Source organism: Ambystoma mexicanum, chromosome 2p (genome assembly GCF_040938575.1).
Source record: "Ambystoma mexicanum isolate Mex_15411 chromosome 2p, UKY_AmexF1_1, whole genome shotgun sequence".
Lineage (NCBI taxonomy): Eukaryota > Metazoa > Chordata > Amphibia > Caudata > Ambystomatidae > Ambystoma > Ambystoma mexicanum.
The window spans coordinates 1,407,455,332-1,407,599,510 of record NC_090923.1 but is presented as its reverse complement, the minus strand read 5'-3'; the positions used below and the strand labels follow the sequence as shown (position 1 = coordinate 1,407,599,510).

Here is a 144,179-nt window from a genome sequence, read left to right as displayed (position 1 = left end):
CTTTGGACTAGCCAATGCCCCAGCAGTTTTCCAACGTTTTATGGATAGGGTGTTCTCTGATATGTTGTTTCTCTTCGTCATTGTCTATCTGAACGACATATTGATTTTTTCCAAGGACTCTCAGAAGCATGAAGGACATGTTAAGGCAGTTCTACAAAGACTCCGGGAACATCACCTTTTAGCCAAGCCTGAAAAATGTTTGTTTCACGTTACCTCTGTGCACTATCTGGGATTTATCCTTAGTCCAGAGGGGATTGGCATGGACCCTTCAAAGGTAAAGGCTATTCTCGCCTGGCCTACTCCCACGTCCGTGAAACAAATCCAATCCTTCCTAGGACTAGCCAATTTCTACCGGAAGTTCATAGCCACCTTCTGAGATTGTACAACCCATAGTGGCTCTGCTAAAGAAGGAGACCCCATTTTTCTGGTCAACCTTACAAGAAACTGCATTCCAGCGTTTAAAGACTGAGTTCACACAAGCTCCCATATTGGCTCAACCCGATACTAGTCGACCCTTTTTAGTGGAAACGGATGCCTCTAATTACGCCATAGGAGCAGTGTTGAAGCAGAAGATGGAGGACGATTTGGAACACCCCGTTGCTTATCTGTCAAGAACCTTAACTACTAGTGAAACGCACTACTCCGTCCTGGAAAAGGAACTCTTAGCCATTCGCCAAGCTTTCACTGAATGGCAACACCTACTTCTAGGAGCCAGACATCCTGTTCAAGTCCGTACTGATCATCGAAACCTTCAGATTCTACAGTCACTGGAGTGCAGGAACAGTCGTCAGGCACGTTGGGCCTACTTTTTTGCCCAGTATCAGTTCCACATTACCCATGTCCCTGGATCAGATCACAGAATCTGATCACTGACGCCTTGTCTCGCCGTCCTGACTACGTGACCCCTGAGATTAAGCATTTCCTAAAATGTTCTCTCCCACGATATTCGTAGCCCAAGCAGTTAGTCTCCTGGAAGAAGTCTGATCGCAAACTCAATCCTCAGAATTATGGAAGGACATTTCATCACGAAATCACTGGAAATTAAGAGCCAAGAAAGGCTACTTATTCAAGGACAACGCTCTATTAATTCCTACACGGAAGCTACAGCAAAAGATAATAATCCTTTGTCATGACACACTCCATTCCGGGCACCTAGGTATCAACAACACCCTCTGTCTTATACAGAGACAGTTCTGGTGGGCTAAAATGAAGTCTGACGTGCATCAATACATCCAGACTTGTATAACCTGTGCCCAAAATAAACATGATAACAAGAGACCGGCGGGTCTTCTTCTGCAGCCCACTCTACCCTCTAGACCATGGGAAATCATCGTTACAGACTTCATAGTGGAGTTACCACCTTCCCGAGGATATGCTACCATCATGGTCACCATAGATTGTTTACCCATATGGCCCATTTTACGCCACTGATGAAACTACCCTCCTCTTCAGAGCTAGCTGGAATATATCTGGAGCACATATTCCGACTACATGGGCTTCCTTCCAAGATCATATCTGACCGGGGTCCCCAATACATTTCACAATTCTGGAAACACCTCTGTCGGGTATTAGGAATCCAACGTGCCCTCTCTTCAGGATATCACCCCCAAACCAACGGAGCCACAGAACGTGCAAATCAGACCCTGGAACAATATCTCAGATGTTTCGCTACCAAGGTCCAGGATGACTGGTCTCTCCTGATACCCGTTGCGGAATTTGCTTACAACAACTTCGAACACTCAGCGCTACAGACCAGCCCCTTTTATTGTAGTCAGGGGTTCCATCCATCCGTCTTACCCTCGGTTCTTCTTGACCCTACATCAGTACTACTGTCGACTCCTGGATCAAAACTCTTATCAACATTCACCGGGAGGCTGAAGAACACTTAGAAAAAGCCAGATTACAGACCAAGAGGTATGCAGATTCCAAGAGAAGACCAGGTCCATCCTATACGGTCAGAGACCGAGTGTGGTTGTCATCAAAATGACTCCCCGACACTTACGACCAAACAAGCTAGCTCCCCGCTACTATGGTCCATTTCCCATCAAGGAGATTATCAATTCTGTCTCATATCGAATGAAGCTACCTGACTCCTGGAAAATAATTCATCCAGTTTTTCACACATCCCTATTGAAACCCTACATCCAATCCTCTCGAAATTCCAGTAGACCACCTCCTCTACTGGTTGACAACCAACTGGAATATGAGGTGTCCTGGATTTGTGACTCCAGGTATAAGCGGGGCCATCTTCAATACCTAGTGGAGTGGAAAGGATATCCTCCTAGCGAAAGGACCTGGGAACCTATTTCAAATATCAAGGCTCCTCGGTTGCTCAGAAGATTTCACCCAATACACCCGGGCACACCTGGAGGGAAAGGCCTTCGGAGGAGGCATGCTGTCATGAACTTCAGATCACGCCCCTTTCGGACCTCCTGGTCCTTGTCTCAACGGGGATTGCATTCCGTACTACTTCCAACATGGCCGTCCAGAGCTGAAGCCCTTGCTCGCTCCATGCGCTGAACGCGGCGTGGTCTATTTGTAGACCATGCCTTCTGCGGCTCCGTGCGTCTCAATGCTATTGCAGAGTAGCTCAGACGTGTGTTCGTAGCTCATAGTATTGTTTCCTTTTGTCCCAGTGCCATTTCCCACTCCTTTTCCTTTCCCCCTTCCTGGTTCCGAGCTTTTCTAGCCTTTCCAGTGTCCCTGATTCCTGGACTCCGTGATCCCGGAACTAAACGCAACCTGGAACCAGACGAATCTCGAGCAGCGCTGTTCAAGACCAGGAGCGTTCGCAAGAAGGCAGCGATCGAAGTCGCTGGCAAACATCGGACCCAGGTGAGAAGGGGGGGAACTCCTTGACAATAGGTTCATGATGATCCCTTCAGTAATTTTCACTGGCAAGAAGGGGCAACCAATAATCACGACTCTCTAAATGTGCACACACCTGATTCAGAGGGGTTTATCAAATAGTCTTCACAGGGTCAGCCTACGCGTGTGCCAAGTATAGCAGATCACTAAGGGATCACCTGCATGCTCGTCAACTTTGGAAGTCGATTTCTTGTAGGTAAATTGTAATCTCTGGGATGATATAGACGACTCCCCAAATCCTGTTTGTACGTCATCAGGTAAACAGAATTCTCAGTTTTGGGCACCTCAATGTTCTTTATCTTTTTTCTTAAATTTTCTTGAAGGATCTCTTCTGGATTATTGGTAGGATTCTCCTAGAGCTTCAAAAGAATTTCGAGCATGCAGAATGTTATTTTCATACAAATGGGTTAAACTTGAATATGGAAAAAACAAAAATGTTGGTCTTTGGGAAGGGGACATTTTTTTTTTTTTTTTTGGAACCTGATACAGGAGGCGAGTTTGTTCTCCTATTTGGGCCTCACTTTTCATAGGACGGGACTTGGGCAACCCATATTAAATCCACTGCCAAGAGAGCTACTGAAGTTTTATTATAATTTTGGTGCCCATATTTTAGAAAAATGTTTGGAAGCTTATAGATTTAAAGTGAAGTCAATGCTATTGTATGGGAGCAAGATCGGGGGATACGCCAATTGTCATCAATGGGCGCTGACCCAGAATAAAATGTTGGAAAAAATTAAAGGGGCTCCCATCGGGTGCTCTTAACAGTACTATTAGGTTGGAATTGGAGGTCCCCAACAGTCACCACGTTGAACTTAAGGATGGTTACGTTCTTTTTAAAGACACAGGTTTTAGGTTTAAAAAACCCTAGTATCCAAAATGCACTGGCCGAGATAGTAAACTCGGAAGTAAAAAGGAAATATACATGCAACAACGAGGGCAGCAATCTTTTATCTAGGTGGGGTTGCCATAAAGCAAAGGAATTACTTCTACCAGATTTCAGGAAGAGTAGAAAGGAGATAATCCAGAATTCCCTTTGCAAGGACATGGATATGGCTAGGGAAAAGGTGTGTACTTTATCCTCACTAAAGCTGTATAAAGTGACCAGGCTGACTTTAGACGTAGGGTGGGAAATATGGAAGACCAAATCACATGACTGCAGGAGAAACATGTTGATGGTTAAGCTCAACATGCTGCCACTAAATGCTTGAGTCAACTAGAAAGGGTGGGTCTTCGTCTCAGAAATGCAATTGTGGAATGGGAGTAGATGAGGATCTGAAGCATTTTTTTGTTAATATGTAAGAAATATTGTGTTCTACAGAAGTGGCTGAAACTCCATTTCTTGTTGTCTAAAATAAGAACCTATCAAGAAGCATTACACTTAATAAAAATTATAGCAATGAAAGCTTCATTTTTCATTTGAGTATATTATAGAAGCACTCCATCTAGAATTTCTAGCTAGAAGTCAGCCTCTGTAATTGCATCCACATGATATTATTTTATCAATTTTCTCCACCATTGGATCTTTCATAGAATTCACATGTTATGAATATTCCCAGTCGTCAGGCTGGGAATCTTCGGTAACACAGCGGTTTAAACCTACATTTTCAGTCACTTATGCTCTATTACAGTCATTTTTGGGTCATACTGTCCACAGCCAATTACGAACACCTCCCTTAGTTACTCCCCTGTTGGTCATCTTCAGATTTCTTACAGTACGTTAGTGTAGGGCGTCCTCAAAAATCATTTTTTCAACTTTTCTACGATAAGTATTAAAATGTAACTTTTTTCATGAAAAAATCTGATATTCTTTTACATCTACACGACGACCGGCTTTAGCAGCGACAGCACAGCTACCGTTGACTGTCCTGCCACCAGTATCTTTCGACGAAGCTTTGTCTGCGTAGTTGGGCCTACCTCATGGTGGAATCCATGAGGAAAAGCCTGTGCCCACTCTGGACTGAAGAATGTCTACATAGAGGATCACCACGATTAGTGCCTCTGCTGCCTTCATCCACACCATGTTATCCAGCACTGTGAAATTTGCCAGTCATTTTCGAACAAGACACTTGAGGGATCGTCACCGCTGTCTCATCACTTGGCTTGAGGATGCTGGCGGGGCCTCTGACTCTGCTTCAGTAAGGAGTCATGATTTGTTAGGCCAAGGCAGGTCGGTCCAGCGAGATCTAGGTCGCAGGAATTCCAGCCTTCCAAGAAGAGGCAGGATTCCTCAACCAACAAGCCCAAATCCTCGCACAAGGACCGGTCTTCAACGAAGGTCAGTGCCCAAGGGGTGTCAACAGGGTGTGAGAGCCGAGGCTCCTTCCATTGCCCCAAAGACGTAACGTCCCCTAAGTCCACGTCCAGATCTGCAGGCCACTCTTCATCTTCAGGGTCAAAAGCAAACTCTAATTTGTCTAAATCTGCGACAATGATTTCATTGTCGATGACAAAGTCTCACTCCAGGTCACCTACCCCTGAGGCCGTCAACACCGTCCACGACCGGCTTTCAGCAACCGTCAAAAAAATAATATATGGCAACAACCACGACTACCTCATCACAACCGCCAACGAAGCCGTCAACGACTACAACTACCTCATCAGAACAGTCAATGGCTACGACTACCTCTTCGTCAACTAAACTGTCAACAACTATTCAACGACCACCTCATGGATGACATCTGCATCCACGGCTGTTACACACTCGTCGACGAGACAGTCGACCAGTGATAATAGCCACACCATCGTAACCACAGCCATCGTCACTGGCACTTCAGACACTGGTACAGTGTCTGTATTGATGTCCTGTCCAAGAGCTTCCTTCCCTAACCTTGGGAAGGCCTTGCTGCCTGGTGGCATTGTGGTATCAGAGCCATCTCTCTCCCAGCCGGAGGCAGAAGAGGATGAAGCCATCATATCACTGCTGTGCTCTCCAGAGCAGAGGGCATTGCCTCCCAGAAGGCGAGGTGAGGCAAGCCGGATTAGGGTACCACCTTTGGCCCCTCTGCATTCAGATAAAGCCATCCATCCACCTACGCAGAGAGACATGTCTTTGGTCATTTTAGCTACTCTCACCACTCTGATTGCAACTCTGCAACGCTGTCTACCTACAACGGCCCCAGTTACAGCACCAGCCACACAACCTCACAGGGATAACCCTGGCCCTTCCAGAGAGAGGGATGACATTCCCCCCAGAAGGCAGTAAACACCACTCAGTGCCACAGAGACTGATGGAGACCTACCGCGACGAAAGAGGCCTACACACACGGACCAGACGGATGAATTTCAAGATTTCATCACAGCTGATGGGGAGCCAGATGAGGTTCCACTTAGGGACTCACCTCCTGATGAGGTAGGAGCCTTCCACGCTCTCATGTCCAAGGCTGCCACAATGTTTGGCCTTGCGCCGGAAGAACAGCAGAAAGAAAGTGTGCTGTTCCAGTGCAGGAAATCCATCAGGTCTATCCCGCTGCTGGAAGATGTCTGGGACAATGGCCTAATCCCTTAAATGCATCCTGCAATGGCCCTGGCAAAAAAGACCGGTTTGACAAAAACCACAGAGCCCCAGAAAGCGCTTCCTCCTGCCCCCGTACTTAACCAACACCAGACTCCATTGTTTCGGCCGCAGCCAGGAAAAGGTTGGCTAATCCATCCTCATCCTGCCATGTCCCCCCCGGACGAGGAAGGAAAATGCCTTGACACCTGTGGTTAGACAATTATGACTACTGCAGCCATGACTATTAGGGCAGCAAATAACATGACCATACTCGCACATTACGATCGCAAGCTGTGGTAGAAGTTGTGTCCTTTGCTGGAGTTCTTACCAGAGGACAAGAAACAAGAAGTCTTAGACATCTTTCGAGTTGGCTTACGACCACGCCACTACCGTCCCTCTAGACATTGTAGACACTGGTTTCCACCAATTGGGGAACGGAGTGGTCCTGCGACGTCCAGTCCAGGGTCCTAGAAATGCCCTTCGATGGATCTGCTCTCTTTGGGAAAAAGGTGGATGAGGCTGTGCAGTCCATAAAATCAGACACTAAAACCGCTCGCTCTCTTGCCACACTTCAGCAAAGGCACCATTCCTTTTGTTCAGAAAAAGTTGCTATGGCAGGAATTTGTGGGATACCAGCTCCACATACCAGTATTCCTCCTCTTACAAGATCCCGTATTCTTCAGGGGGATCAATACAGGAAGAGATCCCAGCCCTAAAGGGGCTCACAGCAATGCCGTGACTCAGCTCAATCTAGGGGTCAGTCCGGCAAATAGACATGACCAGCCCAGCATCAGGCCCTCCCACTTCAGCACCCCAAGTTCGACAAATGGAGACTAATCACAACCAACAAATGGGTGCTCTCCCTCCACCAGCAGGGCCACTCGCTGGAATTCAGACTCCACCGGACATTCCTTTCAAGCTCAAGCTGGGAAGGCTAGGACACCGGCTTGCTTCCAGAAGTGCAAGCTCTGCAGCGGAAGGGCGCAGTGGAGAAGGTCCTGAGAAACGAGCTGGGCACAGGTGTTTACTCCCGCTACTTCCTGGCAAAGAAAAAAGCACTGCACAAAAAGTCAAGGGGTTGGAGACTCAATTAGATTTAAGGGTGCTCAACAAGTTCCTAAAAGCGCAAACATTCCACATAGTCATGCTACGGCAGGTGTTGTTGCAGCTGCGACAAGGAGATTTTTTGCCTATGCTTCATGATGTCAGGAGTACATTATCAGTTCAAAGCCCTGCCATTCAATCTGCGGTCTGCTCCTTATGTGTTTATCAAGTGCCTAGCACCACTGATGGCTCACTTATGGCAGAGGGGTGTCCACGTCTACCCATACCTAAATGACTGATAGTGAGAGCCCCCTCTTTTCCGCTGGCAGAAATCAACACCGCCATCACCATCCGGTGTCTACAGCAGCTGGGGTTTTCCATCAACTTCCCAAAGTCTTGCCTGTTTCCATCACAGCAGGCACTCCATCTCTGAGCAAGACTAAAACTCAAACTTGCACCGTCAGACCCTCGGATGAAAGGGTGGCGGCTCTCTCACGCAAAGTGCACTGCCTCAAAAGCACCCGGGTGACACCAGTCCGCAATGACAATGCCCTGCTGGGGATGTTGTCATCATGCATCACTCTAGGTCCGGTTGCAGATGAGACTGGTTCAAGAATTTCTCCATGCCTGCTGGGTCCAGTCCACGGGATCCTGGGACGACCACATTACCCCAACGCCAGGTTCCAAACAAAGCCTTTGCTGCTGGTCAGTAAGGGAACACCTGGTAAAAGGCACCTCCTTCGGACTGCCGGACCAACAGGTGACCGTCACAACGGATGTGTCACTGGAGGGCTGGGGCACCCACTGTCAAGGCCAGCACACCAGAGGCCTTTGGTCGGAGCAGGAGGAAAAAAGCCAGCATATAATTCTGCGGGAGATACAAGTAATTTTTTGGGCCCTGAAGTCTTTTCTCCCCCGTTTAAGGGGCAGGTGGTGCGCATTTACACTGACAACATAACACAATGTTTTGTGTCCACAAGCAAGAAGGAACAAGGTCCCCACAGCTTACCAGGGAGGCCAAAACCCTGCGGCACTTGGCCCTACAACAAGGCATGTTTCTCATTCCCCTTCATCTGCCGGGGATTCAGAACACTCTAGCGGACTCCCTCTGTAGGGAGTTGTGCTCCTGCCACAAGTGGTAACTGCACAACAACCAGCTACGCTTGTTCCAGATGTGGGGCACTGGAGATTGACCTCTGTGCCGCCCACGCGAACAGACGCTGCAAATCTTCCGGAGAGATTGGGGGACGCCTTTGCAATTCTTTGGAAGGGGCGGTTTCTTTATGCATTGCCCCCATTCCTCTGGTGCCTAGAGTCCTACACACCTTCAGGCTGTATCAGTGAAAACTGATATTAGTGTCGCCTGCATGGCCGAGACAGTACTCGGACCTCCTTGCTCTCTCGTTGGCCTCACCGATCAAGCTGCTTCCTCATCAATCGCTTCTGTACAGGAATCAAGAAGCAATATTGCACCATGACTCGGCCTCTCTCAATCTGATGGCCTGTCTCCTGTGTTCTTAGAATTTGGGGCTCTGTCCCTTTCTCAAGGCTGCCAGGCTGCTCTGGCCAAAGCCCCGTCCACCTTGAAATGCTACAACAGCAAATGGAAAAATTTTCAGGTGTGGTGCAAGAGGCAGCGACTGCAACCTCCGACCATCCGACCGGAGGAGCTGTTGCCATATCTGCAGTCCCTGCCTCAATCTGGATTGCCACATTCCTCCATAAAGGTGCACCTAGCAGCAATTTCCAGGTACAACCGTGCGGCGGGTGTGCTTCCCCTATGGTATAACCAGCTGGTGAAAGAGTTTGTACAGGGGCTCTTCCGGTCTTTTCCACCGGTCCGCCGCTTGGCGCCAGCGTGGGAGCTCAATGTGCTACTAGCAAGACTCATGAAACCACCCTTTGAGCCCATGCACCAAGCATCTATTAAACACCTTTCCTGGAAAACTGCTTTCTTGGTGGCCATAACTTCAGCCAGTCGACTGAGTGAAATTCAGGCGTTTTCTGTGAAACCGCCTGATCTTATGTACCAACCCAACATTGGTGCCCAAGGTGCCATCTGCTTTTCACCTAAACCAGTAGGTGGTTTTGCTTGTATTCTTTGGTACCCCCATGTCTCCGTCAGAACGTACTCTGCACGCGCTAGATGTGGTGCTCACCCTCAATTACTATGTGGCACGTACTAAATCTTTCTGCACAACTGATCAGCTGTTTCATTTGGACCTTCTGCCCCAGGGAAGGCTCTTTTGAAGTCTTCCATCTTCTGTGCAGCCACCTGGAGACTGGTGCATACGTTCACCTGGCTCTATTGTGTCGACATTCTACAGAAGAATTTAAGGTCATGCCTGGAACTTTGTCTGTTGACCACGAGCTAGGTGACTCATGGACCCGGGTACCGTAGACCCGGGTACCTAGCAAAGTGGTAAAATGTGGCAACAAAAATTAAGTGAAAAGGGATTCGATGAAATCACATAGAACCAGAGGAAAAACACATTTGCCATAATGGCCCTCAGGACATAATTGGCCTCATTACAAGTCAGCCGGTCCGGAAACAACAGTGGCAGTAAATACGCCACCATCGTTGTTTCCAGAGCGGCTGATTCCGAGTCCTGCTGTCGGGAGGTGTCACTCCCGCCAGGTCTGACCTGGCAGAAGTAACACCACCCGCCTGCAGGCGGACATGGAAACACCGGCTCTCCCACAGACGGAACCAGTGTTTCCATGGTCCCCAACCCCATGGAGTCCTATGGGACTCCATTGGAATGGGGATTTGCTGAATTCCGCCTCCAGAATTGCCAGGTCACCGGGGTTGTAATGCAATCACGGAGGTGGATTTTATTACCGGTCTGGCGGCAGCCTGCCCGTTTTTCCGGCACGGCTACCGCCGGACTCGTAATGAGGCCCAATGTCTCTCAGGAATTTAAATAAAACCCATACTGGATCCAGGAAGCAGAATGATTGACCAGGGTGAGGGTAAACCTGGCAGGATACCCAACTAGGTCACTTAAGCCAGGGAAGACATTAGGAAACCTATCTCGAGGCCCAAACACAAGAATTGACAGACAAACCACTCAAAGGGACTGCATCTTCCACAATGCCCTAGTTTTCCAGATGGAAAACATGGAATAGAGCAGGGAAATGAAACTACCCCATCATGAACAGGGAGATCAAAGGAAACCCCTTCAAAGACAGTAAGACCCTGGCAAAACCTAAATACGACTGGAGACCCCTATCACACTTTCCTTGCTCGACCGCAGCGCAGCAGGATATCCTCCCCAAAAGCAGCTTGTTCATCCTCTGCATGTGCATAGTTTCAAAATGGCCACCGGGGCTCTTACAGTTCAACCCAGCTTTTTTAGCCTCATTCTGATTTATTAATTGAGAACCCAGGAAAACTTGCACACCCTTAAGGCTCACACCTGCAGACCATCAGTCCGTTCCAATCAGGGGGAGGTGCAAAAGCCAGGCAGCCCAGTTCAGTGTGGTGGTGGATGGAAGCAGGCAGCTCCTGTTTGGAGAAGGCTGGAGAGCTGCTGCAGAGACTCTGGAGACTGGAAAGTGCTGGGGTGGGTGCTAGGGAATTGGCAGCAGGAGAGAGAAGGTGATCTCTAAGGAAGATAAGAAATGGAAGAGAATGGAGTGAAAGAGAGAAGAAGTAAAATGTGGAATGGAAGGCGGCAGCAGGAACACAGGAAAGGGGGGGGCAGAAGTAAAACCTGGAGTGTAAAGGCGTAGTAGGGATAGAAGAGCGAAAGATGGCAGTAAAAGCAGGAGTGGAGTGGAAGGCGGTAGTAGGAACAGTGGAAAAGGAGGAAGTAAAACCAGGACAGGAAGAGAAAAAAAGCAGACAGAAAGAGGGCGGAAATAAAACCTGGAGTGGAGTTGAAGGAAGAAGTGACATTCGAAGGCTGGAAGGAGTAAGTAAGTCCAAAGTGGAGCAGAATGTGGAGAGAACAGGACAAGGTGGTGCTAAGGAGACATTATCGAATCAGGAGGGGGTAGGCAAGGTTAAGGAGACTGAGGACGAAATGTCTTCAGACAAAGAGAGTTCTATTATGGGATATTTGTATAGTGCTTTATATACCATTGGTATGATCCCAAAGCGCTGTGGGTTGCCCTTGGGGACCGTAGTCCAGGTCAGTGGATAGTAGGGTAGTAATAGTGCTTGGGTGAACTCAGTATGTGTGCAGTGTAAGGAAGGCATGTTATAAAACAGTAACACAGACACAAGTGACCACAGTTCATTTATTGAACTTCAACTGGGTTTGAAAAACACCTATGTAATCCTAAATATAAAGATGGGAGCAAGCTACAACCATCCAATAATAATGCAGTCCTAGTGGTGTCTTGTCAAAATAAAAGGGCCTATGCTAATAAACCTATTGCCAATCCTTACTTCCAATTACAAATGATGTGAGAAACAATGTTATTCAAAAGAAAAAAGTGTTCAAGAAATTATATGTCAGGATAGTTGAGCCGTTAGCTTCCCCTCCCTACGTTTTCAGCAAGGGACAAGCAGCCAGCACAATCTAGTTTAGCACATACTCTGGCTTTTCTAGCACAAGGAAGCAGTTCAAAATCTCAGAATCAGGACCTTCTGTGCCAAATTCTCTTTGCCATTCAAAGGCTCTTATTTCAGAGGGCCTGATGCGACAAACAAACATTCAAAGTTCCCTTCTCCTCAGGAGTCTCATATGCACAACTTCTCTGGTGATTCACTGTTCACCCGGTGTTAGGGAGAATTCTCTCTTTAGGCTGAATTTCCTAACCTAGTGAGTCCCCCAGCAGCTTTGCTGGATTTCTGGAGTTTGTTGTTTTCTCCTGCCAAGAGTGAGACTCTTTTTCTCCCACTATTGGACATGATTTATGGTGTTCCTTTGACTGTTTATGTGTTTTATGGGCTATGGAGTCCTTTACTCCATAGGGTCTCATGTGTTTTTACTATGTGTGTTACACAGCACCCTCCGTGCAGTGACACAGGGGTGTCATAGTGACACCCCACCATAGACTCCATACCCTGGGACTGACTACTGTCTCCCAGGGCATGTAAAGTCACCATTGGCTTTACTAGTCCCAAATTATTAACAGAAACCGGTACAAACCATCATATTGTGGACGTACTGGTCGGGGTAATTCGATTGCCCCGGGGTCTGTTAGTCGAAGGGGCATGTCTCCGTCCCCCCTGATCGAGTTTTGGCTGGTGGCAGTGGATACTACTTTTTATATTCGACCGCGAATATATCCCTATGGGATTTTCCCATTGTTCGAGGCTACCAACTTTAATTATTTAATTGTCATAGCCTCGAACATACCGCCGGTTTATTTATTTAATATTAATTCGCCGGTTGGTATTTTTTGCCAGGACTCGATTCTAAAATGGCGTTTGTGTTCTCTTCTGTGACTCCAACCCAAGTCGAGCCCTTTGTTCCACTTTTTGGCGGGCTTCTCCACAGAAGCCTCCAAAAGTGGTGCCACTCTGTCTGGGTACCACAGGGGGTGCTGGAGGGGGTTTAGGCACCCTGGACTGAGTTACCTTGGTAACTCAAGTCGCACTCTTGTGTGATTGGCCCAAGTGGTGAGCCGGCCGGCTCACCACTTAGCATGTTTGATTGACATCTAGGCTGAGTGAATGGGGGTGTGCTGCATAAAAGCAGGGCTTCGGGGGCTGGAACTTCAGAAGTCGCCACAGGACCTGAGAATCCGACGAGGGAGAAGCTGAGCCGACCTGCCACGACGACACCACCGGTGGAGCCCTGCGGAACCGACTCACCACTTCCCGACGACAGAGAAGATCTCCCGGCTGGAGAGGCTTCTTCCCCTGACTGGTGGGCACAACCAGTTGACCTTCTTTTCCTCGCATCCCAGGACGTCTTGTGGTCGAATTGCCCGTGCCAAGCGCCCCGGCAACCGGATAGCCACTTACCACTGGACCGCGAATAAAAGGACCGCTCCTTTTACCTGAGAACTCCGCGGCTGGTTTCTTCCCTGGCAGTGCAACGGACTCCTGTCTTCCTCCCCGACGAGATCCTCTCTTCCCCCGGAAGAAGCACCGGCTTACATCCGCTGCCAGGAACAACTGCCCCGCTGGAGTATTCTCACCACTTTAAGGTACCGTGTCCGCCAGGCCTCCCTCTCTAAAGATTGCTACAAGGTAATAATAACCCCTTAACCTTCTGGACTGGGTTGGCCGCCTTGACCCTCTAACTGGTCCCTTTCTTTTGGTCCAACTCTTTCTGAATCTTTGCAAGACTTTTTGTGGACTTCAACTGTGTGACCTTGGACACATTTCGTTCTGATCCCCTTAAAGTGGATCCGGCCTTCTGAACTCTAACTTCACGGTTTTACTTGCCTTCCTCTCTTGTTGTGTTCTTGTGAAAGTGTTGGGATCTGTTTCAAATTATACTCTGCTTTTCTCTCCCTTTTAAAACGAATTATTAGAGTGCCATCTGCTTTAAGCGCTCACCGCTATCTGAAAATAAGTGGGGCTTTACTTAAAGACTTGTCTAATATTCTTCTAAGGGAATGTATATCTTTTACTGACTGTGTTTTTAACTGCTTAACATTAGTGCCTGTGTGTTTTTCTAGATGTGGTTTTAAATAAATAATGATCTCTCTTTTACACCAAGCTCTGGTCAGTGTTTACTTGTTCTACTGTGTTCTTTTGACCTATTGTGAATACTCTGTATACTGCCTAACTCTTCTTGAGGGAAGTCTGACTGCTCAGCCATAGCTACCAAGTGAATCTGTGTGGTACAGATTGCTACCAAGTGGGTTTACTGCCAAACACCTGTAGTCTTAAATCTTTTGCAGTGGTCCCAGAGGGAACTGCACAGGTTTCTGCCTAACACCCGGGTCCCCCTCCGCCAGGCTCAGATCCACTTTAACACAAAACCTTCAATTGGTCTCCCTGTGCGGGGCTCGGACCAAATGTACCTAATTTTCCAGACTTTCTTTACTGTATCAAAATCGAAGACTTTCGACTGTGCGCAGGATTTTGCTCGACCTGTCGCAGGACCACTTTGATTCACAATTCTTTGTTCTCTTCTTAATACAACCCTTTAACTTTCACTTGTACCACTTCTTAGCTGGATACCTTACAGAGACCCTCGATTGAGTACCACCCACGCGGTGCCAGACCACTCGGTCAGAAGGTATCGTATTTTGCTTTTCAAAGTTAACACTCATCAGCAGTTCAACTTTACTTGCTTCTTTTAGCACATGCGGTTTAACAATGTTCATTCCAGCACTCGCCATACATAGTTGCTGGTTTCAGCTGTGGTTCCAACACAGACCGGTCTTGTATCAGTATCCCCAACTCACCAACTGTGTTGATTTCTCCGACGATGCTTTGTTCGTGGAGCCAAGGATGGTACCACGACGGCTGCTGCTTCTCCCCGCCTGGATTACTGACGCAGGAGGGCCCCGGGTCTCTCCGACACACAATACAGGATTCTTCAGCCTAGTTTCCTGGTCTTATGCTTTCTGATCTCAAGGGCTCTTGAAAGTAACCGTTCCTTGTCGGAAAGGTCAAGGGAACTTCCTTACTTGCGATCCATTTCTGTTTTGCAGTCTTTCTTCTCTCGTTCAGCTGCCGTCTCGAAACTGACGTTTCCTCGTGTGCTTTGCTTCGCTCAGAGTGTGCTTTCGTGTTCCGACCTTTCATCCGTGTGAGGAAGCTTTATGGAAGTCAGGTGTGAGTGATGGTCAACAATTGCCTGACCTTTGTATTGGGCCACGCCAGGTATACTGCTCGGGCGTTAGTCTGTTTTCTCCCAGAGCGGGCTGTCCGTGTGAAAGTGTTTGTGCAGGAAAAGTGGGGTGGGGGAGTTAGATTTCCTACGTATCCTATCTGATAGGATGTGGTAAAGGTGTTACAGGAAAGAGAGGGATACTGCGTCTCACCATCCGGTGTCCCACTCCTCGAGGACCACTCACCCAGGTGATCCTCCTGCACTGGTCCACCTCCAGGGTCTGGATCCAAAGGCGTTGGCGTGCCTTGGCCACCTGAGAGCGAGATCCGTGGGGATTAGTGGGTGAGACACCTTCTGGTTTCTCACAGCAGCCAGTGCGGTTTACATGGTGTGTAGCTGCATTCTAATGCTAGGCGTGGTGCGGTGGTTGTGTGAGAACAGTAAAATATGTGCAGCAAGGCAATTGACCTCAGTATCTGCATTCTGGCAGTGGTGGAGTTTGTGTATGAGATTGTGTGTGCAGGTTTTTTCATTTGTGGGTTGTTCATGGAGGTGTGTAGGTATGCGTGCAGCTAGGCCGAAATTGATCGAGTGGTATAGCTGCATTCTGTTGCTTGTTGGTGTAGAGGAGAAAGTGAGCATATCAGTATATGTGGGTGTCTGTGCGGGTTGGTGGGAGACCCCTATTCCAGATTACCTTCCAGTGACTGCTGAGCTGACTATATCCATTCCAGAGCATTTGTTCGCTGAGAGAAATTTGATGTCTAGTGTGGATTTAACTCTGATTACCAGGCTTGAGGTTGTCGTTCCCTGCTTGGCAGCGTCATCAGTGTTGAGATGCCCTATTCCGAATCTTTATTGGGTTAAGCAAATTGCAGGTCTATGGTCGTCCTTGTGTCTCATTGAGTCTGCCATTGTTTATTGGATACCTTCTTGTTATGTAGTTCCTTCCAGTTCTGTTCTATCGTATTTACGAGCGCTAACTAGATACAATGACTGGTGCTCAGTAGACCCAAAGGTCCAGCATCTGCGACTATGGTCACCCCTGTGTATTGTTGAGTCTGCAGTTTCTTATAAGAGGACAACTTCTCAGTGTGCATTTAATTCAGTTCTGTTCTATCGGACATACGAGTAAGTCCTAGGTATGAAGACTGGTACTCAGTGAACTCGAAGGTCCAGCAACAGATCAGGGCGTGCATGCAGCAGGGTTTGAGTGTTCCTGATCTGGTGTGCAGCAGCACCTCGATATCACTTGCAGGAGCTTGCCTTGCCAGATTCCTCACTAACCTGATTCAGAGCGTGTTCCCTTATACTGAAACAGAATCAGTCCTTTTCTGAAACAGAGTTATAAGTGCTAGTGGGCCCATTTTCCAGGTCCTGGGTAATTGTTTAAAGCGAGTCGATGGGTATTCCTGTCGTAGTTAATGGTTTAAATTGTGGAATTATATTGTATCATTGTCCCTTGCAAGAGCTAAGAGTGCTCATCTGATTGGAGAGTGTAGTGCATATATGCAAGACACTAAAGAGCAAGCCCAACCAAAGCATAGTTGGTACTGTGCCCAGGGTGAAGGAGTTCATGGCATCAATTCAGGGTAACATGACTTGCTCAGAGATCACTTTGTACACCCAGTGGATGACATGATCTGGCCCAGTCATATTGTTTGAAACCAGGGGAGTTGCTGGGGGGGAGGGGGCATAGGGCTCTATAGCCCCGGGTCTTTTGGTTGTAGCCCCAGATAGAATCTCAGGGGCTACAAACAGAAGGTTAGCTAGCCCCGAGTCCCGACAGTCCTGAAATTAGCATAGCCCCAAATCTTTTCCAGACCTAGCAACACCCCTGTTTGAAACACAAGTGCTATTAGGCTCTGATTGTAGTTCTGCGCATTAATTCCCAGATAAGTAAGATTGACACAGGTTAACAAGATCAGGCACAATTGTATTGTTATGTTACTTGGCATTTATATAGCGCTCTATATATCATTGGTATGATCTCTAAGCGCTGGTAGGTTGAACTCCCTTGTGAACCGCAGTTCTGGTCAGTAGAGAGAATAGTGTCATAGGGTGCTTGGGTGCACCTGATATGTGTGCAGCTGATGCAATTACCGGATGGTATCTGCATCCTATCGTTAGGTGTGGTGCTGAAGATATCAGTTGGATGTGTGCCGTCTGGTGGGTGGACGCCCAGGCTGGGTTCTGGCTGCGTAAGGCCCGAGGGACGCTTATGGGAGCAACTAGCCCAGAATGACATCGGTTAACTGCGTTTTATTAGGGTGATGAGGTGTTATGGGGTAGTATTCGTATGTGAACAGCTAGGCTGAATTTGGCAGGGGTATAGCTGTGTTCTAGTTGTGCGATGGTGTATAGAAGGGAGTAGCGTAGTGATGTGATATGATGTTATCTTTAAAGCGCCCAAGACCAGGCACGTGAACAGGATGGCAGGGAACACAGCGACACAGACACTAAGTGATAGGGGGCTGGGATTACAGCGACAGGAGGGCATACGGATATATAGCAACATCACGGGGAACAGGAAAGTGGGGTACACAGTGACACACGAATAGGGCATGCTAACATTTACATTTCGAAGGGATTGTGTCCTCCGACGTATTCCTTATCTTTGATAATACGTTTCCAGCTTGATGGCCTTGGAAATTTTTTGTGTTTTTCCGCGCTTCGTGGGGCCTCGGAACATCGTTGCTCAGTTCACTCAGGATAACTCTATATCTACTCGTATAATACCTACTCGTTCTCGATGGCATCTTCATCGGAACCGACAATGCCGCGATCCGGCTTCAAGAAATGTCGAGACTGCGGTAAAAAAATGTTGATAACGGATCCACACAGGATCTGCTTGTGGTGCTTGGGATCCGAGCACCATTGTTCGTAGTTTGTGGACTGCATGTCCATGACGGCGAATGCCTTGAAGGAGCGCAAGGGGAAGCTCGAGAGAGGTAAGTCAGTCAAAACCTCCTCGAAGGTTTCTTCGGCTGAGTCGAGGCATTTGTCTCCTCACCGTCGAAAACATTCCCATTCTAGATCTCGAAGTAGCTCCCACCATTCGTCGAGATCAAGAAACTCAAAAAAGAGACGTTGAAGATCCCCTTCCTCGTCGTCTTCTGTGTCCCCAGAAAGGGTCTCCTGTCCCACAAAACACAGCTCTCAAGCTGAGTGGGAGGAATTCAGAAAGAAAATGTTAAGCATCTTCGAGAACACGGCCTCGACCCCCTCGAAGACAGCTGGGGGTGATACCCCGGGTGAAAAACCCAAAAAATCAAAACACCGCGAGTCGCAGCACCCGGCGAAACATTCCACCCGAGAGCGCCACGAGCCATCGGGTAAGAAGGCACCATCTTCGCCTTCGACGCATGGATCGGCGCCATCGACGCCGTTGTCAAAGGGTTCCTCGAAGCATCGGTCGATCGACTCGACGCCATCGTTGACGCCGACATCGACGCTGATGAAAGAGAAGACCAAGGCTACTCCACAGCCAACGGTGATTCCAAGGGCCTCCGGCACAATGCCGAGACCGTCGTCGATGTCCTCGAGTAGGATCCCGATCCTCTCGAGTTCTTCGAGACCCCTTCCGGTTTTGTCAACGACATCGACGTTTTCTCGCCCAATAATGACGAGTTTGGCTCCTTCTGCCTTAGAGATGGGTTTTACACCATTTCAGAGGTCAGAGTACACTGGACTATCTTCAATTCATGAAGAGGGGTAAGATTCTGACCAGGAAACATTTGGGTTACAGAGGACCACACTGCCTATTTCAGAGGATTTCACCTCTGAGGAAAGAAGGCTGAAGGACCTACAAGAGTCACTAGATGACGCAAGTGGGCTGGACACTTCCCCAGAAGTGGAATTTGTTAAGCCAGACCCAGGGGAACATGCCGGAACACCCTATAGAACCCTTATGGCAAAAATTATTGAATTTATGGGTTGGTCTGCGCCTTCCCCTGTTTTTCAACAGGATAACCTAACAGACATATTAGACAAAGGTCCACAGGAGGACCCTGTGGTCCCCTTCCATGCAGCCTTACAAAGGAAAATTACATCTAATTGGGAAACTCCTGAAGTTATCCCTGCGGTCAATAAAAGATTGTCAGCCAAGTATAGGGTAGCGGCTGCTGACCCTGAATACTTATCAAAACACCCGACTCCAGAGAGCCTGGTGGTTCAAGCGGCAACTTCATCTAGCAGTAGGACCGCTTACCCTACTGTCCCACAGGATAGAGATGACAAGAGGTACGATTGTATGGCGAAGAAAGTCTTCTCTGCTTGTAGTATGGCGTTGAAGTCCATCAACGCCACCTGTACGCTCGCCAGGTTCAGTCACACACTATGGGAGTGTGCTTCATCAGCGGCTGACTGCATACCCGAAGGAGAGGAAAAGGAAGCCTTCCTTAACATTATTAAAGATGGCAAAGATGCCATGTGCGAATCACTTCAAACTGGCATTGATTCCGCTGACAGTATCAGCAGGGCCATGGCGGCAAGTACAACAATCCGCAGGCATGCGTGGTTGCGAAAGTCTGGCTTTGCTCCAGATGTACAGGCCAGACTTTTGAATATGCCCTTTGACGGCTCTTCACTATTCGGAAAAAAGGCTGATGACAGTCTGGAAAAGTTACAGACTTCTAAAGCAGCTGCAAAATCTTTAGGAGCTGCTATACGCCAAACTCCTTTTCGCCCCTCAGGAACCTCTGGGAGAGGAAAGTCCTTTTGCTATTATTCCGCATTCGGGAAAGGCAGAGGACAGCCGGCTCAAAGAGGCCAAAGGAGATCCACCCGAGGTGGACGGGTCAAAAGTACTAAGGCCGCAGCAGCAGGTGCCTCTTTACCCTCGGCATCTGCATCAGCCGCCCCCAAACCACTCTGAGGCCTTTCCACACAATACACCTGTAGGGGGCAGGTTAACTCACCATCTGACGGAATGGCAGGCTATAACGTCAGATGCTTGGGCATTGGAGACAGTTGCCCAGGGTTACTGCCTACCCTTTCTACACATTCCTCAGAGTCATCCACCGGGGAACAGCTCTCTAAAAGTTCCAGATTCGCTCCTCTTGCAGGAAATTATAGACCTGCTAGAGAAAGGTGCCATAGAACCGGTACCTGTAGCGGACAGAAACAAGGGCTGGTACTCCCCCCTACTTTCTCATACCAAAGAAGGACGGAGGACTGAGACCCATCCTGGACTTACGAGAATTGAACAAGTTCCTCAGGAAGGACAAGTTCAAGATGGTAACTCTCTCTCAGATCCTTCAGGCCCTCCAGCTCCAGGACTGGCTGGTATCTCTGGACCTTCAGGATGCTTATTTCCATGTGCCAATCCATCTAAAACACAGGTTATACCTGAGGTTCGCAATTGACGACTCTCATTATCAATTTCGAGTTCTGCCATTTGGGCTGACCTCCGCCCCGAGGGTCTTCACCAAGCTGATGTCGGTAGTGGCGGCGAGTCTAAGGAGGGAGGGGATCCACGTCTACCCCTACCTGGACGATTGGCTGATCAGGGCTGTATCTTCGGAACAGGCCCAGGGCCAACTAGATTATGTCTGCCACTTCCTTCACAAACTGGGCTTCTCCCTCAATTTAAAGAAGTCACAGATGATACCATCACAGAGACTCCAGTTCATTGGAGCGGTCCTGGACACTTCCCTGGGAAAAGCCTCGCCACCAGAGGTGAGGGCTCAAGATATTCTACAGATGATCACCAAGTTTCAAAATGCCCAACGTCTCCCAGCCTTCGACTTTTTGAGGTTGCTAGGCCTCATGGCATCCTGCATCTTCCTTGTGCCAGAGCCTCGGCTGAGAATGAGTTCTCTTTAGTGGGCACTGAGAAGTCAGTGGTCGCAATTCTCAGGGAGAATGACAGATCTCCTCCGGATTCCGGACAAGGTAGCCCGCGACCTTCAATGGTGGGCCTATCGAGAGAACATCTTGAAAGGAGAACTGTTTTGGCAACCATGGCCGGAGATAACAGTAGTCACAGACGCCTCACTCACGGGGTGGGAGCCCATGCCAACGACTTGACCATCAGCGGTCGTTGGTCTCCATCGGAGTCCAGACTACACATCAACCTATTGGAGCTGAGAGCGATCAGACTAGCGCTGAAAGCTTTCCTGCCATCGGTACAGGGGAGAAATGTCCTGATAATGACGGACAACACGGTGGCCATGCACTACCTCAACAAAAGAGGAGGCGTAGGATCACTGCCACTGTGCAGAGAGGCGATGCAGCTCTGGTTTTGGGCAATCCAAGAAGGAATCTCTTTATCGGCAGTCCACCTAGCCGGAGAGAAGAACTTGACAGCGGACGCTCTGAGCAGGCAGAGCACAGGCTCCCACGAGTGGGAGCTAGCTCAGGAAGTCCTTCAAGAGATCTTCGCCCTTTGGGGAACCCCTCAGGTGGATGTGTTCGCCACAAGCACCAACAGGAAGTGCAATCTATTCTGTTCAATGGAATTTCCCCCGAGAGGAGCTCTAGGAGACGGGTTCGTAGTGGAATGGGAGTTTCCACTCCTTGACGCGTTCTCACCAGTCCCTGTTATTCCTCAAATGATCAGGAGGTTGAGAAGATTCCGGAAAACCATGATCCTAATTGCCCCGGATTGGGCCAGGAGAACGTGGTACCCGGACCTTCTCGATATGTCCATCTGTCCTCCAATCCGTCTTCCACTCAAAGAGAATCTTCTCTCGCAGAAGGGAGGTCAGGTTCTCCATCCAGACACCAGAACCTTCAACCTTGGCTTCTGAAAGGGTGAGATAAAAGGATTGGGATCTCCCTGATGACGTCATGGAGGTGTTGCTTTCGGCCAGAAGGCCAGCAACAAAGTCTTTATACCGCTGCCGTTGGAACAAATTTTGCAGCTGGTGTAGGGAAGAGAATATCGACCCTTTTTCATGTGGTACACCAACGGTGTTATCGTTTCTACTCTACTTGGCAAACTCAGGCCTTCAAGTTGGCATTGTAAAAGGCTATCTCGCAGCGCTTTCTATCTTCAAGCGCACTGCGGAGGAACCATCGTATTTCAAACTTCCTCTAGTGGTACAATTTCTCAAGGGATTAACTAATGTTTATCCCCCAAAACCATTCCAGGTTCCCTTATGGGACTTAAATTTAGTCTTAAACTTCCTAATGGGCACTCCATTCGAACCACTTCACTCTTGTTAGCTGAGATTTCTCACGCTTAAAACTGTCCTATTGGTAGCACTAACATCTGCTAGGAGGGTGAGCGAGCTACAAGCTCTCTCCTGAACACCCCCACATACAATTTTCCACAAGGACAAAGTTGTCCTACAGGTGAAGCCTAATTTCCTCCAAAAGGTGGTTTCTGAATTCCATATTACTCAGAAAATTACCTTACCTTCGTTCTACCCTCCTCCCCATCCGGGGAAAGAGGAGGAAAGGCTACATAGGCTGGACCCAAGGCGATCTCTCAGCTTTTATATCAGCAGAATGGCTAGGATCAGGCAAGCAGACCAACTGTTTGTAGGATACTCGGGTCACAAGTTGGGACTACCCATAACAAAACAAACCATCTCCAGGTGGATTATTTTGGCCATTCTGGAATGTTACAAACTGGCAGGGAAAGAGCCACCCCAAAAGCTCAGGGCTCATTCAACCAGGAGTATCGCAGCCTCTTCGGCTCTCCAAAGAGGGGTACCGGTCCGAGACATATGTGCGGCTGCCACATGGTCGTCCGCACATACATTCACAAAATTTTACAATCTGGATTCCTCCACTACTCAAGAGACCAGATTTGGTAAGGCCGTATTACATTCGGTCCATCCCTAAAGGGATACATAACATTCTCACTCCCACCTCCAATTACATGCCACTGCTATGGGAGTCTATCAAAGATAAGGAATACGTCGGAGGACACAATCCCTTCGAAGAACAAGTTACTTCTTACCTTGTAACGTTCTTTCGACGGGATGTTCCTCCGACGTATTCCTTATCGCCCCTCCCATCCATCCCCGCAGTGATACTTCCCTTGTGGTTGCAGCTTACGCTCCTTCAAGGTCAATAACCAATTCAGGCATGACTTTTCTTATGCTACAAAACGGAATTGAGCAACGGACGCAGTGCGTGGCTATTTATGGGCATGGTGACGTCGGCGCCGATACGGTGGCCGTCGAGGGACATCGACCCCGCGGACGTTGACACGCAGCACCCTCTACAGAAAAAATTTCCGGGGCCAGCAAGCTGGAAACATATTATCAAAGATAAGGAATACGTCGGAGGAACATCCCGTCGAAAGAACGTTACAAGGTAAGAAGTAACTTGTTCTTCTATCTAGATGTGATTCAGGCTAATGTTCACAACTCCACCCAAGTGTGGGACATGCTAACATTTGCACTTCTATCTAGATACGGCTCAGGCTAATGTTTGCGACTTCATCTAAGTGAGGCACATGCTTCATCCACAAGCCCATCCAAGTGTGGGACATGTATACACTTGCCTTTCTGTCTAGATGCGATTCAGGCCAATGCTCACAATTCCATCCAAGTGTGGGACATGCTGACAACCGCACCTCCATCTAGGTGAGGGACATGCTTGGACATGCTAACATTCACATCTCAATCCAGATGCGACTCAGGCCAATGCTCATGATTTATCCAAGTGTGGCACATGCTAACACTCACAATTCCATCCAAGGGTGGGACATGTCAACATTCACAATTCCATCTAGGTGTGGGGCACGGTACTGTTCATAACTCGAAGTGTGGGATATGGTGACAATTTCATTCTATCTAGAATGAGGCTTAGGCTAATGTTCACGATTTCATCTCTAAGTGTGGCACATGCTACCATTCACAATTCCATCCAAGTATGGCACATGATAACATTTACAATTCGATATAAGTGGGGGGTATGCTACCATTCACAATTCTATCTAGGTGTGGCACACGATAACATTTACAATTCTATCTAGGTTTTGGGATGTGATGGGACATGCTAACCTGCACAATTCTATCTAGATGGGACGCAGGCCAGTGGTCTTGATTCCATCTAAGTGTGTGACATTGTCAACATTCACAATTCCAACTAGGTGTGGGACATGCTAACATTCACATTTATATCAAGATGCGACTCGGGCCAATGCCCACGACTTCATCCAAGTGTGGCACATGCCGATATTCACAATTCCATCCAGGTATGGGACATGCTAACATGCACAATTCTATTCAGATGCGATGCAGGCTAATGGTCTTGATTCCATATGTGTCGGACATGTTAACATTCACAATTCCAACTAGGTGTGGAACATGCGAACAATCATATTTCTATCTAGATGTGACCCAAGGGAATGTTCACAAATCCATCAAAGTAAACTTTCTAGTAATCTTTGAGCGCACTATGTGACAGTATTAAGGGGTAGAGTACAGTTCAGTAAACTTTCAGCGACACAGTCTTAAGAGGCAGAATATATCAATACATTATTCAGTGCACTGTCTCGATTTGTTAGTCTAAGAGGGAGGTATGCAATACAATATCTCTTGGTGGATAATATATAGATGTGACACAGTCTTAAGGGCAGTTGCTACAATTGACAAATCTGGGTCCTGGTCAGGCTAAATTTCACAATTCCATCCAAATGTGGTATTTGCTAACATACACAATCTAGAAACAACACATTGTTTGAACAGAAGTGCTACTAGGCGCTGGGTTTGTAGTTCTGCACATTAATTCCCAGATAAGTAAGATTAAGGTAGACACATCCTGGACTGATAACGCAGTGCATACTTGAAGGAAGATAATGATTAAGCTCAGTCGTGGTGAAAAACATAAGTGCTATTAGGACCCGGGTTTGGAGTCGAGGGCATTCGTTTCCAGATAGACAGATAAAGATAAACATCTCCTGGTCTTAGAGCGTGGTGTATGCCTGGACGAGGACAATGGGCGAGCCCAGACATATCTTAAGAGCACAAGAGTTATTGTGACTTGGGTATGGAGTCATGGCCATTAACATTGTAGCGTGGTTTGGGGTAGAATGGTCAGCTTATTGGTGAGACTAGGCTGTTGATTGCTGAGCAAATAGCTTTCTGGATCACTAACTTGATCATGTTACGCTCACCTGGTATCCACTGGGGGGGGGGGGCACACGATACTGGATGGAGGTCTAACCGCTATCCCAGACCCCTCTCTGCTTGGTTATGTGCCGGACGTTGGGTAGCGCCTATAACAGGAGAATGGAGGTTTAAGATACTGGTTCTGTGATGGGTGGACTCCCACCTCCCTCTGGTCCAAATCCCCTCCCTTTGGGTTATTGCTCACCTTAGGTTTTTGTGCGTTGAACTCTCCGTCCTGTGTCTCTGTGCAGAGGCGAGTGCTTGGTGCGGGCCTATTTGCTTCACTGGTCCATGTGCCCTTATGTCGGGTCCAGACTGGCTGTGACTCCACTCCGCTTGCTGTCTTCCAGGTGAGTTATAATGTCTTTTCTGTCTTTATTCTGTCTCTTTCTTTCTCTCCATTTTCTCTGTCTTCTCAGCGTCTTGCTCCACTACGCTGTTCCCTAACAATGTCTTTTTGTTTTCACTGGGATGGTTGTGATCTCGGAGTTGCCACGCCGATGGCGAAGACCACGGTGAGTTATTGATGCGCGGAGCGTTGCTCTGTTTATTGGTGTTAATTGCTAACCTGTGTTCTCTTCTCTTCTTTGTACAGGTTGCGGTGATGTTCCGGAGTGACGAGCGATTGAAGCGTTTCTTGCCCAGGTAAGTGCTTTGTTAATGCGGACCTTGTTCCTTCTCCCTTGCAGGTTGCGGTGAAACCTGGAGATAGGCGAGGTAAGAGAAGCGCAGGGTGCTGCCAGGAATCGCTGCTTGCCCAGGTAACAATTGTTATTAATGCTGTCCTTGTTTCTTTACCTTTGCAGGTTGCGGCGAGCTCCGGAGATGGGCGAGGTAAGCGAAGCGCAGAGTGGATTCAAGGCCAGTTACTTCACAGGTAAGCGTTCTTGCTCGCCAATGCTGTTCTTGTTCTTCCAGGTTATTAATGGAATCCGGATGTAGGGCTTCAGGATCGGGCCGCCGGAGAAGCAGATGAGCAGGAACTGGACACGGTGAGCGTTACGCTGCAGGAGTGCAGAATAACGCGAAGGGTGTTCTGCTGTTTGGGTGTGGTTTAAATAACCCAGGTAAAGTAGTTCCAGGTAAAGTAGTTCCAGGCCCAGCCACACCCAAAACACTAGACCGTATGGCTTGGTTCTAAAGAACTGAGCTGTGTAATAGGCCTCCATGTTGGATTAAGGTCCAAAACTGGTATTGCTTTATTCCTGATAATGAGCCTGGCGCCAGGACTGACTCCATGTATGTTTCTGATGGAGTTTTAAGGCCCTTGGGGCCAGTGTGAAGGGCTTTAGCTCCACTGCTGCCAGGGGGCTGTTATACCCGAGGGGGCAGGGGCATGGATCGTGACAGATCACTAGAGCCGGCTTCCATGTCCAGATAGTTCTTACCTCCCCGTATTGATGCAGTTCCAGCCATTTCTGGTAAGTCGAGTGGCCCAAACCGGTCCCTTACATGATTTAGGGAAAGAGCCAGGTTTTGAGTGCTTTCCGGAAAGCCATGTAGTCTTGGCTGTGTCGAATGTGGTGAGGCAATGAGTTACACATTGTTGGCACCAGTTTTGAGTAGGCGGACCCGCCAATCCTGGCTGATTTGGAGGGCAGTGCTTGACCTTAGGGTGCGGTTTGGGAGTAAGGCATAATTTTTTCTTGTAGGTATTTGGGGCCGGTTTTGTGCACCACTCATTGAGCAATGCACAGGATTTTGAAGGTGGCCCCAATTGGGAGCCAGTGTAGGGTACCGAGAGGGTACCGAGAGCAGTTGAGATGTGATCCATTCATCCCAGTGCAAGAAGCAGCCTGGCAGCCGCGTTTTGGACTCTTTGGTGTTTGTTTAGTTAGTAGGCTGGTGCACCAAGGTAAAGGGAGTTAGCATAGTCAAGTCTGTATATGACAATGCAGCCAGTCTATTAGGGTAGGCTGGGTAAGGGAAGAAGCGGTTCAGAAACCTAAAGGTGGTAGTGACAGGATTTGGATGCATTACTGATGTGGTGAGATAGGGTTAAGTCCAAGTCCATTGTGCAGCCAAGATTTCTGATGGTGGTGGGCGTCGGGGGAGTGTGGCCATGGAGACGGTTTCGGGAATAGAGCTTTATTGCCACACAACATGATCTAAGTTTTCCCTGGGTTCAGAAGGAGATGGTTACTTGTCATCCAGAGGTCAATGTCTGGGAGACATGCTGCTAGGTCAGGACGAGGATCGGAGGTTGATTTGGGAATTCTCAGGATTTGTGTTTCGTCAGCATTGTTATAGCAGGTGAGGCTGTGAGAGTGTATGCTCCCTGGCAGAGAGGTCATGTAAAGGTTGAAGAGAAGGGGTGAGAGGCAGACACCTTGGGGTACTCCAGTATTCACTGGGCGCGAGGTGGAGAAGAAATGGGGGAGGAAGGTGATTTGCTGTCTGCTATTGAGGAATGAGAGGATCCAGTTGAGTCACGAATCTCAGATTCCTTGAATGTAGTCTTGTCAAGGAGGATCATGTGGTTAACTATCTCAAACGCTGCCAAGAGGTCAAAAAGAACAAGTGCTGCGCATCCATCAGAGCCTGCAGAGACTTGAGGTCATCCCAGATAGAGATCACTGTAGTGTTCCGTGGCGTGGACAGAAGCCCGATTTCATGGGGTCTAGGAGGTTGTTGGATTCCACAAAACAGTTGAGCTGAGAGTATGCAGAGCAGTCAATAAGGCTTGCCAAGAATCAGGTGTTGGAGATGGGCCTATAATTAATTGGTTGGAGTGGGTTGAGGGATGCTTTCTTTCTAAGGTGTTGGACAGGCACAATTCTGAAGGATTCTGGGAAGTTGCCGAAGGTGAGGGAGTCATTAAGTATGGACCCTGCCAGTTCTCCTGCACAAGTTATGTTATGGTAAAGGATATTTATAGTGCACACTATCACCACTCGAGTGGTTCGCTAGCGCTCTGGCAGATCTGAAAAGCAAGAGGGTAGGGTAAGTTAGTGGGACTGAACAGGAAAAAGTGCAAGAGAGCTGTGATGTGCTGTCGGCAACTTCAGTTCGGTTGACACCGTTCACTGAGTATAGGTGTGATTTTTCAGTCGGTAGTTCTCATGTGCTGTTGTGCGTGGCTATGTGTGGTTTATTTTGTTGTGGTGTAGTGAACTGCGTGCAGTTTGTTATGCAATATAGGTATGGTTATGTTTAGCATTTGAGAGGTGTAAGCAGAGGGATAAAAAAAAATATGTGGGTTGGTTAGTGGGGGCGTTCCATTGTGCCTCTTCTGTTTGGGCCACCTGTGGTACACGTCCCTGCCAGTGTCACACATTCTGATGCACTGGGGGTGGAGCTAGGGGAGGGGTTGTGGGTTGCCTGCTCGGCTATTTAGTGGTGATGCCTCCTCCACCGTGTGTCCCGAATAATGGCTTTCTACATCGCTTTGGCCCCTTGCATATTCTGGTGTGCCGCTGCCATCACCTTCCTGCGCCCTTTGAGGGGGTGAAGAGTGGTGGAGGTGTTCGGACCTCTTTCTTCACTGTAACCCTTCAGCTACCTGGTCCCTGTGGTTTATCTGTTCAGATCGCCACTCTTTCCCCTTCAACACTTTTGCCCTTGGTCTGTGGTTCAACAAGTGCTCCCCGGCTAGCCACTGCCACTGTCTGAAGCCACATATATGTACCGCTCACACTTGTTCCAACCTGGCTGTGCCACCGCCTACTACTCTCCGCTGTTGGTTGCTGTAGTTGTTCATCCTTGCTGCCAATACTAAATCTGTGATACTAATTGGTGACGCTATTCCGAAGCATGGCATTTTCGAAAGCTGCTAATTTGTACCTAGATCCCCAACGTTCCACTGTACTATTGTCCCCCATACTCAACCTGGTCCATCCCACTCACTGCCTTCCGCTGCTATTCCACATTTAGAATTACTGTTGCATGCCCTGCTATTAGTCCTAGGCTACGTCGTGCCTCTTTGTTGCTAATCTTAATTTTGTGCATATCAGCTCATCATTGTGTACACTGCGTATCACGTTTTATTCCCTACTGCTCATTGTGTTCTATTGGTGCACTGTTCATTTACTGTATAACGTGCATTATGCTTCGATGTGAGCCACGTCATGCTGCACCTTGATTTTGCTTCTAGCTTCCCACTGCTTCTGCTCCACATCCTGTACCACTGTTGCACGCCCTGATATTGAGTCCTAGGCCACGTCGTGCCTCACTGTTGCTAATCGTAATTTTGTGCATATCGGCTCATCATTGTGTCTGTGTCCAAGCCCTCCTCAAAGCAACCCCCTCTGTGCACTGTGGCATTGATTCCCTATCTTCTGTCTGCCACCCCGTGCCTCCCCAGACTCTCATATTTAGGGTTCCTGAAGCTGATGTCTCATGCTCTTGCCCATCTGCATCCGCAGCCTTAGATTACCAGCTCTCAGCACCAAATCACGATTGTTAACCGCTAAGTCTAACCTGCGAAATAAGGTTAACCTTCCGTTATGAACCGTGGCTCTTTGTTTGCAAATTGCACATATTCAAACACGACTTTAAAACACGGTCTCAGCCTTACCTGTTGCGTTAAATATTGCCCAGCGTAAAAGATCTCTCTGCCTAGTGTAATTAGTATACTAGGCAAATCAGCCTTCTAACCTAATCTGTTTTATTTAAACACTTTTTAGTGCAAAGAGTGGTTCTGTCTAGTTCACTTTGTTGCTCTGCCAAGCATCGATACCAAGCTTTTATATCCTACCTATTGCACTGAAACATGGATTAGCCCAACGTTCGCTCTGTATAATTCAAACAAAGGTATTGCATTTACACTAGTCAGCTCTACAACTCAGCCCAATCCGGGTGTATTAAAGTGTATTTGAAGTGTAACACTGAAACATTGCTTAGCCTAAAGTTAAGGCGGCCATTATTGCCCCCCCAACGCCACAGCGAAAAGCAAACAAGGCCAGCAACCCTCCAGATTTAGTCATGGCACTTAGACCGCCCAACTCTGAAGACGTTCCCCCCACCCCATTTCTAGCCTCCCTCCTCTTCAGCCACCACTCCAACCCACAAGGCCAGAAACCTCACACCCCTGATCATACCAGTGATTACTTAGCACACAGACTATCCATGCTGAGGTATTGGTCTAAGCCCCAACAGCTCCAAACTTGTCACAGGCCAACTCTTCAGAGAAACCAATTGCTAGGCTTGCGCTCATCTCACCCTGCAGCCGCTACAAAACTAAAGCCGGACACACCATTCCCTTCCCCCCCTCAATAATGCTTTGCCTGCGCCTTCCATTTCCAACAGCGATCTACCAAGCCTAATGCCTTGTTCACCCAATTCTAATCCAAACACTCCTCCCATCCAACTCCAATGTGCCCTCATAAATGCACGTCCATTCCCAGCCCATGGTATGGAGATTTGTGACCTACGCACCAACCTGGACCTTGACGTTCTCGCCATTACAGAACCTTGGCTGCATGAAGCAGCTGGACTAGTTTTCTCCCTAGCCCTTCCACCAGGCTACACCTTATTCCGGCAGGACAGACTGCTTACTAAATAGGAGGTGGGGTGGGGGGTGTAGCACTCATAATGAAGGAATCACTATCACTCAGACAAATCAACACTCCACTGGGGAGCAATGCAGACGCCTGACTGTAAAACTCTTCCTCTCCCCCAACTGCACAATTGCCATCCATATCATCGACCGGCCTCCAGGCCCTCTACTTGACTTTCAGGAAAACCTACTCCATCTACACTCCATTAAAAAATACTACTAAATTCATCCTGTTGGGTGACCTAAACCTTGGCCTTAATTAATCTAAAGACAAGCAAGCCAAGTCGCTTGCGAAAGCTCTTCTGGACTTAGGATTCCTGCAAAGAGTCACTAATCCCAGTGATTCTAGATTGGATAGCGGACCACAACTGCGCAGCTGACATCAGCTCCAACAGAACATACCCCTGGACAGACCACCATCTCATTCATTTTTCCATCCCCACCGCCACGAAACCCATTAAACCTAACACTCCCTGACACCAGCATTAGCCAGAAGTGCCCGCAACCTTACAAAAGACAAGATCCAACCCTTTCTCGAAGTCCAGGCCCTCAAGCCGCCATTCTCCAAAGACCCCCTTGTTCTGGTAGATTTATATAATCTCACAATCAAAAAAGCAGCCGACTCCATTGCCCATCTAGAAAAAAAATAAAGATAAAAAGGAAAGAAACACGTTAACACTTGGTACACTAAAGAACTCCAGGAACTACGCACCCTCAAGAGGACTGCGCTTACCTTGGCAATCTGATCCCCAGAACTCCACTCTAGAAGCCTACAGAAAAATCGCCATACAATACAAAAAAGCTAAATCAGAGTCCAAAGAAATGTTTGCCATTTTCAATGAACTAGCTACCAAAGCCCCTACCTTGTGAAAGATGAATTGTGGTGCTGATGCATCCAAACTGCCATGCTCAACAAAATAGATCTCCTGCAGAGCAAAATTAAAATCCCACTACAATGCCTTGCCTAAATCTGACCTGCCCAACTCGCCTACAAAAAAACTCCCACTCTAAAGAGAAGACGCTCTTCTCCTTCAGGGATGTGTCAGAAACCAAAGTGTTGGCACTCCACCCTCCAATTGCAAGGGGGATACATTTATTTATTTATTTTATTTTGCATTTTTTAAAAGCGCTCACACAGCCCACAGGCCTCGAGGCGCTGTTACAGGAATTGTTCGTTTTAAAAAAATTTTTTTTTAGCTGCGTAATTGTTTTTTTTGTTTGTCTTAGTTGTATTTATAACGCGCTTAAACACCCAGAGGTTTCTAAGCGTGGACCCGGGGATCGAACCTGTGTTGCTTTGTGTCATCTTGCTTCCATGGCACACACGTTGCCGTTAAGCTATCCTCCCGGGACATGCCCAGCCAGCCTCCTCAAAGATTGCGCAGACACCTTTAGCACCTTTCTTGACAGCATCCATAAATGCTTCTTTTGCTTTTGGCATTGTCCCACTGTGTCTGAAAGAAGCCTGCGTTCGCCCACTTTTGAAAAAAACATCCTTCGACCCGGCCTCTCCTAACTACAGACCCATCACCACTGTACCTTTCCTTCTAAAAATTCTAGACAAAGCTGCATACACGCAAATTCAACAATTCCTGGCAAATAACAGCATCATTGGTAAGAGGCAACCAGGGTCCCGCCCAGGTCACGGGACAGAATCTGCCCTACTAGATTTAAAAAAACAACTAGCGGAAATAATGGACGAAGGCAAGCCAGCACTGCTCCTCCTCCTCGACCCGTCTGCAGTGTTTGATCTTGTCAAACATAAGACGCTCTGCAGACAATTCATGAACTCAGCCCATTTCACACCTGAAGCCAGTTCCTGGATCACGTCCTTCCTTGAAGGAAGAGCTATGAAGGAGCTCTCGGAACAGGCTTGCGAGGCTCCAAACACCATCCACTGCGGAGTTCCACAAGGCTCCTGCACATCACCAACACTGTATAATATTTTCATCCTTCTACTCTTCAACAAGTTGGACAATCTCGGCATAGCTTACACAAACTATGCCGATGTCACGCTTACCTGGTCTCTGCAGGAGCAATGGAGTCCCCCGGTCCTCCTACTGTTCTACACTCCCTTCTGATGGTGGAAGTCAGGCCTGCCGAAAGAGTGAATTGTTAGGGGTGAACTCAAAGGGATTACTACCCTCCTTCTCCCCAACCCACCTAGGATGTCTAAGTGCTCTGGTGCGTGCCTCACCTGAGTGTTTAATGCAGTGCGCCCTCCATCCTGCTCTGGTCGAAAGACTGTGGTACTCTTCTCATTGAGAACGATTGGTTGTCAAGGTTTTTGTGGCATTCCAATGGTGTGCCTTGTGTAAGGATTGATTTATAGATGTCTGGTGGGCAGGGGTCCATTGGTGAGTCTGCTTTATTGCTAGGGTTCACCAGCTTGATGGATTTGTCTACTGATATTTGTGGGAAGCTTTGCCGGTTCGGTGGTTCCAGGGTCAGTGGGACATGGTCTGGTTGCTCTGCTTTGTATGATGCAGAGTATGACAGTGATTTTATTTTTGAAGTGGTCTGCAAGGTTGTTGCATGGTTTTTGCGAAGGTACAGTGTGTTGTTGCATCCAGGTGGGTTTCTCTTCTCATTTATGATGTTGAATAGTTCTATTTGGGTGTTGCGATTCAGTTGTCTTTTTGGCTTTGAGAATTTCTTTTTTGTAAGCTCAGATTTGTAGGGTCATTTTTTCTTATTTTTTACCTGGTCGTAGTTTTTCCTCCATTATTTTCTGTTCATCATATAGAGGGGAGGTGTGAATTATCTTGCCACTGCTTTCCATTGTCAACTGATGAAGGTTTTTTTTCCCCAGGGGTGGGGGGGGGGGGGGGGGGGGGGGAGTTGTGGGTGCCGTCTATTGTTTCGGCGATCCATTTCTGGATTAGGTCTGCTCTTTCGCCTAGGTTGGTTCCGTACAGGCTTGCAGTTGACATTTTCGATGATTCCAGTTCTTTTAAATTACTTCTTTGGATGGTATTCCAGTTTCTTTTCCAGATCGCAGGGAGCTTTTAGGCCCGTTTGGGTGCTTTAGCTGGTAGTTGGCTCGTGAATGGTATAATGAGGTGATCGCTCCATAGCATTTGTATTGGTGGGGCAGTAGAGATCAGAATTCTGTTCGCGAAGATTGTGTCAAGAGTGTCCTGCTGTGTGTGTGTAGCTCCTTTTACCACCTGGCATAGTTTCATTGTCTCTAGTTGCTTGTTTAGACATTTTTGAGAGTTTGCGTTCTCTTCTTCAAACCATACGTTGAAATACCAGGAGTATCATGTGTGGCTTCTATGAAAATGTCTTCAAAGGTTGTGTCGTCGGTTGGTTGTCTATACAACAGTATGAATGTGCGGTTTGTTTTTGAGTTAGCTGTCAGGTGAAAGACAAGGGATTTGCAGTTTCTGACGTTTACTGGTTCATCTGTTTTTATTTTCAGGTGTTCTTTGTAGGCTATTGCAAGTCGTCCTACTCTTTTTTCTTTTCTGTTTACCTGTGTGCATGTGAAGTTGCCGGGTAGACCGCTGTGTAGTGTGACTTTGCAGTTGTCGACTAACCAGGTTTCTGTGAAGAATAAGAGGTCTATTCCATTGCTGTAGAGTAGATCTCCGTGGCATGTTTGGACATTGCTCTTGCGTTGATTAGATTACAGTGTATTTTTTATAAGTGGAGGTGAAGTTTTTCTTTGAGGAAAGAGGTGGGACAAGGGTTAAGGGGTGAGCCAGAGGGTCAGCTGTTGGATAGTAGTTTGACAAATTCCTTGCTAATCTAAAACTAAATCTAAGATGGGAGCAAGCTATGACCATCAAATAATAAAAAGACTGTCCTAGTGTCGTCTTGTCAAAATAAAAGGGCCTATACGAAGAAAAACCTATTGTCAATCCTTACCGCTAAATTACAAAACTGTGTGGGATAGTGTTCACAAGAAAAGAAAGAAGTGTTCAGAAATAAGTCAGGATGTTATAGCCAGGGTCACCCTTCCCCATGTTTTTAGCACAGGATAAGGCGGGACTCTTGAGCACTAAGCTACAGTTGCTTTCCGCAATATCAGGGCCTTTGGTGGTTAAGTCTCTTTTCTAAAGTCTCTTGCCTCAGAGGGCCTGATGTGGCCAAAATAACAAAACAAAAAGTTCCTTTCCGTATGTACGTTGGGTGATGACTTCACCCTTGGATCGCCCTCTTCCGGGCTCAGACCCTTCTCGAATGTTAGCCTCCCTCCGTCTGGTTCACTACAGACTTTTACTCAGAATATTTCACTTGTGTTCACGAGTCTCAATGTCTTTTTAAACAATCTTTCATTGTGGAGATCCCTCAGCCGGGTTCACTCTTGTCAACACAATGTTCACAGGGTTATTGCTCTTCACCCCGTTTTATAGGCATCCCTCAGCCGGGTTCACAATTGCCAGTTACCACCCCCCCCCCCCCAGTTCACTTTGCTTTATACAATGCAGGATTTACTTCTCTTAGTTTTTCGCTTGGTTGGTTCCTTTCCCGGAGGAACCACGGGTCTAGGACGAAATGGGCAAGGGAACATCTCTCATTGTCGTCCTTTCAGTTCTGGCCGCCTTTCTCCTCCTTTTGAACAGCCGTCCTGGAATAGCCGCCTCCTCGTGCAGTTTACCTTGCTTGAAGTGGGCTCTCGTGCTCCACCTTTTATCCCTGTGGGGAAGGGAAAGCGTCATCAGGTGTGTGTAATTATTATCAATTGCCCGACTCTTATGTTGGGACATGTCTGGTAAACCCATTTGGCCCTAGTTTTAGTCAATTGTCTTTCATGGTGTAAGAGTGTTTGTGTTGGAAAAGAGGCCAGGGTGTCATCGATGCCCGCTCCCGGGGAGCCGGCTCAGGCCCTGCATCCCCGAAAGCGGACATCAAGTCCCCGGGGAAGGTCCCAGCAACCCCTTATAGGGGCCCTTTGGACAGCGCCTATGGCGCCAGGCTCATAGAAAACGTCAGTCCTGGCGCCATAGGCGCCAGGCTCATTATGAAAGTGTTTGGGTGCACTTACCTGATGCAGACCATGCTGCAGGACCCCGGCCTCCTTGAGGCCTCGAAGGAACTACTTTACCTGTGGGACTCATTTACCACCCGGGCGTGGTCAGGGAAGGATACATACCTGATTGGAGGAAGGACACATTCTAGGAACTTCTTCCAAGGCTATTTAAACCACACCCGATCAGCCACACGTGCTTCGCGTTGTTCTGCATCTAGCAGCTGGACGCTCACCGTGTCTGCTCCTGCATCTTGACTTCTGCCACACCTGCCAGCATCCTGAATCACCTGCAAAGGAAGGGAACAAGAGAACAGAAGAAGGAAAAGGCCTCACCTGCTAAATCTGCATCCCAGAGACAATTCGCCGACAATCCTGAAAAGGAAGACATTTATTTTTAAAAGCATATTGCATCAATCGCTGCAGCGCCGCATTCTACTCACCTTTACAGGGCGCCTCCATGTTCAGCAGCGACCATCTGGATTCGCAGTGGCGCCCCCGGAGAAAAAGACAAGAACAAAGGTGAGAGAAAGAAGGGAAAAGGGAAGCTAAAACTCCATGTCAAGACTTACCTGTTGGGTCATTCCCTTTTCATTTCGGGTCTGCGCCGCATCCAGGCATTTTCGGACCCCGGCCCCTAAGGGGAAAAAGACATCAGCGTTAATGAGTGAATGAAAAGACATTACCAAAACACTCGTTAAAGACTTACCTGATTTCCACAAGGATTTCACCGCTCACCTCGGGTCAGTGCCTGTTCCCCGGCATTCCGTACCCCGGCCCCTATGGGGAAAAGACACTAGCATTAGAACATTAATGCATGGACACAAGGAGAACCACTTATAGAAAAACTTACCTGGAAGCCAAGCAAGTTTGGTTCTCACCCATCCGAAAATCCAGTGACGTAACTGGATACCAACGCGCCCCTGCATCAGAAGCAGGATGGAGAGCTCGTCCTTCCAGACCCTAAGGTGAGACGCTACGGGGAAGCACAGAAGGGTTTTGAGGAGGGTGAGAGGGGTAAGTGGGAGGCCGATTGCATTACCCCGCAGACAGTTAACCCCCTATTCTCACCTACAGAAGGATACTTCTGCGAGTCAGACAAGCCAGATCTGGGGCCCGGTCCAGTCCGTCTTCCGAACCCTGCGCATCACCTTAGACAAGGTCACAGCAGCGTGAACCAGGCCAGCGCCCCCGTGGGAGTCAGGTGAGCGTTACAGAACGCGAAGCCTTCCTACAAATTCCCACCCAGGCTCTATGGAAACTTCTGAGACTGATCAGTTGGCCCAATTACTGGGGGAATTACGGGCCGAAGTACATGCCGCTCATCAAGAGACTAATGCCCTCAAGAGGGAATTAATAATATCAAAGGAAAGAACTGATGACCTGGCCAGACAGCTTTTGCAAGGTCAAGCTGGACAAACTCCTCTACCCTGTTCCGGAGGGAACCCCGCTCCTGTGGTTCCCAGTAACCCTGTGCAGATTAATCTACCTGGAAACATGCCGCTGGCCCCACCTGAACGCTTTGCTGGGGACCCCAAACGATTCGCCGTATTCATGAATCAGTGTCGTTTGCACTTCCTATGCAGACCTGGGGCCTTCCCTAATGATCAGACCAAAGTAGCCTTTGTATTGTCATATCTCAGCAGCTGCGCTGCCGATTGGTCAGTTCCACTGGTTACTCAAGATGACCTGATTCTCCGTGATTTTCAAGGATTTCAAGCAAGCATGGAAAGGTTATTTGCTCGACACTCTCAGGGGCAGGCTCTGGATGACGAACTTCTATACCTGCGACAGGGCAATCAGGACCTCCTATCCTATATTGCAACCTTTCATAGACTAATTGTGGAAACGGGATGGCCAGAGGATAAAAGAGTCACGTTATTTTATCGAGGTCTACGCGGAGAACTTAAAGATGTCTTGGCCCAAGTTGTAAATCCGCCCCAAGAATGCACAGAATATATAGACTTAGTGGTCCAATTGGATCACAGACTTCAAAACAGAAAAACAGATCGGTCCAGGTTTGAGACCCGGGTGTTGGTCAAGACCCACGCTAACCCCAAGGGAGTTGATGTCTCTGAGCCTATGCAAATTGGAGGGGTTAAAGAACCCTTAACTCAAAAGGAACGTGAAAGGAGGCGGCAGTTAAAATTATGTCTTTATTGTGGGAACTCTGGACACTTTCTACGAGATTGCCCGGCAAAACCGCCCCGAAAAGCGGTAGGAGCCGCTGATAAAAACCATGAAGACTCTGTTTCGGGAAACGACTCAGCCCGACAAGCGTAGGGGTCCGCTTGCCGAGCTTGAAAACTAACTCTCAGACCTCACATTTCATTGTGCCAATGGTTCTCGTAGATCCAGAAAAGCCTAAGCGGTTGCATGCAATAAAGGCATACATCGATAGTGGGGCTATTGGAAACTATGCGTTTAGTGAATTGGCCTCTAGGATTAACCTCCCTCTCCGTCCTAAAACCAGCAAAGATGTCATCACCACAGTCGATGGAACTGAAATTGCCTCTGGACCGGTAACACATTCCACTACTGGGGTGACTCTTATTGGTCCTGACGGCCATCGGGAGGCAGTTGTGTTTGATGTAATCAAGGCTCCACAGTTTCAGGTTATTCTTGGAATTCCTTGGTTAGAGACATAATCCTCGAATTGATTGGCGAGCTAAGAGAATAACCTTCCCGGATTGTGCACAAACATGCTACCCAGAAAACCTGAAGATTAATCTAGCATCTGTAACCTCTGCCTCCATGCAATTACCTCCGGAATACCAGGACTTTCAGGACGTCTTCCAAAAGGAACAGGCCAACACGTTACCTCCTCACCGATCGTACGATTGCCAAAATCGATCTGGTGCCCGGTGCACAACCCCCTTGTAGCAGGATTTATGCCCTTACCGAACCTGAGAACCTGCATTTGAGACAATATTTGGATCAATACCTCGCCAATGGTTTTATTCGCCCGTCAAAGTCCCCGGCATCCTCGGCTTTGTTCTTCGTGCCTAAAAAAGAAGGCGACCTGAGAACTTGTATCGATTACCGCGCATTGAACCAGATAACGGTTAAAAACCGTTATCCTCTGCCTCTGATTCCTGAACTCCTTGACCAGGTGAAGGACGCTTGCATATACACCAAGTTAGATCTCCGGGGGGGCATATCATCTGGTGCGAGTAAAAGAAGGCGACGAATGGAAAACAGCCTTCCGTACAAAATATGGATTATTCGAATACCAGGTAATGCCTTTCGGGTTGTGCAATGCGCCTGCTGCCTTCCAATTCTTCATGAATGATGTCCTTTGGGAACTCATCGATGTTTGTGTTGTCGTCTATATCGATGACATTCTAGTGTACTCCTCTTCGGAATCTGATCACAGAAAACAGGTTAGGGCAGTTCTGGAAAAACTGCGCCAACACAAACTATTTGCTAAACTGGAGAAATGTGTTTTCCATACCACAGAAGTTGAGATTCTCGGTTTCATCCTGACACCCAAAGGAGTCCGAATGGACTCAAGAAAAGTGGATGCCATCCTCAAATGGCCATCACCAAGCTCTATAAAAGGGGTTCAAAGCATGCTCGGCTTTGCCAATTTCTATCGCAGGTTTATCCCGGAATTTTCACGCATAGTACAACCCATTACTGCACTCTTGAGGAAAAATAAACGTTTTGAATGGTCTGAAGAAGCCGAGCAGGTGTAACACTCACCTGATTCCCGCAGAGGCGCCGGTCTTGACTGGGTGAATGCCGGATCTTCAAAGGTGATGTGTAACACACGGTTGGCTCTTTGGGCTGGACCTCTGTGCACTGTATGTCTGACTCGAAGAGTAAGATGTCTGCAGATAGAAAATATGGGATTAATGAACTGGGGTTATTGGGTGCCTCTCTCCTCTTCCCTTTCTCTTCTCCTGTAGAACCCCAAAGGTTAACACCCTCACCTTAGGTAAGTGAACGCCGAGCTCTCCATCTGCCTCGGGGCAGGGTGCCGTAACCAGTTTCTTCACTGGATAAGGGTGCAGGCCTCTTGACCTCAGAGGACTGCTGTCCGTCGTTAACTGCACGAACGGTAAGTTCTGGGCACTTCAAATGTCTTAAAAGTCTTTTGTAATGATATCTCTTGTTTTGCAGGGTTCCGGCGATGGCGGATGGCGGGCTGATGAGAGTTGAGGATCGAACCCGCGTGAGGAATAGAAGCGCCTGGAAGCACGTAAGTAAGCGCTTGTAGCCTGCTTCACGATGCGCACTAACTGTCCCTTTTATCTTGCAGGTACAAGTTCGGAGCTTTAGAGAAGCTGAAGGGTGCTGGAATACCCACTGGATTCGGCGTGGGAAGGAGTAATGGCACGTGAGTAATAAAGTTGCCCAATGTCTTTAAACGCACCTTCTTTTGTCTTTCAGATGCGGGATGCAGCGCCGAAGGCCTCCGGAGCGTGCGAAGAGCTGGTAAGCTTTTGTCTTTCAGATGCCGGAATGCAGTGCGAAGACCTCCGGAGCATGCGAAGAGTAGGTAAGCCTTTGTCTTTCAGATGCCGGAATGCAGCGCGAGGCGTTGGTGACAGCCGATGGACCAGGTAAGAGATGCGCTGCCACTGAAGACCGTAGTGCTAACCTGTTCTTTCTTTGTCTTTACAGGTGCTGCTGAAGACTGGATTCCAGGATGGTAAGCCTTTGTTCCCTTAGGCCCAGGATCAGAAGCAGAAGACACGATGAGCGTTCTGCTGCAGAGAATGCAGAATAACGCAAAGCAAGATTCATCCATCGGGTGTGGTTTAAATAGCCTCCTGTAGTGCTTAGGTTACTCCTTCCACAGCCACGCCTAAGAAAAGAGTTCCTGCTTTCCAGAAGAGTTCCAGTGTTCTGAACCTAGGGAGTGGCTCCTGCCGCACCCAACAGGAAAAGTAGTCCCAAACAGAAGAGGATCAGGGGTTCAACTGGCAGGTAAGTAAGCAGCATGGTCTGCTGCAGGTAAGTCCACCCAAGCATTATGAGCCCAGCGCTTCCAGCGCTGGGACTGGGCATCTTTATGAGCCTGGTGCCACTGGCGCCAGGACAGGGTCCAAAAGGTCCCAATTGGGACTGGCTGGCACTCGGAACCGGGGTTATGGGTCTGCTTCCAAGGGAGTCGGGCAAGTCCGGATCTTTTGGAAGCAGAGATCATGACAGCAGGCCTTCCAGGATTTAAAAGCTAAGTTTACCTCCGCACCTATATTGAAACACCCACGTCCAGATCTCCCGTATGTCGTCGAAACTGACGCATCCAGCCTAGCCATGGGAGCAGTTCTGTCTCAAAGAGATCCTGAAACCAACCAACTGCATCCCGTAGCATTTTGGTCCAGAAAATTCTCGGCACCAGAGATTAATTACGCAATCACTGACAAAGAACTGTTAGCCATAAAGTCCGCTTTTAAAGCCTGGCGGCATTACCTGCTTGGCGCTCGACATACCATCACGGTGATCACTGATCACCGGAATTTACAGCATTTGAAAACCGCCAAGGCTCAGTCATCACGGCAGCTCCGATGGGCTTTGTTTTTCGCTGAATTTGATTTCGTGATTACCTATCGACCTGGCTGCAAGAACGGCAAAGCAGACGCCTTATCCCGAATTGGAATGGGAGAATCTGATACAAACTCCGAACCAGTACCAATAATTCCCGAACAGAGAATTCTAGGCATGACTTCGTTACAGACGCTTGAAGACATTCAAGTCAGAGTGAAACAACTCCTGGACCCTACAGTCGTACAGGATTGGATACAAAAGGGATCAGACTTTACCATAGATAATGGTTTACCTTATTGCCAAGGACGCTTATTCCTGCCACATAAGGAATTACACGAACTAGTTATTTCAGGTTATCATGATACATTAATAAAGGGACACCCCGGTATTGCCAAGACAATGGAAAAGGTGAAACGACAATTCTGGTGGCCCTCTTGGCGAAAAGATGTTAAATCTTTTGACATGTCCTGTGGTGTTTGCGCCCAAAATAAAGGTCAAAAGAAAAGACCAGCTGGTCTCCTTCAACCTCTAGACATACCGCCAGCACCCTGGCACACCCTATCAATGGATTTTATTACGGACTTGCCTCCTTGTTCGGGATACAATACCATTCTGGTAATTGTGGATTTGTTTTCCAAAATGACCCACTTCATTCCTTTGAAAGGTTTACCTTCAGCTTCTGTCCTAGCCAAAGAATTCCTCGAAAATATTGTTCGGCTACATGGATTCCCATCTATACTAATCTCTGACCGGGGAAGCCAATTCATTTCCCACTTCTGGCGCAAATGTTGTCAAATGGCACAAATCGACGTAAGATTATCGACCAGTCACCACCCTCAGACCGATGGTCAGACCGAGAGGACAAATCAGACCCTTGAGCAGTACTTACGGTGTATGTTACAGCAATCTGAAAGCAACTGGAAAGACATTCTTTGGATAGCCGGATACGCATATAATTCGGTACACTCTGGAACTGGCCATAGTCCTTTTTATACCTTGTTTGGACATCACCCTCGAACCTCAAACTTCGACTCACCTCAGAACCTCGGAGTGCCCGCAGTAGAACATCTGCATTCTACCATTACCCGAGCCTTCAAAGAGGCAACCACGCATTTACAACAAGCCAAGAGAAAATACAAGGAGAATGCTGACCTACATCGGAGTTAAGCACCTCCGTATCAGATTGGGGATCAAGTGTGGTTAGCTACCAGACATTTACCGCTCAAAGGGCCTCGAACTTTTAACCCAAAATATCTGGGACCTTATTCTATTACGGCAATAATTAACCCAGTAGCGGTTAAACTTGATTTACCAGCTAATATGCAAATTCACCCTGTTTTTCATGTGTCACTTCTGAAACCAGTGGTACCCGGAACCCGACTACTCAAACCTCCAGAACCTATTCAAATAGATGGGGAACCCGAATTCGAAGTGAAGAACATTTTAGATTAAAAAATGTTTAGGTCAAAGCTTTTCTACCTAATTGATTGGAAGGGGTACGGACCTCAGGAGAGGTCGTGGGAACCCAGTGACCATGTACATGCACCTCGATTAGTCAGGAAATTCCACCGACTCTTCCAAAACAAACCAAAACCCCCGGAGGGAACAACCTTGGGAGGGGCCTTGGGGGCGAGTGCTGTCACGATGCCCGTTCCCGGGGAGCCGGCCCAGGCCCTGCGTCCCCGAAAGCCTATGGCGCCAGGCTCATAGAAAACGTCAGTCCTGGCGCCATAGGCGCCAGGATCATTATGAAAGTGTTTGGGTGCACTTACCTGATGCAGACCATGCTGCAGAACCCCGGCCTCCTTGAGGCCTGAAAGGAACTACTTTACCTGTGGGACTCATTTACCACCCCGGCGTGGTCGGGGAAGGATACATACCTGATTGGAGGAAGGACACATTCTAGGAACTTCTTCCAAGGCTATTTAAACCACACCCGATCAGCCACACGTGCTTCGCGTTGTTCTGCATCTAGCAGCTGGACGCTCACTGTGTCTGCTCCTGCATCTTGACTTCTGCCACACCTGCCAGCATCCTGAATCACCTGCAAAGGAAGGGAACAAGAGAACAGAAGAAGGAAAAGGCCTCACCTGCTAAATCTGCATCCCAGAGACATTTCGCCGACAATCCTGAAAAGGAAGACATTTATTTTTAAAAGCATATCGCATCGATCGCTGCAGCGCCGCATTCTACTCACCTTTAGAGGGCGCCTCCATGTTCAGCAGCGACCACCCGGATTCGCAGTCGCGCCCCCGCGCCTAGGGAGAAAAAGACAAGAACAAAGGTGAGAGAAAGAAGGGAAAAGGGAAGCTAAAACTCCATGTCAATACTTACCTGTTGGGTCATTCCCTTTTCATTTCGGGTCCGCGCCGCATCCAGGCATTTTCGGACCCTGGCCCCTAAGGGGAAAAAGACATCAGCGTTAATGAGTGAATGAAAAGACATTACCAAAACACTCATTAAAGACTTACCTGATTTCCACAAGGATTTCACCGCTCACCTCGGGTCGGTGCCTGTTCCCCGGCATTCAGTACCCCGGCCCCTATGGGGAAAAGACACTAGCATTAGAACATTAATGCATGGACACAAGGAGAACCACTTATAGAAAAACTTACCTGGAAGCCAAGCAAGTTTGGTTCTCACCCATCCGAAAATCCAGTGACGTAACTGGATACCAACGCGCCCCTGCATCAGAAGCAGGATGGAGAGCTCGTCCTTCCAGGCCCTAAGGTGAGACGCTACGGGGAAGCACAGAAGGGTTTTGAGGAGGGTGAGAGGGGTAAGTGGGAGGCCGATTGCATTACCCCGCAGACAGTCAACCCCCTATTCTCACCTACAGAAGGATACTTCTGCGAGTCAGACAAGCCAGATCTGGGGCCCAGTCCAGTCCGTCTTCCGAACCCTGCGCATCACCTTAGACGAGGTCACAGCAGCGTGAACCAGGCCAGCGCCCCCGTGGGAGTCAGGTGAGCGTTACACAGGGGGAGTACAATTTCGGACTATCCTACAGGGTAGGATGGGGACAAGGTGTTATAAGGAAAGGGGTACCGCGTCTCACCAGTCAGTGTCCCACTATCACTACCACTCCCCGAGGACACCTCATCCAGGTTATCATCCTCCCCCACTAGTCCACCCTTCAACTTCAGGTTTCTCACACCGTCCGGTCTAAGACTGCATTGTGGAAGTGTTCAGTTGCAGAGTGTTTGTGAGGTGGTGGTCGGGGCGAAGGTACAAGAAGGGTTCAGGAATTATGGGATGATCTTGTGGAGCTCTTTGCTGCAGCTCAAGATCCTTTTATTGTAGTAGGCTTTTTGGCCTTTCGGATCTCCGATTGGTAGTTTGGGTGATGGTGGGTGAACACTGACTTGCTTTGAGGGGGTTCTGGAGGCTCGCCATTTGTGCTTGAGGGAGCAATTTTGGGTTTTGAAAGCCTTCGGGGGGAGGGGGGGTGAACCACTTGGGGGTTGGTCCTTTGCGGGAGGGAGCGCAGCTGGAGGGGGGAGAAGGAGTAGAAAGTCGTTTAGCCAGGAGTCAAAGCACTCGATTGATAAGGGTGCATCTGTGGCCGGGAGTGAAGGGAGGGTGCATAGCTGGGCTTCAGCCAGATAGGGTAATACCTTTAATAAGAAGATTGTCCAGGGGCTGATGAGTATTGGAAGAGAAAGAAGAAAGCAATAGAGAGAAGAGATCAGGATTTTATTAAGAGTTTGGAATAAGGCGAGGAGCAATAAGCAGGCTAGTCATCTAGAACTAAGAGGTTCCAGAAGATCGGGTCAAGCCAAAGGCAGGTCTAACAGGTAGTAGGAGGTTCCAGCGGGACCCAATGAGCCTAGTAGAAGTTTAGAGAGGAGGTGGGGGGAACAGAGTCATGAAGGAAGTCTAGTATTGATACTGATACTGATATTCTATTTCTATCACGCTCATACACATGTTTCAGAGCGCGACAAGGCAAGGGAGGGGAAACGGGAGAATCAGAACAACGATCTTACTAGGCCCAGTGACACTGAGAACGTGCAAGTCCATGGGAGAGAGGGAGGGGAAAAGTGCAGGGAAGGGGGGAGAAGTGGACAGTGCAGAGCAAAAGGAGGGATAGGTCCTGCTGTCTTTCTCCCCTCCCCCAAACACCATCTGTAAGAGAACACTGAGGGTCCTCCAGAACATCAAACACTGGCTTAGTCTGGAGTACCTGCACCTAGGCTCAAAGGAACAGAATGGTTTGGTATATTATGGAACATTTTGGCAGCCATGAAGTTTTGGGAAAAAATCTTGAACAGTGACAACAGGAAACAACAGACATCATGCAAATGAGCACTCTCGTTACGTATGTATGGAAGAAAGATTAACTTTCATTAAGCTGTTACCTACATATCTAAGTTACTTCCTAGGGCACACTTGATCACCTAGATCAAATTAAATCCAGATAAACGTTTAATGTTTTATATTTAAAAGGTTTTCTGAAACCATAATAAATAAATGTAAACAGAAATTATGGAAAATAGTAAGATCTATTGCACAAGATGTCCGTGTGGCTTGTACTGCATGGCACAGTTGGCAAGAAAAGCCAGAATATGTTGGAACAATCAGGTGCGCAAACTGATGACATAAACTCATCATTGGTGCACCATTAAAAGGAACGAGGAAACACTATTGTACAGATGAGGTTCCAGATCCTGAGAGTGGTCTACAAGAACCAGAGAGGTTTATGTACACCAAAAGACTTGAACAAAGGGAAGCTTTCTGGGTACCTCTCTTGTTCCTGGAGGGATGAATGAGGAGCTAAAATTGCACTGTTTCTTGTCACAGACATTATGACACAATCATATGACTGACAAATTATTGTGAAGCTATTTTCTTTTCACACATAGTTTCCATTACATACCATTATATGCCCGACTCAAACACATAATAGGAACATGAAACATATTATTAGGACTCATCTGATTTGTGTTTTTCTGCTACACCATTACCCATGTTTGCCTTTTCAAGACTGGTTTATTTTATAGTTATGATTCAACAAGTGGGTAAACCTATGGAGACATAGCTTGTGAGATGGGCAGTATGTGTTTCTAAACAGGAGGAACAATGCTTTGATTACAAAAGAACATTCAATAGATAAGAAATCTGATTTGACGGGAAGCTGTGAGCTTCTTACAATGGGGTGAGTTTGAAGGACATTCTGTCCAGATTGTGGAGGGGAGTAAACAGAACAGTCACCGGGGATAATATATAAGTAAACATACATAGATTAAGGACAATGAACATTGGCCATTTTTAAGTGCAGGTGGGAGGTACGTCAGCTGTGCTCGGGATGTGACTATAAGGTGTGAAGTGTTAGAGTGGAGCCAGAGGAAGTGAAGGATAGAGACAGGTTAGAAGCAAAGGAAAAATGTTAGCTAGTAGACGGATCAGAGGTGGGTTAAGAGGGCAACTCTGAGGCAGGCTTTTAGTTTGGTTTTGAACAAATCCATGCGGTCCGTTTCTCAGATGTCCGGGAAGGAGAATTCCATGCAAGTGGAGCAAGAAGAGCGAACGGAAGTAAGAGAAAGCACAGGGAGGGCGAGGAGCACAAGGGTTGGCAAGGAGGAAGAGTGGAGATTACAAGAAGGCTTGTAGAGTTGAATAGAGGAAGCTAGATACAGTGGTGACTTACTGTGGATAGAGGTGTGAACCAGGAGAATTTTTTTTAAAATCTGGCCCCGTTTTGCATAGTCAGCCATCCAGCCTAGTGATGGTACCATGAAGTAGGTGTGAAGTGAGGGGGTTCAAAGAGTCATGGTAGTGAAGTTAATGATCTTGTTGAGAGGACAGCAAGCATAGTTGGGGAGACCAAAGAGGATGCGGGCACATTAGTTCAGTTTAGAGAAGACAAGAGTGGTTAAGAGATGCTTTGTGGTTTTGAAAGGAAGAAGGTGCCTGATTTTCCCAATATTCTTTTAGGAGGTTGAGGTGAGCTGCTGTTCAAGTTTTGGAGATGAAAGTAGAGAAGGGTCATAGATGAAGCTGAGGTTTCTAGCTGAAGAAGAGTAGGGGAGAGTGTCAGGTGGGAACTGGATAGGCAGAGGAAGAGATGAGAGGGAGCCTTGGCAGGAAAAAGAAGAGCACCTCTGTTTTGGTAGAGTTTAACATCAGAGTGCGAAGCCATCCACTAATTTAATGGCAGAGAAACAGTTTGAAATTTTGAGAGATCGGAGGAGAATTTAGTAAACAAGAAGATGTAGGGGGGGTCATCAGCGAAAAGATGGTACGAGAACCAAAAGAAGATTAGTGCCCCAAGACCAGAGGTGCAGAAAGTAAAGAGTGGACCCAACATTGAGCCTTGTGGGACACCAACAGTTAGAAGAGTGAGTTGAGAGGTGTTGCTCCACGAAACAGAGAATAAGTGAGGTGCAAGGTAGGATTCAATCCATGCTAGGGCTTGATCATGATTCCCAAGAAAAAAGAGGATTAAGGAGATCAGAGTGATCAACGGTGTCAAAGGCAGCAGAGCAGACAGGTCAAGGAGAATTATGATAGAGGATAGGTTGGAGTGCTTAGCAGAGGCAATGAAGTTGGACACATTCATGAGAGCAGTTTCCGTGGAGTAACAGGAGCGGAAATATGCTTGTAGGGGGCCTCAAAGGTTGTGGATGTCTAAGAAATAGGTAAGACGGTTGAACACAAACTTTTCGAACACTTTAGAGTAGTGCGGAAGGAGAGACACTGGGCGAAAGTTAGCCGTTAGGTTCGGGTCATCCCTTTGCGTTTTTAGGAGAGGGATGGATGCGGCTGTTCTGAAAACAGAGCAGAGTCAAAGGACAAGTTGACGAGTTCAGCCAGGCGAGAGACCACTAAGGGGGCAATGACTTGACTAGCTGAGGAGCAAGCGAGTCTGATGGGGCACAAGAGCGGTGAGCCTTCATCAGTAGAGATAGGACTTTGTCAGTATTAGTGTGACTAAAGTAGAAGATAGAGGCAGAGGATGATGGCAGAGTAGGCAGTGTAAAATGTAGGATGGAGTGTGAGGATATTCTCTAAGTTTGGAAATGTTTGCAACAAAGTATTCAGCTAGGCCGTTAGCTGTGATAATTTAGTGGAGAGTGGTAGACTTGGGAGGAGTGCGTTTAGGGTGCCCTGTAGTTAGCGAGGATGGTTGCAGTTAGAGTCAATGAGGGTGAAGTAGAATTCCCTTTTCGTTCTATCTAAATAGACTTGAGGGAGTTCAGGGCAGACAAGTAGAGTTGCAGGTCCCCTTACGATTGGGTACACCTCCATTTGCACAGCAGCCGACGCATGTCTGTGCGGAGGGAGCGTATCAATTGGGTGACCCATGGTGAGGATGCTGAGACCTAGGGGTGAAAGTAAGCAGCGGAACTTCGAGAATGAGTCATAGTAGGGATTGGAAGCTGGAGAAGACAGCGTTGGTGGGAAGAGGCATCGGGTGTGAAGGGGGAGAGTGAGAACTGCTGTGGGTCGGAGGGAAAAAGCAGAATAGCAGTAGGTTTACATTTCTTTTTGTTTTGGTTGTAAGTGTGATATAGAGAGGTCAGAGGGTGGAAAAGAGATTCAAAGAGTTACCCTCTGTGTGGGTAGGTAGGTTATGGATAGAGTGGAGGGTGTGGTCACTAAGAAAAGATTGAAGAACAAGTTACTTTCTTACCTGGTAACGTTCTTTCGATGGGATGGTCCGACGACGTATTCCATATCTATGACAGGTAATCATCACAGCTGTGCTGCTTCGGAAACTTTTTTCGGCGTCTGCGTCCTGCGTCGATGATGTCGATGCGCCGCCGTCGAGGACCTCCTCCGACATCATCCGATGTGATAAGTAGGACGCACGACGCCCGTAGCCTCAGTTGTAGTTTTTTCCCCCCAGTACGTGTGACATTAGTCTACTGCCAGTCAGACACAAAGCCTTGCGGAACGTAAGCTGCAATCGCAAAAGAAATTCTGCAGCGGGGAAGGTAGGGAGGGAGCGATATGGAATACGTCGTCGGACCATCCCATCGAAAGAACGTTACCAGGTAAGAAAGTAACTTGTTCTTTGAGGGGATTGGGTCCTCCGACGTATTCCATATCTATGACAGACTCCCAAAGCAGTACCAGAGCAAGGAGGAGGGAAAGAATTTAGAATCAAAATTTAGAATTGCCAATCAAATAGCAGAGCAAAGGACCGCCTTGCCAAAGGCCAGATCCTGTCCTCGGATGGAATCGAGGGAATAGTGACGTACAAATATATGTACCGAAGCCCATGTGGCTGCATCACAGATGTTGCGAATAGGAACACCCCTCTGCAGGGCAGTAGATGCAGCCATACCCCTGGTAGAATGGGCCCGCAAGCCAGCCAGTGGGTCCTTACCCGCCAAGCAGTAACACTCCGAGATGGCCAAAATAATCGAGCGAGACAAAGTCTGTTTCGTCACAGCTTGTCCCAAACGCTTTCCAGCGTAACCAATAAAGAGTTGATCGTCCACTCTGACCCGGGACATGCGTGAAACATAAAAGCTTAAAGCTCTCCTAGGATCAAGCCTATGGAGCCTCTCCTCTTCCTTACCAGGATGCGGAGGAGTATAGAATGCCGGAAGAACAACCTTCTGGGCAAAATGAAATTCCGAAACCACCTTTGGAAGAAAAGAAGGACAAACTCTAAGGACAACCCTGTCCTTGTGAAATACAGTGAAGGGTGGCTTAACAGAAAGTGCCTGTAACTCACTCACTCTGCGAGCGGAAGTAACCGCAATTAAAAACACAGTTTTCAGAGTTAACAGCCTCAAAGGGCAAGAATGGAAAGGCTCAAACGGAGCACCCATAAGAAACTTAAGAACAAGGTTTAAATCCCAACCGGGCACCAGGAAAGGTGACGGAGGGAACACATTAGTGAGCCCTTTCAGAAACTGTGAATTTAAAGGGATTTTAATGTAGGAACACTCTTCAGACGAGCGCTAAAAGATGGACAGCGCCGCCAGGTAACCTTTAATGGTGCCCACTTGCAAGCCCCTGTGGGCCAAAGAAAGTAAAAAGGACATAACTATGGGGATGTCACATGCAGAAGGATCCACATTCTGAACTCTGCACCAGTCGCAGAACTTACGCCAAAAGCAACGGTACAGAGACTTTGTTGCTGGCTGTCGGGCCGAGAGCAACACCTCCATCACGTCTTCAGGGAGGTCCCAATCCTTATACCTCAACCTTTCAGAAGCCAAGCGTAAAGGTTGAAGGATCTGACCTCTGGATGGAGAACCTGACCCCCACTCCCGTGAGAGCAGATCGTCTCGGTAGGGAAGACGACGTGGAGGGCAGATGGACAAGTCGAGAAGGTCCTGGTACCACGTCCTCCGAGCCCACGCCGGAGCAATGAGGATCATCCGGGAACCGAACTTCCGTAACCTCCGCAGCACTTGCGGGATGACGGGGACTGGAGGAAACGCGTACAGCAATGGGAATGACCACTCCACCACGAACGCGTCTCCTAAAGCTCCTTTTGGAGGAAATTCCCGCGAGCAGAACCTCTCACACTTCCGGTTGACACTGGAGGCGAAGAGATCCACTTGAGGGGTCCCCCAAAGGGCAAAGATCTCCAGGAGAATCTCCTGAGCCAACTCCCACTCGTGAGAGATCGTGCTCTGCCTGCTCAGAGCGTCCGCCGTCACGTTTTCGTCTCCGGCCAGATGAACTGCCGAGATCGAAACTTCCTGCTGGATGGCCCAGAACTCGAGCTGCATCGCCTCCCTGCACAGAGGAAGTGACCCTGCCCCCCCCCCCCTTTTTGTTGAGGTAGTGCATGGCCACTGTGTTGTCCGTCAGGATCAGGACATTCTTTCCTCGCACAGTCGGCAGAAAAGCCTTCAGGGCTAGCCTGACGGCCTTCAGCTCCAACAGATTGATATGAAGTCTGGACTCCGACGGAGACCAGCGACCGCTGACTGTCAGCTCGTTGGCATGAGCTCCCCATCCCGTGAGGGATGCATCCGTCGCGATCGTCACCTCTGGCCAGGGAAGCCAAAACGGAGCCCCCTTCATCAAGTTGCCTTCGACGGCCCACCACAGAAGGTCCTGGGCGACCGAGGGCGGCACCTGAACCGGGTCCGACATCCTGCCGGAGGACTGCGACCATTGCATCTTGAGTGTCCACTGCAAAGATCTCATCCGCAGGCGAGCCTCTGGCACCAGAAGAATGCAGGATGCCATGAGGCCAAGCAACCTCAAGAACTCGAACGCTGGGAGCGTCTGGGCATGCTGAAACTTGTGCACCATCTGCTGAATGTGAAGAGCCCTCACCTGGGGAGGAAAACACTGCCCCAGGGAAGTGTCGAGCACTGCTCCGATGTACTGGAGCCGCTGTGCTGGCGTCAAATGGGACTTCTTTAAATTGAGGGAGAAGTCCAGCCTGTGAAGGGAGTGGCAGGTGACGGACAGATGATCCAGGACTTGCTCGGGAGAGCTCCCCCTGATCAACCAATCGTCCAGGTAGGGGTAGATGTGAATCCCCCCTTGCCTGAGATGCGCTGCCACCACCACCATGAGCTTGGTGAAAACCCTCGGGGCAGAGGTCAATCCGAACGGCAGGACCCGAAACTGAAAGTGCGAGTCGCCAACCGCGAACCTCAGGTACTTCTTGTGCTTGGGATGGATCGGCACATGGAAGTAAGCATCCTTGAGGTCGAGAGACACCAACCAGTCCTGAAGCTGAAGGGCCTGGAGGACTTGAGAGAGAGTAACCATCTTGAACTTGCCCTTCCTGAGGAGTTTGTTCAAACCGCGCAAGTCCATGATGGGTCTCAATCCCCCGTCTTTCTTCGAAATCAAAAGATAAGGGGAATACCATCCCTTGTTCCTCTCCGCTACAGGCACCAGTTCTATGGCGCCATTCTCCAGCAGGGCTTGAATTTCCTGCGCAAGGAGCGGATCCGGACTCTTCAAAGAGAGGTTCCCTGGTGGATTGTCGCGAGGCCTCTGCCGAAAGGGAAGACAGTAGCCATGGGTTATAATCTCCAGAATCCACACATCTGAAGTAATGGCACGCCACTCTACAAGATGCTGCGCCAGCCTTCCCCCAACCGGCGAACCATGGGACATGGCCTCATGACTGAGTGGTAGCGGCTGCGACATTACCTGAGGGCAAAGAGGCAACTGCCCGAGCGGCCTTGGCACCAGGGGTACCCTGTTGTCCACCTCTGGCACCCCTGCGATGGCCTCTTTGACTGCCAGCTCCTCTCGCTTTACTGAAGGACGAGTAATAGCGAAAGGAACCACCCCTCCATTGCTGTCCCCTAGGACGAAAAGGCGGAGGTTGGCGAACTGCAGCGCCCAACGACTTTGCTGCAGCTTTGGAGGTCTGCAACCTCTGAAGGCTCTCGTCAGCCTTGCTGCCAAAAAGGTGCTCACCGTCAAAGGGCATGTTGAGGAGCCGGGACTGCACATCAGGAGCAAACCCCGACTTCCGCAACCACGCAAACCTGCGTATCACGGTGCTCGCCGCCATGGACCTGCTGACGCATTCAGCCATGTCCAAACCCGACTGAACGGTCTCACACATGGCATCCTTACCATCCTGGACCATAGCAAGGAAACCATCCCGTTCGTCCTCTTCGGGAATATGTTCAGCCGCTAACGCAACAGTTCCACAGAGTGTGTGTGAAACGAGACAAGGCACAAATGGAGTTGGCTGCCTGAAGCGCCATACCACCTGAAGAAAACACTTTCTTCGCCCAGCCATCAAAACGTTTGTCGTCCCTATCAGGAGGGATGGTAGGGTATGACGCCTGCTTTGCCGGGGCCGTGGCCGCCTGCATCACCAAACTCTCCGGAGTGGGGTGCCTGGTCAAGTAGCAGGGGTCGCTACTGGCTGGACGGTATTTTCGCGACAAGGACCTGCCCACCGCCGGGAGACTCTCCGGAGCAGTCCAAGCTGCCGCCAACCTTCTCTGTAGAGCCATATGAAACGGCAGCACCGGGTCAGTTGGGGGACCAACATCAAGGATGTCCGTGAGATCATCCTGCACAAACTCCCCTGGGGGAGCAGACCATCCCAAGTACTCGGAGACCCTAGCCATAAGGCGCCGGTATGAGGAATCGGCATGAGAGCCAGGCTCAGGCCTACAAAATTCCACCTCCGGAGAGGTGTCCAGTCCACTGGCATCATGCAGCGACTGCCTCAAATCGTCAAAATTGACTATGGCCCAAGACCATCTCATCTGGAACCTGACTAGGAACCAGGCCATCAGAATCCTCATCCATCTCCGAAATATATTCCAGGTGGTGAAAAGAAGGCACCCGAGAGTGCTTGCTCTTAACCAGAGCCTTTCTAGGGGGTTCCCCCCTGCCATGGGGTACCTCCGACACCCCGGCCTCGAAAGGCGTCGAGTGAATCGGCACCGGCGTCGAGAAAACAGGCATCGGCGCCGAGAGGATCGACATCGACGTTAGATGCAGCGCCACCAGCATCGACGGTGTCGACACAGTCCTCGAAGCCGGAGCTCCGAGCGTGTCCTTCGACGACCTGAGCGTCTACGGCTTCGACAACTTCCTCGGAGCCGGAGCCTCGAGAAAGCCTGTCGACGCCCTCGACGCCTCAGGCGTTGATGTCTTCCTCGAAGACATCACAGGTGCACACGGTCTCGAACGCGTCGAGGACCGGGACCTGGAACGGGTACGTCGAGAACGAGTCCCCTTGTCCCAACGGGACCTCTCCCGTGACGCGTGCCGACCACTCTTGCGAGCGGTGTCTCACTACCTTTCACGGCCGACCCCACTCTGGGGCGCAGACGGCTTAGTACCCTGCGACTCGAGAATCGCCAGCATTTTCTTCCCGAAGGAAGCCCATTCCTCCTGTGTCGCACGGCTGGTGGGGTAAGCGACGTGCCGGGCAGAGTCCTCAGAAGAGGACCTGGAAGACGACCGCTGGTGAGACCGACTCCTAGAAGGAGACCCACAAGACTTCCGACGATGACGCAGAGAGTCACCTCTTGAATCATCCGTCGAAAGCCCCGCAGACTTCGACTTCCGGGGCTTGGACACCAGACCTACCGACAACTTCTTCTTACGTTCCCGTAAGGCTTTGGATGTGAGCGACTGGCAGTCGATACAGTCATCTGTGTCGTGGGCCTCCCCGAGGCACCAGAGGCAGGCGTCGTGCGAGTCCGTCAACGACAACTTGGACCCACACTCCTCGCACTTCTTGAAGCCCGGACGCGGGGTCGAAGACGAAGTAGAAGACATCTTCTTACGAAGGATTTCCTCACAAAAACTGAGGCTACGGGCGTCGTGCGTCCTACTTATCACATCGGATGATTTCGGACGAAGTCCTCGACGGCGGCGCATCGACGCAGGACGCAGACGCCGAAAAATGTTTCCGAAGCAGCACAGCTGTGGTGATTACCTGTCATAGATATGGAATACGTCAGAGGACCCAATCCCCTCGAAGTTCAGATTTCTGAGAAGTGAATGGAGAGGAAAGGTTAAAGTCACCTATTTATTGAACATTTGTAAGGCGATTACACACAGGTGTTCCTGGGCACCACAAGACAGAAAATGGGTCATACTAGGTCTTGTGACATTCTGACCGTGCAAGCGCAGTGAAAAGTGCAAGGGGAGGGTGAAAGGCTGGGGTAGAAGGGATGGAGGAAGTGCAGGAGACTGGGGCCCAAGGGGCTAAGCAAGTACTAAAGGGGGTAAGTGCCAGGGGAAACCGAGGGAAAGGGAAAGGGAAAACAATGCGATGGACAGGGTGGACCAGATTCAGGCTAACCCGGGAAGTGAGCCCGAAGGCAAGTGCTGGTTAGGGGTACTGGGGTAGACTGTTCGAGGAGGGCCTGGCCCATGTAGGACTCAAAAGGGATCAGGCACTGGTTGCAGTGGCAGGGGGACATTAGCACGGGAGAGGGAAGGCGGAGGAGAAAAGGAAAGTCTTTAGAAATTCCGGAACCTAAGGAGATCCTGCTCAAATTTGAGGTGGGCAGGGAGGCCATTCCAGAGGGAGGCTCCTGCTGAAGAAAGCAATCTACCTCTGACTCTCTGCTTGGAGAAACATCTAATCTGCAGAGAGTTGGAGCTAGAGGACCGAAGAACTCTAGCAGGGAGGTATTTAGGGAGATGTAGCGAGGCCCCAGGCGCCAGACAGCTTTGTGGATGATGCAAAGGGTCTTAAATATGATCCTTGCAGTCACCGGGAGCCAATGGAGAGATTTTAGGGCTGGAGAGATGCGGTCCCTGGGTTTGAGGCCAAGGATATGTCTCCAACCCCATTCTGGATTAGTTGAAGAGGACGAAGGGAGGAAAGAGGCAGATGGAGAAGAGGCTGTTGCAGTAGTTCAGTCTAGAGAGAATCAGAGCTCTGGAGACATTGAGCTTCTGGGGAAAGGCAGGGAAAGGGAGAATGCCTCTGAGGAGGAGGAGCTGAAAGTTGGATTTCTTGGCAAGGTCTGTGATGTGTAAAGAGAAGGAGGAAGAGGAGTCGAGATGACCTCAAGGTTTTTTGCCTCACAAGAGGGTGAGGGGACGGGACCCAAGGAGGGTGGACAGAGAGTGGGAGAGAAACAGTGAGCAGGAGTCCCAATGAGAAGGATCTCCGTCTTTCTGGCATCAAGGCAGAGATTGTTAGCAGTGCACCATGCCCGAATCGCAGTCCGGTATGAGAGAGGAAGAGGAAGCGGATAGAAGCTTAAAAAGGAGTGTGTCATCAGTATAACACTGGAAGTAAGGGGAGAAGGTGGAGAGGGGCAAGGTGGATATTGAAGAGCCACATCGATGGGATAGAGCCCTGAGGGATACCGCAGGTAGAGAGTGTGGTGGAGGAGAGGAAGGGCCCACTTGCACTTGAGAGGTACGGTTAGAGAGTAAGGTGGTCAGCCCGGTCCATGATGGCAAGGGTATATCAGAGACAATATCAGAAGAGAGTGCTTGACGGGTTCTGCGAAAGAGCCAGTGGCAAATGAGTGGTTACAGAAATCATCCAAGGCAGGGGCGAGAGAGATGTTGTCCTTGATAGTACTTAAATAGCAGGGGAGCACCTGTTTGGAGGAGACTTTCATAGAGCGGACTACTCTAGAGATCTCATCCGGTGCAATGGGAGAGAAGGTGGAGAGTATGGGGGCAGGAGGGGGGACAAGGGAGGCAAGAGTGGGGTAAGGGGAGTAGAAGAAAGCGCAGACCTAAGAGAATGAGGTGTTTAGTGGAATGAAAATCAAGGAGTTGCCCAAGATAATCAATAAATGGTCCAGTGGGACCAGGAGGTGATAGATGGAGATGATGTGAACTGAGTAAGGCAGAGCAATAGTAGAGATGGTGAATTCTAAAGAGGTAGGAGATGAAGTGGCATTGGGGATTTGTGAGGCATTGAGGCAGGAAGAGAGTAGGTGTCCGACACCTCCACTTCTGCCAGTCAGTCGAGGAGAATGAATTAAGGGTTTAGAGTCGTGTAGGACTGCCAGGGTGGCAGTGTCAGATGGAGAAATCCAGGTTTCAGAGATAGCAAGGTCTAGGGAAGGAGAGCTGAAGTGAAAGTAGTCAGTGATAAATTAAGTGTTGTTGCATACAGACTGAGCATTCCAGAGTGCAATGTTCAGTTGATAAGGCAAGTAAGAGTCTAGAAGTTGAGAGTACAGTGGATGGGTGTTAAAGGAGGTATGGTTAGCTTGTCAGCTTTGTTTATTGGAAGGAGGTGGAAGAGAGATGGAGTAGTGGGAGTTTCACGTTGTGAGTTTTATTAAATACGGATAGGAAGGGAGGCAGTTGTAGCGTAACTGGAGAAAGCGTTGGGAGAAGTGAGTAGGATCAGCAGCAGGAGTGAATACATTATGGGCGAGTAGTTGTGTGGAGAGAGTACAGCAATTAGGAAGCTAGGGGTACTTACAGGTGCTGGCGTGTGCAATTAGTAGTTTTATTGGAGTGCTATGTTGATGTTAGATTTGAATGTTTGTGTGATTTATGCAAGGCATTTTTGTGGCAACCTATGGCAAATGGGGGCTAACGGGGAACAAAGAATGGACTAGAAAAGGATATAATTGCAAACCTTCTCTTTGCTGTGGAGCCCAGGTGCTGGGATAATGGACGCCCAAAGGACAACGCTTATATATCCCAACTAATCAGGAAGCAACTTTCCCAGAAGTCACAGGGGCAGTCCCTATATCGATCCTGGATTCTTCATTTGGATCTCCTGACTTCTGTAGGCAGCCTCAAGAAGATGGAAAGAGGGCTTCTGGTGGTGTTGGCGTGAGCTCTGTGTTGCTCTCAGCCCAATTGACGCCCCTTTCAGTAGAGTACGTTTGGGAACGCTTTTATATTTTGTATGTTGCGTAGAGTTGCACTTGACTTACTCTAGTGCTCAGACTGTGGGCATATGTTTAACTTCCTTGTCATTCTTTAACTTTTTTTTTTCACCCCCTCATCCCCCCAACACTGCCACCCCTTCACTTCCTTTCCTCCCCCCAACCCCTGCCTGCTTTTTCTTTTTCACTGTTACTGTGCTTACAATGGAATCGGATTCATGACGTGGAGCATCATCACGTTATTACGAACATGCTCTGTATGTCTAGTTAGATACAGGATACATTACTCACCGTAATCATATTTCTGATGCTTGCATCTGCTTAGATTCACATGCTATGCACAGGCCGACATCTAGTGGAAGCTGCGGAGTATTACAGTTGTTGTTTTCGAAACTCAAAAAGGGGCGTTGACAGGGCGTGCCAGTAATGCTATCCCTAGTGTGACATCCACTGTACCCATGGTGCTTCACGCGTCGAGGTCTCTCAGATCATTTTGTTTCTGACATGAGGTAGCATGAAGTGTAGCGTGAGTACAGGTGTATTAAAAGCAGATATGAATCAGATAAAGCTCATATAAAACATCCATGCACCTTCTTTCCAATGGGAGGAAGGGTGGGCGCATGTGAATCTAAGCAGATACAAGCATCAGAAATATGATTACGGGGAGTAATGTATCCCTTCTGAGGCTTGTGTAATCTGCTTAGACCACATGTTATGCATAGATTAGCAAGCAGTATTAAGAGAAGGTGGTGGGTTGTGAGAAGGTTCAGCGGCAAATAGATGTTTTAGAACCGTTTGTCCCACCTGTCTATCTGCTTTGGAATTAGTGTTAATGCAGTAGTGCAGAGTGAAAGTGTGTACTGAGCTCCATGTAGTTGCTTTGCAAATGGTGTCCAGAGAGACATTTGCAATAAAGGCCAAAGTAGCTCCTGTACCCCTTCTGGAGTGAGCTCTTGGAGTGAAAGGCAGTGGGCCTCATTACGAGTCCGGCAGTAACCTGCCAGTTTTTCCGGCACGGTTTCCGCCGGACTCGAATTACCATTCCACCTCCGTGATTCCCGGAATTACCAGGGCATTAGAACCCCGGTGACCCGGGAATTCCGGAGGCAGAATTCAGTAAATCCCCATTCTCATTGAGTCCCATATGACTTAATGGGAATGGGGACCATGGAAACACCGGCACCATCTTGTGATGGTGCCGGTGTTTCCACATCCGCCTGCAGGCGGGCGGTGTTAAACCCGCCAGGTCAGACATGGCGGGAATGACACCTCCGCCTGCAGGAATCGAGATCAGGCGATCCGGAAACAACGGTGGCGGCGGGTTTACCGCCACCATTTTTCCGGACCGCCTGACTCGTAATGAGGCCCAGTGTCTTGCTTGATAATGAGTAACAGAGCTGTATGCATCCGACTAACCATCTGGAGGTGGCATTCTTGGAAATGCTGTTTCTTTCTCTGTCTAGTGCTAAGGAGACAAATAGTTGGTCTGTTATCCTGAGCGGTTTAGTCTTGTTTAAATAGTAAAGGACCGCTCTCCTTACATCTAGTGTATGGTGTTTTCGCTCAGCTGAGCTTGATGGGTTCTGAAAGAAGGCCGGTAGCTCAATGGATTAGTTACTCTTATGGACGTAGTAGCTACTAAGAAGGCAGGTGTTTAAGACTTAACTTATGCATAGGCTCAAAGGGAGGTTCCATGAGCGTTGCGAGTACTACATTGAGATCTCAGCCTGGCACTGGGTTTGAAATTGGAGGGTGGAGTCTCTTTACTCCCTCCATGAATGCTTTAATGACGGGAACTTTCCACCACAATACCTTTCTTTGAGAGGTGGTGTAAGCCAATAGAGCCGCCAGGTGAACCTTTATAGAGTTGAACACTAACAGTGAGTCTAACAAGTGGAGCATGTAGTGAACAATGTCGGATGGATTACATTCTATGGGGTTTATTTGTTTAGACTGGCACCAAATTCCGAATCTTCTCCACTTGTCGAAATAACAGGATCTGGTGTTTGGTTTACGGGCCTCCTTGAGGATATCCATATATCTCTGTGGTAGATTTTGATGCCCAAACTCTATGACCTCAGAAGCCATGCTGCCAAGTTCACCGAGTGAGGTTGAGGGTGTACTGTTATTCCCCCGCGTTGTGTCAGTGGAATGTACTGGCACAGGCATTTGATGGGATCGCTCACCGCTGGTTTGCACAGATGTGGATACCATGGCTGTCTTGCCCACATGGGAGCAACTAGGATGAGCGTTGTCTGTTCTCTGTGAATCCTGTTTATCACCCTGCTCATTAGAAGAGTTGGGGGGGAGGGGGGGAAAGCATAAGCAAATATTCCCTGACCAGCTCATCCATAGGGCGTTCCTGTTGGGAGTCTGGTTGGGGAAACCTGGACGCAAAGTCTAGGGGTTGCTTGTTTTCTCTTGTAGCGAACAAGTCTAGTGCAGGGAAACCCCATTGTGAGAAGATGTGGTCTATGACGGTGTCTGGTCAAAGGGTTGACTACAAAGGGTCGAATGGTCAAAGGATCGACACCAAAGGACCGAAAACAAAACGATTGAATGTTTTTTTTTTAAATACATTTCTTTTGGGGGGTTTTCGTTTATGGAAAAAAAGTGGGGTTGGGGGGGAGGGGGGGATCCGTTTTCGGTCCTTTGGTGTCGACCCTTTGACCATTCGATCCTTTGACCTACAACCGTCTATGACATTTGTGTCTAGTCGCCATTCATGTTCCTCTGGAAGGGGATCCCTGCTGAGCGAGTCTGCCCGGGTGTTGAGTTCCCCTGGAATGTGCTGGGAAGATGGGAACATCCCTCGTTTGAGTGCCCTTCTCCATATTTTCTGTGCTAGCTTGGACAGATTTGGAGAATGTGTGCCCCCCTGCTTGTTGATGTAGAACATTGCAGTGGTGCTGTCGGTTAGGATTTGTACCGACAGATTTGTCAGCTGTGCTTCGAATGCTTGAAACAATTTGAATACCGCCAGAAGTTCCAGCAGGTTGATGTGGTTCTGTGCCGGGATGTGAGTTCACAGACCATGTGCTGTGAGATTAAGGTGATGTGCCCCCTCACCCGGAGAGCGATGAGTTTGTTGTAACTACCGCCTCCACAGCCGCATTGTGGAAGGGTTTTCCCTTTAACAGATTCTCCTTTGTCCACCAGCGGAGGGCTTGTACTGGTGTTGGCACAACGACCACTAGATCGTCCCGCTGACCGCTTGCCTGAGATCACTGTTTCGACAACCACTCCTGCATCAGGCGCCTGCAATAAACGTGCGTGTGGGATCAGGTAAATCCAAGATGCCATCATGCCCAGCAAACTCATAGCTTTGCGTACGCTTATCTGGTGACCGGCTTGATACTGAGGTATTTGCAGTAGCATGTTTTGGACTCTTCCCTTTGACAGAAAGACCAGACCTCCTTCCGTGTTTATGACAGCTCCTAGGAAATGTTTTGTCTTGTTTGGTACACGGCTTGATTTCTTCTCGTTTATTGAGAAACCCAATTAGAAAAAGGTGGTTTATTGTTCTTTGTGCATTTTGCCTGCAAATTTGGGGTGACTCCCTTGTGATCAGCCAGTCATCCAGGTAGGGGTACACTGGGATTGCCTCCCTGCGCAGGTGCGCTGCCACCACTGCCAGTATCTTGGTGAACACCCTTGGAGCGGAGGCTATTCCGAAGGGTAGCACCTTGAATTGGTAGTGCTGGTTTGCTGTCTTGAAACGCAAGAATCTTCTGTGCGGTGGGAACATTGAAATATGAAAATAAGCGTCTTTCATATCAAAGGTTGCCATGTAGCCCCCCCCCCGCTTTAGCAGTGGGATGATTTCTTGTAGCAGTGTCATGTGGAATTTTTGTGGCTTGACATAGGTGTTTGGAGGGTGTAGGTCTAATACTGGGTGCATTCTTTTTTTTTGGCACAAGGAATTAGGTTGAATTAGGTACTTGGTTCGATGGGACAATTTCAATGGCGTCCTTGAGCAGCAGCGGTGACCTCTTCTAGAAGGATGCGTTGTTCCTCCTTCGTGGTTGGTTTTTGACGCGGGGATGGTTTGAGGGTCGCTGAAGTAATTCCATGCAATAACCGCCCGCTACGATATCAATAGCACCCACTTGTCCAAGGTGATTCCCTCCAGTGCATGGGTGAAGTGTGTTATATGCCCTCCTACTGGAGAGGCATGGGAGGGGACCTGAAGCGGGTGGTCATTGTTTAGGAGGTGTTGCTCCACCTCTGGGAGTGGAGGACCTCTCCCAGTCACAATATCTACGCTGGCCCCTTCGGAAACCTTGCCAGGCTTGTCCCGATTGTTTCCCCAGGATGAACCCTGACTTTAGCCATAGCCTGAAACTCTTTGCGACTTTTGTCCTCGAAAGCGACGAAAATTGTTTCCGCCTCTTTGGCCTGGTGGCTTATTAGTTAGCTGGCCTAATGATTTAAGCGTGTCGTATTCTTCTTTGGCAGATTTTAATGTATCCTCAACGGCTTTACTGAATAGGACATTGGGATCTATTGGCATGTTGAGGAGTGTTGCCTGCGTCTACAGTTTGAATCCCAAATTGCGAAGCCATGCATGGCGTTTTAATATTGTCCCCTCTGCAATGATTCTGCCTGCATTATCTGTGGCATCCAAGTAATTCTTCAGGATGCAGTTCGACGCCGCCTTGCCTTCCGTAACTGCGAGGGATAGTTGGGATTTGAGAGGCTCAGGTGCCAATGCCATTAGTGTTGCAACTTCATCCTACTTATGGAAGTTGTAGCTCGCCAATAGTGTGATATTGTTTGCAATCCGTGTTTGAAAGGCCGCTGAGGTGGCCACTTTCCTCCCTAGAGTGCAAAGCTTTTTGCTTTCCTTACCTGGGGATGCTTCAGATGAGGCTAGAGGTGTTCCTGTCCTCTTTCGTATAGTGGTCACTTACAAGTCTGGTTTTAGTTGACCCCTTATGTACAGTTGATCTGTAGGCGCAGAGCGGAGCATCTTTTCAATACGTGGGTTCACAGCCCACATTTGGCTTGGCGTTTTTAGTGAAGGCTCAATTCTCCTTTGTATTGACTGGAGTAGGGGTATAAACTGGGTCACAGCTTTTTCTGTCCCCTAATATCTCCTCTACAAAATCCTTATCCAATTGCGTCTCCCGGGTCTGTTAGAAATGCTCTGCTGCTTTTATGAGCATATCATTAAACTGAGGTTTATTGTCCACTGGTGAGTCTGCCACTGGTGAGTCAAGGTAATCGGGAGAGGGTATGATGTAAATGTCCTCCTCATCATAATGGTCATCTCCCCCCAACCCCCTTGGGTATCCTGCTCCTCAGTGTCTGAATTGGGATCATAAAGATCATATTGGACGGGGTCTTGCTGAGGACTAATTAAGAGGGTGTCAGGACGTGGCCTCTTTGAAATTTGCAATGAAAGACATTCTACGCATTACCCCATCAATGTCTTCACAGGACCATTGAGAGGAACTAGGTATAGGAAGAGGAGTCTGTTGTATTTCTGGAGTAGGCTGCTTTTGTCTCATGGCACCTGCTAAAGTACCCCTCCCCTTGGGAAGCACACTCTTTTTTCCTTGTGAGGTGCACTACCTTTCTCCTTAAGGGAATGGTGACTCTTAGAGGATTGGTGAGGAGTGTTTTTTCGTCGTTACCCCTTTGAGGAATGTCTCCGGGACATGTTTTTGCACTAGCTGGTCTAATTTAGTAGAACTGGTGCTTTTCGCCGATTTCAGTGTAAGTGAGTGTCGAGTCTCGGCGGAAGGGTGGTCTGAAGCTGCGTCACCCGACAACCGGCTTTCGGCCGTTGGTTTGGACACAGCGTCAGCATCGCCTTTGTCGTGCAACTTTGAGGGTCTGTCGTGTGACAATCGAGATCTTGAGTGCCCAGAGGACAGAGAGCTTGTGGACCTAACCCTTGACACCATGTGTGGACGTGTTGATGATGGCGTCATTGACTTTCGGCCATGGGGTATGTATTTTATGTGAGTTGCACTGTGTGTGCTACTGCCGCCGGGTGTTGTCCCTGTAACAGCACTGCCAGTCTGTCTATTGGGGTCGGGGGATAGCACGTGGGAATCGATCGGTTCCCCCATCCCCTTAGTCGTCCGAAAAGACAGCAATGCTGCCATCGTTGGATGCACCCTCCACGTCCAAGGCGGTCTCGGCCTGCATGGCATGGTGAGCCCAACGTTTGGTCTTCCGGTCCTTTAGTGTTTTCGGTTTGAAGAGGTGATAAGCTCGAGAATTGCCCCTGTTGTGGTCCCGTGCAATACGGAGGTTGCACACCCGGTGCTAGTCTTTCCAGGGGAACTTCTTGTTACAACTGGGGCAGAATTTAAGTGGTGTGTTTTCCATATTTGGATGGAAGGGCAGCTAGGCAAAAATAGAGAGGGTAAAGGGGAATATGCATTCTCTTAGAGTCCTAAGACATGTCCACCCCCACTCTCCCTATTGTCTGGGCCGAGGTCTGATGCGACCTTCCAAGGCCGAGGGGTGTCGTCGAGTCAGGATGTTTGTCCTACGACGCTTGTCCTCATCGCCGGCGTCAAAGATGTTCGTCGGAGATTCAAAGGATAGAAAGTGTAACAAACTAAGTTTTAATCAATGTCGTTAGCCGAATAGAAACTCTTGAGGGACCTCGAAGCGTGAAGGACTATGGGTACAGTGGACATCACACTAGGGAAAGTATTAGTGGCATGCCTCGTCAACGCCCCTTTTTAAGTTTTGAAAACAACAACTGTAATACTCTGCAGCTTCCACTGGATGTCAGGCTATGCATAGCATGTGATCTACACAGATTCCACAAGCCTCAGAAATGACGTTACAGAATGACACTATTTAACAGCCGCAATGCTGCTTAGAGTGTTCATTTCCAGTCGGAGCAGTTCGCATTCCTATCATTCGGCTGTCCATTTCTGAAATATGCCAAGTGTATTTTGCACAGGACACTAGTGAGAATTATATTAGGAAGGAATTACTTGTTTAATGCATTACATACTTGGATTACTGTTTTTGTTTAACAGAATGGTTTTCATTGTTGGGTCTCAATACACGCCATGGTAATAGAAGTTCTCCAAGCTTCTAGGTTTGTATGCTGAACACGCCTTGTGATCTTTGCGGTATGCCTTGAAGCCTAATATTTAATAACCATTATTTCCGGTCTATGTTTATTTTTGTTAGTGATGCTTTCGGTGAGGTCATTTATTTTCTTTTGTGCTTTTTTTTAATACAACACACCCTGAAAAAGGACATACATAGAGTCAAAATGCATTGGTCATTTGGCGTCTGCCTGTATTATGAATAAATAAGTCTTTCACCTAAAACGGTTAGAACAAAAATGTTTATGCTCAGTAAAAGAGTCCGATTTTGAACTACACAATTTGAACAATTCATACAGGTATATCACTGTTTATTAAGAGTGCAGGCTCTTACCGTGGCCTGATGCTATTGTCTTTTCATTGGTACATTTTGGAGCCTGTTGAGTGGAGTGCATAATTTCCTCTGGGATTTCGGAAAAGTGATGGCTGAGACTCGAAAGCTTGACCTCTCATCCTGAGATTGGAAACGCTGTTTTAAGAGACATTTGTGGAATAAGGCCTTCCTATTTTTTTTAGTTATTTCTTTGGGAAAGATCCTGTTCATTTTCAAATTGGCCCACACATGTATACTGTCTCTAATAAAAATGTTGAACTTGGCATACTTCTTAGTCCCACATGTCCAATCTGTGTCACATGACATAACAGTAATGTCCTAAAAAATGATTATGGGAAGAACCATACATTTGACTATTCACGCAAAGTACACAGAGCCCTTAACTCAATAGTGCAAATGGTTCTAGAATAAAGTCTTTATAAGAACACAATTGATTCATGTAAAAACATTCTTGCTTGTGCAATGCTTTCCTTAAAAATATATGAAGCTGTGCATTTTCTTATTTTTCAACAAATCAACAGTTACTTTGCCCCACGCACAAAGCTGAAAACCAGAGGGATGTGAAAATGAACAGAACCCTTCAAGGATGTGTAAACAAATCGAATCATTACATTAATTAGAAGATCATTTCAAATAAAAAGAATTTGAAAGCTACAAAATTAAAATGCATTATGTGGACTGCAGGGGAGACTTCAAACCAAAGTGTCAAAGACATTGCACACTCTTAAGCTAATTTAACAGTTGACCATATTGTGTGTGCATGCATTAATTTTGAAGAGACAGTTATTCTCATTGTAAAAATGCACACGCCATGGGTAATACTTTGTCCAACAAATCCAAAGCTAGGACATAGGCTTAGACACAGAGAGACAAAGTGAACATCATGAAAGTACACTCAGGTAACTGGACACCACAAGAGAATACAGCAGCAGAGGGCAGACATGTAAACATAGCCTTAAAAGGTATACTAAAAAAATGTTCTTTATTCCATTAAAAACATAAAAGAATTGAGACAGCCTGCCCACAGGACAGAAGCCCTCCATTTTCTTATGTGCCAAACCCATCCTTCGTTAGAAGGAGACTATTAGTGGAAATAGAGGCATTAGCTTTCTACACTGGTGTTGATCCAGACAACAACTCAATGTAGAGAAGGAACAAAGGGTCACAAACCCACAAGGAGAGTTGTAAAACAAAAGCTATGAGCCTGCATATCCAATTATGGTACACATTCAGGAGGGATTAGAAATTCATTGAGATGCATTTAACTTAATTCATGGAGCATTTAAATTCATAATATGAGGATTGAACCTGCTCACCACCAGACGCCAGATAGCCTTCACCTGCCCTCCCTCCACACTCCTCTGGTGGAATGTACTTCTATCACAATCAACAGATATTTGCTGGGCTTCCACACACCCAAAATCCATTGGATAATTTGCCAAAACTTTTGATGTTTAGGTTATAGGATTCGTGGGCCCTAAAGACCACAATCTTAGACAATTTTCAATATCCATTTTCCTGTGCATCAAAGCTCCCCATCTGTCCATGCCAAGCAGTGATAGAACATCTGCCTTTTAATGAGCAGATGGTATCCAACCCACCCATGAACTATGGGTGCCAAACCCACAAACGTGAGAAGAAGCAGCCCATCGCCACATAAAAGAGCCAGGAGGACCCTCTTGCATCTAAACCTGCCAAGGTAGTAAGGTTTAAACCTCCTCCAGCCAGCGTTCTTTAGGATATACGGAAGGAATATTTAAAATTTCAGAATTTAAACTATTTCTTTGTGAGGTTTGTTTGGTTTAAAAAAAGTTTAGCTCTATCCATCAAATTCCTCGAACGGAAACTTTCGTGGACGTCCACGTGGACGGCCACTGCTTCGGGGAGTCACCAATTTTGGAGACCAGGGTGCAGAGGATGTGTTGATAGGGCGGCGGCGTGATGAGGTGGCTTTAGGTGACCAAGTCTCAGAGGATGTGCTGGCAGCACTACCACGTGAAACAGCAGGCTTTGGTGAAGCGGGTGAAGAATCTCCATTGGTGTGCATTGTCTCTGGTTTTTCTGGGGAGCTTTTAGCTGGGGAGCTAGTCTGTTGTGGATTACCAGCCTGGGGTGGGTTTACAGTGGCATCGTTTTCACGTGAAGCAGTCCGATGTTCTCTCATCTGCTTTAATTCATCACGAATATCAGTGAGAACTCCCAGCAGCTGCTGTTGGAGCAATCGGTCTTGCACCCGTTGCTCACGCTGCTGTAGCCGTTCCTCCTCCCACATCGCCAGTTCCTGGTGGTAGAGCTGGTCCCATTGCTCCTCCAATTCCAGGAGACGATGCATGTTAGTCCGCCACAAGGTTCTCCTGTCCTCTAGAAGGCAAGAGCAACCATCTCTGTGAGGCAAATCTGTGGCTGGAGTCTGTGTGCCCTCTTGGGAGGCTGATGAATGGAGTGAATCCTCTCTGGCGTTCTCACTGCGTTGGGGTGATCCAGATTGCTGTTCCCACTCCTCTTGACCATCCTGCCATGGAGGTGGAACTGGCTCATTAGGCAAGGACCCAATATCCATCTCCTGGCTGCCCTCTTTGCCTGGTTCATCATCTTCCTCTTCCTCCATCTTGAAATTGAAAGCCTCTATCTGGTCAGAAGCAATGATGGAAGTGGGTTTGTCAGAACAGCCTTCACTGCCCAACTCTGGTTGAGTCGTCAGCTGAACCAAGGACCCTGAGGGAGATGATGCCATGGAACCTTGGGAATCACAGGGTCCAGAGTCTCCATCAGGAGGGCCTGCTGATACAGAGGGTGCAGGTTCATCTTCTGTTGTGGTCAACTTCTCCAAGGATGGTTTCAGGTCAATGGATTCAGGTTTGCTCTTGCCCAGAGCACGCCCTTCTGTGACTGTGGCCCCGGGCACAGTGATAAAGGTGAGATGAGTAGTTGTGGTTAGTATTGCCGGGGTTTGAGAAGTTGTGGTTAGTATTGCCGGGGTCACCAGCGATAGCTCCTTTGACGGTTCTGGCTTTGGTGCAACTGTAGGTAAAAGGGGAAAAAAACAAGCCTGTTAACACTCTTGCATTTCTGACACACCTGGAACAATCAGGTTTTCCAAAATGTGAAACAAAAACACATGACACCACAGTCCCCTGGTACAGGCACTGCAAGAAAGGGAAGGGGCCGGTACAGGGGGCACCATAATAATGGCCAACATTCAAAGTCAGAAAAAAGAAAATCTTTGAAGACTAATAACAATTCCGTTTTTTGGAGCCCTACTTCCAGGTGTATTGAAGTAGTAGGTTTGGTGCCATTGATGGGTGGGGGTGGGACTATATCCACAAGCTAACAGGTGGGAAAGGTCCTCTGAAGGACAACAATGGAGACAACTAGAAAACCAAAAAGCTTTAGGGAGCACATTATGTTTTTTACAAATTGTAAACAGACACCAGCAGCCCTGAAACGCATGCACCGACCAAGACAAGTACAGCTTGAGCTTAATAGACATAGGTAAAAATAAATCAATCAGTGGCCCTTTACATGAATTTAAAATATTGAAGAAGACTTCCCAGACTCCACCGCTACAATATTAGCTGGAAACTGGTTTCCTATCATGAGCAATAACAGCAGCGAATAACAAAATATTCCATAAACTTTAAAAAGGGGGTGGGGGGGTGTAGAATCTTTCATGCACAAGAAGCAGTATAGTTAAAGGGATGCTCCAGGAAAAAATTCTCTCTAAGCTATAGCGCATCTGTGATGCCATTCTTATGAGACATGGGGTAGGTGCCTGGAAGGTTCACAGTGTGAAATTATTTTAAATCATTGACTGATCGGCCATTTGGCACGATTGCTTTTCTAGCAGGACTTCTTGGGGAAAGGTGGAACTTCCTCTGATCACATTACTGTGCTAAAAGCGCCACAAGAAACATCTATATTAAAGGTATGCCGGTATTGTGCAGACAGAAGAGGGGGACAGCAACATTCAATGCAAATCTGCACTAGCTAATCATAAGTGAAATTCCTACATTGCTCCAGAGGTCCTGTGCTTTGATCAAAACCTATTTAGAATGCAAGGATCTCCCTCTTGAAGCATATGTGGTCATGCTTTCCATCTTCAAGCCTGCACATCAGTTTTGGCAGCTATTGCCAGATTGGCTAGCAGAAGGCTCTTGCTAATGTCAGTATACATTAAGTTAAGAAACTGTTTCCTGGCTATCTTGCGGGCTCTAAACTCTCCTCCAGCAGTCTAGTCCTGGTGGGCTTTTGCAGACCTTAAAAAAGGTTTGGGGTCATGATGTTGTAGACTACGCCCCTCTGCTCACTAGCGAGTTGCACTATATTCAAACTGAACAGGTGGATCACTTCAGCCCCCATGGCCGGACTGTTTGCGCTTTCAAAGATCTAAGGGAGCGAAGATTTAGGGCGACAACTCAAGTCATCAAAACTCAGGTCATCAATCTTCTGGCTGAGCTGTGCTATTGGGGGCCATTGGCAGGGAGGGCAAAAGTAGCCTGTCTGAATGCAGCGAGATGCCCAGTATTTCCAAGCAGTGCACAATGTGTTGATTGAGACAAGAGTGACCAGGGCAACGTCGTATTGATGTGTACAGGCCAAGATTGTGCTGAGGTGCAACAGTGCGGAGTGATAAGATACATTATAGGCCCCAATGATTCAGTGTCCTCCCGGGAAGTCCAAGTCTCAAACAAATGGGTTTATCTAAGAAATCACTGTGAACTTGATATTTTCTCACCCACAAGCTGTGGCCCTGCTTATTAAAATTCAAAATGGTGGACATAGGAGCAGGCAATGGTATTAACTTGCCCAACAGTATCCATCATGCATGGGACTGGGTGGCAAAGTGTTTAAGATCAATCTGACACATGCCTCCTTGTTTAGTGTTAACAGAAATGTGCGTTCATGGAATTGAGAAAGTGTTCAGGAAAGAGGAGGCAACTTTCACATTCCTCCTCCAAATATTGCTCGCCTAGGAAACCCAGACATCACCATGAACACAAGAGCGCACCCTAGGTCCCGACAGAGGATGACAGCGGACCAGATAATTTGCTCTTCGGGTTGAGGCCCAAAGCGAGAACCTGATTGCTCAGACTAGAGAACCTGTAGAAGATGTTGCTGCCACTCCACAAGATGATGATGATAGGCACCCATAAGGTGACGACAGCACTCAACCTAATTAGGATGAGGAAGTGTTTACAGTTAAATAAGCCAGTGTACGACAATCTTCATGGAACAGAACTTGAATTTTCAGCATCTTCCCACAACGAAAAAACCTGTCAAACAGATTAAGGACATGCCATCTCCTGCCTTTCCATTCCACGATGACATGGAAAAGGTAAAAGACATGGAACGATGGAAAAAAGCCTAATTTCCACGTAGTCTATTCAAGCTCTAGCCACTTGAGAACCTTGACAAATTCCCCGGTAATGACAATTGAACACACTACTAGGAGACTGGAATAGAGAGAGCTGCTCTACCCCAGATAAAACAACCCCAGCTGACCCGTGATCCTTGAAAAGGGCCCATTCATCCACCAAGCTTACCATTCAGGTTGGGGGCTTACACAAGATATGAGGCCCAAGCTCTCCTTTTTGGACTTTCAACCACTATTTGTTGGCTATCTATATGGTGCTGATCTTGCAACCTTGCTAAATATCATTGACCATCAGGTAAAATAATTGTTGGTTATCAATTATGACAATAGGAGAGGTGCCGTATGAGAGGGAAACTCCCTTGTGGCAACCAGAAAAAACGTATGGCTGAGGTAAAGGAAGACCAAGGCATCCAGAAAAATCGTATTGACAGAAATCCCTTTCTTGGGTTCATCCGTACTTCCACCACAACTGGACTCCATTTTGGAAAAGAGACAGATGTTCGAGCTTCCCGATATGAGCCATCAGGCCCGCTAATCCATCAGCTCAGCTTCCCCTGAAGGTTTGTCTATCTCTGATATCCCAGTAGGGTGTCAATATTGCACTTTCCACCCCCTTGGCAGGACATCTCAGCTGCATCATCCCACAAGATAGTAGAATGGGGATACAGCATGGACTTTTAGAGAGTTCCATGCACTTTAAAGGCGATTGGGCCTTGTCCAAAGGCAAAGGAAATTGAGGAAACCAAGGTATGCATGCCCTCATACTGAAATATCCTGTAATCAGAGGTCATCCAATTGATTGACGAGGATTCTTCTTCATAGTCTTGCTAGTGAAAATGGGCTCAGGGAAATTCTGTTCTGCACTGGACCTTAATAAACTATAACATTATTGCCTGCCATCCCTTTCACTTGGAACTCCCCAAAAGGTCACTGCTGCAATTCCGCTCATGGGATTGCATGACTGCGATAGATCTAGAGGCTGCATACCTGAGCATACCCATCCAAGCTGCTCACCACACATTTGTGTGGCTTGCACTGGATATCTACCGGATCCAGGTTCTGCCGTTTTACCTTTAATCCGTCCCAAAAGTTGTTTTAGAAAATGCATTACACATTTTATTTCACAAACAGCAAACACATCTTTAGAACATTATGGGGCTGATTCATGGAATTATTTGCGCCGAAAAACTGAGATTTGTGCGCCATTCTGCCTGCAAATCCCTGTTTAACAAATGGGGATTTGTGGCCAGAATGGCACACAAATCCCTGTTTTTCGGTGCAAAAATTCCACGAATCAGCCCCTATATCTTCTTGTAGCAACATAAATGCTATAGGATTCAAATTTATTTTAAAAGAAATGAATCATTGTTTTCTTCTTTCCAAATTTGAATCTCCACCCCTCCTCACCCTCTGGCACTTTCTGGTGATTGTCTGCCATGATATACATTCTCTTTCACCATCATCGATTTGAATATCTTTTAGTAAAAGGGTACTTTGAGATTATCATATATGTCTGATGCTTTGAGGAGGCACACTTTCTTAGAAGGTCGATATCGCCTTTTCCACACACAGATCAAGCAGACCTTTGTTGCCAATAGTAAATTATGTAGCAGTCCACAAGAGGCCTTCCCTTGGATGCAAACCACACATTCTTTTGTGAGAATCCATCGCTACGATTTCCCCCTCCAGCTCCTTAATCCCCTGATCACCCGCTTGCCAAAATGCCTGGACATACCTGCACCAGCACCAAACAAAACCAGTAGGTGCCAATGTCAACACATTCTCTCCAGCAGTGAGGATCACATGTGGGAAACATCTTAGACAACTGTGGGGAGTGTTGCTACTTGTAAAATAGTTTTATGTTACACATTTTATATTGAGATCAGTTTATGGCCCGACTAATCCAGGGAATGTGTGCCCTCTCCCTAAAGGGAACCAGCCAAGCTTAACACCTCCTATGAGACAAGGCAAAGTGGATCCCACTGGGGTTAACCCCCTCCTTAGAGGACAGGAAATACCCAGAAAGGGATACAGATTATCCTCCCCTTATCCCAAGATCCCAATATCTTTATTGGCTATATGGGAGTTAAACTGTGTGATCATTTGAAACTTAAGTGCTCAGGTGGAGAAAGCGCCAGACGTTTCCCTTGGCAGGGTCTACAAGGAGAACACCCAGCGTGGGGATATCAGCCAAGGCTCCCCGAGTGGGAAAGAAAACAACAGACTGAGATAAAACCCTGGTAGACTAGAGGAAAGTGTGATAAACCATGCCTGTAAACAGAACCGAGGAGATAAAGATTGAAGAGACATTCACTGTAATTGGTTGAACTGTGCATCTGGGTGAGGAGCACCTTTTGATAAATAGACACCAGGGTGGGGTGAGAAACCAGCCACCATTCTTTTGTTTGGGCAAGGTCCTCAATTGTACCTTTTTGGTTTCTTTTGCAGAGGTAGGCACACAACTCAGGTTAGCATAGGATTCTGGACAGAGGACTTTTCTTGTTCTGTAAAACAGCCTAACGAGCACCCTTTTCTGTTTGTTTTATAGAGCACGGCAGAGAATCTCAATTTAGGCATTCTGTTTTAGAATAGACACATTCAGCCAAAATGCCACCCCGTCAATCTCCGGATTCTGATCTACCACATTATGTAAATATATCAAACATTACTTTTCCAATAACCCTTTTTATGTTTAATCACATGCTTTGCATAGGTCGTCATCAAATGGTTGGGTCAGAGTATTACATGTTTATTTTATTTTTTTAATTCCCCTCCAACTATCCCCATATGCAGGGAATCATAATCATTCATGCGCCCGCTTCCTCAGATTGTTTTTTTTTCTAACATGATGTGTGTATGAAATGGAAGGAACCTCTTTGACTATTTGTATTATCGCGCTCCTTCTGCATGGCGAGGCAGGTCGGTGGTGCATGTGACTAACCAGATACAAGCCACCAAAATGTTTGTAGTGTGATGCTTTTGAATCTGCTTAAACTAGCAAGCAGTACCAGAAGAAGGCAACGGGTGAGCGGAGGGAACAGTAGTAAATAGATGTTGAAGTACAGGCTGTCCGACTGTAGAATCGCCTCTTGATCTATAGAAGGCCAACCTAGTTTAGTGACGGGGACAACCCTGGGAGCTGTAGCCAAACCAGTTCAAGGTAGAAAAGCGAGTGGTCAAGGCTACGTCCCAGGAGGGGTGAGCCTGGAATGGAGTCCTCAATGAGTACACACAGTGAAAAGTCAAGGAACACACAAATAGTTACAAACCCCAGCAAAGAAAGGTAATTATTAGTATGCAGCACTACAGGTCCACAGAGATACAACACTAATAACAGTGCATCCTAAAATGATAATAATTTGGCATTTATATAGCGCTACGAACCCTCAGGTATCTGAGCGCTACTTATTACCCATGGTGTGTGGTGCTCATTTATCGACCTCGGAAGGATGAAAGGCCGAGTTTGGCCCCGCTGGGATTCGAACCTGCATTAGCAGGCTCTGTACGGATGTCAAAGCGAGCGCTCTACTCGCTGTGCCACTTGACCGGCTTTGTGCACCAAAGGATCACCAAAGTTCCACACAGTTTTCTTGGGATGCAAAAAGTTAGCGGAGGGCTTCTGGGGTCCAATGAGATTTCCAAGGGGTAGAGGACAAGTTGTTCTAGTGAATAAAAGTCCCCCCACTTTCAGAATGCTTGCACGAGCAAGCAATGGCAAAGCCAAACTGTTAGAACACTTTTCAAAAGTTACCAAAAAGGGGATATAGTGGTTCAGGTAAGTACTGCTAGAACTCACCCCCGTTCTCAGATTCTTCTTAGAACCTAGCAGGTCTTCTGAAGAGGGTCCAATGTCACCTTTCCAATCTTCAGCTATGGTCCTTGATGTCCAGGGGTTGCAGGTACAAGCACTTCCCATGTCGGTGACTAATGCTGGTGCAAGGTCTTCAGGATGGAGAATGAAGAAAAACTGTATGCAGGTCCCCTCACAGCAAAGGACTGGATGCAGGAAAGCGGTTTTGAGTGACGGCCACTGATGCACCGTGACGCAGGGGGACACACTTGTTACGGTGGAGTATTGCCGCCTATCTCGGGTCCCCTTGATGCTGGAACAATGACATTTGGCAGAAATTAGTCCTATAGTACAAGCTGTAGATACCAAAAGGTCCAACGTGTAACAGCAACGTCTGCAGCACGGTAGCCAAACTGAGCTGGGCTGCCACTGGGTAATCCAGGCGCACTTCCAAGGGATCTTATTCGCAGGAGCTGCCGTCAAAAATTGACGCTCCCTCCACTCCAAGGGTCATAGCTCCTTCGCAGGACTTCTGAAGATCACCTACAGGACAGGGCTCTTGCAAGACAGCAGCAGTTGGTTGCCAGGTCTTCTTCCAAAGGGTCCAGTCTTCTTACATGTCTTGCAGCTGGACAGGATACTTGGCTCTTTCAGGATCTCTCTGGAATGGGTTTATTCAAAAAGCCAGGTAAGAGCCGAAACTCCCACTAGCCAATCAAAGATCTGTCTCTCTCACACACCCCAGCAGTGGTCCAATCAGGATTACTGGTGGCACAGCTCATACATACCATTCAGAAACACTGAAACCAGTTTATGGACTGGGACCAAACAGTCCCAACCCACTTCTTGGTAGCACACGCACATGGCTCTGCAGTAGCCCGTGAAAAGCATCAGCTTTCTCGGCCACTGGAAGTCCATATAAGGATTTCCTGTCACAACAAGTCAGGAAGAAGGGTTAGAGAAAAAATGGCCAAGGAACAAATGAAAAACTTTGTGGCACGGCCATTTTTGGAAACTAGCCACAGTAGGTAGCAAAACAAAATACACCAAAAAAATAGCAAAAAGTAACTGCTGCCACCAGCTTATCCAATAGGCACATCTAAAGTAACCAAAAATCCTCAGTGTTCTTCTAGGGCAAAACAAAAAGTGTACCCCCATTGTACTACATTGTAAGATGCATTGTACAATGATAACACGTTACCAAAAGTGGTAACAAAGTAGCAAGACTAAGGTAAACAATGTTTTGCCCAGTACGGGCAGCCTGAATGGGCAAAAGCCAGTCTACTGAAGGCTTCAGGTTTTTTTCAGGATATCTCTGGAATCGGTGCAGGGGTCCTCTTCTTATAGAAAAAGCCAGGTAAGAGCCAAAACTCTGAAGGCTTCACTGCATTGTAAAAAGGTCAGTCAGATTAAAAAATAAAAGTAAAAGGTTTGGGGCAGGTGGGGGATCCATAAAAATGGAGGGAAAGGTGCTGTGAAGAGAAATCTTTCCTAACACTCGTCTGTGTAGCCACACAATGTTTTGTAAATGTGTGAACAGAGCTCCATATTGCTGCTTACAAATGTTGTTGCAGATGGGACAGAACACACAGTCTCAAGGACATGGTTTTTATTGAATTTTGGTATGCCCTATGGCTGTCCCGAACTACTTCCTAACCCAGGCATCCATAACCCTGGTTGGCGCCATCTATTATTGACCCCTGCATAAAGGTCTGGCATATTCTAATGATTTGTCCCTAAATGTAGGCTCACTGACTCCTTTAGGGACTCTCTACCTTTCCGTACTCTCGCTATGGGTTAATGTTCGAAATGGGACTGTGCTTTGCAGTTTCTCCAAGTTTTACCTGGTTCCACTCATGACAAGTTACCTTGCCCTTCTACTCTACCTGTCTCACCTCCTCCCCACCAACCTTCTGCCCCTCCAATATTTTACCTTTCTCCTGCCTTTGATGTCAACTCTTCTACCTCTCCTCACACTTACTTTACCCCTTCTGTCCCACATTACTATTACTCCCATCCGGTGCTACACCACGCCTCCTCCTGCCACACTCCTATACCCACTCCTACCCCCCTCCTCCTGCCATACCCCTCCTCTTCCCACACCACTCCTCTTCCTCACACCACTCCTCAGCCACCATCCTCCTTTCCAGCCTTCTCACATTGACATGTGTTTGTTCTCTCCCTCCCCCTCCCCCCTCTCACCTCTACATCCTTCCCTCTCACCTCTCCATCCTGCCCTCCTTCCCTCCCTCCCCTCCCCCTGGGCTAGGCAGGTGAACCCAGGTCTCTGAGAGGCAGAGAGAAAGACCTCTTACCAACATTCTCTTTTGGCTCCTAATGACAGGAAATGCCATTTCGGGGGAGCTAAATGAGCCCAGTGCATTCTGGGACTAGAGGCTCGAGCCCCGCAGAGGGAAGCTTTCTAGGTGAACTTTAAAAAGGGGTCTGAGCCCGGCCCAGGGAGACCCTTGAGGAACTTCACTGTGCTGCAAAAGAGAAGACTTGAGCCAGGCTGAAGGAAGCTTTCTAGGTGAATTGTAAACTTTGAGAAGAGTCGAGCCCGGCTGAGGGAGAACCTAGAGGAACGGTCCGAGCCCGGCAGAGGGAGACGTAGTGGTGAAGAAAAGACACAAAGTCATCAATACAGCCGGTGAATCAAAAGAAACCAGTCCGTGTCAAAAGAAGGTTGCAAGCTGCGAAAGTATGAAAAAGACATCCCTTGAACTGTACATAAAGAACTGTTAACACCGCTGGGGAAAGACCAGCTGCGGAGGGTTTCGGCGCCATGTGGGTGCTCACTCGAAAGACTCTGGCTGAACCCCCTACTTTTGAAACTACTGATACCAGAAGGCCTTAGGAGAGCCGAAAGGAAAAAGGTCAAAGTGATCATACAGGGGTCGAGTAAAATACCTTGTACAGTCGAAAGTCTTTTGAGCAGCATGTAATTGGAAAGCTAAGGGAAGTAAATCCCGTATTGTGATAAAGTAGAAGGAACTGTGTGACTGGCAAACGCAAACCTAGCTGAGGGATGCCTGCAGAGCGGGATGAATCACGATGCCCCAATGAACATTGTGTTGACAACAGTGAACCCGATGGAGGTATGTACACAGTTGATTGTTTATGAAGACATTGAGACTTGTGAATGCAACATGTGAAATCTTTGAATAAAAACTGTAGTGAACCCGACAAGAGGGAAGCTAACATTCGAGAAGGGTCTGAGCGCGGAAGAGATGGGATCCAGGGGTGAAAAGTCATCACCTAACATACATATAGAGAAAGGAACTTTTAATTTTGTTATTTTTAACACATCAGGTCCTCGGAGGCAAGAAACTTTTTGTAAAAAAGAGACAACCACGAATATCCTGATACCAGTGGAACAGAACTGTAGCCTCGTGCTGGGAAAGCCAGAGATTGTGCTGCGCTCAGGAGTTCTGCCTTGTCCTGTGCTCAAAACGTGGGCAAGGGAGGCCCCCGGCTAAAACATCCTGACTTATCATTTGTGAACACTTTCTTTTCTTGTGACCACTATCCCACACTCTTTTTGCATTTAGTTGTAAGGTTTGGCAATAGTTTTTTTAAAAAAATTTTTAAAAGTATGGGCCCTTTTATTTCACAAGACGCCAGTAGGACTGCTTTATTATTTGATGGCCGTAGCTTGCTCCCATCTTAGATTCAGGTTTAGATTAGGCGTTTTTCCACCCAAATACAGTTCAATAAACACCCTTGAACTGTGATCACTTGTGTCTGTCTTTACTGTTGCCACCATGAGATCCGGCCACCTCCTCTTCTGACCTCTCCCAATACACCCACACTTCCAGTTTCCTGTTCCCTGCTTAAGTATCCCTGCCCTAGTGACGGTTGGCCAGTTGTCCCCAACTAATAATTTTTCCCCTTCCAGGGCGTGTATGTGAACGAAAGGCTTTAAAAAGGGGGCTTGGCCCACCCACTTTCTCAGCATGGGCTCGCTGCTTAGCAGACCCTGGACAAGAAATATGGCAGTTGATGGTTTGAAGCCTATTGTCAGGGACCCCCTTGGTAACTTTGTGAAACCTTCCCCCTTTGAGTCCATGGTGGTCTAGTGGATTGTCTATGTTCATGACTGGGTTACTGCCAAGCTTTACTGGTCCAGCTTTGTGGGTTTAGTCCTAGGCACCAGAGCAGTGATTGGGTCTCTGCAGCGCTGGATTTTTCTTTGTGTAAGTGGTTACTCTTGGGTTCTCCAAGCTGGAGCCATGGTTCTGCACAGATACAAGCTGACACAAAGGGAGGACGGGTGGCAAGAATTGGGAGCAGGAATGGCTCTGAGCCCCTCCCATGTAGGCCTCCCACCCCAGCTAAGGGGGTCACCCACGCGCTTTGTCAAGGCCCATTATTGGCCTTGTCACACACCTCCATCCTTTGCTCCAAGTCCTCCTTTTCGGAGTACTCTCTCTGTGATCTATCTGGCTTTGGGAGTGTGAAAATTTGTGTTGGCTTTTTTTTTACCATGATCAGTGTTCCACCATGAATGAAAACGGCTGTACGGCAAGGAACCATCTGAAGAGTTGGGGTATGTGTCCATGTTCCTAGCATCCAGACTAACAGCGAGTGGTTCATGATTAGCCTACATCTCTTCTGGTTAAACAGTAACAGGGACTGTAAACAGCCCAACTGATTACCAGAGCCTCTAGTTCAACTACCAGATAGTTCATCTCATGAGGTTGTAACTTCTGGCTGATGTAAATGATCGGTTTCTGTTCCCTGTTCTCAACTTGCGTATAATACTGCTCCTAATCTTATAGTGGAGGCATCTGTTTGTAAGATAAACTCTTCTGCAAAATTTCAACAGGACGACAGCAGGACTCTTGCATAGGACCTTCATTATGTGATGAAAGGGTTCATGTGCTTATTCGTTCCAGACAAGGATATTAGGGTCGTTTTTCTGTTTTGTGCAGACACCCATCAGATGTCAGAGATGCTGTTCCCAGCTGGACCTATACACGACCAGGTCTAAACAGGCTACTGCAAACTACCAGCAAGGGGCCATGACCTGAACGAACAAATCGTTGGGAAATGATGGGGCCAAATAGAGGCCAGAAGGTAGCATTGTGAATTGGTATAGCCCTTCTGGCGTGGGAAATGCGCTCATGGGCTTGGCATAATTGTCGAGTGGCACCTGCCAATAACCCTTGGCGAGGTCCAACGTGGATATATACTTGGCAGGCCTTGTCTCTCTACCAGCTCGTAGAGCCTAGGCATCAGGTAGGCACTGAATTGGGAGATCTCATTCAAACTTCAAATGCTGATGCAGCAGCTTCAGCTTTGATCGGGCTTGGGTACAAGTACGGTTGGGGATGACCAGTAACTGTGTGACTTCTCAATCATCCCACAGGTCAAGCATTTACTTCAGCTCTCCACATATCAGTTTCTTTCATGCTACAAGCACCTGGTAAAGTTTAAGGCAGAGGATTATTCCTGGTGGCATGAGGATGTTATGGACAACCACTTTTTTTTGCCTGGTCTTTGAGGAAAAGACATCTGTATACGAGTATATCCACCTTGGCAATTCCTGGTGCTGTAGGATGCTGAGCCTGATTGGGATGGCAACCACTCGTACTACTGTTGGTAGTGGACTCTGGTCGGTGTAGATTTAACACCAGGCGTTGGTGTTGTTGCTATTGTCCTTCAAAGCCATGAGTTTCATGATTATGGTAGAGCTGGGGCAGTTTTCGTTGATCAGCCTGCTGCATCTTGTATATTAGTGGGGAGACACTTTTGGTGACCAAGTATGGTCGATGGCACCTAGCTAGTGGCTTGTTTTGTGTGGCTGGTCAGAGGACCATTACCTGATCTACCACTTAAAAGTACACTGTTGGACCTTCTTGTCAGTTTGTCTGTTCCAGACCTTTTCCATATGTGTCCTCAACCGCCGTCTGAACTTTTCCCATATACTCTCTGGTGTTTTGGATTAGAGATTGTGAAGAATTAGGGGATTGTGAGGAATTGCCATCTGGAAAGTGTATGAAAAACCTGGCCTTTTTGATTTTTACTGATTAATACAATGATGCAGGTAATTCCATCTCTGAAGTCTGCTGATCAGATTCTCCTTTAATAAGCTTCATGCCAAATGCACTGTGTGTATCTGTGCACTGCTGCAACCGTCTCCTGATCTGCAGAGCCTGCTCCTTCAGTGGCCCAGGGCAGTGTCCAAGGTCACAGTTGCCCATTTTACAGCTGCAGCGACAGACATGTCTCTGCTGTGCAGGTGGTGGATTCAGTGGAGTAACTTTGCTGAAAATGTTGGGGGGGGGGGGGGCAGACATATGAAGAAAAGGTGCCCCAGCCAAATGAATGGGGACAAAATGGTGTGCCATGAAAGTTGGGGGGGACAAACCCCCCTGCCCCCCTAAAACTACGCCCATGGGTGGATTTAAGTGGTGGACCGCTGTACCAAAACCATCATGGTCATAAGCAGCCCATGATGGCGTCAGGGTAAACTCTAAAAATAAGCTATGCCCAAGTTATGACATGGTGACTGGCTCTAATTGTGATCATTACAGCCACATCCAAATTGGCCACGCAGGCTGGCCCTGCCAACTGACAGTACAGGGACCTGAATGGCTACACTCTTCTTTGATCTCTTTGTAAGGGTAGGTAACACCCTCTGCTAAAGACACAGATGCTCTACAGGAAGCAGTCATGGGTCTAGGCAGGAAAGGAGCACACCTATTCAAAGAGAGTAGCCTCACACAAGGGTGCTGCATTTCTAAAGGCTGTTGATCCTAGTGAGAAGGGAATTGGCATTTAGTGTGGATAGAGGAGCTCTGTTCAGTGGAGGAAGTCTTCCACCATCTTGCTTTCCTCCATCTCACTCTCTCCTTCCTGTCCCCTCCCTTTCAGACTAGTGCAAAACATTTTGGGTGTGATGTCAGAAGGGCCTAGTCCACTTCTTTCTAGCACAGGGATTGGACCCCTAAAGCAGGCTAGCTTTAGTCCAATCACCTATGGGCTTTTGCCTTTTAAGGGGTCTCCCACCACATCTTCATGATCATCTTTTGGACTACAAACTTGGTAGAAGGTTTCATTAGATTTCTGTTGGGAGAGTTGACTTTCCAGAGGGCTTCACCAATGAGGTGAAGACTGAGCGTCCAAGGCAGAGGCAAGCTCTGTTTCCAACCCATTCCCAGGACACATTGGTTACAGCAACACAAGTTTGAATCCCGGTCTTGCGCTTAGGAACTGATCTCCAGTATTAAGCGTGTTATAAAAGAACAAATATAATTTAATTAGAATTATAACCTGCAGCTGGAACGAGACCAGCTGCTCTGCCAGCCACAATGCTGCCAGGACCTCAACGACCTTAACTTGGCGACGGGCCCCTGAAGGTGTGCACAAGCCTCCCTTGCTGGGAGCCAAAGAACAAGGACTGAACTTGTTCCCCGAGGCCTATGAATGGGACTCGCAGCATCCAGAGAGCTAAGAGAGGCCAGAGCCAACTTCTTCCTTGCATCAAACTGGTCGAACTTTCATCGAGTCCGTTTCACATCATTTCAAACCTGCAGGACCCTCCAGAGCTGCCTTTGGCACTCACCAAACTTTTTGGACTCTTAACTGTTCGCTACTGCATCGCACTAGCTGAGCGAGTCATTACCTTGGCCCCCAACTGGAGGTTCCTTTGTTGCATCATCCGCCACTCGTTGTGCCCGCATCTTCGCCGACCGGGGTGTATCTTCGAGCCCCGACCATCAGACGCTGCATTAAATCACGCAAACCGAACCTGCACATCCAGTCGCCAGAGTCAAAGTTTACACGAGCATCAAACCGACCCTGGTGACCCTAATGAGCTGCATCGCCTAGAACACATTCTAGGACACTGCGACCGCTGCACTTAAACAGCCTCCAACTGCACGAACAGCACCAAACAACCTTTTTCACAGTAGTTCAACTGCCAAGAATGTTCTATTGACCCAGAACTACCGCCTGGGTCAATGTTGGGCCCTGTAGACTGGCTAGGTCACCTGTGCATCCCCCCCCCCCCCCCCCACACACACACCCGGCCCCTCTGCCCCAAGACATATCCTTTTACAAAGTAACAGTGTGGTTGCTGAAAGTGCCTTCTAACCCATGTATTCTCGCCCAGAGTGTTGCATTCTCTCTATTTTTGCATCTCCTTTGCCCTTTCCACTGGGATAGGTTTTTGTACAGTTTTTCTATGTTTTTCTTCTTACAGGTCAAGTGTTTAATTGACCTATATATATTTATTATAGAACCTTGATTGAACATTCCCTTTATTTTGAGCTGTGATTCATTGCTATTTGGGTCACTACTGAATCACTTTCATACCCCTCTTGAGTATAGCCTTCCCTCAGCCCATGTTAGCACAAAAGCAAAGGCGGTATCTCTTGATTGTGCCAGATTTACCTTTATGACTGTGTTGGCTCTTGGTTTGTAGAGGTGTGAGGGTAAAGTGGGTTCTTGGGCCTCTACTCATCCTTGTATTCCTGCAGTATAGAAGTCAATTTGTCAAAGGATGGCCACTGGTTTGTCGACTATTGGGTCCTACCCACCAACCTTCTGACAGGAAAACAAACCTAATTGAAGACCGCTTTTCATAGCTCATGCGGCCTGTAGCCAGTTAAACAATGACAAATGTAGATGACAGCTGTTAAATGTCAAAGATAATGTTCGCTAAACATACAGCACACGTTTGCACAGGAGGTTAGTATGCACACCTGCCGGATGAATATTTCTTAACCTCATCAAGGTCCATGAAGTGGTGCTTTCCTGTTCAGGCAAATGCGCAAACCACAAACGGCAGATAGCTGCCCGTTTTAAACTGCACACCAGTAGGTGCAAGCGTTGACTTCACACCACTAGGTGTTCTTGAATCCTTATCAGATAGAACAGGAAGTTGGCAGACACACACCGAAGAATCGTGCACGTCCGCAAGAAGTAACGAGTGAGAGAAATGTCTCTTCACAAAGCCAAGGCCCATAGAGTACAGTGGAGGCATTTACTGAACGGGTACAAAGCTCTCACTCGGAGGTGCGAAAATGCACCTAATGGAGTTTTACATAGGAGCCCTAAATTCAGCAAACAGTGACACGCTTAGCTCTAGGCTTTACTCTTCCAGATAGCGGATATGACGTGCACACACGGGCAGGGAAACCATGTTCCTTCATACATATATGGCCCAAGCAAAAGGGGAAGGAGAGGAACAGCAGACTTGCCTGTGCATCGAGGCCTCAGGCGCTGTGGAAGAGCGCAGGAGTCCCGAGCAGAGGAGTGCTGAGGAAAGCAGCAGCAGGAAAGAGACAGCCGGGCCCAGCTAAGCAGAACTTGTCAACCCCAGAAGGAGTGGTTTCATTTGAAGCACATGCCGTTCTAAACACGAGTGAAGGGTGGGGGCTTGAGTGCATTTCAACTGATGGCGTTTAGTGCAGTGTAGCATAGCTTCATGAGACAAAGGTTATATATGCTGTTAAACTAAAACCACTACTTGTTCTATTGTTCATCTATTCAAACATTCTCTTTGCCCACATGGCAATCTTGTTTATAGTTGCGATATTATGTTATATTATATCTGCTTTTGCTTTAGCTCGTTTAATGAAAATAAGAGCCCTCAAAAGATAGGTGATCAAGTTAATGTATTTAATATGACAACTCCTGTGTCAAGTGTAAAATTCAGAGTAATGTGTCAGAGTAGTATCTCTTAGAGATAAAAGAACTTTACAATTCCTGGCTGCATACGTTTAATCATGTTGGTAAGCACAAACTCAAACCTAGACAGGCCTGTCTTTTAGCGCTGGGACACAGCCTAGGGTGAATGTCGACATGAAATGACTGGGTCAAGGGTCTATTTTCACAGACTCAAAAGAGGTGGAGATAAGAGGCTCATGGTCATGCCTAACTCATAGGCAATCAAGTCAGGTGGCACCTCGCACAGATAGAACGTCTTCGAGATCACCATAGCATTGCTAATAGTAAAATGACCTCATGCCACAGGCTCAATAAACAGACCAGGCAAAAATATTTTTTCTAAAAATCTTTTTAATCAAAAGAGGTTAGGTTGGTACAGAAGATGGCCCATCAGGAAATCAATATTCCCATCCATTGTAGGATGGCGCTGATCGAGTGGGTTAGAGCATCTCACTGCCAGGGAGTTAATACCACCTTTGCGTACCTGACAATCTAAAGGACGCATGGGTCATCCCCCCTATTGAAAAAACCTACCCTGGACGCTAGTATACCCACAAACTACAGGCCAATCACCATGGTCCCGTTTTCACTAAAAATCCTAGACCGTGCAGCATATCTACAAATTCAAGATTACCTTGAATCTAACAAACTCTTGGGACTAAGGCAATCTGGGTTCCGGCCACGTCACGGCACTGAAACTGCCCTCATAGATTTAAAAACACAGATTGAAGATCTAAAAGACAAAGGCAAACTTGCTCTCTTACTCCTCTGGGACCTCTCGGCGGCCTTTGATCTCGTCAATCATGAAATCCTCTGCCACCACCTTAAATCAGCTGCACACTTCTCAGATAAAGCCACAACCTGGATCAGCTCCTTTTTAGACAATAGATCTATGCGCGTGTTCTCTCCACTAGCAGCCGCCCCACTTGCACCTGTCTCCTGTGGCGTGCCACAAGGATCTTGTGTTTCACCCACGTTGTATAACGTGTTCACCAAACCTCTCTTCGATATCTTGGACTATCTGGGTGTCACTTACACCAACTACGCCGACGACACCCAGATGCTAATCCCTATCTCAGGTGACTACACGGCTGACTCCCTCGCTATCAATGTCATCTACCAGGTCATCCAGGCGTGGATGGCTCAACACAGACTCTGTCATAATGATGAAAAGACTGAGCTCCTTATTCTTGGTTCGCCACAAAAACTTACCAAACTCGACCCTGCGTTCAAGTCCTTCATCATTGATGGGAATATTATCCCAACCGCCAAGGACACAAAAACCCTAGGGATCTACAATGACTCGACCCTATCCCTGACCAGACAAAACTAACTCAGTCTCTTCCGCAGCGGCATATACCTGCAAGCTTATTACAGCCTGTCGCCCTTTCCTCTCCGCAACCAATTGTGTCACCCTGGCTAGAACTCTTGTATTATCCAAGATTGATTACTACAATGCACTGTACCTAGGCACCAATTGCTGCAACCTAAACAAGTTACAAATTGTCCAAAACAATGCGATTAGAGCTGCCCTCAACATTCCCAGGCGCCAACACATATCCGACACCAGATGCAATATTCGCTGGCTCTCAGTCCCACACCGTATCTACCTGAAAACCCTGGCTCTTACCCACAAATGCCTTCATAACCAAGCTCCCTGCTACCTGGCCAACCGGTTTGCCCTCCACAACTCCATTAGACCCCGCAGAATGGCTCATTTAAACTGCCTTGAGGTTCCACGTTTCAATCTCCAAAGGTCAGGTGGAATTAGCTTCCCGATCTTGGCAGCTAAACTCTGGAACACGCTTCCTAATGAGCTTAGAGCAGAACCCTCATTCCCGAGATTCAAACACCTTACAAAAACCTGGCTGGCCGCCCAGGACATTTAGCTCTGGGTTCTCTGCTTAATTTGTACATGTATATGTATCTGCTTGTCCTCTCATTGCAAATTCTGTATTATACTTGTAAACTTTGTAATTATGGTTCTGTCTGTTTTTCTTATGTTGTAACTAAGTGATGCGCCCGGTTGCCCCTGGGCCTGGTGTGCTATACAAATCAATAAAATACAAATACAGTGGAGGTAGGGCAACTAGGTGGGTTACCTGCCGAATCGCTCTTTACTTAAAATCCCCAGCCAACAAGGTAAATAACGTGTATACAACTCTGATTTAAACACCATTCAATATCGACCATACCAGTTTCCTGAATTGGCTTCAACACATAAATCATATCAACTGGTTTGAAGGTAATCTAGTTTATCCACAAACAAATGCTAGACATGGACCGTTAGCCACACCCAACCGGTCACTAGAAGTTTTTTACCCAGTTTCATCCAAACCGCAGAGGCCCCTTTTTACAAACAGACGATCAACTACTGGCTACACATTTTGACACCTTGCATTGCAATATGGTGCGCAGCAAGGCTTAGCACCTGCCCAGCGGCCACAAGGACAGATGGACGGGACGCAGGAGGAGTGCAGCTAGACATTGAGAATTATATTAGGGCCTTGCCCTTCCAGAAATGAGGACATACCCAAGTGGTATTCAGAAAAGCTGGGACAGCTGCAAGCCACCTATCCCCAGGTTACACCACAGCATAGGAATAGGGCACTAGCCATGTTCCTTCCCTCTGGCTGCACACCGCCTTTAGCGAGCCGTGACAAATGGATCTCAATTTATAGCTGGCTTTACAGCTGATAGGCACACAGTCTATCCCATCGCTAGCATTAATATTGGCAGACATTATGGGAACACAGGGCGCTGCTGCCGCCATGAACTTAGGCTTGTCCATAGCAGTCAATAGTTATAAACGTTTGAGAGCATAATTCTACCCTTATTGAGAGGAGAGCCTGCAAGGATAGAAGTTCATAGAAAATTGCCCTAATTAAATTAGCAAGATAAAGGGAGCAATTTGGGGAAACAGTTAAATCCATTTATCAATCACTAGGCAGGGATCACCTAGGCAGGAGACCTGCAGAGACTCAGAAAAAGGCTAACAAAGATAGTAAACCAGACAAGGGGACACACCACAAAGGGAAACCCTCAATGGGAAGGGGATCGCATCAAGGTAAAAAGGGTGGTAAACTACATAGAAGACAGCTTTCGCCAATAGAGGAAGACAAACACCCAGTGCATAAGCCAAAGAATGTGAAAGCTACAGGAGATAGGGTTGCCTCGCAGTGGCAAGCCACTCACTGGGGTAGACAATTCTGGGTTAAGTCTAGGGGGTAGTCCCATTTTAGATCAGACTGATTTCAGAGACAGAAAACACATGAAGTCCACAAAAGTATGGCACTGATGAGGGTTCCTCTCACACAGCAGCCCTAAAAGTTTCACAGAATGCAGAGTCCACGCACTCATCGAATCATTCCCAAAACTAAGTGACACACGGATTGGATAGAGGTCCCGTTAGACTCTGGGTCTGACATTTCCATATTTGAATGCAGCCACAATTCACTGTTAAAGGCACACACAAATAACTACACCCAATGGGCAGACATTAGCAAATAATGAAGTGTATTTTGTAACCATTCAGTTGGAAGGTGAACATCGTAAAGAGATTGAAGCACTGTTTTGGCCACAGTTACATATCCAATATAAAGGACTTTTAGCATTTCAAGACTGACCACCATTGTATGCGAGACACGTACCAAGAGGTGAAGAGGTAGTGAGGCCTGCGAGTTGGCAACTATTGCAAAAATATGCACAAGACTGGGCAGTGTGGCAGCAGTGCAGCGGTTTAAAAAACATATAGGGCATGAACTGGAATGTCCAGCGCATGCGATTCCAGTGCTGAAGCCACCCCCACCACAGAGGCAGTATCCAGTCAAGCCACAAGTAATTGCCCACATGCAAACCATAGTGGACCAACTAATGGACCACAGAATAATTATAAAACAAGTAAGCCCATACAACAGTCCAGCGTTACCCGTTTTAAAACCTGAAGGTACTTTTCGTTTTATTGTGGATTTTAGAATTTTGAGTGCACAATGTAAGACAGAGACAGCCCAAAACCAACATTGTTCTGGACTTCTAGCCAATTTACACAGATGCAAATATAAAACAAACCTTGATCTATGCAATGGGTATTTCACACATCCTTTAAGTGTAGAAAGCCAGAAATACACTGCATTCAATTTTAATGGAACACATTTCCAATTCACTAGAATAATGCAGGGGCATAAGAATTTGCAGAACACAGAGTTTGCTCACAGACATACCTAACTGTTGGCAATATGTAGAGGATATTTACAACACCCATGAGAATCTCAATGAACACTTCCAACAAGTAGACGTTTGCGTATTTAAGTAACTGAGTCTCACCTTAAGTTACTAGGGGAATCCAGACGTGGACCCCTTGCTCACTATTCTTAGAGAGGCACAGCTCCTCCCTACTGATGAGGCCCAACCAGACCGAAACACGTGTCTGGGGATGCTGTTGGTACGCTTGTTCAGAGGAGAATTGCCTAGCATTTCGGTGCTGGACTGCCTCAGGGCAGGACAAATACGGATATGTTTGGGATATTTCTTCTCTGTGAAAGATAGTGAGCTAAAGACTCTGGGTAAGTCTCTCGTAACCAGGACTAATGTCTGGCAGAGGGACTCCCAGGACCCCCCCTTGTTAATTTGCACCTTCTATGGTATGTCAGGTACTGTATTCCTGGGGTAACGTGCACTTGGTTCAGGGAAGACTATGTTGTGCCGTATTGTCATGCATGTGTGTCACCTTCAAGTCCCAAAATGACACTGTACTCATTACGTGAATGCAAGGCTCTACGCGCATAGTTTGTGCGCATGCTGCACCAGTAACACTAAATGCACACTTCATGTCGCAACAATTGCATTTTTTTCACAGTCAAGTACACAGCTTATCTAATGGCTCATATCTGGTGCAATTCAAGGAGTCCTGTTGTCATGTGGCAATGGGGGTTCCAAACCTGGTTACTGTGAGTACACAAGTTAAGTGCTGTGGGTTTGTTCTGAATCCACCTAGGCCAACGCATTTCAGATTCCTACACTGGCCAAGTTCCAAGTTAAGACAATTAGAATATCCAAAATGGAGCTTGCATATGGCACGACTGCAAAACTTGCGTCTAAAAGTGTGCAGCAGTGAATAGTCTTATCTTGAAGCACAATCCATAGTTGTCAAACAGATTGCATCCCTACTAGCCTCCGAAGATACAATGGAAGAGGCCATGCACTCTTTAATTGACAGCTCAAAGTTGACTGGGCTCCATACTGTTTTTTTTATGTGGTTACCATCATGGCCACAAAAGCTCTTCGAAAAGGGGGAACCACGCTGGACACGTTCATTAAAACATCACCTAGTGCATATTTAGAACCTCTCTTTTGTGTTGCTGTAGAAAGTGAATCATGAATGTTCCAAACATGAAACCTTGAAGCAGCTCATTTTCGGTTCAGAACTGAGCATGCAGACGCCTTGTGTACCAGGAATGTGCTCATTTCCTCATTGAACAGGAAGTCGTCGAGGGCATCAGCTATTGCCAGATGCATGGTGTGTGCAAAGGAATCACTTCTTACCAAGAATGTGGGGGGTCAGAGTCTCATCATCCAGACTTGCATTGTGGCACACTAGACTGGCCAAAACGTTGTCCGTCCACAGACGTGTGTCACATTCAGAGATTCTTCCCTCGAGTGTTCTACTGTGATTTCAATGAACCCACCGGAAGCCAAGCCTCGCCATGGGAGCATGTCAAGGAAAAGGAAACCGCTCAGAGATTGATGAAAGAGACGACTATGTCCAGATGTCTCCTGTGACACCAACACACGAGCAAAGGAAACAGCTAAGCCTTCAGTCGCAAGGACAGATTCATGCCAGACACAAGATGAAAAATGTCTACTCTCAAACCCTGAATCCCAGGGTGCTTTCACAGGCGAGACAAGTGATGGATACCTCTGGTTCCAGGAGTGCATGGCTTAATAAGCTAATGCCCATGTCCTTGCAGAAATCTGACATGCACATTTTGTTTCCTTCACCACTTTGCTTCCTAACGCACATCAAAAGAAGGCTAGCAGCAAACCATGAATTCAGAAAGCCTGAAATTCTTCTAAATCCACCACTGCTGGCATCACAATCAGGGTCCACAGAACTGAAAATATACTGCATCATACCTCAAGGTACAAGTTTGTGCACACAGCATATGTATGTATTGGATGGCCTCCACATGCAAATCACTGTAGGTAACAAAGGCACTGACATATTGGTCTACTTCAAAGAACACCAATTTAACATGTGGACAGTTTACACAGGGTCACACCCTCAAGATCACACAGTCTAAAGCGCATTGGGTCAGAAAGTCAGGAGCCAAGCTATGCTGGTTGTTAATTGCTAATGGATTCTTAAAGAATCCCTCGTTTTACCTTGAAACGGTTGCCAATAAGGAATTTGATTTAACCTAAATAACTCACATTAAATGCATGCATTAATTTGTCCATCCTTAGCTAGGTCCAGTTACAATACATTGGACTTCTACTGAATACCTCACTGTTAAATACATGTATTCATTTAGGCTTGTGTTGGCTATAACCGCTAACTGTTTTGAAGTGTGATGCAGTTATTTATTTGATATGTTTCTAGGCGCTCATGAATTTATCAAGCAACTCATTTATTTTTGCATGGAGTAATCAATACTCACCAGTGCTAGGATGTGTATGCTTTATTTTTGCTACCAATATAGGTGGCCTGTTTTGCAAATTTAGCTCCTAGAAGGTTTAATGATGGCTTCACAGTGCTACAAATCTTTGATCTATAACAACTGTCTTCAGGGGGGTGACATGAAAACAACCCTAATTTAAGATAGCTTTTCATAGCTCATGCAGCCTTTAGCCAGTGAAAAAAATGACAAATGTAGATGACAGCTGTTAAATGTTCATCAAACACAATGTTCACCAAACATACAGCACACGTTTTCACAAGAGGTTAGTATGCACACTTGCTGGATGAATATTTCTTGGCCTCACCAAGGTCCAGGAAGTGGCACTTTCCTGTTCTGGCAGATCAGTAAACAACAAACGGCAGATAGCTAGCTGCCTGTTTTAAACTGCACACCAGTAGGTGCGAGCATTGACTTCACACCGATAAGTGTTATATCTGATAAGGATTCAAGAACAGGATGTTGGCAGACACAAATAGAAGCATTGTACACGTCCGCAAGAAGTAACAATTGAGAGAAATGTTTCTTTGCAAAGCCAAGGGCCATACAGTACAGTGGAGGCATTCACTGAATGGGTACAAACCTCTACCTGGAGGTACAAAAAAAACACCTAATGGAGTTTTACATAGGAGCCCTAAACTCAGCGAACACAGTGACACGGGCAGCTCTAGGCTTTACTCTTCCAGATAGCGTTTATGACATGCACACAGGCAAGAAACCATGTTCCTTCATACATATAAGGCCCAAGCAAAAGGGGGCAGAGGGGAACAGCAGCAGACTTGCCTGTGCATCGAGGCCTCAGAGGCTAGGGAGGAGTGCAGAGCGGAGGAGTCCTGAGCAGAGCAGCAGCAGGAAAGAGACAGCCTGGCCCAGCTAAGCAGAACTTGTCAACCCCAGAAGGAGCCGTTTCATTCATTTGAAACACATTCTGCTCTATACTTGAGTGAAGGGTGGGAGCTTGCTGAGTGCATTTAGACTGATGGTGTGTAGTACAGTGTAGCATAGCTTCATAACATAAACGTTACACATGCTGTTAAACAATAGAAGTAGTGGTGGTTTTAGTTTATCTATTCAAACAGAGTATATCTGCTTTTGCTTTAGCTTGTTTAATGAAAAATAAGAGCCCTCAGAAGGTAGGGGGTCATATTAAATACATTAACATGATAACTCCTGTGTCAAGTGTATAATTCAGAGCAATATGAGTATTATCTCTTTGAGTCCAAGAACTTTACAATTCCTGGCTGTATATGTTTAATCGTGTTGGTAAGCACACAAACCTAGGCAGGCCTGTCTTTTAGCACTGAGACACAGCCTAGGGTGAATGTCGACATGAAATGACTGATGGTCAAGGGTCTATTTTCACAGCCTCAAACGAGTTGGAGATAAGAGGCTCATGGTCACGCCTAACTCGTAGGCAATTAAGTCACTTCTTTCCCTCTGATGTTTCATTCCTCCTTTCTCTACCCTTTCATGTTCACTATTTTGCTCCTCCTCCCACAATACCATTGCTCCGCCTCCTCCCACACTCGTACTCCTCAACGGCGATGACCACTCCTAAACAAAACTACTCCTAAACTACGACGCCTGCTCCACCACTACTCCTGCTCCTCCTCCTCCCAACACCACTACTAAACCACCATCCTTTCACTCTGTACCAGCTCTCTCCCATTTGCACCGAACTCTACCCTTTCTACACACCTTTCTCACACACAGATGCACACTCACACTGCAGAACTACTATCAGTCCTAAACTGCTGCTCCCTCCTTCCTCCTGCTGCTCTCTTGGTCACTGTCCTCTGTGAAGGCATCATGAAGCAAGACACAAACAAAAGATTCAAAGTTCAAAATAACAGTTTTATTAAGAAATGTCAGCATGATAAAATGCCTAACTTGCCCTATGTTAAGGTGGGATTCCCCTACCTGCACGAAACTAAGGTAAATCTGAGACCTAGAGTTCCACTTAAGAAACTGTGTCCAAAACCTATCCTTGCCCACACAACTAAGAAAAACAATGTATAGGGACATCAGTAACCAAAGAAACATGTTCAAAACTAATGTTCTGAGCTTCTTCCAGCTCATTGTTTTCTTTTAGCTCTCTTCCCCAAAAATAACCAGTTCCAGAAAAAGCATCATGGTCAAAGTTAAATAATTCTAAACAATACTCAGGGTTCCCTTCCCCTAGTTTCAGGCAACACACTTCAAACACAAAAGGGTCTTGAGGCTCAGTGCTCAAGACAACAAATGTAGCTCCTCAAGTCTCAGGGTTCCCTTCCCCAGGTCTTTCATATTTTTATCACAAAGGAGGTGGACCGCTTGGTTACTTCCTCTATTCCTTTGGCGCATATGTTTTTAATTCTGTTCTTCATGTAATAGGATTGACTTTATTATATTTTCAGGCTTTTGGAAGCTTCAGTTAATTAGTCATTTCACTGCGTTACTCTCTTGCTCCTTTATAAAGTTCTGTTAATTCAATCTTCCTTCAATTTTAAGTTCCATTAAATTCAGAATTCAACATGTAATGATTTTTGCTTATATTCAAAAGTTCCATTCACCTCAACATTCAGTGTGCAGTAATTTTGCTTACTTTTAAAGTTCCCTTCACTTCGGGATTCAACAAGTGTAGAGTTCTGCTTAATAGTTATGTTTTTATTCATTTCGGTATTCAATAGGTATTGCTTTAACTTTAAAGTCAGTTTCATTCAGCCTGCTGTTTAATGATGGTTTGTTTCACTTTAATTGAAATGCCCAGCTCTCAGACTTTCGAAAAAACTGTCTTTTCAAGATACAAGACGCTCTTGATATAAACTGTGCCGCAGGCTAAAACATTCAAAAATGAAATTGCCTATGGACCGAGACCTTTGAAAATGCTCTTAAGACACATGACCACCTCGATACAAAGTATTCTGTCACAATGGTAAAGTTCAATCATTTGCGCACCGGGTTTCTCATCAGGTAGAAACTCACCGGTCTCTGCAAAAGTTCTTCCAGCAGCGCCAAGCATACAAACTCCTGCTTCTGTTGCCATAGGTCCAACTCCTGCCCCTTAGGCACTCCTGTGTCGGCTCATTGACCCAGGGGAACAAGCACTTCTGATGAAAGGAAAAGTCCCGTCTCCGCACGGCTCCCTTCTATGTCTTCAGTCCATAGCATGGAGCCCTAGCTCCCATGCAACGCTTTCTCCGACCCGTCTCCTTGTAGTGCCCAGCATATTAGTGTGCTGAACACCATGGACCGTCCCACAGCAGTTCCCTCCAGTGGCTCGCTTCACTCCCAACAGGGTTCCCTGCTGTTCATGCAGGCCACCCAGCTGCCCCTCTTCGTGTTGCTTTTCCCCTCCACCTTTATTACACCTGCAGCATTCGACCAGGTTGCAGGTGTGTTTTCTCAATTAGTTTTGCATTACCATGATTAAGGGGACATGGCTGACCGTCACAATGCATTGCAGACATCTTCTTTGCCTCAGTACCAAAGTGGGGAAATGGTATAGTGTTCATTGCTCTCAGCTGCCTCCGTCTCATTAATGCCAAGTGTCGCAAGAGGGGAAATGAAGAGAGCTGACTTACAATAACCTATAAAGGTTGAGGAAGGGTTAAGTTGGTAGTTAATAGTAAAGGGGGCTACCATGCCTCACCTATATACCTTTCCACCCTCTTCCTGGTGCGTTTGGACTAGTGATATCTTCTATCATTTTTTAGGCCCATGGGACAGGGGTAACAATATCCCATAACTGCCTCTGGAATAGAGGACGTTTCCTGGAAGGAAAGGCTGAATGTTGTGCCTCATCTGAGATCATCTCATTCCCAATCCCTGAGGATCCTCCACCCAGGTGATCCTCGCTCGCTTCTCCAACCTCGGGGTCAGGATCCAAGGGGAGTAGATGTGAGAACGCCCTCAGGTTTCTCACCCCACCTCCCACTCCAACCTCACCGATGCACCCACACTTCATGTTTTCTGAACCCCTGCTCAAGTATTCCTCCTGTGATGCTGGTAAACCAGTTGTTCCTAATCAATGCAGGTGCTGAGGCACCAGGACAAGACCCAGCAAACTCATGCAATTGTTCCTGGGGGCGGGGTGGGTTGTTGGGTCATGCCCACGCTACGTTAATTCTTTTTTCTTTTTAGATGCATCAACTGGGTCCACCAGACTAAGACCTGGTGACCACCACCACCACCATTGTTGCTGGGGGGTGCACCAGGGCAAGACATGCCATTGTTGCTGGAGTGGTGGGGGGCACACGCCTGGCCTCCCATTAAATTAATAAAAAAAAAAAAAAAGACCTGTGAAGACGCCCTTCTATGGCAAAATTACCTATTGGTTATGTAATTGCCCCCCTCCTGCCCCCACTTGATTAATCTCATTATTAAGGTTAAAAAAGTTGATACTTACATGGAACCATTCAATCGCCCTTCAGGAAACTGGGTTGCAGCCCGGCCTCTCACCATTTGTTTTCCACCCTGCCAAAATTCACCTATGTCCAGAAATCTTATGTTTTAACAAGGAGGTAGATGAACGGCAGCAAATGGTGTAGAGGTTCCACACAACATTGTTCCACTCACTTCAGGAAGGCAACGTAATTAGAGAAATTATTCAAGGCGGAAATTTGACTTTTCAGTTTCATTTCAGTCTTTGACCTTGACCGTTGGGTTCAGAGGGGAGTCTAGAACCAGTTAGAACTTGGAGGTGGGCGGTAACAGAGGAGAACAATCCAATTCCTCTTCTTCCCCTTTGTACCAGCATGTGGCATTGCAGACTCTGGTCTCCAGCCTTACCTTTTGGTGCATTTTCTGTCCAGGGTTATTTCTTGTTTACAAAAAACATCCAGACTACCCATGAGAGAGCCCGGAGAAGAACACGTAAGAAAAGCGATCTCAGACAACACACAAATCAAGAAAACAGAGCCAAGAAAACGACAGCGTTGCGGAGACCATATTACAGCTCCGCGCTCACCAGAGAGAGATCCCAGCTGCAGGACAGATAGACACCCACTAGCAACAGAGACTAAGAAGGAAGCAAGGACAGTTTCCTAAACTTACCGAAATGGTCCAGCAACAAACTCCAAAACACAAACTGTAGCCTTGAACTGCGTAGGCTGCCATGTTCACTAGGCGACAAGCCCGCATGGAGAAAGTAGGCAGGCTTAGCCCCTTTTTTAATATCATTACATGCACATACATGGCCAGGAGGAAAGGGCCAGATTGATTAAGGAGAAAGTTGGTCAATCCGCACAGAAGTAGGGATATTGAAACAGAAATCCGGAAAAGTGTGTTTTTCGGTTAAGGTCAGCAGTAGAGGTGGAGAATGGCCAAGAGACCAGCAGGAGGAAGGATGGAGCGGTGACATGTGGAGCAGGTGAGGCATTGGCTTAGGAGTGATAGTTCTGCAGTGTGTTTCTGAAATGATTGTGTAGATAAGACTAGAGTAAGGGGTGAATGTGAGAAGAATGGTACAGGGTGCAAGGAGGAGCATTGTAGTTTCATCAAAGGGTGGCGGCGAGGAGTGAAACATCGGAGGAATGAAGAACTGATGGGCGGAGTAAGTCAGAGGTAGTGAGAGTAGAGGAGCCGATATAGCCTGAACACCACAACGCAAGTACAAGGCACTTTTACCAAGTAAGCACTCTTGTAACAAGCGCCACGATGCCCCAGGGCCGCTTTGTGTGCTTTATAAATGCAAATAAATAAGGGACTATCCAAACCCCCGTTAGAACACTAACCTTTGTTAGAGTAGGGAAAGTTGGGATGTCCCAGAGGGAGTTCAGATTGCCTGCATGAAGGGAAACCATCTGCTGGAGAAGAGAAGAACAGACCATTCAGTAGAACTAACCATGGGTTAAGGACACCTGGGTTAGTGGGCAGACTAGCGGGAGGGAGTGACCTAGCCCACGCAAATAAAAACATTGCACTGTTGCAACGACTCTTGAGTGGTTTTCTGTAACAAGCCCAAAATAAAGTCACTTTTCAGAGGAGTTAAGAGAAGATTCAGAGAGGTTTGTTTATTTGTATGGCGCACCAAACCCAGGGGTATCTGGGCGCAAAGAGTTAGAAGCATACTTTAAGCTTAAAAGTTTACAAACATTTTTTACAACATAGGCTATGCACAAGATACAGTTAGAATGTATATAGGATTACAAAGGCAAATAGAACAACACATTGCATTAAAATCCAGAGTAATGTACAATAAGCATTGGATAGGGATGATACATGGGGAGAAAAACTATATTACATAGTGCAATGGAATGTACAAGAAGCTAAGAATAGTGGTAAATAAGCAAGAAGAACAAGTTACTTACCAACTGTAATGTTCTTTCAACGGGATGTTCCTCCCACGTATTCCTCATCTATGATATCTGTATCCCGCCAGCTTCGCTGCTTCGGAAAAAAAAATAATAATAATTCTCGGCAGAGGGCGTTGTGCACGAGGTCGTGGCGTCGATGTCCCTCGACAGTCTCTGCAGCGTGTCAACGTCACCAGCAGTATAAGTAGTTTGTGCTGCGCCCGTTGGCTTCAGTTCTGTTTTTTCGTATAATCTAGCAATCGTTCAGTCGTGCCTCAGGCTGCAAGCTCTTCGTGAACGTAAAGTGTAAATCACATAAATTGTACAGTGGGGAAGGATAGGAGGGGCGATGAGGAATACATGGGAGGAACATCCAGTCGAAAGAACGTTACAGTTGGTAAGTAACTTGTTCTGCAAATAGATTGTGTCCTCCCACGTATTCCTCATTTATGATAGACTCCCATGGCAATGGTAATTTAAGAGGGAGTACTATTTAGTTTTATCATGGATAGAATGAAGTACAGCTTTTGCAAACAATCCCTCATGGGAAGAAAAGACATCTAAGCAGTAATGCTTAACAAAAGTATGGATTGATGCCCATGTTGCAGCTGAACAGATATCGACTACAGGAACTCCCTTCTGAAGAGCCGCAGAAGTTGCCATACTCCTTGTGGAATGGGGGCGAAGCCCTTCCGGGTGGTCTTTCCCAGCTAACCTGTAACACTCCATAATAGCCAAAGTAATCCAGCGGGATATAGTTTGTTTTGTCACCATTAATCCCAATTTATGACCAGTATAACCCATGAAAAGTTGGTCATCCTGGCGCAATTTTGACATTCTTGAGATATAAAAACTCATAGCCCTTGGGTCCAGTCTGTGTAATCTCTCCTCTTCTTTGCCCAAATGAGGAGGAGGGTGGAAGGTTGGGAGTGTTATTTTTTGTGACAAGTGAAAGTCACAAACTACTTTGGGCAAGAAAGAAGGTTTATCTCTTAAGTACCACATGTTTATCTCTTAAGTACCACTGTGTCCTTGTGAAAGGTAGTTTACAGAAATTTGCATGAGAGCGCCTGTAACTCACTAACCCCGCGGGCTGATGTTAAAGCCACAAGAAGTGTTAAAAGCCTTAAAGGACAGAAATGTAAAGGCTCTAAAGGTATACAAAAGTCAGGAATTTCAACACATGATTCAAATCCCAAGCAGGGACAAGAAATGGTACTGGAAGGTACACATTAGTGAGCCCTTTCAAAAATTGGACAATTCATGGAATCTGGAAATAGGAAACCTCTTCCGAGGAGCACTTAAAGAGGGAAAGTGCTGCCAGGTATCCCTTTATTGTTCCAATCTGGAGCCCCAGATTTGCCAGATGTAACAGAAAAGATAGCACCATAGTAGTGCCACATTGAAAAGGGTCCACATTCTTATCCTGGCACCAGTTACTGAATTTATTCCAACAACACTGGTACAAGGATTTAGTTGCTGGCCTTCTGGCTGAAAGCAAAATCTCAATTACGTCATCCGGGAGGCCCCAATCCTTATATCTCAAACCATGCATGAAGGTTGAGTGTCTTGACCTCTGGATGTAGAACCGACCTTCCTCTTGCGAGAGAAGATCCTCTCTTTGTGGAAGACGTATTGGAGTCCGGGTACCACATCCTCCTGGCCCAATCCGGGGCAATTAGGATCATGGTTTTCCCGAACCTTTTGAACCTTCTGATTACGTGAGGAATAACAGGGACTGGAGGGAACACATACAGAAGTGCAAACTCCCAGTCCACTATGAACGCGACTCCTAGAGCTCCTCTCAGAGGAAATTCCCTTGAGCAGTACAGTTCGCACTTCCGGTTGACACCGGTCGCAACGAGATCAACCTGAGGGGTTCCCCAACGGGTGAAGATCTCTTGAAGGACTTCCTGAGCTAGTTTACACACGTAGGAGACTGTGCTCTATCTGCTCAGAGCATCCGCCGCTGTGTTCTGCTCTCCGGCTAGGTGAACTGCCGAAAGAGATTCCTTCTTGTATTGCCCAGAACCAGTGCTGCATTGCTTCTCTGCACAGTGGTAGTGACCCTACGCCTCCTCTCTTGTTGAGATAGTACATGGCCACTGTGTTGTCCGCCATTATCAAGACATTCCTTCCCCGTAAAGAGGGCAGGAAGGCCTTCAGCACTAGTCTGATCGCCCTCAGCTCCAAAGGTTTGAGGTCTAGTTTGGACTCCGATGGAGACCAACGACTGCTGATTGTTAGATCGTTGGTGTGGGCTCCCCACCCCGCGAGTGAGGCGTCCGTCACTACTGTTATCTCTGGCCATTGATGCCAAAAAGATTCTCCTTTGAGGATAGTGTCGTTGCAAGCCCACCATAGAAGGTCCTGAGCAACTGTGCTCGCAACTTGCAGAAGATCCAACATATTCCCTGAAAATTGGAACGACCGAGTCCCGAGGGCCCACTGAAGGGATCTCATCCTCAACCCAGCCTCTGGCACCAGAAAAATGCAGGATGCCATGAGACCGAGCAACCTCAGAAAATCGAAAGCCGGCAGATGCTGGGCATTCTGGAACTTTGTTACCATCTGCAGAATGTGATGAGCTTTGACCTCGGGAGGCGAGGCTTTCCCCGAGGAAGTATCCAGGACTCCTCCGATAAACTGGCGACTTTGGAATGGTATCACATGAGACTTCTTGCAATTGAGGGAGAAGCCCAGTCTGTGTAGGGAGTGGCAGGTGATTGAGCGATGTTCCTGAGCTCGTTTGGGGGAACGCGCCCTGATCAACCAATCGTCCAGGTAGGGGTAGACGTGAACCCTCCCCCCTCTCCTGAGACTCGCTGCCACAACCGCCATCAGTTTGGTGAAAACCCCCAGGTGGAGGTCAGCCCAAATGGCAGAACTCGAAACTGATGGTGAGAACCGCAAACCTCAGGTACTTTCTGTGCTCGAGATGGATTGGCACATGAAAGTAAGCATCTTGAAGGTCAAATGATACCAACCAGTCTTGGAGTTGGAGAGCCTGAAGGATTTGAGAAAGGGTTACCATCATGAACTTGTCCTTCCTGAGGAACTTGTTCAAGTTTCTTAAGTCCAAGACGGGTCTCAATCCTCTGTCCTTTTTAATGAGAAAGGAAGGGGAGTACCAACCCTTGTTCCTCTCCGCTACAGGTACATGTTCTATTGCACCTTTCTCTAGCAGGGTTAAGATTTCCTGTAACAGGAGCGGATCTGGAATTTTGTCAGAGTTGGTTCCCGGTGGATGGTTCTAAGGCCTTTTTAGGAAGGGAAGGTAGTAACCTTGAGCTACTGTTTCCAGTGCCCAAGCATCTGAAGTAATGCCCCACCATTTGTTCAAATGCTGAGAGATTCTGCCCCCCCCCCCCCGGTGTCTTGCGTGACAAGGTCTTAGAGTGATTTGGAGGCAGCTGCAGGAGCGGCTGAGGGCAAAGATGCTGCTGCGGAGGCTGATTTCGCACCTCTTCCTCATCAAGCATGAGGGACATTTCTTTTACCTTTCTGCGTGGCCTGTCCCCTTCCTCTACCAAATGAGGAATTGTATCGAAAAGAACAACCTCTCCAGGAAGATTAGCCTGAATAAGCTTTTTGAGGCCGTCACATAGAGGTACTAAGGGACTTAACCGCCGCCTTGGAGGTCTGCAGTTTCTCCAAGCTCTCTTCAGCTTTACTGCCAAACAGCCTCGAGCCGTCGAAAGGCATATTGAGTAGTCTGGCCTGCACGTCGGTGCAAACCCCGACTTCCTCAACCACACCAATCTACGCAGTACTGTGCTTGCCGCCATGGATCTGCTGATGCTGTCAGCAGTATCCAGTCCTGATTGGAGACACTCTCCCATTGCCTCCTTGCCATCTTTAACAATATTCAGAAAGCCTTCCCTTTCTTCGCCTTCTGGAATATGTTCAGCCGCCCCCATAACATAATCCCACAAGGGTGCAGGTGAACTTGGCTAGGGTACAGGTAACATTAGCGGACTTAAGGTCCCCACTGCCCGAGGTAAACACCTTGTGAGCCCATGCGTCCACTTTTTTATCATCTCTATCCGGGGTGGGGGGGGGGAAGGGGGGCAATAGATGGATAGGCTGATTGTCTTGTGGAAGTTGCAGTTTGGACCACTAGACTCTCAGGCGTAGGGTGCTTACTAAAATGCTGGTCTACATTTTTTTGGGAAAGTTCTTATTGACTGCTGACCCAGATTCAGGAGCCTCCCAGTTTGCTACCACGGTTCTATGAAGAGCCCTATGAAAAGGAAGAACTGGGTCCTTTTGGGGGCCCTGATCCAGGACGTCAGTCATATCATCCTGTTCAAAGGTTGGTGATGATCTACCCCAACCCATATAGTCAGCAACCCTGTTCATCAGGTTCTTGTACCCAGAGTCTGCATGTTCTGCAGGATCATGTTTTGGAAATTCTAACTCTGGTGACATATAAATGCCACTGGCAGAGTGAAGGGTGAAGGGTGTCACAAATCTCTCTCATTCTTGATTCAGGGTCAATCAATTCCTCTGCTACATCTCTAGTACCATATTTTACTCCCATTGGAGAAATATCACCCTCTGAGGCGCATTCCTCCTCAAAATAGAGGACCGACTTTAAAAAAGTCAGATCTCGGTAAAGGTGTGTACTTTTTTTCTTCCTCTTGAATTTGCCTCGAGGGAAACGAACGTCTCCTTTTGCTTAGGCGTTGAATAAATCGGCGCTGATGGCGTCAAACTCGTCGAATGCTTTGACGGTTTATGCTCCTTAGCCGGTGTCTGGGAATCACTCGACTGGTGAGGAACCTTTGACGTTTTAACGTCGAGTCAAGAATGTTGAGTCTCTGCCTTACTACTGGTCTTAACCAAAGTCGTTTCTGACCTTCCTGCATCGTCCAAAGGAGCGACCAAGATCTGGCTCTCACAAGGCTTCTTTGAGCCGGTCGGGCCGCATTCTCAAAGACCTTCACCATGTGCACTCTAAATTCTTCCCCTTTTCTAGGGGAATCTGACCTAGTCGCACCTCGGTAGAGGTATCTGACGAAGATGAGGGAGACCCATGTCTCTTCGCCTTCTTGGAAGAAGACGAAGGACGTCTCGATCTACTCCTAGAACAAGACCTCTACGAGTGCTTGTGCCGATCCGAGCCTTTCAACTCACCGGACTTCCTATGCTTCTTAGAAGAGGCCTTCAAAGCGTCCCGCTCCACCGCCAATTTACCTTTTCGTTCACGAAGAGCTTTCTCCATCATCGACTGACAGGAGCCACAGTCATCGGTTCGATGGTCCGAACCCAAACACCAAAGGCAGACACGGTGAGGCTCTGTGATCGATATTTAAGAACCGCAGTCGATACACTTTTTAAACCTTGTCTCAGGAATGTAAAGAGTTGAAGATGATGCCATTTTCCTGAGGAAGATACGAATCAAGCGGTCGATTGCAAAGGTATAGGAAAAACGGAACTTAAGCCAACCGGCGTGGCACAAGCTACTTGTACTGCTGGTGACGTCAACGCGCTACGGAGACAGTCGAGGGATATCGACGCTACGACCTCGTGCACAGCGTGTCACACCCTTCTTTCTTTCTTTTCGAGACTTGTAAAGGTAGGGGCGCAAGTCTTCGGATTCCAGCGTGAGGTAAGCCGACTGCCTTAAGCAGGATAGCGTTCAGTATCCAGGAATGTTCAGCGACGGAATCCAGGAAGGAGAGGGGGCAGGCGTCCTATGCTCAGAGAGTGCCGGGAAGACCACGGCACCGAGCACGAGACGGGATCCGGGATAAAAGGTGATAAAGCTAGCAGAAGCAAGGCAGGTATCAGAAAGGGGTTCCAGGAAGGAGCACGGGTCAAGGACTCAATACACACGCCTAACAACTCTAAGCAGTTGCGTTGAGACGTGCAGAGCCGCCAGGGCGTGCCCGTTTTCTAGGAAGCAGAGCGTTGCGTGTAAACACTAGAGTGTAGCGTTTCTGGGCCGTAGCCCATGTTGGAAGAATCACCGACCTGATGTTGCGGTGCATCATGGACCACGAAGTCGAAAAGGGCCGGAATCGGTGGTTCATGACACAGCGCCCTCTCAAGAATTTCTTTTTCCGAAGCAGCAAAGCTGGCGAGATACGAATATCATAGATGAGGAATACGTGGGAGGGCACAATCCATTCGAATAAGAGCATACAGCGTAAGATGGCAGAGGATTACAGAAGGTCACATGTTAGCAGACGAACACAGAGGATTCACTTGTCATTTGTTCTAAGCCAATTGAGAGTATTACGCCTGAAAGTGTAAAGGATTGGTCCATTCTCAGGGAATATGGGAGTGCGTTCCAAGTCTGTGCTGCCATAAGCGGGAAGCTACTGCCTCCAGCTTTTTAAGATTGAATCTAGGGACGGCCAGACAGAAGGAGCCAACTATTCTGGTAGGGCGGGATGTCGATTTTTTGACTATTCTATCGGCCATGTAGGGTGGTACAGCATTGTTGAGGAATTAGGGAGGCAGTTTTAAGCAGGATTTTGTCATTGACGAATAGCCATTTGTTTTGTCTCCTCAACTCTGAAATATGCTGTCTATTTTTGAATGCTTAATGCAATTCTGAGCGCGTTCTGCAAGATTGTGATTTTATTACTTACTTGCATCTAAATACAGAGCATTACAGTAATCCAACTTAGAGAGGATTAGGGCTTTTGTAAGGGTGATGCAGCTTTCTTTCATATCAAACGAATATTAAAGAATGATTTCACACCAAAAAATAAATGTTCACCCAGTCTAATATATAATGGATGGCAGGGGGGGTGTGGGGGGGGGGGAATACAGGTTTTTATAATTTCCCACAGTGCGCAGCAATCATCTGTCTATTGAAAGCATTGATGTAACATACATAGTAAACATGTGACATATATAGTAAACCTTACAGAAGGTAGAGGTGTTCTGGGCACTTGTACAATAGTAGAAGGAAGAATTAATGGTTGAGGACAACCAGGTGGTGAAATGGTAGTATGAACGGACCAAAAACTAGGGACAAGAGATGAATACCGTAGCAACTGGCCGTGGCATCTATGTTTGATTTGAAATAAGAGGCGGTATAGTGGGGGGCAGCTGGAACAATGATATTGGGTTGTTCATGAATACTTACTCAAGCTATTGGTCCGGTCCCCGCGACTGCTTTCACCAAGGACAGCTGGGCCCCGTAGCGGGTAGAAGATAGATTGTCGTGGCAGACCTGGAAAAGCGGTTGAGATAACAAGCATATTTTTATTTTACATTCTGCATACTCTAATCAATCAAAAAGAAAACCTGAATCCCTAAAAGAAATGGGAATGTCTGAATCAACACATTTGAGATACCAGCAGTACAACATAAGAGCTATTCGACGTTAGTGGAATCCTTTATTTATGTTGCTGCTAGGGTTGGAGCAGTCCTGTGGTCACAAGCCCCCTTATAAAAGCATTCAAAATATAACTCAAATAAAATAACAATGAAAATAATACAATGTGAACACCATAAAATAGACAACTCATTTCCCTCATGTCCTCATACCGGTTCAAGAATAGAAAGGCTATCCAGAAACGGCTTAAGAGGGGCCATTTATCAATCCAGATGCTTGCACTTCCCTTTCCACTACCACTCCGAACCCATCTCAAAACATGCACTTTTTAAATTTCTGAGGTTGACAAACCTCTAACATGTCTATCAATTGCTTTCAGGACAACCAACAAGGTGACAAGGGTTAAGAAAAGGGAGATATGGGAGATGTAACTCTTGTCAAAAGTATGGCTAAACCGGTCTAGAATCTATGTCCTTCAGGTACTGATTTGGTTGATGCTTTTTTGAAGATCCACATAAAAGGTTCAAAAGGTTGCCAGAAACAAACCATCAATGCAGTCCGGTATAATAGAACTCCTTCAATGGCTAAAAAAAAATGATTTTGCACACATTTTGATGAAATAAAGCCAAATGCATGGCCACAAACACACGAAGGAAAAGATGAATGCCTGAGAACAACATTAAAAGCAACCAAGGTAGGTGTGGAACAGAACAGATATACAGTCCATGATCGGTCTATATAAATTCAAACTAATCTGGCAAGTTCGCGGAGTGGATTGCCGCCGTCTTCAGAGATCAGTTTAAACCCATAGGTCACAAGATGGAATCCTGGCTGGACCAATTGCAGTTTTTCATAGATTGATAAAAAAGCATTTAACAGGGAAAAAATGTAGGCTGAAGCATGAGGGTGCGGTTTGTAGATGCAAACTGGCTCATAAACGTATAGGTTGTCTTGAGGCACAGTAACCTCCATGTAGCCAGAGCCAGCCAAATTTGAAGCCCACCTATCAGAACGCACCGCCCACTCACGATTTAAAAAAGACAATAATACTATTCCCAAGGAAATGCAGCAAACAGGTCCCTACCATACTAACAAAAGTGTACCAACAACCAAAATATTTCTATTTCTATTTTGATATACAGGGCAGGCATCACACACTGACAAAGAGGAGAAAAAGCATTACATGCCAGTTTTTTCCCCATAATGTTGGGGATGCCATTGCTCTAAGTAGCTCTAGCGGAATACCTCACTTTTAAAAAACACAGAACGCTTCAGTAGAGGCTCCTATTTTGAGACTTGCCAATAAACAAGACACTGTCCAGGTGGATACTCTCCCCTCTTCTACAAGACATTTATGAACCAGCTCTTAGCCCCCCTAATTTCATGGTTTAACTCCTTCCAAACAGCTCAAACTCGTATTCACTCCATAGCAGAATCTACACTCACTCTGCTCCTTACACCAGGAAATTATGCCACTAACGCCAAATCGTATTGACCAATCTCGCTGCTAAACGTACAAATGAAAATCTATGTTAAGATTTTAGCCCTTCAAATAGCGAGAATTGTTTCCGTGCTAATTTTCCTCGGAACAGATTGGGTTCATACTCAAGGAGTGCACACAACAATATCTGTGGGCCCATTTGTAACACCCAAACCCTGAGGCATCACAGCGTTTGTACAGGAGAAATATAAAGGGAGAAACAGTATGGTACATAATTATTCATTAGAAGGCAGTCAGGAGCCAAGAGATGCAGTTAGGTGGTAGGGTATGCATCCAGAAATGGGGACTGAACACAGTGCAGTCAGGATTCAGCAGTTAGTCACATTCGTCGAATAGCCAGATTTTTAGCAGTCTCTTGAATGTTGTACAGAAAGGTTCATTCCTAATGGTCGGTGGCAAGAAACTCACCTGCTCTGACAAATTTGAAGCGTGGAGTGGACAACTAAATAATGGAGGATTGAGGGAGTCGCTTCTGTTTCCTTGTGATGAGGTCATTCAGGTAGAGTGGGGTTTCGTTGTAGATGCACCGGCGGGCAATCGATAGGGTCTTAAACTCAATCCGGGCTTTGATGGGGAGCCAGTGGGAATCACAACAAGCTGCTGTGATGTGGTCTGAGCGGCGGAGCCCCAAAGCTGCATGCAGTGCTTTATTTTGGAGGAGTTGGATCTTTGAGAGGTTGGATGTTGACGTGCCTTTGAGGAGGACATTGCAATAATCGTGTTTACTAAGTATGAGGGCTCTCGATAGAGTGAGGCAGTTATTGGTGGAGAGAAACTTCCTGCTCAGAGATCTGAGCTTGGACATGTAGGCTGTTGAGGCAAGGGCATTGGTGTTAAATGTTAAAAGATATTTATACTGCGCACCGTCACCAAAGGAATTGGTCCCCAGGCACTCAGGCGGATCTGTAAACAAGAAGGTGGGTTGGGTTAGTCAAGTGAAGAGGGAGTAGGAAAGTGAGAGAGAAGTGGTGTGCTGTTGGCAGCTTCAGTTCGGTTTTCACTGTGCATTGAGCTTTGGTGCGAGTATCGGACCGATGCGAGACCTTGTGTAATGTTGGTGTGGTTTATGTCTTGTTTGTTTGTTGTAACAGTGTGGTGAAGTGCGTGAGGTTTGCTGAGCGAGAAGATGGTTGTGAGGATTAGGTATGCAGAGATTTGAGCTAAGGGTTAGTGGGTTATATGTCCTAGTCCATACAGATCTTGTCTATGTATTCAGTTGTCTTGTAGGCAGGCTCGATTTCCATCTAATTGTTGTTAGTGATGGTGTGGCGCGTTCCTGGCTGTGTTGTATTTGAACTTAGTGTTATGGGAGAGGGTGCTAGTCCCCCCTCTGGTATTGGTGCTGTAAATTAGTAGTCACTTAGTCCCTTGTTCTCCATTTCCGTTGGTGGTCTATTGGTGCTTGTGTGTAATTTGGAGGGCAGGGTGCGATTGATAAATCGTCCATGTCCTTCCATCCTGATCTAGCTGTGTTTAATCCATAGTTCCGTCCTATCATATCCGTCTCTCAGTTGGTGAGTTGGTACGTCGTAGATGGTCTTCCTTAGATTCTGTTTATAGACGATAGCTTAGGGGATCGTTTTTTTCACTCATCGTTTCAGCTGTGTATGTTCCCGTATTTCTAGTTATGAGGTGAAGAGTGAGGATTTGAGGAGTTTTCTGAATAGTAGGTGATTTCTTGTGTTATGTATGTCTTTGGTAAATCGTTCCAGGTTTTTGGTGCGAGGTGAGAGAAAGAAGATCCTCCGAATTGTCTTTTGTTGTAGGGTTTCGATTCCAATCGGATGTCGTTGCTTGATCAGAGCGTCCTAGTTGGGCGATGTAGGCTTAATTTGTCTCTCAGGAACTCTGCGCCTTGGTTGTGGATTGCTATGTGCATGATGTACATTTATTTGAACTGATTCGTTGTTTTATTGGCAGCCAATGTAGTGTTTTCAGCACTGGTGTAATGTGTTCTCTTCAGGGTAATTTGAGGAGAAGTCTGGCCGCTGCATTTTTTATGCGTTGTAGTTTATTTTTTTAGAAGTTGTTCATGCATACCCAGATACAGGCTATTGGTTTCGTCTACTCCGGACATGACAAGAGCGATGACGGTAAATGTTTTGTTGGCGAATGACAGGAATGGTAGGATCCTTTTTACCGCTCGCAGGAGAAAGAAGCATTTCTTGATTAGGGTATTTACTTTTGGCTCTAGAGTAGGTTTGTTGTCCATCAGGACTCCCAGGTTTTTTACAGTCGAAGATGGGGATGGGGCTGCACCGAGCTCCCTTGGCCAAGGGATGTAGTGGCCGTCTTCTCTGTTTTTTTTATGATCATTATTTCTGTTTTGTCTAGGTTGAGTTTGAGGTAGTTAGAGTTCATCCAGTAGTATATTTCACTAAGGCAGTTCTCTAATGTTATGTTTTCTTCATGAGTGTCTTGTATTTTGTAGACTATTTGCGTATCATCAGCGTAGTTGTAGCAGAGGAGGCTGTGTCTTTTGATGATCTTGATTAGTTGAGACAGCTAGATGTTGAATAATAACGGGAGATGGATGATCTTTCTGGTACTCAGCAGGAGGATTCTCTTGGTTTGGATTTGAAAGGTTTCATCCATGTGGTCTCTGTTCTGTTTGTTAAGAAGGATTTGATCCACAGTAGGGCGTGGTCAGCGATTCCAAGTTCTTCCAATCTCATGATGAGGATATCGTGGTCAACTATGTTGAATGCCGCAGAGGTCTAAAAGTATCAATGCAGTACTGTTGTCTGAGTCTGCGTTTGCTTTTAGGTCATCCCGTATTGAGAGTGCCGATTCTGTTCCTCTAATTAGTCTGAAACCTACTTATGCCTGGTCTAGTAAGCGGTGCTCTTAAACAAATTGTGCGGTTGTTCAATACATGTACGTTTCGAGCAGTTTAGCTGGATATGGGACGCTGGGTCTGTAATTGAAGAGGTCCTCTACATTTCCTGCTGTATCTTTGAGCAGTGGCCTGATGTATGCTGATTTGAAGGTTTGCAGCACTTTTCCTGTTGAGATTGAAAAGTTGAAGACATTCCTATGGTATTCCATGGATGTTCCTTGTTTGAGGATTGATTTGTAGATGTCCGGGCACAGGGATCGGCAGGGGAACTTGTTTTGTTGCTTTGATTTACCAGTTTGATGAAAGTCTCCACTGATATTTGGGGGAAGCTTTGGAGTTTGTTTGGCCGTTCCTCGCAGGGATAGGTGTGTTCTGTATTCTGTTTGCATGGTCTGTTTTGTATGGTCTGTTGGATGGTAGTTTTGTTTTTGAAGTGGTCTGTTAGGTCATTGCATAGTTTCTTCGATGGTATTGGTACGCTGTTGCAGCCAGGTGGATTTTTTATTTCATTTAGGATTTTAAAGAGTTCTTTTTGGGTGTTTGGTGCTTTGAAGATTCGGTTGTCGTAGTATTTCCTGTTTGCTTTTTTTATTTCCTTTTTGTATGAGCAGATGTTGTTGAAACGTGCATACTTATTTTTTCGGTGGCCGGTTTTGGTCCTCCATTGTAGTTCCAGTTTTCGTTGCGCATCATCCTGGTGAAAGCACGGTGAGCTCATCGTCAAAACTTGAAGAAACAACATCGGCTCTGTCATCAACTGCTAAATGTTATCCTTCTACCTACTATGGAACTACAGCTTGGGCGGGAGGCTGGCTGCTGGTGCTTGGGCAGGAAGAGAGACCCTGCCCTCTCAGCCCAGGCTGTTTGGGTGCCTCCCCAGGCCAGGCTGTTTCCGGCCAGACCATAGGGGGCATGCACTTTCCGCCCCCTCAGTAGGAGGAGAGTCCATGGAAAAAGGGGGGGGGGGGAGGGGCAGCGCGCTATGCCAGCTGCCCCTCTAGCGCCCCCTGTGTGGGCTGGTGCATCTGTTTAGCGGGGCTAACCCCTACCATGGCCCCCTACCCAGTAATACATCATCCACATTGTCCATACATAATGAGATGGGACAGAGACCTTTTCTGATGTCAAAACATATAAAATTTTCTTAGAAAAACACAAGTTTGCTTTCTTAGAGTCATCCTAACGGGCAGTCCTAGCCCTGCTCCAGCCACAAGCCCAGTGAATCCTCTCCTAACCTGCTTTATATCCGTCCAACATTACCCCCAATTTCCAGCTCTTCCTTAGTACTGTGAACGGTGTGCCAAATCATCCCTTATCCTCTTTAGGGTCTCCTTGAACCTGTGTTTTGCACATAAAACACTTCATTATTAACACATAGCAGGTCAGAAGGCATTCTGTAGTCCCCGCTTGGGCCTCATCTTTGCATTCCCTTTTAATAACCTTGATGCTCAGATCCTTTGCAGCAATGTCCTGGCTGTTTGGCTGGGCTTCAAATATTGGGTGCTCATTAGAGTGCATGCCCAAGCATCTGGCACACCTCGGCATATTAAAATGTGGACTTACGTTCGACCCGGACATATGAATGTGTGCCACGCCAAGCGTATGCCCTAAGCTGCATGTGTAGCTGGTCACAACTAATTTTTCTGCAAAACCTGCTTTTTCTCAGGGAACTGGTATGCTATGCTCAGAGGAGCCTATGCCAAATGGAGACCAGTGCGGGCGTCAATCCCCCCCCCCCCCACCCGGATGGTGCAGCAACCCTCAAGGCAATAGTCGCCTTATCAATGCATAGTACATAAATAAACAACCCATCTTGGTAAACACCACGCTTTGGGGGTGACCCCCCCCCCCCCGGCAATCCCCAATGCCCCCACTACGTAGCAATCTGTCGGCTAGGGTAGACCCTGAGGGTTTTACATTTTTGGAGGACCAGGATAGTGACCCCCATCAATGTGGAGGGCGGAATAGAGGGTGTCAAGGGACTTAAGGTGCTGTGATGAACCCATAATGAGTAGCTCAGTTTGCTCATCATTGAGAGATAGATTGTGTGTGGCCATCCAATTTTGTATAGCACTGTAAACATTGTTTACGGTGGTAGTGTCCTCAATGTAGTTGCCCGAGATGGGGATGAGGACTTGCGTGGCAATGGTGAAGCCGGCCTCAGTCGAAGGCCGAAGTCCAGGGCAAGAACAGGAGCTATCTGCTGCTCTCCACTGCTCCTGGATGCACTCAGGACACAAACACCCTTGCAACCCGGAACACCTCTTCATGGCCAGGTAAGCCCAACTTACCTCCCTGTACTGCCGGTGCATCACCATTAAACTTAAATCAAAGTAGACTCACCCATGTCCTTGCTGTGATGCTGGAAATGCATTGGAGGGACAGGGCCTCCATGTCCTTGTTCTTGTCCTGTATTCCTTTTTCATGTGTGTTCTGTGTTGTTTTCTGCACATGAGTCAGTGTGGGACTCCTGAGAGTGCAGCTCTTCCTCTTTTTGGTTGTGGTGAACACACCCTTGGGATACCCTAATGGAAGCCATGGATGGGGGTACAACCCTGAATCCCTAGTGTATGTTTTTGGGCACCTGTGTCTGGCCCACAGAGCAGGGTATGGGCTGGTGGCAGCTCCATGCTGAATTTCAGAGGTGCTCTGAGTATCCTCCATCCATCCTTTGGGATACCCAGGCCCTGCCATTGGAATCAGTCGATTCCTGATAGGAGACAAGATGGCCCCTGTGGCCTCTTGCTTTCTATTGCCTGTTAACTTGTTTTCCAAAAGTCTTGGGAAGCCCTGGGTCTGTTCCTTCCCCTGACTGGCTGTTGGCTGGAAGTTCCAGTCAGACTTGCTGGAGCCTTCCCGATGACTATGTTTTGGGTAAATCCTTAGGGTGGAACCTGGGTGAATGGAGTATGTGACCATATGGGTGTCTAGTTTCTGGTGTGCGACACAATGAATGAGACAGCCCTGCCCGAAACTGGTATGAACGCGATGTGATGTGATGAAAGGCTGGGTACTTGCCCCAATCCACATTACTTGTTGCGAGTGTCTGGATGGAGAAGAATGGACTGAATGCACTGTGAGCCCGATTGGCTGCCTGCCTGCTGAATGCCCACCCTTCTGAATTATTGGCTGCTTGAGCCTGGCTCAGCAGTGTGACAGAGACAGAACAGATCTGGGACCTCGCACTGACTAGAATCGTTCAGAAGCTGAAGTCGAAACTTGATGCTTATCCTTGAAGTCCAGCTGGAAGAGAAGAATTTCTGCTCCTTCGCCAATCGGAAAACTGTCATCACCAAGAACTGTTCCAAGAGAGGACCGGGCTAGGAGACCTCTTCCCGAGCTACGAGGGAACATCATGCAAAAGCTAATCATCTTCAAGCACCCTGGAAGTCAGTCCTCGAAAGGCTGCCGACTGGAGACGGGGTCTGTCTAGAACCTGAAGTGAAGCACCCAGACATTGAAGTCCATCGTTGTCGACCAGGGTCTGCAGGAGCGCTGTGACCGTTGGAAGCCCGTCAAGTCGTGTTGCCAACAAGCGGGGACAGCTTGACGCTGTGCTGCTGACGACCAGGGCTGCAACGCTCCACCTTTGCTTAAGAACGTTTGAAAGGAGGGCTCCCTTGCCATCACTGTCGACTACTTTGTCCTGCCGGAGAAAGTCAAGGTCGTCGACGACCGAGGAGAATCTGCCGGAGGGTTTCCCGCCACTGAAAGTCCACAAAGAGGCTGATGATTCAAAGGCCAGCCGTGGTCGATTCCCGATCGTTGACACCAACGCTGACGACCCAACGCCCTTACTGGACCTATGTTCATCGATCTGCTTTATGGCAATGAACTCTTGTCATCAAGGTGCACGGCACGGCGCATCTTCACAGGACGTCCATGACCGATCGTTGGCGAGCACCGCGATGGTCGAAGCTGCTCCCTAGACCACAGTGCTCACATTTCTTCATAGGAATCTCGATGACCCATGGCTCCTGCTTTAAAGGGAGTCCACTAATGAAGGGCCCATCGATGAACCCTCCAAAGAACTCTACTAAACTCATGTACATTGGGGTAGTAGAACATTTTAGCAGGAAACAAGACTATCTTAAAAATATATGGACTGGGCTTGTTGATACACTTTATTTACAGGTTGCCCAGGTGGGGGGGATCCTTACACATAACTGGGTCTTGGATCGGGACAAAGTATTCTGCCATTGTTTAACATTGTTTTCCTTCCTATGTCTAGTGTTGATTCACTTTACTATTTGATTTGTATGCCATTGAGACGGTCAGCCATTGGTGCATTTTAAAGAAATCAAGAGATAACTGTGGTACCACATAGACATCGTACATATTTATCATATTAGTATTGCCAAAGCACTAAGTGTGTTGTTGATTGTGTATATAACTTGAACCTTATTTATATAAAGAACTGTGTTATCACCTAACAGTGTGTGGACATTCCTTTGTGTGGGCTTAGAGTCTACACTGTACTTAAGAACCAGCCTGCATCACCTCCCGAGAGCTTAAGCCTTGCTTGCTTGTCCATTGCTACCGCATAGAGAATCTTGGCTGAGTGCTTCTCCTCTGCCATATAGGAGGGCAGGAGTACAGAAACCTGCCTGCAGTCTTTAGACTTGCCACCATGAGAACATCTGCTCCACTCCATTCCTACTCGCCCTCACACCAATCGATGTGATGCATAGCCCTCTCCAAACCTCCACCCTCCAGCGCACAAAAAGATACAAGACCCACCCAGCAAGCCTACATCACAAAATGCAGCCCTGCCCTTACATTTACCAGATCTCCATACTACCAGATTCACGAATCCTGACATCCCGAACACAACGCGCACTCTCCCACATGAGGAACAGACGCCTGCCCCCTACTAGCTATGCTATTGATACACCCTCACGCACGCAGCATACCCACAGCAGGTCTCGCGACTGCCACTACCCTCACTATCAGAGCCTGCATAGCACAAACCCCAGCACAGAGGTGACCCAGAATACCTCCATCCCCCTCACTAGAACCAGCTAAACAGCCCTCATAGCTTCGCGCGAAGACTATCAGGGCACACCTGCACGATACAGCCCCACTAGGCCCTATCAACGCTATGCCTCAAATGCAGCTGAAGCTGCGTAAACCTATCCAGAAGACCAACAGTACCAGCCAACACCCCTGCCCCCCGCAGGTGCCACTGCACCTCTATCATGTAAAAAAAACCCTCTCAGCCTCCCCCTATCGTGTAAAAACCCTCTCAGCCTCCCCTACCTAAGAGGAAGCTCAGGCTTTGCGCCAGAACTACCTCAGTTACCCCTACACGCCTCCCTGCGCAGACGGAGATAATAAATTAATACTTGGGGAACGCACCCACGCCAGCAACCCCGACAATCCAGTTCTACCCACACAACTTCGCAAAGTTTACACGGCCACACTCAAGGCAATGAACATTAGTCATCCCCCCCTCCCACATCTCTTCCTACCTCAATCCCCCTAAAAAAAAGCTGCATCACCAATCCATCCCCAGAGATTCACCAACCTGACCACCAGGACCTCTCCCTGCCTACACCCAGTCCCGGTTCGCGCTCACAACAACCCTCTTCCACCCAAACCTGACCATCTACGACATGCAGCCCTCATTAATGCAAGTCCCTACCAGCTCACGCTATTGACATCAATGACCTAATCTTCAACCTGGAGCTAGACCTTATAGCCATTACGGAAACCTGGCTCCATGAAGCATCAGTTCCCCCTCTATCCCTAGCGCTACCAGAAGGCTTCATCATCATTAGATGCAACAGAACAAAAACGCACGTGGGGGGCGGCGTAGTTCTTATCCACAGAGAAAGTCTCCACATCAGACCCACCAGTAAAGAAACTATGAATGTCTCACGGCCAAACTTGTCGCAGTGCCCTCAGACACTATTACCCTACATGCCATCTATCGCCAAACCTCTCCTGCAGCTAATTTCGGAGACAACCATAGTTATCTTCTAGGGAATCTAGGGGGATAATCTCAGACCTACATCCAGAGTCTTACTACTAGGCGACTTCAATCTAAGTCTCCATCACGCTACCGACAACAAAGGATTGCCAATGCCCTCTCTGACCTAGGCTTTAAACACTGGGTCTCAGTCCCTACCCACTTTAAAGGAAGAACCCTTGACTGGTTAGCCGACCTCAACAACCAGATAACCATCACCTCCAACAAACCCGTCCCCTGGACTGACCACCATCTCCTTACTTTTAGCCTTCCTGCACTTAAACCCCTTCCCACCCCTGCCCCTACTTGGGCCGCTGCACCAAGAAGATCATGTGAGACTCATTCTCCCCCTTCCTATTACAACCGTCTTGGGAAAACAGCCACAGCCGACCCACAAAAACTAGCAGATGTATACTCCAACACTGTCACAAAAGCTATTGCTACGATAGCGTCACTCCTCCCCAGAAAGCCTAAAGACCACTGCAATTCCCGGTTCACCGATGCCCTTCAAGTACTGCGCTCTAAGAGACAAGCAGAAGCTGTTCAGAGGAAAACCTACTATGATTCATCAAAACTAACAATAAATAAACTTGCGAACGATTATAAGCAAGCCATCATAAAGGATAAAGCTGAAGCGTACAATACCAGGATAGCTAATGCAAATTCTAACTCCCAGGAACTATTCAAAATACTAAGAGCTTGAATCTCCCACAACACCTCCCTCCACTATCCTCAAAGACTAATCCTGGTGTACCAACACCCAAGACGCTAACCTGAGCAACCACCCCCAGCCCCAGCTAAATCATTTGCCTCCCCTCCCTTCAGAAATATTTCAGACATCTGCCCAGCCACTATCATTAAAGACTGCACCCCTGAACATGTCCCAATCAGCAAATGTATCAATGGTGGTAACCCACCAACCTCAAAGAATCCTGGGTCCTCCACCTATGAAAGATAGTGAGCTAAAGAATCTGGGTAAGGCTCCCGTAACCAGGACTAATGTCCGGCAGAGGGGCTCCAGTACTCCTTTTGTTTTTTGCACCCTTAGGCCTGGGCAATCAAGGGGAACAAAGCGAGTGGGCAATTTGACTGACACATCGGAACTGTCATTTACAGATTCACTGTCAACTCATCAAGAGTTTTTTCCTACTCAATATCTGAAACAATACACATATAAATGACCCTAAAACACAAACTGCACCAGCACCTCTAGCCTGTTCCCTTGTTATGGAGCCACCTCTGTTGCACTATGATTTTATTATTAATGCGTAGTTATGAACTTCTTGAGCTTGTGTTAGAATATCCTGTGGGAAGTGATGAAGACTATTTGGACCCCGATTGTTTACAACACAGCTACTTGAGTAGATAGACTGAATTGGATAACAAACAGTGACATTTTGAGATAAGTAATTGTGAAAATTAGGTCGACAATGTAAATAAGCAGGAACATATCAAGTTCACCAAATATAATGAGGTGATTCATTTTCTTATATAAAATATGTAACTTTTAAGTGTTTTTGAGCTAATTTCAAAATGGTTATTTTGGCATCAAAATGTTCCGATAATAGAAGTTTTCAACGTATGATTGATAACTCCAAAACCCCTATTGAGTAGCTTATGAATTCAAGGAAGATATTATAGAAAGTATCACAAACTATTTGACAAGATGAAGTATATGGATTGGACTGATTGAGTTTTTTTTATTGTTCGAAGGAACACTCATTTGCCTTTGATTGATTAGGCATCTTCGTGATGTGGAAAGTTGAACAAAAGTATGCAAGATAAAAACAGAATAAGTAAATAAAAAATAAAGTCAGAAATTAAAATGAAGAGTCCATGGTGGCAGGTAGAGGGTAAACCAGTAGTTGCCTGGCGGGTTCCAATGCTCATGGGACTCACTTGAGAAGAAAAACCCAAATCTGTAGGAAGATGCAAAACACCCTCAGTGAAAGAGAATAACCCTCTTCAGGGAAGTACTGCATAAAGCATTCTATTTAATGTCAATGAGTGATTCCCCAAGTCATATAATATGGCTTCAAAAGGTGGGGGAATAGCACCAAAAGGCCAAAAACGTTTTTGGTATGACGCCAGCTTCTAATTGGTAAAGTCATCAAAGGGCAGAAAGGCATGCTCAGACCAGGGGAGGGTATAACACCATAATATTTCAGGCACATAGAAGTTGGGGGCATCCAAACAGGATGCCTCCTTCCAGTTATTCAATGAACGTCTGCCTTGAATGACTCCCAGTTAACCTCCCCCAAATCAGTACCGTAAGCCAGTATGTCCCAGTACTCCATATCAATCAAGTCACTTTACCTTGCTTTGCAGTTCACCGGGTCCAAACGGGAGTCAGTCATCTCTGGATCCTCCACACAACCACAGCGCCAGGCACCCTTGAAACCTAGAGGCCATCTGCCACCAGTCCATTCTGCCCATTATAGACTGCCTGCTGGCTCCCCCATGGTCCCCTGGATCCAGAACCTCAACACCATGGAGACTAATCAGTACCCCACCCCCTTCACCCCCATTTTCCCTCTTTTCGCTCGCTGCACACTTGCTTCACCACAAATTCCTCCATTACTCACACCAGAGAGCAGCACCATCGTTTTACACTCCCTGCTTCACCCCAGCTGCCTCCTTTCCTCACACCAGAGCACACTACTAGCCTCTCACCACCCTCAGCTTCGCCACAGCTGCCTCCATTCCTCACGCTAGAGCAGGTCACCAACCTAATTACACCATATGCTGCTCGACCACCATGACGGCACACACCAGCAAACCTCTGACACGGAGGACTCAGCCTTTTCATCATCCCTTTGCACCACGCTAAGGTCAGCATAATCTGGTGCTGAGAGGGACCCCAGTCCCTGGCTCTCCAGTAGGTTTGAGGTCAAGTTTGCTGATGGTACCACTGTTCCAGTGCCAGTACCTTGTAACCTCTATCTAGGTCAGAACTCTGTGTCAGATGGTCCCACAGAGCCACAAGAATCAGGTTGGATGGGTATTCGGATGCTAGACCCAGAGACTACAGCTCTCAGCAGGCACCACTCCTTATGTATTTATTTATTTACATTTATAAAGCGCACATCAGCCCTGAGGCATTGTGGAGCTGTTACAGTACATTGACTTAGATACAGCCTAATCAGACTAAAACAAACAGACAGTGTTACGGAGATCAACAACAATAATGCAGTAGGAGGATTCCATGGTTACAGGGGAACACATTCAAGTACAGTCTAGTTGAATAATTTGGTTTGTAGCGCCTTTCTGAATGCTATGAGAGTGTTTTCTTTTCCGAGTGTGAGTGGTAGGGCGTTCGAGGCATTTGGAGCTAGCACTCCTTAGACACTGCAATGGCCAATTAACCACTGGAAACTGTGCAGAGAAATTAAGAGTTACTCACCGGAGCGACTAATGTACTCCTAGTCCATAATACCCTTTCCTCCATCCTGTATGGGTGTCCCTCGCAAGCGATGGGAACGGAACCTCTTATTCAACAGAAAAAACACTTTCCCTTTAAATGTGTAGGTGCACGCGGAGCTGGCCCAGGAGCGCAGGCCCCCTTAACCCTGCCAACCGGCGCCACACCTCAGTCCCCTTTGACGCGTCGGCTGTATTATGCCGAACCTTGTTGCTCTATTTTTAGGGGGGTGGCTGGTGGGACATATGGAGGAAAGGGGATTATGGACTAGAAGTACGTTAGTCACTCCGGCGAGTAACACTTAATTACTCCTACAACCCGTCCCCTTTCCTCCATCCTGTATGTGCGATTACCACTGACACAACCGCCCAGGGAGGAGAGCTGCCCCTCTAAGTAAAGAGATTATGCAGGACTGTTTGGCCAAATGCTGCATCAGCCCAAGCAGTAATGTTTGCAAAAGGCTGATGGGGTGGGCCATGTCACCACCCTGCTAATCACTTGCCATGGCACTGGAAAGCCACTGCCATTGCCTTGGCCTGGATGGCATGCGCGCCCCTTGGTGGATCCTTGTGCTGCACCTCGTTTGCCTCCTGGATTGTTGCGGTCATCCATCTAGCTATGGAAGCTTTGGTCGCTTGCTGACCCGGCTTTGAACCGCTGAATGTGACAAAGCATCCGTCTTGCAGACACCTTGGATGTTCCCATCTCCTCAGACATTCCCCTCTCTAACCCTCTCACCACTCCTCGCTCTTGGACTGACCGCTTTCTGTTCTCCTCTCACCTGAAACTTTCCGTCCCTCAGGTTAAGCCTACCCCAGCACTGCCACCTACCTTCACGGTCAATCAGCGTGTGTCAGTGGATACCTTTGTGCTACTTTCTCTGCCCCTCCTACGCCTGCGGCTGACATACACTCTGACACAGCCCTCTCCAACCTGCATCTTTCTATCTCCAACACTCTGGGCGTCCTTACCCCCGTTATCTATCTATGAAAGGGTTGTCTTAAAGGGTGCTCTCCTGTTCCTTCAGAACCATCAAGGACCACATAGATACCCTCTCTCCAGCCTTGGGAGATTACTGCAATCATACTTTCGCCAATGGATCTTTCCCCTCTCTCAAGCACTCCCTTGTGCACCCCCTCCTTAAAAAGCCTTCCAATGCTCCTACCTGACCAGCAAACTATCTCTGATCTCTATCACTACTTTCCTGGGCAAACTCCTGGAAAAGCTGCCCATCTCCAGGCTCACTCTCCACACTGAATCTGTTGGATGTCTCCATGACCATCAGTCTGGCTTTAGAGCAGCCAGAGGCACAGAACCTGATCTCCGGAACACCAGTGAAGATCTGCTCACTAATCTTGATTCCAGCCTTCCTTCTGTCCTCATCCTCCTAGGCCTTTCCTCTGCCTTCGACAGTCAATCACGTCATCTTGATCAATCGACTCTGTGATAACCTGGGCATCACCGGTCAGGGCCCGAGTGGTTGTCCTCCTTCCTCCTGGACCGACCCTCCCCAGGTCCAACTTGGGTCCTTTCTCCCCACCGACTTGCTCTCTAAATGTGTTGTTCCCCAGGGCTGCAACCTCTCACCCTGGCTCTTCAATGTCTACTTGTCCCCTTTGGCCCACATGATCTCTACCTTCTCTTCTAACTTTCAGTGTTATGCGGAGGACACTCAGCTTTCCTCCAAGCTTTCCTCCAGGCTCCCCTCAGCCTCCTCTCTTCGCTCACTCATTTCTGACTGTCTATCCGCGATTCAGGATTGGTGCACCTCAAACGATCTCTGCTATAATGGCAGTCAGACTGATAGCCTTCTCATTGGGACTCCTGCTTTCCCTCTTTTACTCTGGCCGCCCTCCTTGGGTCCTCTTCCTACGCCTTCCTGTGAGGCAAAAAACATTGGTGTAGTTTTTGACTCCACCCTCTTCTCACATTACGGACCTTCCCAAGAATGCCCACTACCAGCTGCACCTCTGCAGGGGTATTCCTCATTTTCTTACTTTCCCCCATAAGCTCACTCTCTCCAGACCCCTGGTTCTCTCCAAGCTGAACTACTGCAACAGCCTCTTTCTCAACCTGCCTTCCTCTACTCTCTACTCTCTGCAACTAATCCAGAACAGGACTTGTCCTTGGCCTCAAGCCCAGAGACTGTATCTCTCCAACGCTGAAATCTCTTAACTGGCTCCTGGTGGCTGCCAGGATCAAGTTCAAGACCCTTTGCATCGTCCACAAGACCTTCTCGGGTGGGGGCCAACACAACATCCAACTCTCTCTTCCAAAATACCTTCCTTCTCGAGCCCTTTGCTCAGCCACCTCCAACTCTGAGGGTCAGGCGCTTGTCCGGGCAGAGAGTGGGAGGGGGGGGGGGGGGGTAGATCTGTCTCCTCAGCAGGTGCCTCCCTCTGGAATGACCACCCTTCCCAATCCAAACTTGAGCCGGACCACCTGAAGTTCCTGGAGCTGCTCAAGACCTTCCTTTTCACCTCTGCTTTCTCCCACTTCCTCCCCTGCTGACTGACCTGTCTTCTGCACCTACTGGTGGCATGGCTACCCTCAGAGTCTTATTGGGTGTTAGGGAGAATTCTCCTTCAATGGCTAATTGCCCTTACCTAGTGAGTCCCCCAGCAGCTTTGCTGGATTTCTGGAGTTATTTTTTTTCCACTTGGTGAGAGTGTGAGCTTTTACCCCACTCTTACCCATGTGTATTTCATCTGTTTTTGTGATTGCGGACTCTGGAGTACACCACTTCAGTAGCCCCCTTCTTTTGTGTGTTACACAGCACCTTCAGTGCAGTGACACAGGGTTGTAAGACTTCCCACCAACTCCATTTCTGGGGTTGACTACTGTCCCCCAAAAAAGGGTAAAGTTGCCATTAACTAGTCACTTAACCACAGATACAGTACACCCCATTTTACATGGAGTACTGGAAAGGGTTACTCCTTAGCTCTTTTTATCTGTACCACCTAGAGCCTTGTTTTGCTCTATTAACATTTAGACTTGGCTGGTGGCAGTGGTATCTACCCTAACTTTTCTACCGCGTTTATACTATATAAACGTGGTACTGTTTTAGGCTATTATATTAGCCTCAAACATAAACCCGCTTGACCAAATACTTTTCTTTCGGCTCCGGTCAAGTTTAGTCACCATTTCTTTTTGTTAAAGTCCTTAATGTGTTTTACTTTGCGCGGCAAACCAAGTTTGCCTCCTCTGTTCACTGTCTTTTGGCGGGCTTCTGCCAAGAAGCCCTCCTCTAGGCACCTGGGTGTCTAGGTGGGCTGAATGTGAGGGAGGGGTGTAGTCACCCCCTGCACAGGGTATCCTAGGAAACCCATGTCACACTTTGCTATGATTGGCTGAGGTGGTTGTCCGGGCTGGACAACCCCCCCCTGCTGCGTGATTGACAGCCAGGCTGTGTGGATGGGGGATTTCCACATAAAAGGCAGGACTCTTTGGCTGGAAGTGAGAGTCGCCACTGGGACTACAAGGAACCAAAGAGAAGCGGAGAAGAAGACGGCTGCTGCAACTACCCCGTCCCGGTGAAGCCCTGCTTCAGTCCGAGCTATCTACCCTTCGATGACCAGAGAAGATCCAGTCCGGAGTCTTCTTCCCTTGAGCCTGGTGGGGTCAACCAGCTCATCTTCCACAGCCAGAGGATCCTCTTCGAGATCGAAATCGCTGCACACTGCTGTAGTGGTCCGGACAGCCACCTGAAGAGCCTCTCCTGTTTTAAAGGAACGCACCTTTTACTCACTGTCGCTGCTGCTGGCCTCATCCCTGTGTGGTGCAGACTACTCCAGACGTCCTTCTCGTCTCCACGACCGAAGCTCCAGGAACCGTGGGTCTGCAGGAAACTACCAGGAACAACTGCCGTGGCACCAGCTTCTCCCTTGAATAAGGTACTGTGTTCTAATTTGAGGAACTAGGGTCAATCCCTTTTCTCCTCTTCCAAGAAAGTACTCCTGGCAACGTTGAATCCTGAACTGTCGGACTGTGTGATCCTCGACAACAGGAACCCGGTTCCACTTGACACTGGCTCCGGCCTATTGACTCTTGTATTTCTGTCAACGATTGTTGCCTGATTCTGTCTGCCCTGACAAAAGTATTGCCTATGATTTTTGCCCCCAACTCTCTGTGGTTAACTCAGGTGCTAGGTGTGTTTTTGCCCTGGTAACATTTCTTGCTGCGTATATGCGTATCTTTAGTAAGACCGAACTGTTACTGTCAAAAAGTGATTGCATATGTATTCCCGGTAACGTCTTTTGTTTCACAACACCGGTCCGTTAAAACATAGGGTACTTACCTTGAGTTATACTGTACCAAGTGAATTGGTTGTGTGCAGTGTATTTTAATTTGTGGTTTTGAATTTATAGAAGTGTTGTGTTTTATAACAGATGGTTTAAAAATAAATGTACTTATATTTTTTACCTGAAACTTTGAGTCAGTGTTTGCTTGAGTCACAGTAATTGTGTAATCTCTTCTACTGCTCATATATTTTTGAGATAAGCCTGGCTGCTCCGCTACTGCTACCACTTTAACATAGTAGTACAGGCTTGTACCAAAGGTGAACTTGTAGCACCACTTGTAGTCTTAATTGTGTGTAGTGGTCTCTAAGGGCACTGCACAGGATTCTGCCTAACGCTGGGTACCAGGCTCCTTCACGACCAGTCGCCCCTGCACTGCCTCCGCCCTTAGGGACTGTAACTGTAACCCAACAGTCCCCTGCCTCCCTGCCCTTACCCAGAGCAATGCTGCCCCGGTTGCACTTCCCTTCCCCCCCTCCCATGCACTTGCCCCTTCTCCATCCCACTTGCACTTTGCATACCGCACTTGCATGACATGAATGACAAGACCCAGTAAGATTGTTGCTTTGTCCTCCCTTGTGGTCTCGTTGCACCTAGAAACACTTGTGTACAGGAGTGTTATAATAAATAAATCATATCCAAATGGCTCCTACCATAGGGCTATATAATTCCATCAACAAAAACGAATGTATTGGAGTTGTAAATGGTCTTTCTAGTTTCCAAAAAACAGAATTGCTTCCAAATTGAAACAAATCCCTACCCCTCATTTGAGAACCTACATCAAATGCTTTGCCGACCCACAAACCACCTTTGTGGTTTTGACAGTAAATTGACCCCCGGGCAGCAACTCTACATTACAGGTTCCATGGATGGCACCATTTTGGAAAATCCAACACAATAAAAAGATTCGGAGTTTGGGAAAACTCAATTCGAGTGTCACACCAATGCGAATATAATAGGCCATTTCAACTGAGCCACATATGCCACAGCACCACCCAACACCCATCCCTGAAAGTCCACCTCCAACTCAGAGCTAGTGAGCAATGAATTGTGTGTATGCAAATGTGCACAAACGCATGCTTTTAGCAACAGAAAATAGTTGGGATTGCTGTGGCATGTGTGGTTCAGCTGAAATGGCAAATTCTAATCTCACGTTTCAGGTACAGTTTTTTAATCCTTTTTTAAACCCACCAAAACATTGACCGTGTTGCTTAAAACACCCCAAAGCTCCATTGACAAGTAGGTCAGATAACACAGCATTGATGATACCTAATGAGAGAGTGTACCATGTATATGGAGGTCTGCATTCTTGAGAGCTGTCCGACTTGGGTTGATGGAGCCATGTTTAAAATTGCGCTGCCCTGTAACGCCAACATTCTGGAGCAAAAGGCAGTCTTTAGAGCTAATTTGCATGTCTACAATACAGTGCGCTTGGCTCGGATTTGGAGGTGAACGTCCATGGAGGCCTATTGGGGGGGTGTTTTGTCATGTGTATCTTAGATGAATGTACATAGTCTACTCTCACATTTCAGGCAAAAGTCCCCCACCCCTTTTTTTTATAATCCACCATGACATTGATGGCATTTAGTAATAATAAAATGCTTGCCTGTTTAAATAACACTGAATAGTTCCGTTTCATACCAAGAGTCCACTAGCCCATCTGCAGAGTTGGACAAGTCCTAAGTACCCTTTTCACAAGTAATCTGGGCATTGCGCAGCCAAAACGCTAAGCAAGCAATTTTAGCTGGATCACAATTTAATTTCGAGTAAAATGTACATACCAGATAGAAAGAAACAAACAATATCCCAGTGGATACAAAAGCTAAAAGCACCTTCTCCAGTACTGAATTTTTCATAGATTCACATGCTGTACGACTATTCCCCTGTCGCCAAGCTGGGAATCCTCAGTAACAGAGCAGTGTATTCTATACAATTAAAACTGCAGTCACTCGAGTGATTTTGTGTCATCTTGTCCCACAGCCAATAGAAAGGGCTCCCTTAGCTCCATCCCCGGAGGCCATCTTAAGATGCTTTACCACAGGCTATGTGTTGGAGTCTTCAGAAATCTCTCCCTCATAATTTTTCGACGTTTTCTCTACTTTCATACAAGATTTTGTTTTTCACAACTATTTCCTTAATCCTAGACTCCGTCATTTGGGGTCGCTCTGGTTACTGTGGCCTTCGCCCTGTCGGAGCAGATTCTCGTCTTCAAGAGTAATGCCTTCACCCGTCCATGGCGGATGCCAAACAGTCTTTTCAAAGCTTGCGTCAGCTGCAGCCTTAAGGTCTATGTGGAAGACCTCCAAGAGGACTGTCTCTACTGCCTTTATCCGGCACACGATATTCAGGAATGCCCGGTCAGTCGTTTTTTAACAAAACTCTCTGGGGCCGCCACTGCAGGCTTGGCTCAATGACACAGGGGCCTTCAACTCTTCTACAGTCCCGAAGCATGCCTCCCTCGGATAGAGAACAACAGTCCAGCGTACTTCCTCTTCCAGGAGGTCAAGATCCCATAAGGATACCTCTCAGGGTAAAAAGGCAAAAAGGGACAGTCAACCTCTGCCAAAGTTGCCTCAACTGCGACTTCAGCGACAGCGCCCACCGCTGGTTTGGCGTTCATGTCTAAGAAGCATTCCTCGTCGGCAGGTTAACAGGTCAGGCCGTCTTCCTCATCTACACCTCCCTCGATGACCCAGGGCAGATAGTCATCAACAGGTCTTCATCCACGACTGTTGACGAGTCAGGGCACGTCCTCGTCGACACGCGAAAGGTCTTAGTTGTCAACCCAGTCGACGGCCCTCAGTAAATCTTTGACCACAACCCTTTCAACGAAGTCTTTGTCCACATCAACAGTACACAAATCAAAGTCTTCCACTCCGCCATCAACGTCATTGTCTGCCAAGGTTCCATATTAACCGTTGCAGGACTCGGCGATGATCATCACTTCCTGTCCACAGCTGGCGCCCTGCAACCACCGTCAGCCCTGGCTGCTCTACCCAGGCCTCCATGCCCATTTCCACTTGCCATAGGCATCACTCCGGCTACACCAAGCTCGTTGGCAAACCCGCCTGAGAAGATTCTTCAGAATACCGATCCCGAAGAACCAATCCAGCAGGTAGAAGTGGAGACAGTAATCAATTCCTTGAAAGCCTGAGCTCCAGGCCCAGACGGTTTCTCCCCTAAATTTTCCAAATTGTTCCGCTCCCAGCTGCTTGCTCCCTTGACGTCTCTCTTAGACTCGTTCCGGGAAGTGGGAAGTGTTACTCCCTCAATGCAAAGCTCCACCACGAGACTGGTATTGGGCGGCTAAGGACCCTGAAGACTGTGCCTCATATAGACATATTTTGATTTTGAACATCGATGCCAACATCTACTTGAAAGTGTGAGCAAATCGTCTAGCTCCTCTCCTTCCTAGTCTGATTAACGCCGATCAGACGGGTTTCATTCAGGGTAGGAAAACAGGAGATAATATCTGGTGGGCGATGAACCCAATTGATTCCACCACAGAGAGAAATGGGAACCTGGCCCTCTGAGCTTTGGACGCGACAAAAGCGTTTGATCCAGTGGACTGGTCTTTTATGTACTCGACACTGGAAGCATTCGCTTTGGTCCCCAATTTAGGAAAGCGATAGCCAATAATTATTCCTCCCTGAACACCTCCCTCCAGGTTAACCAGGAGTGCTCAGCTCTAATCCCTCTAACATGTGGCACGCGGCAGGGATGCCTCCATTCTCCCCTTCTGTTTGCTCTCATTATGGAGCCGATGGCCCAGCATATACATAAGAATGAAGCAATCTGGGGACCAGTGATATCGGGCTCCCCCCAGAAGGTATCCCTATAGGCTGATATCCTTTTATCCATTACCAATGTCCCCTCTTCCCTGCAGGCGGCCCTGCAGGAACTCAGTGCTTTTGGCAGGGTAGCCGGATTTGAGATCAACTTTGGGAAATCGATGACGCCGAAGGTGGGACTCTCGCCGCAGGAGATCATTTCCCTCCAAGCTATCTGCCCTATCCCGCTGGGATACGACCTCCATTGCATACTTAGGGGTTCAGCTCATGGTTTCCCCAAAAGACTTGTATGGGGCTAACACCGCCCCCCCCCCCCAGTTAAGACTTTGGCACAGGACCTGGAGGGATGGGTGGGGCAAGAAATCTAATTGATGGGCCAAATCACAGCAGTTAAAATCAATCTCCTCCCCAGGCTTTTGTACTGTTGTTCTTCCCTCCAAGTGGTAGTCCCAAAAACCACCCTAGAAAGGCTTCAGCATAAACATCTGGGTTTCATATGGCAGGGTAAAAAATCTAGAATCCCTAAGAGGTGATGATGGAGTGATGGGGGGGTGGAGGGGAGAGCTGGTCTGGGTGGCCTGGGTGTTCCCAATTTACTGAGGTATTCGGAGGCGGCCCAGCTCGTTCACCTTTCGGCATGGACAAGCAGGGATCCGGCACCCAGATAAATGGCAATCTAAATGCTCTCTTCCCCTCCCGCTTCTTGCAGTTCTCTCCCTATACGATCACGCAAGCAATTGCCACATCTCCTCTCCCTGATGAAAGCTACCCTAAAAGGTGTGGGATGAGATATTAAGGGGTGAGGAATCACGGAGGTGGGGAGGGAGAAATGAAGGTCTCTATCACGGTGCGGGGTGAGGGGTCGAGGGTGATTGTACAAGTGCAGAGATTGTTGACTTGACTTTTGTAAAGTTTGTTGCTCCAACCAGAATATATATTAAAAAACAAAAACAAAAAAAAAACTGTTTGAAGGGGCCTTAACTTAGACGATTGGGAGCTTTAAGTGAAGAGTTCTGTCGTGCATATCGTCTGAATGAATGGGCAACGAACATCATGAGTTAATATAGCTGGATACATTCTGTCCAAGGGTGAAAACATGCCTGTTACGAATGCAAATTAATTAGCAAATCAAAGATTTAAGTATTGTGCTATCAATAGGTATCCCAGCAGTACAATCATCTTTTAGCTTGGGGCTAAGAGCTCACAACTGCTACAAGGACAAGAAAAAAACATTGGTTAACTGCATTTGCGTGTCACAGTGGCGGGTGAGGGGCAGTGGACAGGTCTAGAGTCAAAGCGGAAGCTATGGAGGAAAGAAAATCAGTTAGAGACGAGGCATCATGTTTTGCTAATACGCACCCAACTGAATTATTGCTTGGCAGCAGCGGTCTATGGAAGGAAGAACTTGGAAGCACAGCAGCCTCTGCAGTAAACAAACCTATATTGTTTGGAACAAAGCCCACATTCATTGGGTGGCAACATTTTGCATTAGTTCCTTCTTCATTCCCTTTGTGGGATAGGGTGGTGGACGTGCTAATGGTTAGCAACAGAATGGAAGATAGCAAGCATCTCTTAGCGGTCAAGTTTTCTTCTTGCAGCTTTAGTTTTATTCAAGATCTCCACACCACCTTTCTTTGGCATTATCGAGCTTTGTTGGGAAAAGGTGCGTTGGCTGCCTGGTGCCCATTGGGAGACAATAAATTCAACCTTCAAAAACCTTAAAATAATTACGGCTTCCATTCTATCTCATGGAATCAATCATGTCAAATACTACAACCGATGACGATACATGCAATAAAGTGGTGCTGACTTACAACAACTTCTTTCAGGAACTCCTTGACCTACATGCCCCCATAAAGAACAAGCAAGTCAGACCTAATGTTAATCATCAAACCTGGTTCAATACAGAATCCATTATACTCAAAAAAGAGAAAAGAAAACGGTTAAAAGACCCCACGGAGACCAACAAAAAAAAACATCAGGTACAGAACAAAACTAATAGAATTAAAAAAGAACCATTACAACGAACAACTAGCCACTGCTGCAAACTCCACGGGGAAATTATTCCAAATAATGAAATCCATCGAAAAGCCAAAAACTCTCACCCAGCCATTTCATCCCTCACTTATTGACTGTGAAATGGTCCAAACAGCCTTTCAAAATAAAATCACCAAAGCCTGAGAGACAACAAAATGCACTACCACCCCCTCCCTCCATTGGCTTCTACACAGGAAGAAACGCTGAAACCACAGGGCCCAAAATATCAGTTCACTCCAATATTCATGGAAGATATGAGGAAAATCTCTCTCAAACATCAACTACACCTCTTGGACAGAAAATATATTACCACCTAAAATTATACTGGATAATGCAAAAATGTTCACTCCGCTCCTCAGAAGAATGGTCAGGGACCATATAGTCCCGACAGCTATTAAAACCGTCACCGTTATACGCCAGCCAAAAAAAAAAAACAAGACCCCTCAAACCTTTGACTGATCACAAATTGTAATTTTCTTTCTAAAATACTGGATAAGATCGCCACTGACCAACTTCAGAACTATGTGGACAACAATGAACTTCTCCACCCACAGCAATCAGGCTTTAGAAAAGCCCACAGCACAGAATCCGCGATACTCTATCTTCAGTCGGAAATGCTGGGCATCTGGAAGGGGGCAAGGCATGCTTGCTGATTCTAATGGACCTCTCGGCAGCTTTTGATTTAGTAGATTATCGGACGCTCTGAAAGGACCTGGACCTATCAGGTAACTGCTCCATTGAGGCCATTGATTGGATCGCATTCTTCCTCCAAGATCACCTGGGGAGAGCATGCCTGCTCATCTAGGCTAGTGAACTGTGGCGTACCGTAGGGAGCTAGTTTCTCTCGGCTGCTTTTTAATCTTTGGTCCATTGCCGTCTATTTGGAAATGCCCCGGCATATCTCAAGAAGCAATTCTCTTGGTATGAGCAAGGTTGCAGCCTTAGATCTACAGACAAAAGGACTCAGCATAAATAAATAAAGAAATAAATAAATAAATAAATAGTACTGGGCAGGGCCTTTACCCCAAAGGCCATTACCAAGTGAAACAAATTACCCCTGAACTTAAGAGTACAAACAAATTACCTCTGTTTTAGAAAAAAATGAAAGACCCTTCTCTTCAAATAAGGCTATTCCGCCTCGCCTTAGATCTAGTGCTTGACAATTAAACATACTAGTTAGCGTTTGTCCTGTTTCTAAATGTCCGTCTTCATGTAATGTGCTCTGATGCCTGCAGCGCTATACAAATACATAAATAAAATAAATACGACCCTTCTATTGCCTAAAATCGGAGAACAAACCATATATTCTAGTTTAAAACGAATACAAACACACTGTCACCCAACCAAACTGCAATTACAGGCCATCTCTTGTGCACGGCTGCATCACAGACATCGATAAAGATGAGGAAGTGGGAGCGTTGTGTATGGAAACTACGAGGGGCTGTCAAATGTCCTACCAGGCTCCAACTATTATGCCCCCATTTACCACAGCGAGCACAATGTAACAGCCTGAGGTTAAAATATGGCAAGTGATTAATGATAAAAACAGTTCAGAGAGCCATTCTTCCTATAGCAGCGAACATTGGTTACAAACGCGCCCAGCACCTCTCTCAGACAGTCACAGTCCATTGAAAGTAATAATCATTGCAAGAGCATGATGAGAAACAAAGTTCATACAAAGTCTCACAAACATTGAAATATAAAGCTACATTCAAACAATGAAACCAAAATAGTAACGTCTGCTAGCTAATGGGACAGAGATTTCAAAATTAATTCCAAGCATAGCGACTGAAGGAGGAGAGTGATGTACGGGACACAAATCTGTGATTGACCGAGAAACACGTATGAGGAACATATCGAGAGTGAACCACACCCTGTGATTCCAAGCCAATCTTAGAAGTGAAAAGTGGATTGACCCATGTGTTAGTGTCTTCAAAATAGAAAGAGGAAAGTTGCTACTCGGAGACGAAGAAAAGGAGCTAAATTATGTATTCTCAAATCCTGAAGGGTTGAGACCAATAAAGAAATATATAGTGAAATCTGGCTACCAAAATCTCTGACCCTACCCCCTCCCTCATTCCACCTACCGAGCTAAGGAACAATCAGAATTGTGAGCGATTAAGTTAAGTGGTGATTTGCCATTGGGGAATAGAAGTTAAGTACCCCAATGCAAGTCAGGATGAGACTAAAAAAAAGAACATATTGATAAAGAGAAGTGGAACAGTATGTTAACAAAAATACAGGTTGACAAGAGGTGGGAGGCCACAGCTTCTTGGATCAGTACAGTAGAAAAGACTGTAGAACGTCTACCTGCAATCACCACCGTGTATTTAATAAAAGTACTTTCAGTTTACTTTATCAAACATGTCCATCTTTTATGTGGTGTGGCGAATACAGGGAGAACGTCACCAATGCTGCCAAAAAGTGCTCCGGTCCCGCCTCGAAGGACGGAACATCCCACAAGTATGGAGAGAAGGGGACTATGGACTATTAGTACGTTAGTCACTACAGTAACTTTTTCTTACTCCTATGTCCCTTCCCCTTTTCTCCATACTTGTGGGAAATTAGCAAGCACTGATGAATATATAATGGATGGATGGATCAAATTCCCTAGTTACAGAGGTTTCTGAGAACCGCCTGAACTAACAGATCATCAGCCCTAGAACTCAGGACAAGAACCTAGGATTTACAGTACTCCAAGAGAGAGGCCCAAGTGGTGTGCGTGGATGCCCTTGGGAGGCTGCAGGCCTTGTACTGTGTGGGCTTCCGTGCTACAGGAAACTATCCAGCGGAAGATTGTAGGCTTAGAAGCATGGGTTTCTTTTTTGGCATTCCTGAATGTTACAAAAAGACGGAAGAAGACTGCAAGTCCTTTGAAGATGGAACTTAAGAGCTCTCCTCACGTCTAGGTTGTGTAGGACCCGTTCCGCATCTGAAGAAGGGTCTGTAAATAAACACTGCCACAGCAATAGATTGATTGATGTGGAACTCCAAAACGATTTTAGGAAGGAAAGAAGGATGTGTGCGAAGCATCACCTTTGTTCTTATGGAAGAACATAAAGGGTTCTTCAATGCACGGAGCCTGCCAATTCTTCTAGCTGAAGTGATGGTGACCAAGATGTCCACTTTCCAGGTGAGAAATTTGGGTTCCAGGGTCGCCAAAAACACAGCACACCAAATAAATGCATTTTTCCATTCCCTAACCTAACAGAAGTTTACTGTAGGAGTTAAACAAGAAGTGGGCTCTCTGAGACACCCTGGGAAGAGCACAGACAGCCTCAAGGCAGGGGCTTGAGAAACCACAGCCAATCCAAAATGGTGGATGTGCTTCATATTACCATGGGCCAATCACATGGACACCATTCCTCACCCTAGAGCAGTGGTACGCAATCCTTTTTATACTGAGCACCTGACAGAGTAAAAATATTGTTTCTTTGACCCCTCTCACAAGCTACAGAGCTTATACATTATGTTAAAAGCATTTAACATAACCCTTTTTAAAAGTGCCTTGTCCCAGATATCATTCCGGCCTACCCAAGGGACAGGTGCCAGCCCCACAGTTTGAAGAGCACTGTCCCAGAGTGTACCCAAGGGAGGAACAAACCTTTAAAACCTAACCACGGTTTGTCAGTCCTGGAAAGAGGTTGGAGGGAAGCAGATCCTGGGTAATCCCAAGTAAGGAGACTTGGCTACAGAGTGACAGACCTGGGCAGAGCAGCAAAACCCAGGAGACCTGACCAAGGAAAGTCAACAAAAAGGGAGGTGCATGAAAGCAAAGTGCTGCAGTCAGGTAGAACTGGTGAGATGTAACACTGAAGAAGCGTGGGAAAGTATGGAAAATAGGAGGCCACTAGAGAGAGAGCGAGTCCCTAGAGGAGAAGGGTACCTGCATTTAGAGGAAAACAAGGAGTGCCACATGGGAAGAGAGAGAAGCATAAGTGTTTAGAGAAAAACAAAGGGATTACATGGGAAGAAAGAGCACGAGATGGGGAAGAGACGATGAATAGAGTAAGACTACAGCAGATAGGGAGGTTGTTGAAAAAGTGACAGGTATATTGTGTGAGGTTGAAGGGAGTACAAGAAGAACAGACTAGGAATAGGAGAAAGGTAGACCTGGTGGAAGCAGCATAGGATGAAGAAATGTATGCTAGGAGCAGGGCCCCACTTCTCCATCTAACACTACAAGTGTCAGCACGACCTCCAAGCGAGAAAACAAACCTGAGCAAGGAAAGTGGAGGAGACCTAGGAGGCAAAGATGTGGAAGACCGCCAAAAAAATAGGCATGACTGGGGGCCATGGAACCGTGGCCGAGACTACCTGTGGAACAGGGAGAGAGTTGGAGGAGAAAACCAGCCACCTTATGGTACAAGAGGAGGAAAGGAGACAGCAAAATACCTTTGTTTGGATACTATTGGAACCCATTTTGAGATTTTTGTTGAACTTTTGGAAACCTGGACATTGCAGTGAAGAAAGCACTGACTTGAGAGGAAGAAATCACAGGCGTTTGGATGCTTGTGTCAAAAAGTCCCTGGCCCGAATTCCCCAATTTGTGAACAAGATCGCCCCAGAAAAACCATTCACCCCATCAAAAAAAAAAAAAAAAAGAGTAATGGCAAAATGGTTCACCCCACTATTAAACGACATGAAAAAGGAAAACAAAAAGATGGAATTGGAATGGAGGAAAGAATACAACCCAGGGAAAAAAAAACAAAGAGAAGACATTACGATGACAGAATCAACAATGCCACCAACACACAAAAAGAAATGTTTAGCATCATTGAAGAAATGAGAAACCCACCAGGCTGCAATAAAACCCCAGCCCCCTCAGAAAAACTATGCAACGACCTGGCAGACCACTTAAAAAAAATCAATGACATCCGACAAACCATACAAAAGCGACCAACCAACCACAACATACAACCCAACGAACCAAACATGGAACCACAGCACAAACTCCAAAGCTTTCCTGAAATATCAGCAGAGGCATTCGCAATGCTGGTAAAACAAAGCAAGAAAGCGGGATCACCCATGGACCCCTGTGCCCCAGACATCTACAAATCAATCCTCGCGCAAGGATCGCCAGCAGAACACTACAGAAACCTTCTACCAAAGATCTTCAAATCAGCATACATCAAGCCACTCTTAAAGAACACAAGTGGTGACGTAGATGACCTTTCCAACTACAGGCCGATCTCTAACATCCCCTACCCAGAAAGACTTCTAGAAACCTACGTATATAAACTAACCCAAGAACACGTAGAAAAACATCACCTGCTGGACCAAGCTCAAATCGGTTTCAGACCAGCGAGAGGAACGGAAACAGCACTATTATCCATCTGGGACAACCTCAAAACTAACACAGACTCAAACACTACCTCAGCCCTTATTCTGCTCTACCTCTCCGCAGCCTTTGACACAGTTAGCCACGACACCCTGACCAAAAGACTAGAAGACATAGGCATAAGAGACAGCACTACGCTGGACCAAATCATTCCTAGCAGACAGAACAGAAACTGTATGGATAAAACCTTTCAAATCCACTCCACGAGTAACGACTGTGGAGTGCCACAAGGATCTTCACTATCTCCATTATATTTCAACATCTATCAGACTCCGGTCATCAGAATCTTCAAAAAATACATCACATGTTTAACTACGCAGATGACACTCAGATCATCTACAAAATCAAAGCCACCGATGCCGACCATTCAACCCTAACCGACTGTCTAAAAGAAGTCTTAAACTGGATGGATGCCAAAAACCTGAAAATCAACCCAGGAAAGACAGAAATCATGATCGTATCCAAAGACCAAGAGAACAAAACCACCATCCCATGGCCTACAGTAATGGGAAACGCGCCAACACCATCAAAGGTGGGAGTCCTAATGGACAACACCCTAACCCTGGAACCACAAATAAATGCAACAGCGAAGAAATGTTTTTTCCTCCTCCACACGGCAAGAAGAATTCTACCTTTCCTCTCCTTCACGCACAAAACACTCACTATCATCGCCCTAATCATGTCGAAAATCAACTATGCAAACAGCCTCTACCTTGGAATACCAGAATACCTCCTGAATAAACTGCAACGGATCCAAAATGCAGCAGCAAGACTACTCCTCAAACTATCCAGAAGAGACCACATCACTCCAGCCCTAAAAACACTACACTGGCTGCCAGTAAAACATTGCATCACCTTCAAAACAATGTGCATAAAGCACAGGGCAATCAGCGGACAAGGAGCAGAATTCCTACAAAAGAAAATAACAGTCTACAAACCAACGAGACTCCTCCGATCAAGCAACGAAATCCGCCTGGAACTCAAACCATACTTTAAGAAAAAACTTGGAGGCACCTCCTTCTACCACTTAGCCGCAAAAACCTGGAACAACATCCCAAAAGAAATAAGACACACTGAAGATCACCTAAAGTTCAGGAAATCACTAAAAACCTGGCTCTTCAACACCACAGACGAGACTGGAAACCAAAACCGGAAAAAGGATGACTAAACTGGAAAGGACACGGACATCCCGACCCGAGAGTGTAACTCCCATGGCACCTGGATGGGTGACACCGGACAGACTGCAACACAGGCGACACACACACAGACGGAGTCAACTACCCTAGACAATCCCACCAACACTTCGCCCGGCCCTTAGTTACCGCCAGGTACCACAGTGGTGTGGAATGATCGAGATATTGGCAATCACCACACTACCTGAGAGTTTGACATTGGCAGGTGCACTGGCCACAGGAGTATGAAGGGAGGATAAGGGGAGCTATGAGAGAGCTTGTTAGAGATGGGGGCCAGAGGAGTAAGGAACATTGTATGCCAGTCGGACCCAGATCAGGACAGAGCCACATCAGGGGAGACTACGCAAGCCGAGCGCCTTAATTCAGGATGGAGACGCAAACTAACCTACCCTACTAACAATTTCCCTTTCTGCATACACCTCTCAAACTCCAAACCAGTCACAACCAAAACAAACCGCACAAACTTCACTACATTGCAACAACAAAACAAAAACACATATAGTCTTGCACAACAGTACACGACGACTACCGGCCGCAAACACCCCAGGCCCAGCCAACGGACCCACAGGACTGAGGCCGCCAACAGCACATCACTGCTCTCTTGCACTTTTCCTGCTTCCTCCCACTAACTCAACCTCCCCTCCTTTTCGAGCCACCAGAGCACCAGGGGACCACTCCGGTGGTGATAATGTTAAAGGACATTTGTACTGCGCACTAATAAGTGTTATTCAAACTTTGGCTTTGAACCATCCTCCTCAACCCAACAATCGTATTTAGGCAAGTAATCCCACGCAAGACAGAGCAAGAACCAACTGTAAGAAAAGTTGTTCTAGTTCGAGTAGCCTTTACGTATCCGCCCAATTCTCTGCCCCACTCACATTATTCCTCATGACCTACTGGCAACGAATAAATAAACAATTTAAAATGTCATTTTGGAGTTTTGCAACGCTGCAAAAGAGTCATTTCAGACCCTCAGGTAAACTAGACATAACAAGGGATTAGGGAGATAAATAAGGAGCTGCACTTCATGTTCATCTTTGAGAGATTTCAGAGGTTTTTTTCCTGGAGTCGCGTTAAAGGGGAGCCAAGTTTAGGAGTCATATTTTAGTGAGCATCATTAAATAAAATGAGTGCTTATAAAGATTTTGCCCAGAGGAGGATGATATTGATGATGCCCTGCATGCTTGCCTTTAACAATTGTAAAAATAGGAGGTATTGGTGGATGTTCCTGACCTCCCAGAAACCCTGACACCCTCACGGCCGAACACCCTGCAGAAAAGCCTATTGAAGTTTTAATTTGTTAAGAGAGCATCAAATCCTTGATTTCAGTATGATTCATTACAGAGAGGAACACCATCTGGCTTAATGGGGTGGTTGAGAAATGAGGAAAGTAAGGATGATCAGGATAGTGGGGTGAAAAATCTCAGTATTACAAAGTTTAAGTGGGAGATAAGCACTTTCCAACCCGCTTTGTTGGTAGAAAAAGGCAACGAGCGAGTCCAAGCACGGAAGGCGGTTTTACAGTACATGTACAAATGTTGCTGAGCTGCAAACAGTTTTGGTTTAAATAACTTACATTGAAATTGCTGTTAATTTAGTTCCAGTTTGTAGCCCCAAGAGCCAAGTTATCACTAACAACTAACTACAAGAAGCAACGTCTGACCGCCCGTGCCAATTGGTGTTTTACAAATATATACGTTGTGACATGTTAAAGCTTGTTTGAAAAGGTGCATGAAAGAGCTTTCGACAACGTTTAAATCATAATGAGGTATATAATGGACAGAAAGTCACAATTTTCATCACATGTGGTAGTTACATTTTCAATACGCTATGTGCTTGGTGCTAGTTCCCGTGAGGTAGCACCTGCTCATCAAATCTTTATTTTGATCCCTGAAATAATGCCATGTCGTTAATGCTCTTTTCCGCTCATTACGATTAATAAAGAGCCAGTAAATAGGAATGTCTAGAACACATTACCTTATGGGCATCAACAGATCTCCCCGCCTTCCCTTAAAGAATTCAGATAAGTCCATTTTCTTTACTAACCTGGTTCATGGTATACGCCATCGTGTTCTCCATCGAGGTGAGACTGTCCTATTGTTGAGGCAACCAACTTTTCCATAGGTGTGAGGCGGGAGTTGAAAATAGACCTTTTGGTGGTGACCTTTCTCTTCACATCCAGTCTGATATCCCGCCACTTGTGCTTCAGGTCATCAATAGAACGGGGTGTGTATCCCAGGTCATTAACCTGCCGCTGAATTTGATTCCACAGTTGACTTCTGCGTTGATTCCTGCGTGTGGACTCCGTTCTCAAGGCTTCCAAGCCATAGAGAGCACCGAAGTGTTTCACCACATTTTTTACCAGAGTCTCTGTTTCTTCATTTGAGAAGTTGGCTTTCCTCTTTCTGTAAGTACCTCCGCAAAAGCTGCTTGAATCCCGACTTGGAAAGGTAGAAGGAGAGCTGGAAGGAGGTGGGTTTGACCCAATACTGTGTGTGGCAGGCTCCTCTTGAAGGGAGGTTTTTCTATCCCTTAAAGCAGGCAAACTACCCAGTTTGGCAGGTGCGTTCTCGCGAGAGGCATGCATGATAGACTCACCATTGTGAGCAGAAGACTTGGTATTTTGCACAGACGACCCGTTAGGTACATCATCCTGAGTTGCAGAACTGCAATCTGCCATTGCTAAATCGCCATTAGGTAAAGCAGAACCACCATCCCCGACAGCAGATCCAGCATCCTTCCCAGTAGACCCAATGTCTTTTGAAGTAGACAGATCAGGCTCATTGGTCTCTTTTTTAGAGGAGCATGAGGAGGAGGAGCTTGTCTGAGAGCAAGGAGAGTAAACTGAGGAAGAAGTATCTGAATCTGTGGCAGGTGGGGGTTCGGCCCCCTGGCGTGAAGCTGATCGTGTGTTCATTCTCCTACAATTGGTAAGGATTTCAGCAGACATGGTTTCTGAGTTCCGTGGCCATCACACTCTCCAACCGATGGAATCAATATGGGCAAACATTGATAAACCAGGGTACCTGACAGGTGAGAAAAAGAAAGTTAATAGCAAATTTGGTCACTTCCACCTGGCATCTACCACCCCAACCCACATCCCAAAATATGTTGGCATCGCTGCCAGACTCTAAACATGTACATGTGCACTTTGCTAGTTCTGCCAGAAGTTGGGGATACACTTGTACATGTGCCAGTGTCAGCATGATGCAGGCTCTGCTATCCAGACAGGACCACTAGGGAACATGCAGGACCTTGTTAAACTGCCACATATACACCTGTCCACTTGTATGCAGCCAGAATTGGGGGTTACACTACGCAGACATGTGCCATGCCACCGACTAATTGGAACAGGACTGTGATCCATGCTGTACTGTCGCAAGTAACACTAGAAAAGCAGGGCACAGAGAGGGCAACATTAACGTCACAGCCAACAGTCCCTACAGAGAATCAAGAACAAGGAAAAGGCCACTGCCAAGGAGGAGTAACTGTGCTCAGTGCCAACCAATAAAAGACCATTCTAAAGTGATGGGCACAGGGTGCCCAGATTTCCAACACCACTAAAAAAAATTGGGCAGGCCCCCCAATACAATTTAGGACAACAATTTAGCACTAGCAGCCACGGGTTCATTTCAGTAGTTAGAAAAGGATGCAGGATTGCCAACTTTCCCTGGATATAAACTGTGCACATGTGCCTATGACTGTAAAGCATGTTAAACACAAACGAGCTAGTGTACCAATTGACCAATTGCTATCCCAGGCCTGGCTATGAAAAAAAGCAGTCAGTCAATGTGGCACAATAAGGTAATACATGCGACTGCTAACTGAAAGGTTGGTGCTGGTGGGAGCTGCAGCTGCAACGCCATATACGTCGACAATGTAGGGAACAATGATACAGTCATGTTGGGAAATGTTTGGCAGCCCCCATTTATTTACAAATAAACAAATTAAGCACCGACTGCAGTGATTCAAAGAGGGCCGATAGACTTCTTGAGCAGGTGATTACATTAAACTCAATGGCGATAAACAATGTTTTTAGGCAGTGATCATTTTCTGCTGTGAGTAAAACCCCATTCAACTCCATGGAAACAGGTTTAGAAGGGAGACTAAAAGTATAGAGGGCAGGCGACTCTCTCCCAACCAGACAAATGCTTTGTAAATACAGATAACTCAGGTTTCTCGTATCAAGGTGCGAGAAGGTCACCCAGTCCTGTTTTTTTCCCCTTGAGGTTCTCGAACTAAGTTATTCGTTTGCCACATTTGGAATTTCAGAAAATTACAAGTCCCAGAATTGCAAACAAAAACAGGCATCTGGTTTTCGAACGCATGCCACATGAAACTTGAGGGCTCTGGAATGTAAAGGTCGCACTTAGGGTATTTATTGAGCACGTGCCTAGCATCAGGAAGCAATGGGGATCTTTACAACCATAGGGGGATGAACCCGGCGAGGGAAGCTAAAATATGAGACTGTGGAGGGTGAAGGCGGCCAATTTGTCAGCAAGCAACCAGACAAGGAAACAGTGGGGAGCAGATCACCCAGCCCGAGGTAGGGTGAGAAGTGTCACGTGTGAGGACCTAGGTATTAGAGAGCAGCCATTCCTCAAATAAGAGGGTCTTGAGCACCTTCCTGACTTGTAGAAGCAATCGGGCTAGTCTGATGTTGATTAGGAGGAGGTTCCAGATCCTTGGGCATAGACTGCAATGTCCCATCTTGTTCTTTCCTCCCTGCACAGGTGGAGTTCAAGTCTGTATATTTCCTTACTTCTGGTGCACCATAGGCTAAGGAGATGTTGAGTTTCTCAAAGAGGTAGCTGGAGGATTTCAGGACAGCCTTGTAAAAGATGTAGCAGGATTTGAAGATCGAACAGGTTTGCAGCAGAGCCAGCACAGGTCCATGAGTGTTGGGTGATGTCTAATTTGCAGTCATTTGAGGAGTCGTGCTGCAGCATGCAGGGCACATTGTGTGTTTCCAGGGTAGTCCATTGAAGGCCTTCCAAAAGGGCATTGTCACCATGCAGGTAGGAGAGGTCCAAGGCATGGACAGCAGATCAGAAGTTGTTTTGTAGGATGAAGGGCTTGATTTTATGCAGGAAAGTTGTCACTAAGACGTATGGAAAAGGAAAGTAAACAAATAGACGTATGTAATTGACTCCTAAAGTATTTCTCAAAATTAGAGCATTGGGTTTTAAAAACACGTAATGCCATTGTTGATGTTCAATTTCAGGGGGCTGGCTCAATATTAGAGACTGCTCTATGGGTTGTTTATTTTGGGGTTGTCGTCCCCGTTAGAAGCTGGGCGTTCTGGTGGGAAGGAGTCATGGGGCGCAGTGTGTCTGGGATTGATATTGGGGCGAGTAACAATCAAGTTTGGGGGCGTGGTATTTGTGGTTTATTTTGAGAGTTTCACAGAGTTTTGCTCGAGAACGTACAGATGTTCCGACTGGCACCTACGCGAGCAGGCCTGTCCGAGTTCACAGCCACGACTAGGCCTGCGCTCGCAGCTTTGGCGGGTTCCATCCCCGCCCTCAGTGCCTCCTCATCCGCCTGCCTGCGCTCGGGGGCGGGACGATTACCGCGCGGGCGCCTGGGACTAAGCATTCGCATGGATCAAGGTTGGAACGGAAGCCAGAGTTTAGTCACCGCCCCCTTCGGTACCTCACCTCCGTCATGCTGTCGGCCCGGTCCTGCGCTGCGCGGCCTTGCAAAGCTAAACAGAACTCAACACAGAAGCTGCGGAACGTCAACCATGTACGCAGTCCGCGCATTCTAGGAGAGGTGCAGCTTTAAAGTCTCACTCACGATTAAGCTGGTGCAAACTCTACTCTGCAGTAAAACAATACTCTGCGATGGGCCGACCTTTTTGTTACTTGTATTGTTCTCACACCCAAGTAACTACATGTTTAGGGAAAGTAACATCCATGTCGACTCTTGGCCCTTGGGTACTACCGCGTGTTAAGAAAACAACCCCCAGTGATTTCGAAACTCCACAAGATCTTCCACAAGATCCTCTTAACATAAGCCACTACGTGCAGAAGTCCCTAGAACTAGATGCCCCCACCCTCGAGCTGCCCTTCTATTACATGACGACTCGATCACCACCCGCAATACGCATTTAACGGTGAACACGTTTTCATAACAACCACTCTTTTCGCCATTGAGCTTATAGCATGCTTTCTATCCCGAAAATGAACCCATCATCAACAAACGCCCCCCGACTCGTCGTGCCCCCACTGTAGTACCGGAGGGTATGCAAACATGACTATCACTCCCCTGCTTCAGGGGACTCCTTCCCCACCCAGTAAAATGTCTATATACAGATCGCTCCTCAAACACCCATTGTGCTCCCCCCCCCCTCGAGGACTTCTCACATTAAACCCACGCTATTCCCTTACAAAAACTTAAACGCGGGGGGCGGGACCCTTCCTAAAAGCAAGCCAAAATGGCTTAATGAGGCCACAGACAGCTGACCCCAAGAGGTTGGGCTGCACTGTTGCTGTCTTCGTCCCCTACCTGGTGTGGGATTCCTTTTTCCAGCGCGCGGTTCCCTCCTGCCGGGGGCAGGAGTGGGCACCGGGTGCCCTCTTCCCTTCTTGGTAAACGGGTCTGGAGGGGGTGAGGCTGACTTTCCGGTGCACCATGCAGCTTAGACTCCTAATGGCTGCTGCCTGCTAGCACCAGCTTTGGAGGAGGAGGAGCCACAGCTCATTTCCTCCTCCCTCCTTCCCCTTCCAAGTGAATACAGCCCTTCCCCGTGCACCCCTCTCTGTCTGTTCTAATCCCCTCCGAGTCGAGTCTTTCACCACTCTCCATATTCAGGCCAGCAGTGGAGCACCCAAGCGCCAATAGAGGGTACTTCTGCCTAACCTTTTCCCGTGCAAGAAACTCAATTATACAGTGTTGCTGTACGGATAAAGGGGACTCACCGGAAGGAGACAGCCCCGAAACATTGTTGCACAAACCTTTTCATCAATTATGTCAAACTATATATACAATGTAAATATTGAGACGCACGCCACCAGGAAGTTGTATATATTAATATAATAGTGCAATAAGCAAACCAAACCTCTTTTCACAAATGTTATGCCTACTGCCTCTAAATATATTTTTTTGTGAAAAGAGATACAAAAGTGCAGGCAGTCAAGGTTTGGGAAGCAGGTGTTCGGTGGAAAAGGACAACAAACAAGCATTGGCAACAGTTTGGGCTTTTGTGTAGGCACGGGAAGGGCACTTGTCAGGCACAGCCGTAGTGGTATTAACTACCCATTGTTTGTAGCAGGTGTGGGTACCTAGGTGTTGTGGTCTATGTAATGAATAGGCACAGACTGCAAATTTGGATAGAGCCTTTAATGGCAACATATTAATGCAAACTATGTTTCTGGCTTATTGTTCATTAGCTGCACATACTGGGCCTCATTCTAACTATACCGGTCCGGTAACAACAGTGCCAATAAGCCTACCAGCACAGTTGTTACCGGACCGGCACAATAGGACTGCGGGCGGGGTGCTGTCCCGCCTGCCAGGGTCAAACCTGGTGCGTGGAACGGCACCCGCCCGTAATAGTTTCACGGAAGCACCGGCACCGTTATTAATGGTGCTGGTGCTTCTGTGGTCCCCATGGGAATGGGGATTTACAATTACTGGCACCTGCCTTCCCGGAACGCCAGGGTTGTAACCCCCCTGTGTTTCCGGCAAGCCAGGCGCCCGTAAAATTCACAAGTCTGGCGGCAACCTGTCGGTTTTACCGGCACGGTTACTGCCGGACTTGTGATGAGGCTCAATGTCTTCATGTGAGGCCAAGCTCAGGGGCAGTCAAGTAACAGTGGGCAACCTCGGTTGGCCCACCTTAAGGAGAGCACTGGCGCTGCCGTGGCTTCCTCTGGCTTGCCGCGCTCATAATGAACAGAAGCAGGAAATCACTGTCTCTCGCGTGCCTCCCGTTCTCTCGCTAGAGATCGGCGTGACTACGCTTAAGTTTCTTTATTCCACACTGGGCATCTGATAGCAGCTCCTGGCAAACGCTTAATACCAAAAATGTTGACTTTGCCAATGCTTGTTTTAAACATGACTTCAGTGAAGGACACGCTGTTTATAAATCGAGTGGCTGAAGGAAGGCCTGGTAATTTTATTATACCAGTAGCATGTTTACAACTACAATTAAATCATTAACACTCAGAAGACTGCTTTGAACAAACACTGGCAGGCACTTTTAATGCAAATCATGATGCTTAGGCATGATTAAAGCAAGCTCAAAGAGTTCCCATGAGGAGGTGTTTTGGGCGAGCAGAGGCAGGAATGGATGGGAATGGCCATAGGGATTAGCATGGCCATGGATGGACATTATACCTCCTCATATGTAATTCCCCTGTGTCCCTCCTCATATGCCATTCCTCGCTATCTGTACTCCAATGCAATAATTTTGGCTTATAGCCCAAACTAAAAAGTAAATATATCTGTAACTTCAGGGAGACCTAGGCAACACTGCTTCAATTGGATTTGGGCTTCTATCCTGCCACGAGTGCTGATGGTAAATTGATTTAAGGCTGCTTGAGATAATCTTAGCCCATATACATAGCGACGGATATCCACACCGGCCTGCCGGAAAAAATGCAATAACAACATGCTGCACTTCATCATGATTATGACTACACCATCTAACAGCCCCCCATCCCCACAACCCTTACCGCCACCCCCATCCAAACCAGCAACGCCCACACCCCATCATGGACAGAAACTCGGACACGTGGTGTGTGGGAAGAAAACTCCTACATAGTTCTTTATTAGGCAGGAGTTAACTTACAGGTGCTCTGGTAAATTATGTCACATTGTCAGGATTCAATGTCGAACTGGTGTCCTGGCTGTGAAGAAGTCCTTTAGGGTGGGGCGCTCGAGCACGCAATTACAGGGAAATATATACATCTCCCCCACTAAGCCACTGACCATCCCCTTTCCTCACTGAAATTTCTAACTCTCAAAACCCACACTTCACCGACCCCCTTCTCTTACGCCTTTGCATGAATATTGTTTTCTGTTGGTTTTCAGCTTGGTCCCGAGGCTGGTCAACTGTCTACTATTTCTTGTCAGTTCCTACCTCCTAACCCCACACATTCATGCCCCGTAGCCTTCCAAAAGATATTGTACCACCAGTGCTGTAATCTGCCTCTTGGTTGTGCTGGGCTCTTGCGATGTCAGCCAGCACTTTTTCAGTGGCTGCACCATGGACCTCCTCCACAGGGATCTGAAAATAAAACAAGCGCATTAGTAACATACAAGACAACAGACAGTAATGAGATGGCGGGCGGGTGGTCTCGCTGACTCTGGTACATCTAAATATCAGCGCAGATGCAGGAACACCCTTAATTTTCCCCATGCCCGACTAAGTATCCACCCTCTCATGACATCCCCCCATTCGTCAGTTGACCTAAACCGTGCCCCCTCTTCCTTGCCTGACTACGGAGCCTCAATGCCTCACCCTAATGCACACGCTGGTGGGTGCCACCGCCAAGGGTGGTGTCCACTGACACCTCCCCCCTGGTCATCGTGGGCCCCGGCATAGCAACGGCAGCTCACACCAGCCCGACACAAAGTCCAGTAACAACATGCTGCACTTCATCATGATTATGAATACACCATCTAACAGACTTCCCAACCCCACCCCCTGACCCCACAGCTCATACTGCCACCACATCAAAACTAGCATCCCCACCCAGACAGAAAATTGAAGACATGCAGCCTCATGACAGGTTTGGTGATATCTCGCTGGTAAATCCAGCGGGATATCACCAAATTGGAATACTGTTACCAGGACCTGGTCTGCTGGAATTACCGACAGATCACTGGTGCCTTTAAGGGCGGTAAATCCCTGTTCCATGGATTCCCATAGAACTCCATGGGGGGATTTGCTC

At 47.2% G+C, this 144,179-nt stretch overlaps 1 protein-coding gene across 3 annotated transcripts; it reads right to left on the bottom strand.

Moving 5' to 3' along the window:
- Nucleotides 1–64,686: 64,686 nt before the first annotated feature.
- Nucleotides 64,687–140,986, bottom strand: LOC138567557 (uncharacterized). Of its 3 annotated transcripts, none has more exons than XM_069645892.1 (5): nt 140,788–140,986; nt 136,324–137,303; nt 103,694–103,780; nt 96,028–96,099; nt 64,687–67,818 (listed from the first exon to the last, which is right to left on the bottom strand). In XM_069645892.1, the coding sequence occupies exons 2-5, from the start codon at nt 137,225–137,227 to the stop codon at nt 66,617–66,619; spliced, it is 2,265 nt and encodes a 754-aa protein (XP_069501993.1). In that variant the 5' UTR covers nt 137,228–137,303; nt 140,788–140,986; the 3' UTR covers nt 64,687–66,616. The 3 variants fall into 3 exon arrangements, with proteins under 3 accessions (XP_069501993.1, XP_069501994.1, XP_069501995.1); XM_069645893.1 differs by having other exon boundaries at nt 96,028–96,096; XM_069645894.1 differs by lacking the exon at nt 96,028–96,099 and having other exon boundaries at nt 140,788–140,984.
- Nucleotides 140,987–144,179: the final 3,193 nt, after the last annotated feature.

Coding starts and splice junctions, on each gene's coding strand:
- LOC138567557 (XM_069645892.1), bottom strand. CDS start 137,227: ATGTCTGCTGAAATCCTTACCAATTGTAGGAGAATGAACACACGATCA. Junction 103,781..136,323: donor TGGCGTATACCATGAACCAG/GTTAGTAAAGAA, acceptor CCGCTTTTCCAG/GTCTGCCACGACAATCTATC. Junction 67,819..96,027: donor CTTTCCCTACTCTAACAAAG/GTTAGTGTTCTA, acceptor TTTTACCTACAG/TTGCACCAAAGCCAGAACCG.